This window comes from Protopterus annectens, chromosome 7.part0, assembly GCF_019279795.1.
Source record: "Protopterus annectens isolate FY-2018-M chromosome 7.part0, PAN1.0, whole genome shotgun sequence".
Classification (NCBI taxonomy): Eukaryota; Metazoa; Chordata; order Ceratodontiformes; family Protopteridae; genus Protopterus; species Protopterus annectens.
Window position 1 is genome coordinate 1727013153 of NC_056739.1, and position 144179 is coordinate 1727157331.

Here is a 144179-nt window from a genome sequence, read left to right on the forward strand (position 1 = left end):
TGGACTCGTGAAATTTAGAGATTGCCGCTAGTTGGACTTTAATAGTAGAGACAGAAGATCCTTGATTAAATAGGGATGTTAAAAATTTCAAAACCTCTGGGATAGGAGCAGTGATAGGGTCTAAGCCCTTGAGTTGAGCCCAGATAGCAAACCTCTTCCACTTACTGAGGTACAATTTGTTAGTGGTGGGTTTGTGGGCCGAAGATAAAATGTGAACAACTTCCGGTCTAATGTGTGACTTCTGACTAAAGTCGGAAGTGGAGGAGCCAAGCTGTCAACTTCAAAGATCGAAGGGACTGATGCTGTTGTCCCGACTGATGAATTAGCAGGTCCGAATTAGGTCTAAAGTCCACGGATCGTCCACGCATGTTTCTTCAGGTAAGGAAACCATACCTGACGAGGCCAGTATGGGGCAATCAGTATCATTCTGGACCCCAATTGAGAAGCTTTTGAATGACTTTGGAGAAGTGGAATCGGAGGAAAGGCATAAAGTAGCCCTGTTGGCCAAGGTTGTGCTAGAGCATCCATAGCTGGTACTCCCTGATGTGGAGTCAAGGAGAAGAACCTTTTGCACTTGGTGTTTAGCGGAGTTGCAAATAGGTCGCAGCACGGCGTCCCCCATCTCCTGAAAACCTGAGCTGCTACTGTTTCGTTTAGGGACCACTCGTGAGGAGAGAGAATTGTCCTGCTCAATTTGTCTGCCAATATATTTGATTTCCCCGGAATGTGGGTCGCTACCAAGAAGCGGTTGGTAGCTACAGCCCATTCCCACACCCTCATGGCCTCTCTGCAAAGGGGGTACGATCTGGTCCCTCCTTGTTTGTTCAGATACCAGACCACCGACATGTTGTCTGTGTGGATGGCGATGATGCCCTGAGGAAGAAACTTGTGTAAGGCCTGTAGGGATAGAAGTACAGCCCTCATCTCCAACACATTGATGTGGAGAAGAGCTTCGTCTGGAAGCCAGGAGCCCTGAACTAACCTGCCCAGACAATGCCCCCCCCACCCTATCTGGGAGGCATCTGTCGTCAGGGTAACCACTGGAGAGGGAATAACAAAGGGCTTCCTTGATTTAGATTGGATGTCTGAAGCCACCAGCGAAGGTCCCGTTTGCATGTTTCCGTAATCATGATGTGATGATTGAGGGAAGATCCTGAAAGGACCATTGAGTTGACAATAGCCACTGAAGAATCCTCATGTGCAATCTTGCCAGAGGAACTAAAAGAACCGTGGCAGACATTGAACCTAAAACTTGTAGAACCCTCCTGGCTGGGGCTTTGGATCTCGAGATCAGAGCTTGAACTTGGCCCTGTAAAGTTTGGATCCTTTCGGCAGGAAGAAAGACGCGCATCAATTTTGAGCCTATCTCTGCTCCTATGAACCTTATGCGCTGAGAGGGCAGCAAGACAGACTTTGACCAATTGAATGTAATCCCCAGGGTAGCACCCAGGGAGATGGTGGCTTTGAGGTTGTCCATTAGTAGATGCCTGGTGGTGGCAGTCAGGAGCCAGTCGTCCAGATAGGGAAACACTTGGAATCCAAGACTTCTCAGGTGAGCCGTCACTACTGCCAAACACTTGGTGAACACCCTGGGGGCTGTGGTGAGACCAAAGGGCAGAGCACAAAATTGGTAATGACTGACTCCCAGGCTGAAGCGCAGATACCTCCTGGACGCCTGATGTATCGGTATGTGATAATAGGCGTCCTTGAGGTCTATGGAGCACATCCAAACATCCTTCTCCAACAATGGGAGAATGGATTGTAACGTGACCATTCGAATTTGGATTTCGTGACGGATTGGTTCAGTCTGCTGAGATCCAATATTGGTCTCAGGTCCCCTGTCTTTTGGCACTAAAAGAACCTGGAGTAATTTCCTGATCCGATCTGGTCTGTGGGGACCGGTTGGATGACTCCTTTTTCTAGCAGCTTTAAAGCTTCTGCGGCTGCCATTTCCCTTTGACTGGGTGGTGGGTCCGGGATTTTTTTGGACGGTGGGGGTGAGTATGTGAATGGGATGGTGTAACCTCCGGCAATGATCCGAAGCACCCATCTGTCCTGAGTGATTGACTCCCAGGCTTTTAGGTGCTTGGCAAAACGACACCCGACTGGCTCCGGAGCAGCACAGCCGGGCAATCCCTCATGATGTGTGGGAGGCTGAAGAGCCACGAAAGGACTCGCGGTCTCCAGAATTGCGGGGCCCTCTGCCGCCTCTGGGACGGCGTCTCTGCCTCTGGAAGGGGAATCTTCCTGCTGTTGGGGGAAAAACTTACGAGATTTGCGGAACCACATCTTCCCCCCTCCTTTAGCCTTGGGGTAAGGCCGAAAGGGAGTGGAATAACGGGCACCTACGGCAGATAAAGTTTTTCCCTCTTGCTCACAGCGGGTAAGGGTGTCTTTAACCTTCGGTCCAAACAAAGAGGACCCATCAAAGGGAGCGTCGGCGAAGGAAGACTTGAAGGCCTCCGCAAACTGACACAAGCGGAGCCAGGCTTGTCTCCGTAGAGCCACGCCTGTGCCTGCCGCTCTACCCGCCCTTCGGCCGCATAGGAAATGAGCCTCATGGACGAGTTAGAAATTGACGTAAGGATAGCCAACTGAGAGCTAACCGACTGGGCTAGCTGCTCAGGTAGGTTACCCGAGAGGGAATCTGACAACTCCTTGACCAGATCCCTCTGAAGCCTGGTAAAATGTGCCAAATAATTCAGAGACCTTAAAGTAAAGGCCGCTGAAGTCAGGGTGCGCTTCCCGTACCTGTCCATGCTCCTAGACTCCTTATTAGGAGGATGGATGGACGTTGAAGCCTCTGCCACGTCCTGTTGTGTAGCAGATGCCACCACCATGGCATCTACAGCCACGCCTTTGGTGAGGAACTCCTTCTCGGGTGGGGCAGACAAAAATTTATTTGGATGAGAAGGGACTGGTTCCACGGTATCTGGATGTTCCCACGCCCTCCGACAAACTAAATCCAGAAGCTCGTCGAAGGGCGGAGACACCCAGGAGGCGGAGGGCTGAGCCCCAAAGGCCTTGAGGAGCACTGACTCATTAGCAGAGTGGGGTTTGGATATCCAGCCGCCTCGTTGTTTGAGGATCTCTAAGATGTCTGCAAATGAGACATCATCCGAGGACGACTTCGGGGACCCCTCTGCATCATCAAGATCAGTGTCCGATGTAATAGACTCGGGGGAGTCCACGTGCTTCCTCTTGCATGATCTCTTCCTTGGGGCTTCCTCCGAAGACAACTCCAAAGAACCCTCAGGAGGAGGGGAACCCCCAATGGGGGTAACCTCAGGCCCAGGGGCTCCGCTGCCTACGGACAGGGGAACTGCCAAAGACCCAGTCTCCACGCCCAGGGAAGGTGCCGGTAAAGCCGGAGAGATGGCCGAAGAAGACTTGGCCAAGGCACTCCTCATGGCTCTGAAAGCCGGACCCCCAGAATCCTGGGAGTGTCCGGTCCCCGGAGCCATGATAGCCGACGGAAGTCCCGCAGCCGAAGCACCGAGGGGGAGGCTTGGAACCGAAAGCATAGGTCCCGAAACATCACCCCCGGGTCCAGCCGAAGATGTCCGTGTACCAAACTCGGACCCGAAGGCCCGGGTTGGAGTAAGGGTCGGAGCCGACCCTAAGATCTCCACCGGCTCCAACAGCACCTGCTCCGACGGAGCCGAAGCAGTCGGAGGAGGAATGGCAATGGGGTGGGCCAGGGTTATCGGCTCCGAAGCCAACTGGGTCGGAACCGAAACAAATTTTTGGAAGACTGGGGACTGGAACAGTCTTTGGAGCACCCTGTCTATATCTGAATCTGACATCCTCGAAGACCGAGAGGAAACTGAACGGGTTCGAGACGGCCTCTCCAACGGCCCCAAAGGGCTAGGGGACCGGCTCCGAGGCGACTCGATGACTATCGGCGCCGAAGGAATACACACACTAGATTCCATCGGTGCCGAGGTGGACTTCGGCGCCGAGGAGGAAGTGTCTGAGCGGGCGACCCTTGTCGGCTCCGAGACCAGTGGAGCCGACGAAGGTGACTCCGCCTCGATGCCCCAGCCATCGGCTCCGAAGCCAGAGGAGTCGAGACTGGTGGCATCGAGGCAGACCGTTCCGTCCTCGGCTCCGAAGTCCTTGGAGCCGAAGGAGAGGCCTGCCTATGTCTTTTGGCGGTCGGATCCGACGGACTGGTCGGAACCGGCGCCTTTCTTTTTAGCCAGAGAAGGAGAGGATGCCAAGGCTTCTTCAAAAGAAGGTTTTATTAACCCCTTAAGAATCAGTTTATTTTTCCTCTCCTGGAGGACCCTTGAGGAAAAAGCGTGACATACGCTGCATGACTCCTGTAAGTGTTTTGCACCCAAACAATACACACAGAGCGGTGATCGTCTGTGATGGACATTTTGAAATTGCATTTGGTGCATTTTTGAAGCCGAAGGCCTAGGATTTTGAGACATTATGGCAAAACAATTTCAGTAATCTTTAACAGAAAAATACAAACTGACTTTCTGTTTGACACTACCTAATAATAGGTTACAGTTATCGCTTAAAAGCGTTGCAAAAAACAAGGGTACTTTGAAACCCTGTAAGGTTTTAGGAGGGTTGACTGACCGGGAAGGCCCTAAGATGAAGGAGGCCTACCAAACTCAACCCAATCACACAACAAGTCTTTAACAAACTCCAAACACACACAAAAGTGAAGAATAGCCGTTAAAACAGCTTTTTGTGACAAGACAGCAAAAAAACTGACAGAAAAAGTAAGTAAAAGCTACTACTCAGCTCAGCCAGCTCGAGACCACGTCTTCGCAGGTTAGCGGCAAACGAGATCTGGGGGACTGGTAGTGGTGCATCCTGGGATATAGTAAGCTCAGCCAATAAGAGACTTCGCTCTTTGGCATAAGCGTGCCGAGTCGGAGCCGAGGGATCGGCTCCGAACCCATCAGTCAGAATGTAGGCGAGATAGGATCACATAACATCATAGTGTTATTACATCATGCTAATGCTATAGAAAGCAAAGAAGAATGGAATGTCTTGTTCAGGCATTCCAAATGTTGCACCAGTCTTTGAAAATTCAGTTTATTAGTCTTAGAAAGAGTCTATTTGTGGGATGGAGTGATTGTGATTTATTTGTAGATAGAATCCGACATCACCTATTTCCCCAAGACTGAATGGTATTGTCAATATAAAATGCAGACTGAAAGCTTGGTGTGTGAAGTAAAGTTTTCTTTAATGTTCAACTTATCTTTAAATTATTGCTGTGCATTGACTGATCTGTTTTAAACACGATTGCTTCACATTTATTTGTAATGTATTAACAGAGCATGGTTAAAATCGGTGACACAGTCCTGCTGATGCATTAAAGTATGAAAGTGCTTATGAAATACCTCTTCATTTTGCTAGTTAGCCTGAACTTTATTTTATTGTGTATATAAGATGCATAAGCTATTATCATGTCCATTTTTCATTAAAAAATTAATTCAGAACATCTTTCATTTTAAAAAAAAAGCAATACCATTCCAAAAAATGTTTTGTAGGGGAGCAAGCCCATTGCACCACCCCCTACATGGGTGAAATGTACCTCCACCCCAGCAATGTAATATATTAGAACTCATAGCTCACACAACAGCAGGGAAAAGGATACACTTTCATTACCCCACTATCTACCAATCCAGCACTAATTCATTGGAAATCAGTATAAAAATATAATGATTCCAGCTTCAATGATTTCATGACTCAAAATTCTGATTATTCCTGTATACATATGCACACACACTTTATACATACATACATACACATATACACACACGTATACAAAACTGCAACCAGGTTACTTGATGCCATGTGCAGTTTCCCAAACTTGGGCATCCCTCAACTGAAAGTTAAAGAGTAAAAAAAAAGTTATATGCAGCTTGCTATTGTTAAATTTAAATTGCTACAAGCTCAATGCTTCAGCACTTCAGTTTTGGCTGGAAACGCAGCATCAGCATGCATAAAAGAATACCAGTACTGTACTTTTGCACCATTGGCACCTGTCAATCACCTTGCACCTGGCGCAGCCACCCCTTCATCCCTACCATAGTTACACCTTTATGCCCTTGCGCGTACACACACACACACACACACACACACACACACACACACACACACACACACACACACACACACACACACATTTGTGTATATGTGTGTGTGAGTGTGTGTGTGTGTGTGTGTGTATACACACACACACACACACACACACACACACACACACACACACACACACACACACACACACACACACACACACACACACATATATGTGTGTGTGTGCACGCACATGTGCAGAGGTGTAACTAGTTTATGTATATATGTTGTATATATAATATAGGGCTTGAGCTTTATGTAGTATGTTTTATTACTGCTGTAGTACAATACAGTACAGCTGCACACTCACTTTATTCCTCTTTTTGTGTAGCCTTTGCAGACAATGTCTTTCCTTATCAAGGTCAGCATCAAGCACTACCTGATTTTCATGTACCTTCCCATTCCAGCATAGTTTCTCGATGGGTAGGAGCTACTGCCATCTCAGGGAGAATCCTGGCAGAGCATGCCAGAAGTTGTTGTGCACATCTCATTCCTTGCAGCAATATCATTGAATTGACAATTCAGCGTGCAGGGCTGATGACAGTGATAATAAATGCCATAGTGTTGAATTTCCCATATCATGCAATCTCATCTCCACGGCGGATGTCTGTGTAACTACTGCAGTGAGAGCCCAATGAGTGTCATACATCATGGAAGACTTGTCACCTCTACTCCTCACCATCACACATACAGAAGAGCAGTGAAATATTGGTGACAAGTATATTGAAATGCAGTACATAACATTCAATGCAATATGTAACATCACAGATATTGTCATATAGTGCATTTACTATTATATGCTTGGCAAGGATGTATTTGTCATATTTTTTTCCTTTTTTCACTCTTGTCACTGTACCAGGTGAATGTGTGAGTTTAGTACACTATATTTGGTGTTCCTCCTATCCACACTTTTATACAGATGTAGATACTGCTTACTTTTTGATAGTACGACCTCTGTGTTATTGTCACAATTTGTATTGCAACTCTTATGCTGAATGTTACCATATTCTTGTAGGTTGTATTTAATGAATATTTGCAAATGTGTTTGAACAATACTATTGCTATCCCCCTCTTTCTTTTTCATACAGCTCTCACTCATATTCATTTGCAGCTGCCTCCACCCCCAGCCAAGTGAACAATTCCTGCAAGACCTGATGGAAAAGGGAATAAGAACTGAAAGAAAAGGGAATACTGCTGGGACTTTCACTCACTAAATTTGTCTTATGTAGGGCTACTCCCTTGAAACTAATTTCTGCTCCTTGTTTTTTAATGTTTTTACTTCTTTTTGTCTAATCAGTATATGTGCACACTCTCAAGGACCTTTCCCTCTTTCCCTCCCCTGCCATTACAACAAGCCGCCACTAGGTGGCAGAAGAACACCACTAAACAGCTTAACATCAGCCCTCTTAAACAGATCACTCCGTAAGCTGGACATATTTTATCTTCTCAAACATTTGATTTTACACTAGAGACACCCAAAACCCTGCTCAGCATTAAACCTCAACAATTAGTGAATAAATGGAGGAAGCACAGTAACAGGGCTCAATACATGTGAATAAAGCACAATGCTACTTACCTTCTACAGTCATATTCCTGATACTTTTTTTTTCGTCTTGCACTTGCTAGGTAGGGTTCTACCAGCTCCACTAGTCTACCCAACCCCCATTCCCATCCACCCCCACCTCATTTCCTTAATAACTAGCCATGCCACACCCATCCACATTCTCCACCAATCACATAAATAATTAGTACCATCCCCTTCCCTACCTCTGTTTTCATAGCACACACTCTATAAACAATACCTCCCCTCACACCAAAGTAGCTACAGTCCAACCTACCAATATACTATCAGAGCCCCTCCACATTACACAGGATTATCTCTATACACTCCTGCCACTTCTAACTAACAAAACATTTATTCCCAACTAATAACTCTAACCCTAGCACTCACGCTGCTCCAACAACATCACAATCCCCAACAAAAGTCACTCCAACTCAACCTTATCTCCAAAATTCACTACCTATCCCTTACTCATCTCACCTTCATTCTTTAACTATACCGCTATGACTTAGGCCCCTATAAACTCCTCTATTATCAAAGCAAATATAACTTATCTGTGCAATGTAACTTGTCAAAATACCCACAAACAATAATAAACATCTCCTCTCACTTGTTATGCAGTGGAGATATCAACCCCAACCCAGGTCTATTAACTAATCCAACTAACCTCCACAATCAGTCTAGCACCAACATTAGCCTACTCAAGAAAACACCTGGTATACTAATAATAAATCATAACATATGAAGCATGCTTAATAAAAGCACAGAGCTCCATGCATCTAAAGCATTATAATTACCTGACATCATCTTCCTTACTGAAACATGGCTTAAACCATATATTAAAACCAAAGAAATACTTCCCCCTTGGCTACAGCATACCAAGAAAAGACCGTACATCTAAAAGAGGAGGCAGAGTTGCACTCCTATATCAGAACAGCCTTAACAATTAACTATTTAGCATAGAAATCCCTGCATTTAATAATGCAAAGATCCTACTCGCCAAGATAAGACTAAGTACACAAAAACAGCTAAACATTTTAGGATCTTATATCCCTCCAGGAGATAAAATCAAAACCCTAGAATCTGTAATCCATTGGGCCTCTGAAACCCTTCTCCATAAAACAGTTATACTAGGTGACTTCAGTACTGACTGGACCACGCTTAACTCACCCCAACCCTCAACGCATATTAACCTTTATGGTTTCTCACAACTTATACAAACCCCTACTAGGATAGACAAAACTTCAAAAACAGAATCAGTTCTAGACTGGATATTCACCAGTCGCCCAACTACCACTCAAAACTTCGGAACACTACCTGACACTCTAAGTGACCACCTCCCTGCCTTTTGTATCAGAGACCAAATTAAACTCACTAAAACTAGCTCCCTTGAACACATAAGATACACTAAAACCTTCAGGGATGATGACCTTAATACAGCCCTTAACCACTCTAATTGGTCTCCCCTTTTAACACTTCCTTTAAACGAAGCAGTAGAATACTTTAACTCTGTCTTCTTAAGCATTCTCAATCAACTTGCCCTGCCAAGACAAATTCACACTAAAACCGTCTATGCCCGTGGCTTACAAAAAACACTAGACAACTTATGAGACAAAGGGACAAAGCAGGGGACATCTGGCGCAACATCAAAACTATTCCTAATAGGTAAACATTCTTAGAGCTGAGAAATATAGTAAAAAAACAAATTAGAGTCATTAAACATAAATGCTATAATGAAATTCAACCTAAGCACAATACTAACCCACAAAAGTTCTGGACCACTATAAACAATATTCTCCAACCAGGCAAATCACAGACTCCTCATCCAAATATAGATACCACCTCCGTAAAGACAGCTACACAAGTCAGTGAGTTCTTTACCAACTCGATACCAGAACTGACAACAGACCCACCCTCCCCAACCCCCACTATACTACATTACCCATCAAATAACCCAAACTCCTTCACCCTTCAATCAGTGCCAACTATTGCCATCTACAGACACCTAACCAAACTTAGGCCCGCCATCCTAGCCACAGATAAATTTCAAATAACTGCCAAAGCCATTTCCTACCCAATCTCAATAATCATTAACAGATCAGTCTCTGAAAAAAAAGATGCCACTTCTCTGCAAAATCTCCCACGTTATACCAATTCATAAAGGTGGCACTTCCATTGACTTAACTATTGCCCTATAGCTGTACTATTCCCACTGGCAAAAATACTTGAGAAATGTATCCACACCGAGGTCTTAACACATTTCCTCTTCAACAGCCTTCTTGCCGAAACTCAACACGGATTCCACCCCCAACCATAGTACTACCACTGCACTCATCCAATTGAGTAATCTAGTAAATACACAATGCAGTAATGGCCAACTAGTTTCTGCAGTATTTCTTGACCTATCAAAAGCATTTGATAAAGTCTCCCATACAAAACTGCTAACAGCACTCTCTGAATTAAAACACACTACCCCCACACTATTATGGTTTGAAGACTACCTCTCCCAGTGCCAACAAGCTGTTCAGTGGAAGGAGTCCCTTTCCCCACATTTTCCTGTTTGAGTACCCCTACTTTTCACTATATTCACAAATAACCTTCACAAAGCCACCCCTTTAGCAAACCTTTGTCAATATGCTGACAACTCCACCTTAATCTGTTCTACCGCCACCCTCCAGCAACTACAAATCAAGACCCACGAGGCCTTTACAGCAATTGAAAGCTGTCTATCACAGTGCCAGTTAATACTAAATCATAAAAAGACCCAACTTATACTCTTGCATCCTTCCAAAGCTATGTTAGCAGTTCTTCCCTTCACTGTATTTACATCAGATAGTACCACAAGCTCCCCTGTCACACAAACCACATTACTAGGAGTCATCACTGACCACAGTATGGAACCTGATAAACACATAGCTCAAACGATAAGCAAAGTCCACAAAAACTAGGTACTCTTTACAGAAGCAAAGACGTCCTAAGTAATAAAAGTAGACTCATCCTAGCTCATACCCATCTTCTCTCAACTCTACTATATGCCTCCCGAGTCCTAGTTAATCTAAACAAAGCAGATTTAAACAAACTAACTGCATGCTACAACACAATAGCAACATTTGCCACAAACTCCTCCTATCAGACTCATCACTGTCAAGCCCTTAAACAACTCTCCTGGCTGGAACTCCCAAATACCTTAGCCGTTAACCAACTTATTCTAGCTCACCAAATACTGTACCAACCCAACAAAACTCCTTCCTTACAAGACCTGATGTCCCTCTACTCCAATAACAGAGACTAAGATCCACTAACAAGGCTCTAATTGCAGTCTCCAAATGCCACTACAGCTTCTGGTGACTCCCTTTATTCTAGTAACATTGCCAAGACTTGGAACTCTCTACCACTTGAAATCAGGGTTCAAACTAACAAAACCACTTTGAACAAACAGCTCAGTTCCCACCTAAATAACTCTCCTGGATATGCAACTGCCTAGCACCTGGCTGACGTATTCTAATGCCTTTTACCTTATCCATTATCTACCGTCTTCATTAAAACTCCTGGAGATTAACTATATATAACCTCACTTTAGATAGCTCCTTGTAACTGCCTACTCCCCTCTGTCCTCCCACCTCTCCTAAATGTACTATTTCTCCCCTAGATTCAGTAGAAGAACTTTCCCTCATTATGTTACTGATCTTTATATGAACATGTTTATACCTCCTCACTGACTAGAAGTTTAGTATTGTTTTCTTTTTTTCCCTTCACTACAATTTTGATATTTACCTCTACTAAACTATGTCTATACAATTGTTATATTTTTTTGCTTTTATCATATTTTTATGACCTAGTTTATTTTCTAATTGTATGTCTAAACCACTAAGCTTATGTAAACATCTTATGTATTATATCTTGCCATATGCTCTGGTGCTTTTCTCCCCAGGCCTCTCTGAAAATGGACAGCTATGTCTATTTGGATCTTCCCAGTAAACAAATGCAAAATAAATAACATAAAATAAAATTATAATATATCCTACTGTTCGGATATGGCACTAACTCAATGAATTGCATACTATGTAGCTGTACTGCTGTTACCTTTTAAGACAGACTATCATATCAATATGTCCTACATCTGTTATACTATGTGAAAAGGGTGCTGCACATCTTCATTTGTTTGTGTTCTTATTTCTGTTATTTGTTGTTTGCCTCACTACTTGTGGGAGGGAGCATGGGATCTTTTCAAGAAATGCATCATCTTGGTCCATAATAAACCTGAAAATTGCCCTGCACTCTCCAACTTAGTGCAACTAAATACCAACCCCGGGACCCTTAGATCATCTGATAAACTTATACTCAAGGTAACAAAGTCTCATAATTACTTTGGTAACTCTCTCTTCTCCTTCAAAGTAGCCAAACAGTGGAACCTATTACTCCAGAATATCTTACAAAAACACAGATCGTCATAGCTTCAAACAGCTCCTAAAGGAATACCTTACTCAACAATGGCTATGCTCCTGTAATACTCCTGACTTGTTTCTCATGCCTTCGATCAAATTTTTTCTATTCTGCTATCTTCTTGTCTTAGTTCTACCAAATGAAAATACCACAATGGTTTTTAGTTATATATCTAATGAGTTTCATATTACTGTCTGTAGTAAGGCTTAAGAAATGTAATCTTTTCTGTTTTACGTTCCTCTTTTTGAAAATTGTGATTGTTGGCAACTGTCAAACGTTTTGTATATTGTTTGTAAATCTTTTAAAAAATTTTGTAAACTTTTTGTACTTTTGTTATGGAGCTTATCAACCTGGGTCTGCACTGAAAATGGGCTACTTGCCCAGCCAGACTCTATCCGGTTAACAAATGTAAAATAAAATAAAATAAATAAATAATATCACTGCAATAATAACAAGGTCCATTGTCTATGCATGATGGAAATGTCTGAGGAGGTCCCTACTATACAGCTTTGTCTTTCTATTTCAGTCTATCAGTGCCTGTGTTGTTGTGTTGCTTGCAAGTGGAGTATACCATATGTGAGATGTTTGTCACTGCCCCATAGCTGTGTGAATGAGGAGTTAGTATATTAATATAAGGAGGTATGGGGTGCTCTCTACATCATGAATATGTAGGGGCTTACTCACCTTCAAAAAACACTTTTTTGCAATCTTGTATTTTTATATTTTTGTTCATGTGTTTTTCAGTGTTTATTGTTATGATGTTCCTTATTAGTGGATTTCATCATTTGTGAGACTATGGGTTTGATTCCTGTGTTTTTGTTTGTTTTGCCAAAAAGAGACACACGTGAACACTATAAACACAAGATCCAGTGCAGTCACCATGAGAGGTATGTACATTGATTGCTATTCACTTGCATTTCTGCTTTCACTGTAAAAACTACAGCCAAATTCTGAGCTAGGCTTCTCAGATTGTTCATGACAGCTGTGTACAATGCCATGTTGGCCACACCAGGATAGCTGTTCTGCTATAGTTCATTATATGTAGTATATGCCATGTGCTTTAAGATTTTAGGATGGTTTTGTAGGTTTTCAGTTGTGTACAACAGAAATGTAGTAATTTTGGTTACATTACAATGGCTGTATTTGAACCTCCAGAGATCCAGCTGCTGTCAGCAAGTGAGAGCTCTTTTGTTGTGTTCACGGCCATGCCTGCTAGTAGTACACATATCACACTGATTACATCATATCTGTATAACACTGGCTAAAACTGTATTTGTTCCATTACTAGCTTAACCATTGTTTCACAGACAGCTTATCTCAACCCGCAAGAGGATTATGAAGACTCTTAAACAGCTAATCATTCATTCTGTATAGCACAATGAAGGAAAGCACCCTATAGCCCATGACAACCATGTACAGAACAGTAGAATAATATGCTGTATGTGTGTTCAGCTCAACTAAAGACTGAAGGGAATGCCATTGACTGCATAAATCTGACTTTAACTGTTTGCTCTGTGTCATGATGAATGTGTGGAGGTCAGGCACACAGCATACTATACCCTATCCCCAAGTAGGTATAGTTTCAGAACAAACAGTTATGGAAGAACTTTCAGGAGGCCCCATTGTCTGTTGTTTACTAGTGTCTGTACTAATACTCATATCTCACCCATGTTTACAAATCACTGTATCCCTTATGAACATCCCCTGACTTCTATAGTAGACTAGTACCATTGGTAGGATGGTGCCCCAAACTGACGGTGATTGTTTTACTTTTTCTGCCTATTAATTGTCCTTTGGAAAATAGTGGGAAAAGCTAATAATGACATCAGCATGCATAGACACTCTTGTACATGCAGCATATGCCAATTCTTTGCATCCTGTGACATGCTGTGGCCCTGCTAGTTATCATCCTGTCCAACACAAGTGGGCAGTAAAGCAGCAGCACTAGCCAGTTCACATCCCCCTCCTGAGGTATTTCAGATGGCCTCCATTCACTCAAGCCTATTACACCTGCCAAAAGCTTTCCAATACACAGGATGCTAGATGAACCCAGGTAATTGGTGTCATGGATGGAAGCCTAGTTTCTGCTGGCTGGCATAGTTATTTGAGACTTGGTACTATGAAGACAACCTTTTTATATCTTAATAAAAACCCAGATAAGCCATTGTGTGACTAGGGATGAGCAGTTGTCACTTCAATGTGTTTCTTTGTGTGCCCTATAGAAACAGATATACTTATATGCAATGTAGAATAGCATGTTGATGTGTATTCCCAATAATTACTTGGCCTTCTGTAATATTAAATTCCTGCCTTATGGTTGTATTTTTTTCTAAAAAAAAAAAGTGTATTTGCAATGATGTCAACATTATTATAATACAGATTTACAAACCAAAGTATCCCACATATTTATAAACAACCACAGAAACATGTAGGAGAAAAACGTTTTTGCAACAGGATTTGAAAAATGAAGAAGCTGAATAAAATGATACGGCATCTTGCATAATCTGTTCTTAGGTATTTCAAATACCAGTAAAAGCCAGAACAGAAGGAATAATTCTTTGGTGTAAGTGTATTACACATGGACAGAGACAAACACGTATACACATAAACAGATACAGATATACACACATGCACAAACAGATATACATGCACATACATACAGAAACACAGAGAATTACATGTTCGTGTGCAAGCACGGGTCTACTTCTTTTGACCTAACTTTCATTTCACTGGCACTCATTTGCCTGACCCCATTTGACTGAAATTTAATTTGCCTGACACTTCATTTAACTGACAAGTATTATTAGCAAGAAAATGGAATATGCCCCCTTCCCCACTGTAGTGCGACCCTGGAGTTAGAATATATAGTTAGGGGGGGTGTGTGGGGGGTGAAGCCCCCCACTTCATTTCATATGATATTGTTAACTTTTGATGTAATATTGCTTAGTAAAAGAAAAGTAAGTGTGGGGCTTTGCCCCCCCCCCCAACTATATATTCTAACTCCAGGGTCGCACTACAGTGGGGAAGGGGGCATATTCCATTTTCTTGCTAATAATACTTGTCAGTGAAATTAAGTGTCAGGGAAATGAAGTGTCAGGCAAATGAAATTTCAGTCATTTGGTCTCAGTGAAATGGGTGTCAGTCAAATGGGAGTTAGGTCAAAAGAAGTAGACCCGCAAGCACACACACACACACACACACACACACACACACACACACACACACACACACACACACACATTCTCTCTCTCTCTCTCTACATAAATAATAAAGGCGGCAGTGTTTAAACATAATGAAAATCTGTCAGTATATTTCTTCTAACTAGAATAGAAAGTATATTAAAATAGAAAAATGATGCTCAGTGTGACAAAATACAGTATCAGCAGCACTTCTGTTTATAGCAGAATGTTTTTGCATTTTCTACTTCATCGGATTTTGATCTGATGAAGTGTAAAGTGAGAAAGCTGATCAGGAAGTGTCTGCCACAAATATTTTATATTTTTATCACTTCTTTGTTATGAATCACATTTTTTTTTCATTGCTATTGCAAGTTTAAGTTTGTAGCATTCTTATCTTTTGTGCTTTGCTAAGGGGTTGTTTTATCACAGCATATATAAACTTTTGTGCTGTGCTTTCATTCTGAAAGTTAATCTTCTTGAGTTTTATTTACATATTAAAAAAGTTCTGTGTGCCACTTTTATTAACTTAAAAATATGATTGTGTAGCTAAATGTTGCTATTTAAATATTGTAGCTTATTAGCTAAACTTTTAACAGCATTTCAAATGTAACATTAGGCAAACACAGAAAGCAGCAAGAGAAATGTAGACTGAGTAGTTCTAGAAGTGATTTTTTAATACTTGTTAAAGTAGATTCATTTATCAGCAGCCATGTTTCCACTTCAATTGCAGTGTCAAGATGTCATCAGAACCTGTCAAGGCAGACATTGTATGCATAACCCTACTTAATGAAAAGTGTTTGAGTCATGCCTCTCATGTTCTTAGCATAAGAAATCCTGACCAAGCCTAAAATAATGGGGGAACAAAATCCCAAAAATAGGGAGAAATTTAAAAAAAATTGGTCTTTTAAACTGAAAGTTGCTAGAATAACAGGAATTGTGCTAGCATGCATTTTCTGTAGCATATAAAGTCTGAAACTCAAATGTATGTCATTATTTAGTGACTTCAGTCTTTAGTGATTTACCAGAAAACCACAAGTTTTGTGAGAAAAAGGGCAAAAATATGAGGCAAAAATCTGGGAATTCCACAAAAATCTGGACAGTTGAAAGGTATGGTTTGAGTTCATGAAGACTGAAACAATGGACACAGACTATGTTTTTTTACTGGTAGTGTGTTGTTAGCAAATAATGGTCTAACAAGAACCATGAACATTAACAACAATCATAAATTTACATAGGTATTAGGAGACAAAACTCCCAGGCTACAAGGACAAGGTTCCTGATTTTCAAAAGGAAAATGCAAACAGTTAAAATCCTGACAAAAACATTTTTAATGCCCATGTATTATCAAGTAGCAAGCATTTTGAGTGTTAAACGTCTATACATTGTATTATAAATGATTACAAAAGATCATACTGTAATAAATGAGGAAATGCTACAATTTGCTGTTGGGGCACATGCTGATTGGTCAACACTGTGAAATGCAAAAATATCATAGATGGAAATGAGAAGTGCAGTTAATGGAAAAGCCCCTGTTATTCTGGCTGTTTTGCTGAATATGATTTATGACATATATTGGGCTTCTCAACACTCTTGAATTGTATGAATAGGGCACTGGAAATTCCTGTAATTCTGCACTGGATAAAGAGGGTTCAGAAATGTAATGTAAAGATAAAAATATGGGAGGGGGAAGCATTCTTTTCAACTGTCCAGAATTTTCTAGAATGTCCAGAATATTGCCTCTTATTTTTGATCTGTTCCTCATAAAATGTGGGGTTTTCTAGCAAATCATTAAGTGCTGAATTCACTAATGACAGACAGTTGGGTTTCAGATGTGCCATCAGTCAGTGCAGGCTGTGTACAAGGACCCAGTGACACAAGTATGAATAGTGTTTGGACTCACAGAGGGGTTCCCAGTGAGAATAGAGATGCATCAAGATTCACCTCTGATCCCATTGTTGTTCATATTGGTGATGGACTACATTAGCAAACAGGTTGGAGGAGACAGATCAACAAAGTTACTGTATTCAGAGGATGTGGCATTATAGTCAGACTCTGAACAAAAACTTCAACAAAGGATAGTGGAATTTAATGCAAAACTGAATGCACATGGGATTAAACTGAGAACAGATAAGACAGACATAATGGCCACAAATGGGAGAAATCAGCAGAAGGTGAGAAATGAGTTAAAAGGAAAATAGTGGAACATGTTAACAGCTTCAAGTACCTCGGAGGGATGGTTGAGAAGAAGAGAAGTCTGAATGAGGAGGTCAAAGCTAGAATCAGATGGGCTGCAGCCCACTGGCACAGAGCGTCAGAGCTAGTGTATGAAAGAAGAATACCCAAAAAGCTGAAAAGTAAGGTGTACAAAAGAGCAATTCAACCAGTTATACTGTAGGGTACAGAAACCTGGACAGTGAAGGCAGAGCAGCTGAGAAAACCAGAGGTGATGGGAGGGAATGCCTGAGACAAGTGGTAGAATGCACACTATGAGACAGATGAAGAAATGTGTTCATCAGAGCAGAAGCCAAAGTAGCTCCAATTGCAGAGAAGGTCAAAGGGAAGAGATTACTGTGGTCTAGGCACATGAGGGTAACTATCTAGTGAATAAGATTTGGGACAGACAAGAAAAAGGCAAGAGGAAATGAGGGCATGCAGCAAAGAGATAGTTTATATGAGAGAAGACATCTGGCAATCAGAAGAAGGTAGGAGAGTGGTAATGAATCGAGAGATATGGCGACAGCTGATGCAACACATCAACCTTGTGCAGAAATGGGAAAAAAGGGGGGTGATGATGATAATGATGATGGTGATTTGGGTTTCAGACTTCATACCCCTCAGAAAATGCATGCTAATGTAAAACCTGGTTTATTTATCCAGAGGAACATTTGTGGCATAGCTACAAGATCCCAAATTGAGAATACCACAGAAATGACTAATTACTACACAGTTAAATCCACTCATTGAGGGTGTGAGAAGCAGACTAGGGGTGTATCTAATGCCTAACTTTGACACTGTTAATGAGGGTTTGAGGAGCCATATCTGATTACACTTCCATTTATCCAGGTTACACTTAGAGGTTCAGGTAGGTAATTTGGTTTACATCAAGAAAAATCTGTTCCATAAAACAGAAATTCTTTGTGAGCGATATGTACCTCACCGACAGTTTAAATTTATATTTTAATGGACATTTAGATCTCTTGATTGGGTGTTTAGGGTGTTATTGTTTTTTTTTTTTGTTTGTTTGTTTTGATATGTAGGAGATCTGAAGGCTAGACAGAGGTCCCCTCTTAAGATTCTGTAGAAAAAATAAATGAGAGAGAGAGTGCTTTGAGGCAGTCAGCATAGCTCAGGGAAGACTTGCCTTTGATTGTCTTGGTCAGGAAACACTGTGGTCATTTAAGATGAGTCATGTCATATTCTTAGACAACTACATATCAAAAGGGGCCTGATGAGAGGACGGGAGTAGAGAGAGATGATAACTTCCTTGGATATCGAAGATATACCTCTGGCAGTCATTCTGGCTAAATGAAAGGATTTCAGCATGATCTTGGATACATAGCAATCAAAGGATAGTTCATTTTTGGTATATTTTTATCAACCAGAGGAAAAGTTATGGATAGCAATTAATAAAGAGTGGAATGACTCTATCTGGGAGGGGGAAAAGGCAAGAGTAAAATAGGATAACCTGATCCTTCTAATAGAACAATGTGGTTTTGGATTATCTGATCTGAAGGGATATTTCAGAGCTAAATAGTTAAGGCTTGTATAGATAGCACAAGCAGAAAGCTATAATTCAAAGTGGAAAGAGATGATGATGAAATGGGGGGAGCTCAAAAAATAGACTGTGGTTTTGGAGGCAGATCCTTTAGGAGAATAACAATAACTATACAGACTATTATATTCATAAAGTAGCAGAAAGTATTCTAAGAACTAAGCTAACACGGGAATGGAGAAAGGAAATTCAGTTCACAGGGATAACTGCAATCAAAGGTACAGACAATAGGCAAGAGGGGTCTAGAATTCACTGGAGAAAACTAGCAAAGGCACCAAGGTATTGGGAGCAAATAATTAGAGAGGAAAGGTAACAGAATAGGAAGAGGCCAAGAATTCATCTGTACTGCAGGCTAGAGATTGCTTTCCCTATCAAGGATTGATATCAGAGTATAGGCAAAGAGAAAGGAATAAGGGGATTCTAAGTGAAAGACCAGCACTGGTAGACGTTTTAGCAGATTCTAGAACAGAAGCTGCTGATAAAAAGGGATAATTATTAGGGCATATAAAATATTGTATGACAACTATAGCATTCAGAGGGCGTTAGAAAGGATTGGGAAGAGAGATTGGATAAACAATTCACAAAGAAACAATGGGAGGATATAGGTATGGCTCCCAAATATGCAACAAAGTCTAGAAACTTTAGGATCTTTGTTTGGAAGTATTTACATAGTTTTTTATACCCAAAGCAGACTCAAAAAAATTCCTCGGGTAGATTGCAAATGTTGGAGATGTGATGGGGAAGAAAGAGTTAACTGGGAACATATTTTTGGGAGTATAAGTTGGCAGACTTTAAAAATTCCATGTAGACTACTCTGTCAGAAATACTGGGTAAGCAAATTACTGTAACTAAGGAAATTATTTTTTGAGCTTTGATACAGAATTGGAATTTCCTAGACATAGTAAAGCCTTGCTAAGTTTTATTCTGGTGGCTGCCGAAAAAAAACTACTAGAAAATGGAAATCAAAGTCTAAACCAGCCATAGTAGAAGAAGTGAATATAGTAACTGAGATAAAACAACTAGAAACGGGATCTTTAGAAAAGTGTTAGAGCAGATTGCATAGAAAAATGGGAATTGTGGGAAAAATACATGCTGAAAAATGTTTTGGGGGAGGAATGAGGTTTATGAGAAGGCAAAAATTGAATGAGCTATGCAATGTTTCACTGACAATGACTATAGAGAAAATTATATGTGATGTATAATGTTTGCAACTGAAAAATTGTCAATGTGGTTTTCTTTCATTTATATAGATGTATGATTTCTTGTGTCATAAGTGATACTTCAATAAAGATGTTTCTTGTTTAAAAAAAGATTTAATTTTCAGTGCAAGTGCCCACATCCCTATGGACTGAGTCAACTTTAAAAAAGAGGTGTCAGTACTGTGGTATGTGAATGACTGCCCATGTTTGCCAAAGGACACAGTGTTTTAGTTTAAGGTCATGGTCCAGTCATGATTTGTTGGTGTGTTAGGTCCTCCTGTTGAATTTGGAAGTCAGATGAGGAGCTTTATGACTGCTTTGAGTTTGCAGTCATCTGCAAATTTGGTCAGCTGCAGGCCCTTGGTGTCAGCCTTGACATCACAGAAATTAATATGAAAGAGATGCAATCCTAGGACTGTCCCTTTGGGACACCAGTGGTAACTACTCTTTTGATGAGAGTCAGTCTCCAAAACTAATAGATTGGGTTCTGTTGGTAAGACAGTTTGCTATCCAGTGGGTCACAAAGGGGGTTATATTTAGTTTGATTAGACTACTGATAGTGCCAGAATGTGAAATGGTATCAAAGACCTTTTTCAGCTCCAGGTAGGTAGTGTAAACTCGTCTATCTGCAATGAATGCATCAGTGATCTATTCTAAAAAGTCCATTGGGTTCAGGACACAATATTTGCCTTTAACAAACCTGGGCTAGGTACAGGGCTTGTAGAGTTTAAAGGGAATGGATTGGCAGCAGATGAACTGATAAGACATTTAAATGAGACTACCGAATTTTTAAAGTTTACTAGTTCCTTTAAGGAAGATTGTATATCCTATTTGGATATCTTACTAATGAAAGACAATATAAAAGGGGCTTTTTTAGCAAGAATCTTCCAAAAGAAAACCTCCTCAAATTCGATGTTGCAGTTTACTACCTCCCACCCCCTTCACCAAAAGAAATCAGTGGTGAAGGGGCAGTTGGTGCATGCAGCTAGGACGGTTATGGAAGAAGCTGACTTCTTAGAGGAATGTATGACTCTGAAACAAATGTTCTTAAGTAGGCGCTATCCTGAATATTTAATTGTGGAGCTCACTTTGGAAGTACAACAGAAGAGAACTGGGGGGGTGTACAAACCTATTTTACATTTGGCCAATAGTGAAGGGGTTTTACATGAAACTGGCTATAATGAAACCGGTTATAATGAAACCTCTTTAATTAATGTTGGAAATGGGAAACCAACCCAGGTGGTGAATTATGTCTCTAGTTTCATAACCCACTTTAGTGTAGATGCTCACAGTATAAGGAACATTTTGGTTAAAAAGTCGAGGGTGTTTTCACTTGATGAAGAAATGATGGTTTAAATAGGTGAAAAACCATTTGTAATTTTTAAACGTGGTAGTCACTGGTGGAACTGCCTAGACAAATAATTGTATGAATGCCAGGCATGTTTAAATGTGGTGCTTGCAGCCTTTGCAGGTACATGGCATCAGGATGTATTTTTACAATCCGAGATAAAACATATAGAATAAATGGGAGGTATAACTGTAATTCGAAATCTGTGATCTGTATTGCCCAATGCCAGTTGTGCCCAGCATACTATATTGGTAAGACCAATAGAAAACGTAAGGAAAGTGCTTATGAGCACATATATAGTATAAGCAAGGGCAAGAATGAGAATGCCTTGGCAAGGCATTGTAGTAGTCACCTGGGCCATGCCTTTACTTTTAGAGTGATGGACCAAGTAAAACATAATATAAGAGGTGGCCCCTTCCCCTTAATTTTAGAAAGGCAAGAAGTGCTATGGCAGTTACGCCTGGACTCTAGTAGAAAGCCAGTCTTAAATTAAGTGATTTCTATCACCTGTATTTTAAAACTGAGAAGTCTCACTAGATGAATTTGATGTGGCAATATTTTAACTATTTAATAATTACTTTTGTGTATATATATTTTAGGAACAGTATCAACACATTTATGTATTTAAAATATGAAAAGTAGTACTATGAAGTGACTTTTAATAAACATGGTAGTTTAAATGGGAGCATATTTTAGTGAATGCTAATGTACATGTTTAAAATAGGGTTAAGTACTAGTAATGAATGCTAATTGCTTAACAAGTTTTAAATGATGTGTTTTACTTGATTGGGTGGATGACTGAATGGAGGGAAAAGTTTTTGTATTTAAACTTGGTGTCTGTGTACTGTTTTTGTCTGAAGAAGTCTGATGATCTGACCAGACGAAAAGTGCTGCATATTTATTGTTTTAAGTACATTAAATTCTGTTGTGGATTTTGAACCTCTTGGCAACCTTTTTTTGTTCGTAGTTTAAGTGGTTTGTTTACTCCTTTTATGTACAAGACATTAGACAACAAATTCCATAAGCTGCTGCTCCAATGAACATCACATTGAAAAACTGTATGATACATGTCTGCAAAGGTTGCCCCCTTATGCCATACAGGTGACACATCCCTCCAATCCAATACTGTTGTAAGGATTCTAAGTCAAAGTCAAAGTAAAAGGAAACTTTATTGTCGATCAGACAATAGAAAGAAGTGCAAGCTGAATGAAATTACGTGGCTTTGGTCAACTGTGCAAGACATAACAATGAACACGTAGTTTGAATGACAGTAAGACTAATGTACATACAGTAATAATTAAAATATTAACAACACAATAAATTACCACAATTGGACAGGAAGACATTAGACAGTATTATACTAGTAGGTATTGCAAGACTATGGCTTCACATTGTGATTGCTTAGAATATTGTCCTTCATCAGTTATAGTATGATATATTCTGATGTTCATATTTCACATGTATAGAGTGCTGACTCACTCCTGACTATTGCAAATTCAGGAAGTAATAGCATAAGAAATCATTCTAACTGTACCAGTTATTGAAGCAATTTTCCAGAGTGATTACTATAGCTGATATTTCATAGCAAGTGGCATATTGATCTAATTATTCTTCTTCATGCATGGCATTCAAGTTCAGCAGCCTTATGGATGGAGGGAAGAAACTCCTTTTCAGAATAAATGTTTTGCAGTGTAAGCTGCAATACCACCTGCCCGAGGAAAGGTGGAAGTACATGCCATGGGCAGGGTGAGTGGGATCGTTGGTTATCTTCCTAGCCCTTCCCACACACCGAATCTTGTGCAGATCATCCATGGATGGGAGCAAGGAACCAATAACTTTTTCCGCCGTCCTCACTACCCTCAGGGGATCCTTGCAGTCAGATGCTTTGCAGTTACCATACCAAACTATGATGTTATTTGAGAGGATGCTCTTGATGGTCCCCCTGTAGAAGGCTTTGAGGATGGATTGAGACAAGTTTTCCTTCCTCAGTTTCTGTAGGAAGTGCAGGCGTTGTTGTGCCTTTTTCACTGTGTAGCTAATATGAGTCAACCAGGATAGGTTTTCTGAGATGTGCACCCCCAGAAATCTGGTGTTTTTGACTCTTTCCATTGCCACACTCTTAATTTCCAGTGGGTGATGTATCTCCTGAGTCCTCCTGAAGTCCACTTTTAATTCTTTGGTCTTACTTACATTTAAGGCCAGGTTGTTGCTGTTGCACCAGCCTATCAGATGCTCCACTTCATCCCTGCAGGGTGTTCCCTTACCATTTCTGACAAGACCTACAACAGTAGCATCATCAGCAAACTTGATGATTTTGTTGGATTCATGTTTGGCCATGCAGTCATGTGTCAACAAGGTGAACAACAGAGGACTCAGGACACAGCCCTGAGGGACACCCATTCTCAGTGTAATACTGATTGAACTGTTATTTCCCACACATGCTTTTTGGGGTCTGTTGATGAGAAAGTCCAGTATCCAGTTACATGGGGGGGGGGGGTGTTGATGCCCAGCTGGATCAGCTTTGATATCAGATTCTGGGAATGACAGTGGGATGGAATTAAAATCGATGAACAGCATTCTGACATAGCAATTTTTGTTCTCTAGATGTGCCAAGGATACATAAAGTGCTACAGCTATTGCATCAGCAGCGGTGAGATCTATAAGCAAACTGTAATGTATCCAGTGTTGCAGCTAGGCTTGAAGAGATATGGTTCTTGATGAACTCCTCAAAACACTTCATTACTGTTGATGTAAGAACAACTGGCTGATAATCATTTAGGCTTCTTGGTTGGGATTTTCTGAGTAAGTGGAATGATTGTTGAATTTGTGAAGCAACTGGGTATAATGGCTAGTTCAGGGATGTGTTAAATATATATGTTAGTACAGTGGACAGTTGGGTAGCACAGTCTGTTAGAACCCTTTCCATAATATTATCAGGACCATCTGCTTTTCTTGGGTTTACTCGCCTCAGGGTCTTCAGAACATCAGATGTTCTCAGACATAGCACCTCATCACCCAGTTCGACAGGGAGCTTATTTGGTGCAGTGTTGTTGTCCATATCAAATCTGCTGAAGTAGGTGTTTAGCTTGTTCAGAAATTCTGTGCTGTAATCACATGGGGAGGATGTTGGCCTATAGTCGGTTATGGCTTGAATGCCTTGGCAGAGACATCTGGAGTCCCTTTGCTCAGAGAAGTGTCCCTGAATTTAATGCCTGAAGGTCCTCTTAGCCTCCTTTATACCTCTAGTTAGATACTTAGATTTGCTCTGGCCACTCTTAGGGCTTCATTATCCTTTGATTTAAATGCAGCATTTTGTGCTTTTAGGAGTTCATATACTTCACCAGATAGCCAGAGTTTCTGATTAGTGAGCATTTTGATACATTTGATGACTGTTACGTCATCAACACATTTTAAAGTATAGGCCATTACAGATTCTGTATACTCCTCCATGTCAATATGGCGTTTTTTTACAGCTGCATCTCTAAACACTGACCAGTTCATATATTCAAAGCAGTCATGCAGTGGCAAGACTGCTCCCTCAGGACATATCCTTACTTGTTTGGTTGTAGGTTCGCCTCTTTTCAGCAGTGGTGTGCATTCAGGAAGCAGCATGATGGCCAGATGGTCTGCGTTGTCCAGATGTGGATAAGGTACTGCTTTGTAGGCCAGTTTTACATTTGTGTCCACCTTATCCAGAGTGTTCACCCCAACAAGTTCGCATGTTGATGGTAATGGGGTAATATGGATTTCAAGTCAGCTTGATTGAAATCACCTGCAATTATATGGGCAAACTCAGGGTTTTTATTCTGGAGGTCATTCATTGACAGATACAGAATGTTCAATTCCATTTTGGTATTAGCACTAGGGGGTGTAAACAGCGGTTATGTTCACTCCATTGAATTCTCTAGGCAAGTAGAAGGGTCTGCATTTTAATGATATGAACTCGATGTTCTCTGAGCAGTGATTATTTCACAGTCTGTACACCAGTTGCTGTTGATATACGTGCAAACTTGCCCTCCACGAGATTTGCCACACAGAGATTGATTTCTGGGTGCATGAAATAATAACATCCCCTCTACATATATTGTACTATAATTTATAGTGGATTTCAGCCAAGTTTCAGTGAACACAAGTAAACAACTATTTCTCATCTTAGATTAGATAATTCCTTCTTTAGAGCTTCTCTTTCTTGATCTTTCACATTTTTTCCTTTTAATATGCTTCTCATATCTGACTGTCAACTGGTTAGACAGGTTTGACAGGTTTCCACAGTCTGCAGTTTTTACCATGCTCCAGTAAGATTCAAAGCTACAGGAGTTCCTGTAGTGTGCTTGAGTTTACAGGCCTTGCTGCTAGCAGTTCATCAAACATGCAGCACAGCAAGATATGAGATCGGATTTTCAGAAGATTCTCAGCATTGTTATTAATCATGCCTTCATTTCTTGTCCTTAAATCAATTTTTTTTCTGTTGTTTCTGATGAAAAACAAGACAAATAGTGCAATTTTCTGTAAGGATCCAAAAGGAGCTGTTGCCACACAGGGCACCGCCATTTTTTTAATCTATTAATCAAATCTTCTTTGAATCTAGGCATTGTTGCTGATAATTCCTTATCATTTGATCATCATGTCGCCACAGTAGTTCTGAAATCCTTCTGTCTGGCACATCAGATTTCCAAAGGCATCTCTACTAGATCCAAAGAAGTCATAATTTTACTTTACTCATATCTCATCAGACCCATTATTGAATATAATAGTACTGTTTGACTATAACCACTCCAGTCCTCTCCTCCAACTCCCCCCCCCCCTCCCACAAACTAGGCTTCACTCCACAGACCATGATTTCTCAGTCCTTGGTCTCAAACTATTGGAATCTATACCTTCTTTTCTTAAAGTTCATCCCTCATCCCATTTTCTGATCAGAAATAAAAACACATTTCAAGACTCTAGGAAAATGTAACTGTTGCCTCTCTGGTCACGTAACTCTGCCTCTTCATTCTCTTCTTCCTTCTACTTATCTTCGTCTGACTCTATTTTTGATTATGATTCCTTTAGCATGCCAACTCTGAGTTCCACTCTGTATGTAATGCACGTATATATTGTGTTTTTTAGTCATTCAGTTTATAATGTCATTTATCTATTGCTTTTATACCCTTAATCCAGCTATGACATTCACTTTGCAAATAATATATGTATATATGTCATTTTGTCATTCACTGTGTCTATAATGTCATCTATCTATTGTGTTTACTCTAGGCTGGACTGAAATAAGTCCAGTGAGATCAGTGTTCTGTCCTGGTTAACAAATAAAATGCATTTTATCATATATTTGTCTGAACATATTATACAACTTGACAGACCTTAGAGATCCATAGCTAAAAAGATCAGTGGCCTGAAACTTTGTTATCAGGACAGACTAGCAGCAATCTATCTGTACTCAGTCTCTTATAGACTGCTCTGGAGAGATCTGTGCCTACCCTTTCAAATAATGAAAAATCCAGCCTTCTTTGACTTTCTATACCTTCGCAGAACAAAGGAACTAAGTTATCATCAGCAGATAAATAAGGTATGTTGATGTGATAAATTCATATCCCAAAGTATCCCTCACCTCTGGAACAAACTTCCATTACATGTCAAGCAAAGTAGCACCCTTACTACCTTCAATGTAAACCTGGATAATTAGATAGGCAGCCAAATTCACCCCTTGGTCTGTTTTTTTTGTCCTCCTTGAGGCTGAAGGGAACTACTGAATTTTTCTATATTTTTTTTTTTGTTTTGCTTGTAATGGTCTACAAACTAATTGCTTAGTATTTACCAATGGATTTATATATGGATATATATATATATATATATATATATATATATATATATATATATATATATATATATATATATATATATATATATATATGCATGCACTGACACACAGACTCACACATTTATATATGAATTTATAATACTTTTTTGACTTGCAATTTACTTGACAAGAGTATTGCATGTTTGTGCTTGAGTGATTGAGTGGATGTTTACATGTCTACATATTATGTCGAAAAGAGGAAGTATGCTTGCAGAAGGTAAGTGTACTAGCATTTGATTTAGTGACGGAAGTCAGTGTGTGCTCAAGTTACGGTTAGAGTAAAGGTTAAGGTAAGTGGCAGCTTGCGTGATGTATGTGTTTGGAATGTGAATGTTTGTGTAAGTGTTACTAGTTAATGTTAGCGGAAGGGTTAGGTAAGGGAATAGATCTAGTATAGTGCATGTGTATTTGCTTGTGGTGTGTGTCCAAGACTGTCTTGTAAAGTGGTAGCGTGTTGGAAATTATTTTTGTGAGATAAGGTGTTGGGTTAGGGTTAGCATGCATTAGGGTAAACATTTGAAACATTGGGACATGCTATAGAGAGTCCTGTAATGCTAAGACTGAAAGGCATTGCATATAGTAAGCCAGATATGACCATTTCTTAGAATATTCCCTTTTCTCCAAGGTATGATAATCTTAGAGTTGGTCTATGTAAGTTTGGGGGGGTGCTGAAGGCTTGCCTCCTGCATAAGGGTGCAGGGGAACCTGCCTCCCCTGCAAAAAAAGTTTTTAGAAGAAGAGCGATGATCAATATTCACTCTTGTCCTGCATTGTCGATCCTTTTTTTCTGTTTGGCAGAACTCAGCATTTCAAGTGCCAGCATTTCAACAGGAAGCCATGTATTTAGCACGACCTTACTAATGCATGCTAAACCTTACCCTGCCTGCTCCTAACCCCAATCTGACACCTGACCTTACAAAAACACTTTCTGTTACACAACCACTATTCAGACAAATTTGGGCTGAATACAGTGATAAGGTTCTGAATTTAGCAGTTGGAGAAGTATTTTTTTGTGTGTTTGATGTATTTGAATTTCAGTATTACAATTTGGAAGTGTGTGTGTGTGTGTGTGTGTGTGTGTGTGTGTGTGTGTGTGTGTGTGTGTGTGTGTGTGTGTGTGTGTGTGTGTGTGTGTGTGTGCGCACATGCGTGTGTGTTACTGTGAAAGCATAAACACTAAACATTGCCACAAAATAGATTAAATAGATTAACCACATAAATAAAAACTCATCACAAATATACTATGTACAAGGCATTATACAGCAAATTCCATAAGCTGCTCCTCCAATGACCATCACATTGAAAAACAGTATGATACATGTCTGCAAAGGTTGCCCCCTACATCCATAACAAATATAAGCATAATTTCAAGATGTCACTGCATGGGCAATCAGGCCTGCTTCAGAAGACCGAAATACCAGATCAACTTTTAAAATCCCAAGCCAAGAAAGTCGACAACCACAGAAAACCTACATCTCGGAACACTTAATTCCAAATCCAGGTAAGGAACCACTTGGCCACCATGTTGAACTTTGCCCCTTACCCCCACAGTAGTGCGACCTAGGAGTTGGTATATTTACATTGGTGGGTTTAATTTGTTTCAGGTTTAATTTTTTTTTTTTTTTTTTTTTTGTGGCCAAGTGGTTACTTTCCTGGAGTTGGAAATCAGTGTTCTGGGACATCAGTTTTATGTGGTTGCTGGCTTTCTTGTCTTGGTATTTTAAAAGCTGGCCTTCTGGTCTTTCTGCCTTCTGAAGTAGACCCATGTTAAACATATATTTTTTATTTAACGTCGCTGATTGTACCACTTCTATGTTTTGTGCATATTTTACACTGTGGCTTTTTGTGAAGGTGGACAGTAGCAGAAATTTATTTATTTATTTATTTTATTTTACATTTGTTGACCGAGAATGTCTGACTGAGCCGAGGCCCTTTTTCAGCAGAGGCCCGGGGAGAAAAGCTCCAGTACATACAAGTATAACATGAAGTACTTTAGTATAGATTTTATATAAGTTAAATCCTATACAGATAACAATTGGTTGTACATATATTAGTTAAGCAGAAAGGAATATAAAGTACAAAAATCAGGTGTTTTTTTTTTTTTAATCAAATCGGACCAGTAGTTATGTGAGTATTACAGAGAGAGTTACATAGATTGAGGAAAAGTTGAGAATGGAAAGTTTTCAAGGAGGGTTTGAGCAGTGGCAGATCCATTTCTTATTGAAATATTCTTTTAGTGTTAGTTTAAACTGTTTGGGATGTACCTGTGTTTGAATCTCGAGGGGAAGTTTGTTCCATTCAATAGAGGGGCGGTAGCTATATACATTTTGTCCTGCTTTAGATTTGGGTTTGTAAATTTTTAGAAGGTCTTGGGAAGAGCTATGGAGGTTTCTTGTAGGAGCATAGTGGGAGATGATAGAGTGTAAGGCTGGACAGAAAGATGGCTGATATAGGATTGAGTGTATGGTTTGGAGCTGAGAGAGAAGGAGGAGTTGGGGCAGTTTGAGCCAGTTTAGGTATCTTAGAGAAAGACAGTGGTGAGATCTGTAGGGTTGTTGGGTTGCAAATCTAGCTACTTTGTGATATGTAGTTTGAAGTCTAGCAATGAGAGAGGAGTTGAGGTTAGTAAGAATTTGAGAGCAATATGTTAAGCAGGAAAGAAGATAGGCATGAGTGAGGGCTATTCTGGCTTCCTGAGTAAGAAATTTGTAATGTCTATATAGTAGACCAAGCTTAAGGTGGGTTTTCCTGATACTATTATTTATGTGGAGATCAAATTTTAGTTGGTCATCGATTGTAATACCAAGGAGTTTTGAGCTTGATTCGGCTACAGTTGGTGTCTTATTGAGTGACTGGATAGCGAAGGAGGTCTTGATGTGGTTAGCTGTTTTAGGGAGGAAGAGTAGGAGGTTTTTTTTTAGGGTTTAGGATGAGTTGCTTGTTGGAGAGCCATGTTTCTACAGAGTTAAAGGATGACTGGGTAGCTGTTAAGAGTTGTGAGTGAGAGTTAGTTATAGTTATAACTAAAGAGTCATCAGCATATTGTTAACATTTATGCCCAGGAGTGGGACAGCTAGGCTTTCTTTGTTTAATCTGTGCATAATGGTGTAGCCTAATATACTTTTCAATTTTTTTCTGAACCTCTACCAGAAACATTATGGAATAAGAAGGCCAGGGAATGTCTACAGTGGTTTTAGTAATAGCTGCATAATAGCTCTGTATATACCTGTCCAAGAGATCTGATTGGCTGGGTCTACTTCAGAAGAGCAAAATACCAGAAGGATGACTTTTGAAATCCCAAGATGAGAAAGCCAACAACCATATAAAATTGATGTCCCGGAACACCTACTTCCAATTCCAGGTAAGTAACCACTTGGCCAAAAAAAGCAAAATTAAACCCACCAATGAGAGGGGCTTCACCCCCCCATACCCCCCTAACTAACTATATCAATTCTGAGGTCACACTATGGTGGGGGTAAGGGGCAAAGTTCAACATGGTAGCCAAGTGGTTACTTACCTGGTGTTGGAATTCAGTGTCCTGGGATGTCAGTTTTCTGTGGTTGTCAGTTTTCTCATCTTAGGATTTTAAAAGCTGGCCTTCTGGTATTTCAGTCTTCCAAAGTAGACCCGTTTAACACCTGCAACAGAGAACTGCATGTCCAACTTTAATGCCAGCATCATGTTTGCATTTCACATGGGGAATTGGGCTATTAACAAGAAATAACAAATACCACTACACTTTCACACACCCAGATACCCACAAAAAAAAAATCATTAATGTCTGACAGTGTAAACAGCAATGAAATGCCATACTGAAAGTACTTCAATGAATGTAAGAAAGCCACATGACTATTATATACTCATACAACAGCGCTAGCTACTGAACCACTATGTTACCCACTCCTGCACTATTACCACACATCCAGAATCATACCATGGAAAGTATGTGTCACACTTTGATGTTAGGGAAGTCTTACAATTCATGTATGTCATGTCAATCATCTTGACAGCCAGTAGCAGACAGACTTTGTGCCAGCTCACTGTAGGCCTACACTACTCCACATGCAAATTTTGTGTTGTTAATTTACACATTTCATGTGTCCTGGCTCTGGTATGCAATACTTGGCAGCACATAACTCTGAGGTAATGAGATGTATATCTCACTGTGTGCAATATGCACACATACCATTGTGAATAGAGCTAATTACCAGAATTTGCATAAGCACAAAAACATAATCATTTGACTGAGGCAATAATATAATGTACGTGGAAAGGAACTTATACAAAACATGTCATGTTCAATATGCATTGCAAAGATGTCTATATTTGGGGTGTTTTCTGGGGGGGATGTTATCACAGAAAGATATAATCTGTAACCACAGTGCAGTGTACAAGAAATAACTGTCCTGCATAGTAAACTGCAGTGTCCAGTGCTACACTGCACACGTGAAGTAGGAAGCAATAGCCACATATGTATGGGAAATAAATATCAATGGAACTTTATGTAATGTACTAATTTGACAATTGTTGTATCATGACCATTTGACAATGTGCCATATGTTGAACTACAAAAGGACATCTGCTGACCTAGACAGCTTTGCGGGAAACCACATGCACACATATATATTATCATCTACCTGTAAGTCAGAAGGAGTACAACATGCTTTGCCAACACACAACAAGACAGTAAAGGTACCACTGCACGCAATGCAGTTAGATACAGGAAGTATACTGGGCCATGCAATAACGATCAACATCTGAGAATCATATGAAAAACATCTGTACTGATATAGACATGATGCTAGCCATACTTAGACTTGTGTGTCTGAAGAATGTGCTGACGTGAATAAGCACTGTATTTACAGTTCTGGAGTGCATGTACATTCCCAACCACAATATATCCATAGGTTCATATTTCATAGTTATATACTAGGCTAACAACCACCAGGGTCTTTATAAACCTAGCTATGCAATCCAACCCAATTGTGTCCCTATGTATCATGGGCATTTATTAGGAGGGAGTACGTTAGGAAGTTTGTAGAAGTTATGTGTATGTGGGAGGGGTATGTTACTTTGGGCATTACAGCCTGCCTCTGGCTATCAGAGACATGGGGGCCAGACCCAGGGTGAATTTCTAATTTCCCATCCATTGGTCAAGGTTAAGGTTAAAAAGATTAAGGATGGACTCTGCTTCACATGGAAAGGGAGCCTGTTCCAGAGCTTGGGAATCGTCTGAGACACGTATCTCTCCCACCAAAATGTCTTATATATGTCACAAGCAACATTTAAATCCTTGGATCTAGTGGTTCTGATGCTGTTTGTTTTATGGATGTGCAAAAGGTCTTTCAAAACTCGATACAAGGATCCCTTATATGCCAGGCATAGATCATCTCTCAGAAACCTGTAAGAGATGGAGTATAGAGATAGGACTTTAAGGTGATCTGTATAGGATAAAGTGTTTATACCCTGAATTCTCCAGGTAAGGAACCATTGTGGGCATTCCAACTACTGCATATGTTTGACCAGGTATATGCCAATGGAGACATCATACTCAAGGATGGGTCTGATAAGGGCCGAATAAAGTGGTATTATGAGCTCCATGGACGTGGATGCCATGCCCTTATTTATAAGTTGAGCAGCATACAATCTGGCATTATTCCTCAATAATGATATAACACATGCATTAAAATATGTATCTGTCATCATGTATTACAAGTACAACAGAAAAAGACAAGTAACAATTAACAGCAGTAGTCTGTGCATTGGCACATTTATATATGGGAATCATCCTCCCAAGATAGTCCAACAATGTAAGATTAAGTTTTCAGGCCAGTTACACAGTACACAAAGGTAGCATCATTGATTTAAATGACTATAATGTAACATGTGCCTAGTGAAGGATTTCTGCACAATAGCAAGAATTCAAATTACTAAGGCCATTTTGCAAGGTTCAGACAGTTGTGCATCCCTATGTACTATTCAAGGAGTACTTAAAAGGTGGCCATGTAGTACATGTGAGGCAAAATAAAAAGTAGCATTGTAAGCCTTCAAAATCTCATTTATCAGCCCAGACTGGCAGCCCTCTCTTTGTGCTCAGTTTTATAGACTCCTCCAAGGAGGTCTGTGTCTAGCCTTCTGAACCACGAAAGGTCCACATCTCTTTCACCTCCTGTTCCCCCACAGAACATATGAGACTTCAAATACTTGGTTAAAAGAATTAAACCTTTATTTATAGATAACTAAGACACATTGGCATGATAGAGTTATATTTCAGCATATCCCTCCCTTCTAGAACAAACTTCCACAACACAGACAAAGCAGTACCCTTACTATCTTCAAGGTAAATCTAGATACAGAGATATAGCTGTCTCAATCAGCAAAAAAAAAAAAAAAAAAACAGTTCACTGTAATAGCCCACCAGCCACATTGTAGCCATTGGATTATTACATTTATATCCACATGCACTCCAGCTAGCTTTTCCATTGAAGAGCAAAAAATAAATAAATTAATTAATTAAAAAAAAGCACTTCCCTGTATTAACCTGATTACTACAGAATGATGCATAACTGATCACACCCTCCCAACACTTTGCACCTGGCACAATTGTCCTAGCTGCACGTCTGCCTGGGTGATTGGATAGGAAGCCTTAAATTCTTCCCTGGTTTGTCTTGTCTTGCCCTTCTTGAGGTTGGAGAGGAACATTTGAATAGGGTTTTTTGACTAAGCAAAATACTTGAAAAACACAAGTTACAGAATGTCTACACCTTGTTTGCAGCTTGAATGGAATATCCAGTGCATACTATGTGTTCTAGAAAAGTTCCACAGATGAGATAGATTTGCTATAACATCTAGAACATGGTGTCATGTGCAACAACATGGCCATCAGTAAAGAAGCCATGACAAAACAGCCCCAGTGATGCTGTACTCAATATAACAGCACACCAGGCTTTTGTAAGACCATGACTGCATAGCCATGTGTGAGAGAAAGAAAAGCACTGGGGCCCTATGAATTCTCCTGGTTGCGATGGTCTGGCATTAATTGCATTTGCCATCCTAATTTTTTAAATTGTTATACTTTATTCTAATCTCTTGTCACTTCAGTTACAAAAGCAGAATCCTTTTTTACTTCTGTCCTGAAAATAATCGGCAAGGGTAATATCCAGATTAATTCAATATCCAGAAAAAGAAGTGAATTCCGCTAAAGAATGCTCAGCAGAACAAAAAACAATGTAAATATTGGAAGAGTGTTGCACCACAGGTATTAGTATTTCATCTGAGTATTCAAAACTTGCTAAACAACCAAAATGGTGAAAAGACAGCTTCAAAACAACAGCTTCAATAACAGGCTTTCACCATGTTGAATCCACAATATATGAAATATAGAGCTTGCTGTTGTAAAAGTCAAGTGGCATTGTAATTCCACAGCTTTAAAACATGTGGATGTCATAAAAACAGAAAAAAACGAACATAAAAGTGAAGAACCCTTCTGATGTAAACAATGGACAAGCACTTTCCGCTTTTTCAATCTAACTTGATTGGTTAACATTCATCATTCACTGAGGTTGTTTCATTGGATGATATCAACTTTTAAACACTGAACTCAGCTTACCTACTTGGATCTGAAGAAGGCTTGAAAAAGCTGAAAGTGCTTGTCCATTGTTTACATCAGAAGGGTTCTTCACTTTTATGTTCGTTTTTTCTGTTTTTATGACATCCACATGTTTTAAAGCTGTGGAATTACAACGCCACTTGACTTTTACCACAGCAAAGCTCTATATTTCATATATTGTGTATTCAACATGGTAAAAGCCTGTTATTGAAGCTGTTGTTTTGAAGCTGTCTTTTCGCCATTTTGGTTGTTTAGCAAGTTTTGAATACTCAGATGAAATACTAATACCTGTGGTGCAACGCTCTTCTAATATTTACATTACGATGAATTTAATATGAGAGCTTTCGAACACAATAAATATGTGAACTTCTTTGGACAAACACTAAAATACAAACCAAGTTTAAATAGGCCTCCAATCATGACATCATCACTCCAACTACCATATTTAAAGGCACAAATCTTCCCTAAAAAATCTAATAAAATACAAATACATTTCAAAAACAAATCATGTAAAATTAATAACATATAAAATTCTAAAATTGGGTTATATGTGTATTTATAACCAAAATATTAATGTCTTTCCAAGGACTTAATTTTAAGTAAACATTTTAAAGAACTTAACTCGTTCAAGCCAGGATACATATAGGCATTAGTTAGCACTTGCCACCACATCTCCCTTATTTCCAAACTAAGTGACCAAGGTCCACCCCTAGGGCTCTCCTTAACATGCTCAATGATGGAGAACAGAAAAAAATTATCACTATTCTCAATTATATGTCTGGATAAGGCATTAGTGGGGTTACCTTTGAGGATACTATACTGTTGCTCATAAAGTCTTTGTTTTAAATGTCTTTCAGGTTTACCTATATAAAACTGGGGACAAAGTTGACATTTAGCGAGATATACTACATCAGAACTGTCACAATTAAACTTACCATTAATAGTAAAAGTGTGATTCCCCACTGTAAATTTATTTGACACCTTTATGTGATTACAATAGTTACACCTATGGCACTTGAACATCCCGCCATTTCTATAGGTGACAAACGTCTTTCTCTTTACCACAACATTGAAACTGAAACCATGCTTAAAAACCACTTTCTGGATTTCAGGGATCCTTTTTCTCAAATGGGTATCATCAATAAGGACCACCCATTTTTTTATTAAGAATATCCTTCAATAGTTTAGCATCCAAAGAAAAGGGCGTAATAAAAATCAATGAAAACTGGGATCCATTGGTCCCATTCAAAGGATCATTTTGTGGGTAATGCTCACACTTCTCCCCAGATTCTATTGACCCTAGGTTGTTACATATGGGTTTAAACCACCCTGAGTTCCGCTTGGTACTCACTTCACAAATCAATTGCTCTGTAAGGGAAGATGGATACCCACAAGCCAGGAACATTCTTTTAAGATTTCACATTCATGCAAAAAATAACTATTAAGGGAACTCATACCTCACAAGTTGTCCTTTGACAGCAGATCTTTTTTGATAGTAAGAGTGGGAGCTATTAAAATGCAAGAAGCAATTTGAATAAGTTGGCTTCCGATATATTTTAGCTGTATAACAGCTATTAATTCTATCTTTGGTTAACAGCACATCAAGGAAAGGTATAATGTCAGTACTGAACTCGAAGGTAAAGTCCAGAAATGTAGTTAAACCAGATAGAAACTGAACAAATTTAACAGTATTGTTCCTATCACACTTAAAGATGACAAAAATGTCATCCAAATAACTGGTGTACCCAAAGACATATTCCTGAAACATATCATAACAAAACAATATTCCATTTTCCAAATGTGCCATATCACAATTCGTAAAGCTTCCACCACATGGGGAGCCCATAGCTATTCCTGACTTTTGAAGATAAATATCACCACCAAATAAAATATAATTATTGGGCAAAACAATATCCAGTAAGTATTCAATTAAGTCATTCTCATCACCCTGTGCTCCTATCTTATGTAAAAAATTACGAGTCCAGGAGACCCCCAAAGTTTGGGGGATGATGGTGTACAAATCACGTACATCTATGGTAAGAAAATTATAATCACTGTTAAACCCTAACCTGTTAAGCGACTCAAGAAAATTCCAAGATTCACGACATATTTGGGGCTGCCCTATTAAATACTTTTTCAATTTCATATCAACTAATTTGGCACAACTATAGATAATGCTGTTTCTGCCATCGACAATGGGCCAAAAAGGAACATTTTTAAAATCTTTATAAAGCTTGGGGAGCCCAAAAATAACTGGTGTTACAGGGGATGGAATAGTAAGATAATTAAAGGTATCTAAATCAACCATATTGTCTATAAATAAATCATTCAACAAACTTCTAATGTGCCGATAGGCACCATGCAATTGATTAACTGATGCTTTCTCATAAGTATCAGTACATAACACACTTGAAATTCTTTCATTCTAATCATCTTCACTCATGAGTACTAGCCTGCCCCTTTTATTTGGCTTAAGCACTCTCACCTTCTGAGTTTTTAACAATTTTAGAGCATCCATTTGAACTTCACTAATACTGAGTTCAAATTTGTGTTTCTGTTTAAAATAACATTCACTCAAGTTCCTAAAGTCCAACTCATAATTTTTCAAAAACAGTCAATGTATTGTGCAACAGTGGATTAAATAAACTAGGCACACAGTTTAGGTTGAGCTTTCATACAAAGAGTTTTAAATCCCGTAAAATTTCTGCTAAATTCATGTGCCTTGATGGCACAAAGGATAAACCCCTAGATAGATTCTCAATTAGTTTGTTGGAAACATTAAAATCGGTAAAGTTATAAACTTTAAAGTCACCTGTATTATTAATAAAAATCCGATGATAAAAATCTTCAGTTAACTCGTTGGAAACAGTTACTGCCCCAACCACGGTCATCTACATCACTTGTTGGTCTTCTTCGGATGCCAGTAGTTGGAATTACCTGAATTGTTCCCATCCCTGCCATTTCAAAAATCCTGCACATTATGGCTGTTGTTGTTGACCCCTTGTTGGTTCCTAATATGCTGACTGTGTCTTGGTGAAATGGCAGGGCCGATGTCAGATTGTTCTAAACCATTGGAAACATCCACTGAGCTAGCAGACACAGGTGGTTCAAACCTCCGCCCATCTCTGTTGTTAAACAAACTGGATTCAAGAGAGGATTGATTGACAGCATTAGGAACAATGGGAGGAGGAGGATAAGCTGTACCATCATTGTAATCCCTTTGGATTTTATATGTTATTAATTTTACATAGTTTGTTTTGAAATGTATTTGTATCTTATTAGATGTTTTTAGGGAAGGTCTGTGTCTTTAAATATGGTAGTTGGAGTGATGATGTCATGCTTGGAGGCCTATTTAAACTTGGTTTCTATTTTAGTGTTTGTCTGAAGAAGTTCACATATTTATTGTGTTCGAAAGTGATCATACTAAATTCATCTGGATATTACCCTTGCAGATTATTTTCTGTTTTTATTTTGATTGTGAATTCCTTTGAGTTTGGTGGTTTGTGTTAATAATGGCAAGTGGGTTTGGTTCAGATTCGTAATTGTTGTTTTCCCAAGAAAGACCTAATTTATCTTCTGATGGTGAAACTAATGTCATTGGGAGCTTAACATTTCTAATCCAAAATTTGACATCGCGTGTGGACGAGTTGGCCATGAGGATTAATAATTTGGCTTCCTCTGCACCAAATATGATGAGTTCCACTGGAAGAGGTAGTTCAGCTTTGGATGCAGGTGTTAATGTGGCTCTATCCAATGTATCTTCTGGACCCCTTAACCTGACCAGTAGTATTGATCTTTCAAATGGCTTGTCTTTACATAATAGTAACTCACATGCCATTGTTGATGGAAATCAGTTACAACAAGGGTTCCTAAATGTCACCTTAACTTCCCTGTCTGACTGTTTTAACAAGTCTATTCATTTGTCGTATAGTTCAGCAGTGTCAAATGGTGTTAACCCTATGTATTATCAGGTATTAGGTTGCAGTATTATTGAAAACCTGAAGAAATTTGACTCCAAACTGTTTAAATTTAAAAAGTTACAGTTGGAGATTGTGTATCTACAGGAATGTATCTCCAGGCACTACATACCGAAGGGTTTACGGCAATGGCGCTTTCCCTCTGACATTATTTGTAACTCATAGTTCCATAAAGACTTGTTGGAACTTTTTGACAATCAGGGCTGTGAGTTTTTAACACTTTTGGTCCATCATTACAATTTGCAATCTGACTGTCTTAAAAACGAACTCATAGATTTGGAGAAAACCATCAAAGATAATGTAGACTTCCTGAGGTATAAATATGAGTTCATCCAGATTTTTAACAGCATTGAGCAGTCTTTGGTCAAATTAAAGGATGCAAAAAATAAAAAACTAGAAAAGGACCAAAGGGATTACAATAATGGTACAGCTTATCCTCCTCTGCCCATTGTTCCTAATGCTATCAATCAACCCCCTCTTGAATCCAATTCGTTTAACAACAGAGATGGGTGGAGGTTTGAACAACCTGTGTCTGCCGGCTCAGTGGATGTTTCCAATGGTTCCGACAAATTTGACATTGGCCTTGCCATTTCCCCAAGATGCAGTCAGTGTATTAGGAAGCAACACGGGGTCAACAACCACAGCCGTAAAGTGCAGGATTTTTGAAATGGCAGGGATGGGAACAATTCAGTGTCGAGAAGCAGCAGTTCCTATTATCGGTGTTCAAAGAAGAACAACAAGTGACAGAGATGACCATGGTTGGGGCAGTAACTGCTTCCAATGAGTTAACTGAAGAGTTTTATCCTCGGATTTTCATTAATAATACAGGTGACTTTAAAGTTTATAACTTTACTGATTTTAATGTTTTACATGAACTAATTGAGATTCTATCTAGGGGTTTATCCTTTGTGCCATCAAGGCACATGAATTTAGCAGAAACTTTACTGGATGTAAAACATTTTGTACGAAAGCTCAACCTAAACTGTGTGTTGGGGAATAATTCTAGTCTTAACACGGAATGTCATGTGTCTAGTTTATTTAATCCACCTTTGCACAATACATTGATTGTTTTTGAAAAATTATGTGAGTTGGACTTTAGGAACTTGAGTGAACATTATTTTAATCAGAAACAGAAATATGAACTCGGTATTACTGATGTTCAAATGGATACTCTAAAATTGTTAAAAACTCAGAAGGTGAGAGTGCTTAAGCCAAATAAAGGGGGCAGGCTAGTACTCATGAGTGAAGATGATTACAATGAAAGAATTTCAAGTGTGTATACTTATGAGAAAGCATCAGTTAATCAATTGCATGGCAGCTATCAGCACATTAGAAGTTTGTTGAATGATTTATTTATAGATAATATGGTTGATTTAAATACCTTTAATTATCTTACTATTCCATCTCCTGTGACACCGGTTAATTTTGGGCACTCCAAGATTCATAAAGATTTAAAAAATCCTTCTTTTCTGCCCATTGTTGATGGCAGAAACAGCATTACCTATGGTTGTGCCAAATTAGTTGATATGAAATTGAAAATGTATTTAATAGGGCAGCCCCAAATATGTCATGACTCTTGAAATTTTCTTGAGTCACTTAACAGGCTAGTGTTTAACGGTGATTATAATTTTCTTACCATAGATGTACGTGATTTGTACACTGTCATCCGCCCAAGCTTTGGGTATCTCCTGGACTCGTAATTTTTTACATAAGACAGGAGCACCAGGTGATGAGATTGACTTAATTGAATACTTACTGGATATTGTTTTGTCCAATAATTATATTTATTTGATGGCGATATTTATCTTCTAAAGTCAGGAATAGCTATGGGCTCCCCATGTGGTGGAAGCTTTGCGAATTGTGTTATGGCACATTGGGAAAACAAAATATTATTTTGTCATGATATGTTTAAAGAATATGTCTTTTGGTACGTCCATTATTTGGATGACATTTTGTCATCTTTAAGGATGATAGGAACAACGCTGTTTAATTTGTTCGGTTTCTATCTGGTTTAACTACATTTCTGGAGTTTACCTTTGAGATCAATACTGACATTATACCTTTCCTTGATGTGCTGTTAACCAACGATAGAATTAATAGCTGTTATACAGCTAAAATATATGGGAATCCTACATATTCAAATAGTTTTTTGCATTTTAATAGCTCCCAACTTTACTATCAAAAAAGATCTGTTGTCAAAGAACAACTTGTGAGGGCGACCAGTATAATTTCCCTTCAGAATGATTTTTTGAATGAATGTGAAATCCTTAAAAGAATGTTCCTGGCTCGTGAGTATCCATCTTTCCTTATAAAGCAATTGATTTGTGAAGTGAGTACCAAGCAGAACTCAGAGTGGTTTAAACCCATTCTTAACACCTAGGGTCAATTAAATCAGGGGAGAAATGTGAGCAGGACCAACAAAATGATCCTTTGAATGAGACCAATGGATCCCAGTTTTCATTGATTTTTATTACCCCCTTTTCTTTGGATGCTAAACTATTGAGGGATATTCTGAATAAAAATTGGGCGGTCCTTACTGATGATCTCCATTTGAGAAAAAGGATCCCTGAAGTCCCCAAAGTGATTTTTAAGCATGGTTTCAATCTCAAGAACTTGAGAGAGAGAAAGACGTTTGTTACCTGTAGAAATGGTGGGATGTTCAAGTTCAGTAGATGTCACTATTGTAAACACATAAAGGTGTCAAATAAGTTTACAGTGGGGAATCACACTTTTACTATTAATGGTAAGTTTAATTGTGACAGTTCTGGTGTAGTATATCTCACTAAATGTCAACTTTGTCCCCAGTTTTACATAGGTAAAACTAAAAGACATTTAAAACAAAGAATTTATGAGCACCAGTATAGTATCCTCAAAGGTAACCCCACTAATGCCTTAGCCAAATATATAATTGAAAATAGTGATCATTTTTTCTGCTGTCCGTCAACAAGCAGGTTAAGGAGAGCCCTAGGGGTGGACCTTGGTCACTTAGTTTGAAAATAAGAGAGTTGTGGTGGCAAGTGCTAACTAATGCCGATATGTATCCTGGCTTAAACAATCTAAGTTCTTTAAAATGTTTACATAAACTTAAGTTCTTGGAAAGATGTTAATAGTTTGGTTATAATTACACATATAAAACACTTTTCGAATTTTATATGTTATTAATTTTACATGATTTGTTTTTGAAATATATTTGTATCTTATTAGATTTTTTAGGGAAGGTTTGTGTCTTTAAATATGGTAGTTGGAGTGATGATGTCATGAGTGGAGGCCTATTTAAACTTGGTTTGTATTTTAGTGTTTGAAGAAGTTCACCTATTTATTGTGTTCAAAACCGCTCATATTAAATTAATCTGGATATTACCCTTGCCGATTATTTTTTTGTTTTTATTTTGTTTGTGAATTCCCTTAAGTTTGGTACTTCTGTCCTGAAATGGTGTTTGTATAAACAGGGCTTTGTTGGTGTTTTTCAATTTAATACCGTATATATGCTCATAGATGTACTGTGACAAACCCCCCTTAAAACCTCATGCCCTATCAAGGTGGTCAAGGTTAGGAAATAGATCTTCATCTATACATTTGTAATATTTGCAAAAAATAGAGGCATAAGTACCCCAAGGTGTCTTTATTTCTTCACTTACTAACACATAACTTTCAATTCTAGTATACTTCCTTTTAGATTAGTTGACCTTTTATTAACACATTCTAGACATATACCAAGTATGTCTTTCAGCTCCTGGTTAGCTTTCAGTTTCTCCTAGTTGTCTCTGACTATTCCTTTAATTTTTCCGATAGCCACACTAAATAGTATTGCCACAGCATGAGTGTATTCTCTAAACAAAGTGTATTCTATGACTTCTGGTAGGTACAAGATCCTCGCCGAACAAAGGTTCATAACCTATGTGTTTATATTCACCCACATCTCTGGCTATCATTTTCACTTGAGCTCCCTGTAGTATAGTTATCAACAAACATCTGGACTAATTTCAATGACTCATTCAGAAAATATCATCTTTGTATTCAAGCACAACCTGGAGCCTAATAAACTGTCCATTGAAAATCTACTTTTTATGTAATTCGGATGGCGGCTGTTTGACAATAAATAACAGTTAAAGTATAGGTTTGTAGAAGTGCTAAAACAATCATTTATTTCATCTAATGTAATAACAACTTACAAACAAGCCACATTTGCATCAGCAGCATTTGTCAGGCCTTGACTATTACAAAGAGCTTTACATTGGAACTGACTTTCTTTTCGGTGACATTGCTGGCATTAGTTGCAGGTTTTTGCAAAGATTGCAATTTACTCAAAGGTTTGGACTTTGACATCCATTCCTTTAAAAGCATTACATTACCTCAGGACTTGACTGAAGAGACATTTGTGACCAGTCAATGTATTTAGTGTTCTCGTCTTGTCTTGCTATAACTTTCAAAATTATTCCAAATCCAAAAAAAGTGAGAGGTGTAGAGGTGTAGCATTAGTTCGAAGAGACATTAGGTCCCTTTATTTGCAAATGTAGTTCTGTTGAACTGAGAAAGAGCTTTTCTGTGTAAGACTAAGTGGCTTTTACAAGTGGTACTATAAATATGCTGTAGTTGTTGAAATACATTGTTGTAACCATTATTTTTATGACAGATATCTGAAGTGTACTCTGTTTGCATATGGATTATAACTGCTAGGTGGGTGTGGTGGGCTGACCTGTCTTTGGTGACTGTAACTTATTCTTGTATCATCTGTTCATTCTAAATGGTCTTCTGTCTGGATTTACAATACTAGAGTACATTGGTAGGAAGTAGGCTAGAATACTTTACTGTATATGCTGTGTGTTTGTATGAAACAGATTTGAAATATGCTACTGTGAGCCATTACTTTCTTATCACATTCAGATGTCTGAAGTGTACTTAACAAAATTATAATAACTGCCAGGTGGGATTAGTGAGGCCATTTGTGGAAAAATGTCATTTTTCCTGTGTTCATATATTCATTTTAAACAGTCATTAATATGGATTTGCATGGCTACCATGACTTGTGTGAATTCATTTAGAATAATTTAGTATGGCTACTGTGTATTTGTGTGAAATTTGAAATACATTATACTGGTCATTATAATTATTATTATTATTATTATTATTATTATTATGTTATTACAATTGCACATATGAGGTGCACACAGTCAATAATGTGGCTACAATTGATAGGCAAATGGGCTGTATGTGGATGAAAATGACTGACCTTACTGTTATGATTAAGCTAAATAGTCAGATTAACTTTGTGGGATTATTTTGCATTTGTATAGAAAATTTTAGAATACTTGTCACAATCAGACATGTGAGGTGTACACAGTCAAAGTGGTCATAATTTGAGTACAGATATTGATGACTTATAATGACAACAATTTGAGTGGTCTTTTATGGTTGAAATGTTCCAAAATATTATTATTGGTTAATATGTTTTTTTTTTTATTTTTTGATGGAAAAATGTTCAAAAGTGCAAACCTAAAAGACACTCAAATAAATGTTGTTATATTTAACAACAAAATTATTTATTAAACAGTAAATATTATTTAAAACAATTTTGTAGATTAGAATACATTTGTAACTATCAGAAAGGTAAATCCAAAAGTATACATGTGTTTATTCATGGTCCTAAAAAAAGTGAAGGGTGGCCCATGATCTGAATACTGCCCAGGCTCAAGGTATACTGGAGTTGAGAAATAAACTTACATATAATTTTGCATTTATAATGAAGTTAAAATCTTCTACATTGTATATTTAAGCTTGTATAGTGTATGCATTCCCATAAATGTTGTTTAATATTTTACTTTTTACACTATTACCTCTTGGCTATATTATTATCTCTTGAACTGTATTTTATACATGCAGTTTCTTTTTAAATGTCTTAAAGGCAGTCCTGCTTTTTTTCTTGTTTTTTGTATCCCTAAGTGCATTTCCTGCTTGTTAATGTCTTTGTGTTTGTGGGCCAGGTCATGGCTGAAAAGAATCTCTGTGCCAGTTTACTTACCCAGTTAACAAGGTTTAAATAGATAAATAAATAAATATGTTACAGCTGTCAGCCTTTTTTTAATTTGTTAACAAAATAAGCTGAATAGGCACACATACTTCATATTAGTAGTGGAGAGAATGCACTAAGCTTAGAGTCATGCAACAGATAAATAAAGACTGATGGAATCAAGCACATCTCCGCAAAATAAAACTCATTAGCATTTCTTAGCCATAAATGCCCATGCCAACCCGTCAGATAAAGTCTTCCAGTCCTCACTGTTGCTTTTTATTATTTTATTTTTATTTAATATATATGAAATATTATTATATATTTTTATATAAAATATTATTATATAAAAAATAATATTTTTATATAATAAAAAATAAATAAAAAATCACTTTGATATGAATCAGAGTCCATACCAGAAAATAACGCATTTTATTACAAAATACAGCAAAGACTATAATGCATTTTATTACAAATTACAGCAGTCAAGGTTGTATGTTTCTGGTATTGCAGTCATTGCTTTCAGTCCTCAGGAAGTGTTGCTGGCAGTTTGGAACAAAGGCTGGGATAAAGATCACAACATGCCACATCCAGTCCTCAGCAGTACAATCTCAGTGCTTTTCTCACAAGAGATAATTAGGTATTTACTTGTATACACGTCAAAACATACCACAAAGTGTTTTCTCCACTTTATTCCCAGAATGGGTGCTAGAACACAGAGAGAGAATAAATGGGTGTTGTTAAATACATTGGTGTTTATAATGCCTACATTGGTACTTGTGGGATTCAGCCCACTTGGATTGATCCATGACTGTGCCGACATGACTGTGCCGACTGTTTAGGATTTGAATGTTGACTAGCAGCAATGACTATGTGCTGAGAGTCACAACAACATTTGATCTTTTATGGTGTTTTTGGGAAAATAATATTAACACCAACCCTTCGCAGGTAGCATGGAGCAAAGAAAGTACAGCACTTGCTTCCATTTGGGTAGGAGCTGATATTAGCCTTCAGTCATGGACAGACTAGATGACTATGGAATTCTGATCACTACTGTAGATAAAAACAGAAATGCACAACCAACACTGACAGGTCAAGTATGTCTGAGTGGAGCTACTAACTGAAATCAATAGTGATGATTTATTCTATCAGGGCATCAATCACACTCATATAGGGCCAGAGTTGTGATCAGCAGCACAGCAGGATGGGGACAGAGTCTGAGGTAACTGCATCATGTATGCAGTGCAAGCTGTCAAGAGATTCTGTGCAGTGTCAGACTGGTGGGATCATCGTCTGATGAAGAAATGCTGATGATTTCATGAGATACCTATCTTTTCCATTATCTGCAAAGCCATTTGAACACAATGGATCATTCTGCAGTGCCTTACCTCCCCTTCATACAGACAGTTATGTGGCCTGCCATTTGTGCAGTGTTCTTTTAGATCTTCATAGAGTGGTGTCTTTGGATTGGGATACAGTACAACATTCAATACTATAGTCTTTGTTTAAGAGAATTATTCCAGCCGTATAGCAATCATGAAACAAAGACACTAACTGTAGTAACAAATCTGAAGTGACGCTATAAAAAACTGTTTTGTTTCTGATTGCACATACTACAACAGTGGAAGGAAGAAATTATAAGACTGAAAGTGGCACTACACTAATGACTGCTTATGGGAATGAGTTAGTATGGAAGGGTGAATAAATACAATACTGGCATGTAAATGATACCAAAAGATAGCTCATAGTCTTTAAAAAACAAAAGCACAAGCAATGAAGTATGTAGCTTGCTCAGCAACACTTTCACATACCGTTACTTGGTGGAAAATATTTAAATGCAGTGGTTTGCATGTTATCGTAATACTAATTTCAAGGTAGAACCTTGACATTAACACAGTATTCTCTTCTCCTGACTTTAAACAACCTTGAAATTAGAATACCTAGACTAAAGTACGGGGAACATACCTTTAAGCTGTCCAAATTTGTGCAGAATGTCCAGATTTTTGCCTCATACTTTGTCCTACTCCTCCTAAAATTTTTGTTTCCCCAACAAGTTATTTGCATATCATTGAGGAATGAGTCAGAAAATAATGACAGGCATTTGAGTTTTATACTTCATACCCTTCAGAAAATTTATGCTAATGCAAAACCTATCATTGTATCAAGTTTAAGAGCAATATTTAAAAATTTTCCCTATTTTTGGTTCTTTGTCTTTGTCTCCCTATTAGTTATGGCTTTGTGCAGAGTTCTCGCTGTAAGAGTTTGAGAGGTACAGTGGGGAAAGCTGGGTGGGAGGGGGGAGCTTGCACACCTACAAAAATACTTGTATTTTGTTAACATCAGTATGTGTGTAATCTTGGTTTTGCTTCCACTTTGTTGTCCAGAACAATGTTTTTGCACTTTTTGTCTTAACCTGAATTTCAAAAATACCAAACAAAATCAGGTAATGAGTTATACACATATTGAGTTGTAGTAAAATGACCCTTTATTGGTAATACTGTCATTTATTGATTGATTGTTGGATTGATTGATTTGTATTTTGGTTACTGGGTGGTCCAGATTGATTAAGCTCATTTTCAGTGGAGACCAAGGCAGAAAAGCTGAAACAAATGAAATTCTATAACATGCAATCCAAATTAACAATAAAAAAAAATAAAAAATGAAACAAAAAAATCATTAAAAAAGGAAAAACAAAGCAGAATTAATCATGTACAACAGGAAGGGATGCAATAAATGCTAACTTTGTATTTACAAAAGAAGTAACAAATAAAAATACAATATCACTGTAATACAATAGGACAGCAAAGTGAATCATACTATTGTATTCCACTTATGTCCATGGTGAATAGCTGTGATGACACAAACTGTTTAGGACCAGGTTAACCATGATATAATGAGATGTAATGGTACTTTGCACATAATCGTAGCCTGAAACACAGACAAAAGAGTTATACATAAGTCCAGTGTAGGACTGCTTTGTTTTGAGGTTGGGTGGAAGTAGGCAACATGTCAGATGAAGTGAAATCATGAAGAAAATACATAAATCCAACAGAAAATATCTAACCATAGAAAAAAAAATCAAATAAGATTACTAAAGAACTGAAAATGAAATAAAATAAAATCTGAGAAAATAAGTATTGAAAATAAATTAGCAAAAGACAGCACTATTAAGAAAAATTGTACAGGTACATTTTATTAATTAATTAATTAGCTAATTAATTACTTTATTTATTTATCCTTTGTTGGCTGAGTCAGTCCCACTAGGCTTGTAGCTTCTTTTCAGGGGAGACCAAAGTTATTATTTATTCTATCAAGTCATTTATTCTCATATTAATATATATATATATATATATATATATATATATATATATATATATATATATATATATATATATATATATATACACACACACACACACACACACACATATATATATATATATATATATTTATATATGTACATACATATATATATATATATATATATATATATATATATATATATACACATACATATATATATATATATATATATATATATATATATATATATATATATGGTTCCCCTGCACAAGATCGAATTACTGAAAGCTCGAAACCCATAAGATCAAGTTCAAAATCTTGAGTTTCAGTTACTCGAAATTGTGAACTGGAAGTGTAAAAAATTAGATTAAGGGTTTTACTTACCTTTTTGTAGGGGGCTGGGTCCCCCTGTACTGTTCCTTCCTTAATGTGCAAGTTTTATGACGACACTTCAGCAGAGGAATGGAAAGTGTCCTGTTGTGCGCTTATGCATATAGCGCGTAATGGTAAATTTCCATCTCCTTTGCTGTAGTGCGATCTCGGAGTTGGTATATTTAAGTAGGGGGGTGTGGGGGGGCAAAAAAAAATGTTTTTTTCTTTCTTTTTTTGCCCCTTCACAATTTTGTGTATATGAATACTCGAGAATTTGGGCTCAGGCTTATGCATTTCGAGTATTCATGTATTCAATCTTGTGAAGGGGAACCATATAAATACATATATATACATATATATATATATATATATATATATATATATATATATATATATATATATATATATAAAAATATATATGCACATGATTTACATTTAAATTGCTGAGGGAAGTTGCAACTAACACGGGTTGTCGAATGACATTTGGCGGACCCATGTTGCTGATCTTTCCCTTGTGCGAGTTCCATTTTAGTGAATGCTCAGTGCATTTGCAAATATGAGGCCAGTCATTAAACTAGAGATCGCGGTACAGTGAGGATCGGGAAATGTACCCTTTTCCGACCTGCATTGTGATCTTGGAGTTGGAATATATATTTTGCAGGGTGTGTGGATGGCAAGCCCCTCTGCAAAATCCTCACGTTACATCTGGTGCAGTGTAGGACTGCATTCTACTAATGTTGAGTAAGGTCGAATTCACATATTAATATGCGGATTTGACATTTTACACATCGGTATACTCCAGTTTTGGTTTTCCAAGTCAATATTAACACATTTCAGCCAACTGCATTTCATACTTATGATAGTAAACCATATATATATATATATATATATATATATATATATATATATGTGTGTGTGTGTGTGTGTGTGTGTGTGTGTGTGTGTGTGTGTGTGTGTGTGTGTGTGCATATAGAGTGTGTGAGAGAGAGAGAGAAACAGAGAGCTGCAGGCTTTTATTTTCATTATCATTACCTTTCTCATTCTGTAGTTACAGTATACCTCTCAACTGTGACACATTACAAACACTCACACACACATATATATATGGGTGCACTAAAAATTTACTGAAACATCAAAAGACTGACAACACACAAAACACCGAAAATAAAAAGACTGGCACTCGAAATACTGACAAAAGTGAAGTTATACTAGGGGGGCTTTATGCTCTTTTCTCAATGCTGTGTGACCTCAGAGTTGGTATATATAATATGCAGGAAGTGGTTAAAAGGTACAATCCCTCCCCATATGGGAGGTGAAGGGGTTCTTTGCCCCCTGAAAAAACATTGAAAGTAAGGAAAGAGCGTAACTTCGCAGTACAAATTCACATTTTGTTGATATTTTAAGTGTCAGTCTTACTGTGTTTCAGTCTTTTCTTGTTCAGTCATTTTTTAGTACACCTTTTGTATACTGTATATATATGTAGTGTGTGTGTGTGTGTGTGTGTGTGTGTGTGTGTGTGTGTGTGTGTGTGTGTGTGTGTATATATATATATATATATATATATATATATATACATATTTTTTTTATATATATATATATATATATATATATATATATATATATATATATATATATACACACACACACACACACACACACACATATATATATATATATATCCTACACACACACACACACACACACACACATATATATATATATATATATACACATATACACAAGCATACATACATCAATCCATCCACAACTCTTTTTCCCATTTTCGCACATGGGGATGGGGGTGACAATCATCTTGAGTCAAGATTAATACCACTGGATGGCTAGCCCTGAGATGTGTATATATATATATATATATATATATATATATATATATATATATATATATATATATATATACTGGCTGTATTAGTAAGGCTTGATTTGTTTTGTGAGTTGCCAAATATATATAAAAAGAGGGCTGAGAAAAGCCCAGTCAGACACCATTTGAGCTTTGTGGAATGGAACTAGATGACTGGAGCTGTGGCTCTGGAAGCAGTGAAAGGAGACATTCAAGACACATCTGGAAACTGTTCCTGCTAAAGAAATCCAGAAAGAAAGATATACTATTATAGACTGTTTCTCAGCAATATGAAATACTGAATACTGACTACATAGTTAATTAATATTATTGCATTATTTTTACAAAGACTGGTTGTCTCAGCTGCTTTAGTCTTTCATATCTATTGTATATAAATATATGTATATATATATATATATATATATATATATATACATACATATATTTATATACTATATATATATATATATATATATATATATATATATATATATATATATAAAGACTTAGGCCAGTGTGGGACAGTAAAAAAAATAGTGTCCTTATAAAGGTTGTGAATACTCCATATAAAATAACACTAAAATCAATACTTAAAATTAGGATAGTGAAAAAATAAAATAAAATTAGTCCTGTAAACAATGTGGTAATTTTCTAAGTTCCACTAATTTGACGTACTTTTTCTGGTTTAACTCACTCATTACATGTATTCTTGTTTTAATTTTGGTTTACTGTTTTAATATGCATATTGGTTAGTTTATTAAGATTTTTGTAGATATATATTTTAGGGTTCTTTACACAGACCTGAAGAAGTCTAGAAGGATGAAAGCAATCTATGTTAACAATAATTTATAGAAATAGACTATGTTTTGGACAATGTATTTTTTCTGGATGCCAAAATATATATATTTTTACAAAATCTAGAAGATTTAGGATTTTTTCTTGAAAATGTTTACACAGATATTTTATGCCTGAAGTAGACTCCAGAGAATTTTTCCTCAGGTAGACAAATGTTGAAGGTGTGATGGAAGAAAGAGGTACTTGGGAACAAATTTTCTGGGAGTGCTGTGGGTTGGTGGACTTCATGCTGGGTGGGTGGATTGTTATGGAGAGGAAGATGATTTTTCTGAGCTATGATACAGAATCGGAATTGCCTAGACATGGTAAAGCCTTGCTGTGTCAAATTATGGTGGCTGCCAAAAAAGCAGTTACTATACTCCTCCCACTCCACTATCCCATACTCCTCTCTACTCTTAGTCTCCTCCTATCCTCCTTGTAAATTAATATAACCCCATCTACTTCCATACCACTACTCCTCAATAAGTCAGTTCACTTCCACTATAATACTCCCTTCAATACCCCGCATTCTAAACATGCCGTTCCCAATCCTCTATACTGTCTGGGTCCCTTGCTCCCTTCTTGTACTACTAATTCCTCTTTATTATGCTACTTCTTACTCTTCCAGTGCACCCCCATGCCTACCTTCTACTCAAACTATCCCTTACACTCACCTGCAACCACTTTTATGCACTCACTTCCACTCTATATCCTCTTCTCTTATTCCACCTAACCTACTGTACCCATTCTATCCTAAACACTTCTCCACCACAACAAAAACATTTACTCATAAACTACTGCTAGCCCCAAAACAGCTTCCTATTATACAAACCCAAAAGGCTAAAAGTTATTTCCTGTAATGTCCTAGCCTTATCTGGAGATATCCATCCCAACCCCGGCCCTTGTCTCATTACAAACAACTCCTTCCCCCCACCCCCTACTTCTCCCACCACATATAACCCTTTCCCCTTCCCTTTTTCCCATGCCTTCTCTCACAACACTCTTATGTTCTTCACTATTAATGCCCAGAGCCTTAATAACAAAGTACACCAAGTACAAGCTTGGATTAACCAGAACCAACCTGGCATCTTAGCCATCTCCGAAGCCTGGCTAAAACCCCATATTGCGGACTCTGAAATCTTACCTCATGATTTCCATATCCACAGAAATGACCGATTAAATAAAAAAGGTGGCAGCTCTGCTCTAATCTACTCTAACCTTCTTTCCTTAATCCCTCTTCAAATCTCAACTCCACAATTCAAAAATTCTGAACTAACAGCAAGTCTCCTACAATTTTAATAAACATAAGAATATCTGCATTATTTCCCTATATATCTCCCCAGGTGACAACATCTCTACCCTTGAAAATATTCTTCAATGGGCCTCAACTGAAATCAAGTATGAAACTTACATACTAGATGACGTTAATATCAATTGGAATAAAATCAACACTCCCTCTCCCTCCCTATCCATTAACCTCTGCAACTTCACCCAGGTAATCCACTCAATCACCCGTCCTAACAAAATTCACCCCCCAGGATCCATCATAGACTGCATCCTAGTCACCTATCCAAACAAAATAAATCACTCTGGCACTATCCCAGACACCATCTCCCTGCTTTCATTCATCGCTCAGCTAACTCCACCCAATATCATCACCATTACATTCCAACTCATGATCTTAGCAACTTCAACCCCACAACTTTCTTGAACATTTTTAGACAAATTAATTGGCACATCCTAAATACTCTTCCCCTTGACAAAACTTTAGAACATTTCAACTCTGTCTTCCTAAACACTCTTTACTCCCTAGCCCCTCTAAGAAACAAACGAGTCAAAGCTAATTCTGCTCCTTGGCTGTCCAAAGAAGCAAAACAAATCATGCACCACAGGGACAAATCCTGGAAGCTTTACCAGAAAAATAAAATGCCTATTACCTTGCTCCAATACACCCAACTCCACAACCGTGTAAAAAAACTAATCACCTTGGACAAAAAAAAAAAACTACTACAATAAGCTCAGTCCAACAATAATAAAAACCCTAAACAGTTCCGGAAATCAGTTAATTCCCTTCTCCATCCAGGCTCCAGGAATAATCCTTGCCCTGACCCAAGTATAACTGATATTGAACTAAGCTCACATTTCAACTCATTCTTTACAGAAACCATAGCTAACCTAACCAAAACTTTCCCAAACAACAATCCACATAACTATCATTCTTCAACACCCAACAACCCTAATAACTGTCCCCTTAATTTCCAGCTCAAATCAGTTTCAACCATTATTATAAAAAGGCTCATATCCAAACTAAAGCCATGCTCCAATGCTCCTGACAACATACCCTCCTCCTTCCTCAAATGTGCTGCTGATGGTATTGCTCTCCCAATCAGTATCCTAATAAACAGATTCTTAAAAGAGTCATATGTACCAAAACTCTGGCGCTCAGCCTACATTCTTCCTCTTCACAAAGGAGGCAAAAACACCAATATTTCCAATTTCCCCCCATTGCCCTACTGTCTCCAATATCCAAAATTCTAGAAAAATGTGTCCACCACCAACTTATGCCTTTCTTAACCCAGAATCAACTCCTAACACCCACCCAACATGGCTTCCACCCTGGCCAAAGCACCATAACTACCCTAGTATCCTTCCTAGAAACAGTCAATCGAGCCTGAGATTCTGGACTACTAGTATCCACAGTACTCCTAGATCTCTCTAAAGCAGTTGACATCATTCCCACAAACACCTTCTCTTTCATCTCGCCAACCTTAATCTTTCCCCTAATACTCTATCCTGGTTCTCCAGTTACCTATCAGACAGATCTCAGATGAAAGAATTCTACCTCCTCCTTCTTACCAACACCCACTGGCATTCCCCAGGGGTCCATCCTCGGATCCATGCTTTTCAACATCTTCATTAATAACCTTCACACTGTCATCCCTGACACAACAGTTATCCAATACGCTGATGATTCAACTTTAGTCTGTGCCACCTCTAACCTTCCTATACTACTGACTAAAACCCAAATAGCATTTCCTACCATTGAGAACTGGATGCACCAAAACCATCTCTCTCTCAACTCAAATAAATCTAAAATACTACTTTTCCCTCCCTCCAGGGCTTTCTCTTATGACAAAAATGCTTTCAAAGTCCTAAGCCAAACCAACACTGCTATAGAAGTGGTCCCTTTTGCAAAACTTCTTGGCATTACCATAGATGAACACCTTAAATTTGATATCCACATACAACAAAACATAAAGAAAACCCACCAAAAGTTAGGTAGGCTCTATAGGAATAACCTCTTTCTCTCTATCTCCTCTAGGCATACCTTGGCAAATACCGACCTTCTACCTTCTTTACTATATGGAGCCCCTCTTCTAACTAATCTGTCTTCTTCCAACACCTCAAAACTTGAAATTTGCTATAATAAGACCTCTAAATTTGCAACTAAATCCAAAACCTCTACTCACCACTGCCTTACCCTACAATCACTGAACTGTCTAGAACTCTCTAACCACCTAGACTATCTTCAACTAACCACCGCTCACAAATTAATATTCTACCCAGATAAATGCCCAGCCTTAACCAGCATCCTTCCCCCATACATCCCAAACAGATCTCTGAGATCTGAACACCAACATTTTATTTCTATCCACAAACCCAAATGTCCTGCTGGCCAGCTTCTACTCTCTTTCTCTCTAGGCAAGAAATGGAACTCCCTCCCTCCTTCACTTAGGACAATACCAAACTCAGAAACCTTCAAGTCCCAACTTTTCTCATACCTGTCATCCAAACGGAAATGTTCCTGCTTACATCCTACCTAAATTTAAGGGAATTCCCCAATGAGCTCTTCATACTCCTTGCTCCACTCTTCCCTCAAACTATTATTTATATTCTCCTAAGATAGACTTAATCTGACAGTCACTGATTAAGCAATTCTCTCACCTGACTCCAAGTATGTAAATATTGTAAATATCACAGTATTTCTATTGTCTGCACAGCAAGTTTTTACCTTACTTAATTAAAACATCTGCATGCAAACTGCCCCCCTTCTAATGTAAAAACACAAGAAACCTCAGATCTTTATTTTACAGACAGTTGATCATGCAGCGCTGAATGGAAATACCTGTAAACTGTGTTCTCTATTATCTGTTAACTATGTTTTACGATGTACATTTTATGCATTTGCATTTCCTTACTGTATGAATTTTATACATGTATTTTACCTTTAACATTATGTAACCATTATTATGGTATTATTATTATTATATTGCTTATGGAGCTTTTCTCCCCAGGCCTCCACTGAAAATGGGCACATTCTGGCCCAGTGGACTTCCCCGGTAATCAAACTGAAAATAAAATAAATAAATAAATAAATAAATAATAAACCATCTATACTAGAAGTAGTGATTATAGTAACAGTGATAAAACAACTGGAACTGAGATATTTAGAAAAGGGTAGGAGCAAACTACATAGGAAAAATAGGAATTGTGGGAATAATGCATACAAGGGAAGAATGAGGTTTAAAAGAAGGCAGAATTTAAATGAACTATATAATGTTTGACTAAAAATGCCTGGGTGGATTATAAGTGATGTATAATGTTTGCAACTGTTAGTGTGTCAGTATGTTTTGTGATGTAAAATGTTTGTAACTAGAACTGTGCTGATGTGGTTCATCTTCATTTATATAAATGTATGATTGCTTATGTCGTAAATTATGGTTTAATAAAGCTGTTTCTTGTTTAAAAAATGGTCAGGAAATTGGAATTGAATAATTTATGTAATGTTGCTTAGGTTTTATGATATATAGCAATATATGTGAATTATGTTTGTTAATGTTAATTTAATACAGTTTGATTACTTTTATATAAATGTAAATTTGCCTATGTCACAAGTGATAATTCAGTAAAGGTGTTTAAAAAATATATATTTTTTGATTGCCAAATGTTCTAATGTTTAAATATTTCCAACCATGTATTATAATGTCTTTGATAAATTTACAGACTTTGTTTAATAATAATCTGTTTAATAAGAAGTACCACATCATTATTAACTTTATTACTTTTATTTGAAGTGCATAAGGTTTAAATTATTAATGCATTTAGTAAGTAGGGCAGTACCAGCTCAAATATCACACTGATAAGGATGAGGAAAGGGAACTGAATTTGTTAACATGTATACCATTACACTTTATTTTGGGGATGAAACCATCATTCTGTTAATTTTTTGTTTTGTTTGGATTGCTTGTCTGTGTGCTTAATAAAGGATTTTTGACTGAAAACAGACCATCTTCCCTGTTTGGATAAAGTCTTAATACCTAATAGAGTAAATCATTTTGTATGATATTAATAATATTTCAAAATACAATTTTATTTTTCGATTTAGAATGTTTTTAAGTTTGCTACTTCTACTACCCTTTTCTGATTTTTCCTGTTTTTTAGTATATATTGAGATGATTTAATTTTAATTATATGAGATATCTGTTAGAGGCTTGGATCTTTCCATTTTAATAAGGATGGGTGAGAAGAAAGGGCTGAAGGATGAGTTGGCTGTTTTGTAGGCACATGTAATGAAAAGATGGTGAGATGAATTTGGAAAAGTGAATTGTGTCTGATGAAGAAGAGAAGGTTATCATAGCTGTCATAGTATCCAAAAAGTCCAATGTCATAACATCAGTGTTCTACAATGAACAGAAGGTAATTTCTGTGCTAGGAAGAAGCAGTGAGGGAAACATAGCATGCAGCAGCAGCCAGAGAGAAAGAATCCAGAGAGAATGCAGACAGAAAAGTGAACAGATGTGGCAGTGACTGTATCTCAAACTGACAGCAGTATGGCATTAACATGAATCAGAATGAGACCTGAAGTGCGCATGACAACTAAAACTGATGGAAGTGTAAACATATATGAGAAATGGGGTAATGTGATTCTGATGTTAGTTTTAATGTATAGCAAGAACTGTGATCACATTTGAGATGACAGCAATTCTGTGAAGTAACATTTGTGACCTTTGGTTTATTAAATAATCTTTTGGCTTATATGAAGAGAAGAAAGAAAGAATGCACTGATCTAAACATGCATTTGTGAATTTTAACTTGAACGTTAGAAGAAGATCACTGATACAGAAGAATGAGAGAATGTATTGATAAAAGCTTGAAACATTTGAGTTACAATAAAGAAATAATGAACAATTAGTTAATTCTTAGCTTAAGTATTGTTAATATTAAATAAATGAGGGAGTACAGTGTATCATTGCAGCCAAATTAAAATGTCATTTTTATTTGTTTATTTATTTCTTGATGGGATAAGCACCTTGTAAATGAATATATGATAAATAAAGGTAGTGTCACTGTGGGAGAAAGGGTTTTCAGAAAAATGTCTGTTGAAATGTAGGAAGTGTTTGACAGCAGGACATTTGTGGTTCCAGTTGTAAGAATAACATTACAGAAAATACTTATAAGAAGGAAATGGCAGAAATGTTCATGTTGTACAAACTATGTTATTATTTATTATTTCACATTTGTTAACCAGGATTAGTCCAACTGAGTTTGCAAACAAACCCATTTTCAGTGGAGACCCGAGGGGAAAAGCCCCAGCAAACATAAGTAAAAAATAAAGTGACAATATACAAATATTAAATAATAATCACAATACAAAATAATTTAAAAAAAGAAGAGGTTATTAACTATTTGCATTGCATTGATAGTAAGTTTTGGAATGTGTTCAACAATATACTAAGGTTGAAAGTAACTTTGCTATAAATATGCAACCTAAATAAGAAATAAGATAAAGCTTGCTTAAATGTAGAAATAGAGTTTAGCAATATGTGATTAGCATCCATACTAAATGATTGTGGCTTAAAATAAGGAACTTGCTTATGAGTGTATTACACACACATCAAGAAAGCTGACTTCTTACAGACTTGGCAAGAATGTAAAAAAAAACAGGATATATCAGACAAAACCTAATCTGCTTTCTTTAACAGAACGTGTGTTTATCCACAAGGCGTTTTCTTGAAAAATATGTTTTTCTAAGAAAGTTTAAAAATATGCTTTTCTAAGAAAGTTTATCCACAAGGCATTTCCTTAAAAATATGCTTTTCTCCACTTATCAGCATTTGCACAAGAACAGATGTGTCAGCATTTGCATCATCAAGTCAGTATCTTCCCAAAACCAAGAGAGTGTGTGTTTAACTAAAAAATATATATATAAATTCTGTATTAAATCCAGTTATGTCAGGTGTATAGTAGGGACACATTTGTCCTGAGGTAGATGTTATATCTCTCACATCATCTGTACTATATGAGAAGTAAAGTAGAGCATTTTCTGAAGCTGTAACAGAAGTATGTGTGGTTTATTATAAAAGTTATTGGTTACTGCTCTTAAAGGCAGGTGCTGCAAAGTATATTCTCTCATCAGTGTATATTCTGCAAGTTTCTGTATGCAACAGACTGTGAATGCAACTATAACCGGACTTTGATTACAGCAGAATCCAGCCAGCAAGACTGCGTGTCTTAAGAATACTAAGCCCTGCAGAGGGTTATTTCAGTCAAATTGCAGTAACTAACATTTACACATATGTCTGACTCTTAAACAGAAATACTCCAATTTATGCAGCTTGCAGCAGTACAGTTTTTTTCAGACATCTGATTGAGCCTAAAGTCCGGGACAGTTGCAGTGTCATAAATTCTCCAAGAAAAGGTGGACATCTACTTACACAGCAGTCCGCTGCCTGCTGTGCTTCTCCAGCTTCTTGAGTGACTTTGAAAATTTTCCAGCCATTTGCAATAACGGTCTGATCACCTGTTTTCTTGCTCACTGGTAAGACTTTTTTTTTACTTCACATTTTTTAGTATAGATGCTATAAGACAGAATTCCAGCAAATGTAAGTCAAGTTTTACACTTAATGTCACAGAACAACCAGATAAAATATGGAGTAAATTGCAATGTTGGTATTCACAACACATTAGTAAGTGTAAAACCTTCTAAGGGCAGGTTGACATACAGGCATTATGTAAGTGGATTGTAACATTTGATTGGTATTTGCAACAAAAAAATGAAGTATATCATAGTAAATATTTATTGTGTGATTCAAGAGAAACTGCATTTTGTGTGTTATGCCATAAGAAAGTATTGCATGATATTGCTAAAAAATTAGACTGTGAAGACAGATCTGTTCCTGATATAGAATTCACTAAGGCTAAAGAGTTTTCATTATATCCAGATGTTAAGCAGTTATGTCCTGTCAGTACATTAATCTATGAATTACAACAGCAGTCATATCTGTTATTGACAGAGTCCCCTGTAGATCTTGTAACTCCCTTTAAAAATTATGTACAAGCATGGAATGATGCCACGGCTATACATACAGATTAGGAGAGAAACAAAGCTTATGATACATTAACAGAAGAATTTAATAAATTTAAAAAAAAAAATAAAGTGAGTTTAAAAAGTTCAGAAATGACATCCAAGATCTCTGTCAAAAGTGCATAGGAGCCCTGCAGTCAACAGAGTAATCTAATAACAGGTATCATACCTCCCTTAAACAATTACAGGTAAAAATGATAGACCTTAAACATTATCTGAAAGAAAAGGAAGAAGAATTAGATGAATTAACAGAGAATAACCTCCAAAATACTATTTTGATATCCCACCTTAAAGAAGAGTTAAAAAACACAAAACCAGTCCAAATTATAGAACAAGGACAGGGAACCACTACAGATTTATATACACAGTCTAGGTTATTACAGAGTTTACCACAGTGGAATGATAAAAAAGGAATATTTTATAACATGCTTACATTTGAAGAATGGGTGGCATATGCAGCAGGATCTGATATTTGGACAGATGCATTACTTAGATGTTTCTGGATTTTCATTTCCAAATGGTTTAAAACTTTCATTCAATTAAAACAAGATGATTATCAGTTAAACCCTAAAGTAGGACGTATGACAGCCACTTTAATAGCATTTACACAAGGGCAGCCTCTCACAACCAAATTATTAGATAATTTTAAAATTACTATCACAGATAAATGAATGGAACAAAGTGAACATTTTAGACTTGCCTTTCAAATCATATATCAAAAAACAGACAGAGATATGGGAAAAAGAGAAATACAAAAACAGCTAATACATTGTTTCTTAGAACAAGTCAAAGAGGTTCCAGGGGATATTAAATGTATCTATGAAGACAATTCTGATACCCTCACTGATTTGGTACAAAAACTAATGAGGGGACGGACTATGGCCGATGATGGGGCATTATACTCACACCATATCTTCGCATTTAAAGATAATAGTGAGCCATTTGAAATAATTGGTGAGGTAAAAAATAGGGGAAGGCAAAGGTGGTATGACCAACCACCAGCAGAAAGAGCTGTGGCAGCACCACCAGCTCCTGCCTCTATGTCTGTAGTACCAGGATCAAGCACAGGTAATGAGCAAAAGACACCAACATGCTTCTTTTGTAAAAAAAATAGGACATGTTAAGCACAATTGTGATTATTACAAAACCTGGCATAAAAAAAGGAAGAACAGGGGGTGTTTCCAAGAAGAGAGCAAAAAAATTTACAAGAAAAGTCAGAAAAGCAAGATTATGTACAAAAACCTTACAATATTGGTAAAGACAGTTATAAGAGCCAACAATAGACAGAAAAAGGGGAAGTATGCCCTGTAGATTTTCAAACAGTTTCACCTGTAAATCCAAAACATTTGATAGAACAAGCAGAAGGAATAGCTAGGCAACAGTTAAAAAAAGAGATTGAAAAACCTAAATACGTAGATCATTCAGACACAGAGGAAGATGACAAACATGAGGTGTGTCATATTGCATTTGATAATAAAGGAGATGATGAGTGGATTTCCTTACAATAGGGATGTGCTCCCCTGCTCTGGTATCTTTCCTGACTACCTTTAAAAAGGGTCGAGATGGGCAAACACTGATTGATATTTGGGTAGAGGGGTCATTGTGGAAAAATGTCTTAATAGACACAGGAGCAGCAGTATCTGTCACAAACAGATAGTTACCAGCAAATCCTATAAAAAAGTTTGCATTTCAGCATTTAATGGCACAAGATGCTATGTAGTGAGTAGCCAAAATGTGGACATAAAGTTTAGTCAAGAGGGACAAACATGGAAGGGTGCATTTTTAATGCATCCGTCTTACAGAAATGCCATTATTGGTATGAACATTCTAGGGCCTTTGGGCATAGTAATTGATTTACCTAATGACATTCTATGGATGGGAGACAAACAACACAGAGAGGAAGAGCAAAGTACAGGTTGCTATGCAATATCTCTACCTGACAAACCTGAAAAACCTATAGGCTATGTAAATACAGATAGTGAGGATGTCTGGAAGCATCTACAACAGCAATTCCCAAATCTGTGGTCCAAGGGTCCCAGTGATAGTGGGAAACTAGAAAGCCCAGTAGGGGTAGGAAGTGATCAGGACTATATACCTCCTTTTCAAAAACAATATCTTATTCCTAGGGAAGTAGAAGAACATATGGAAAAATGTATTGCAGAATGGGAAAAAGAAGGGATTATACATAAAGGCAACAGTCCTACAATTTCACCAATCTGGCCAGTTAAGAAAAAAAGATGGTAGTTATCGTCTTGTTATTGATTTACGGAAGGTTAATCAATATACTACTCCTAGAGGACATTTGATTCCAGGAGTCCCAGAGTTGGCTGCACATATTAAGCCACAAAGTAAGTGGTTTACAGTAATAGATTTAGCAAATGTTTGTTTTTCAGTACCACTCAGGAAAAAAGATTGGCCAAGATTTGCCTTTACATTTAAAAAACAGCAATATGTCATGACAGGGTTACCACAAGGGTTTCAAAATAGTCCAGTTATTTTTCATCAGACAGTAGGATCCATTCTACAACATTTGGAAAAGGATGATTCAGTAATACATTACATTGATGATATTTTAATTCAGTCAGAAACAGTAGAGGAGCATGTACGGCTTCTTAAGAGAGTTTTCATACTCTACAGCAAGCAGGGTTTAAGGTTAAAAGTGAAAAAATTCAGTTTATGTCACAAGAAGTCAAGTTTCTAGGTACTATCATAAAATCTACAGGAAGGTCTCCTTGCCCTATACGTGTATAAGGCATTTTACAAATGGAAAAGCCACTGACTATAGCAGATTTACATAAATTCATGGGAATCATGAATTACAATAGGGAATTTATAGAAGATTATGCAGCCGTGGCTGCTCCCCTATACAAAATGTTACAAGAACAAAAGAACTCCACCTTTTTAGAGTGGGGATCTCATAATGAGGAGGCATTTTCACAAATAAAAATAAAACTAGCACAAGCTACAGAATTAATAGCACCTACACCAAGGCTACCATTTGCGCTACAAGCAGCAGCAGGAAAAAAAAAACACTGTCTGTGGTACTACTACAAGAATGGCCACATGGTAGCGACAACAGAATGGAAAAAACATTATGCCCAGTCACTTTCTTTAGCAATAAGATGACTCCAGTGGAACTGGGCTACCATCCATGTATACAGCAATTATTAGCCATTTACTGGGGTATTAAACAAACTGAATATTTGACCATATTTTTCCAGCATTATAGTACAAACACCACATCAAGCAGTAAAAGCTCTGATAAACAATCTTGAAATGAATAAAATAACAGATGGTATTAGGCAGTCTCTGCAAAATGGATGGCATTTTTTGGAATGAAAACTATTACTATACAGACAGGGGACAAATACTATTTGTCAAACCACATGGAATATAAAGGAAAACAGCATAACTGTTTAGAAAAAATAATGTCACCTGATATGCAATTTTTAGTATCTGATTTTGATCACTTTAAGCCATCCATCTTTGTGGATGGAGCACGATATTGGGACCAAGGCAGATACTGGACAGGATTTGCCATAGTTCCAGAGAATCCACAACTGGGTTCTCCTGAACTAATCAAGTTACCAGGGCATATGTCAGCTCAAAGAGCTGAACTGGAGGCAGTTTTGTATGTGCTAAAGTATTACAATCCTGTTAACATTTTTTCAGATAGTGCTTACATAGTAAATTATTTAAGACTGCATATGGAAACCTGGGTAAGGCGAAGATTTGTGGATAGTGTAGGTAAACCATTACAGCATGCTGAAGTATTAAAAGATATATATAAAGTTATAACAATGTCAAAACAACAAGGACAGTATAGCATTTTAAAAGTAAAAGCACATCAAAAGCCAACCAGTGAAACTTGCAAGTTAAATCTGTTAGCTGGTACTTTAGTGAAACAAGCAGCACAAAATGGAAAAGAACTTCCAGAATATGAGTATGCCAGTGTATAAGTTAGTGTTTTAAAAAAGCTAGATGAAGAGTCAATAGAAAAAGACCTTGTAAATATACAAAAACAACAGGGCTTAAAAGAAGAAACTGATCAATGCAAATTAGCAGATATACCACCAAAGGAGTACTATGCATACACCACTTCCAAAGGGTTACAGTTGCCATATGTACCATTTCAGTTGGCACACCAGTTGGTCAAGTTTAATCACCAAATATTGGGCCATATAGGAACTGATAAGTTATGGGCAGTTGTAAAAGAAAAGTATTGGAACCCAAATTTAAAAAAAGATCTGCAAGCTGATTGTAGAAGAATGTTTAATCTGTCTGCAGGTAAATGCTAAAAGAAAAAGGCCTCAGTTACATCGAATACAGCCAGCGGATGGGCCATGGTATGCAGTTCAAATAGATTATGCAGGTCCATTACCAACAACAAAGGGAGGTTACAGGTATCTACTAGTAGTAGTGGACGTCTTTTCAAAATGGGTAGAAGCAATTCCTACCAAAACCATGACAGCAAAGGCAACAGCAGAAGCCTTATGGAAAAATATTTTCTGTCATTGGGAATGGCCACGGGTCATAGAGTCAGACAATGGCCCACAGTTTGTTAGTGATCTCATTAAACAAATGTGTAATTTTTTAGGCATACAGAAAAGGTTTCATGTACCATACCATCCACAATCTAATGGCATTGTAGAATGTATGAATTGGACGTTAAAAGAACGTCTAAAAAAGGCATGCTTGGAAAAGGGCAATACATGGGTACATCATCTGCCTGGTATTTTAATGGGTATTCGAGCAACACCAAACAGCAAAATGGGTATTTCCCCATATGAAATAATGACAGGCCGTAAAATGCCTACACAATTACCATTTGACCCAGATTTACCTAATGGTAGGCCCATGCTAGAAATCAGCAATCATCAGGAATGGCTAAAACAACTTACTAGTATATGTGACTATAATGCAAGGGAGCAAGCGTTCCATCTAAGGAAAAAGGTGCCAATATTTCCAGCTGAAGAAAACCTTCCCTGTGGAACCAAAGCATTGGTAAAAACATTCCAAATGGAAGGACCATGGGCTGGCAATTGGCAAGGCCCTTTGAAGTAGTGGAACAAATTGGACCATTAGTGTACAAAATCAAAGGAAAAAAGAAAAACAGAACATTGTTGGTACATAAAGATCAACTAAGAATGATCAAAAATAGTGAGCAATGTAAATCTGATTAAATGTATTCTCTTGTAGGTTTCCAACAGAGAAAATCATAATGAAATTGACATGGTTTAAAGTGCATCCTTTTGGAAATCCAGTTTCGGATGACCAAAGGCAAAATGATTCAGCAATGGAATTTCTATTTAAAGGTTTTTTTTTAATTGATAATAGCTATTATACTATTATTGTATTCCTTAATATTAAATTATACTTACAACCTGTAAATCAAACTGTAAAGATACATAAGAGAGAGAGAAAGTAAAGAAATGTGGATAAATGAACAAGACTGGTCACCATCTTTTAACACTTTTTTAGCAAGACAATGTTGATATGCAAAAAGTATGAATGTTTCTAATTGTTGGGTATGTAGTTTAATACCAAAAATAACGAGTAATGCCTCTAATACCTATACCACTAAATTCTCTTAGTAGTTGTAGAGTATTATTAAATAATACAGGAGATAAAATCATAAATGTACAAGTACGTAAAGCAAGAGTACAGTTATCTGCTATAGTGTAGGGAATCACATGTTTTCAACAAAATGGAACTGTTCCAGTGGGTAATAGCAATTGTATTCAAACAATTGAAATGATAAATTTTCACAACCACATAGCAGTACATGAAGTATTTTCTCATGGTTTTCCTATTTTAATACCAATTACTGGTCAGTTAATATTAAGTGACACAGCAGTTTTTCATTTTTCACAAAATGATAAAAATGAGTGTGAAACCAATATTACATGTTGGCGAAGTAAAACAGATAAAAACTTTACAGTTGTACATGATAAAACTCCTACTATGGGGCAAGTAAATGGCAGTCTGGTGAATAGCAGTGTTGCTCTATCAGATGAGTTATATTATATCTGTGGTAAATATGCTTATAAATGGTTACCAAAGGGATGGGATGGCACCTGTTTTATAAAATTAGTGGTACCAGCAATGCATCATGTAAAAAAGTTACCAAAAGGAAGCATTAGAAATGCAAAAAAAAAAAGGGATATATTACCTGTGATTGAAAGTCCAGAAAATGCAGTAGACACCTTAGATACATTGCATATATATCATCAAAATCTTGATTATATTAAATTAAAAGATATGGATTTAGGAGATGATGTAATCTCTGGAGCAGGTATCTTCCTTTGGTACAGGGCTGCAAAAGCCATCTGGGATCTGAGAAAACTATCTAAACTAGTTGAGGTATTGGCAAATGCCACTTTGAATGCAGTCCTTGACATTACTGTCGAAATTACAGCAATACGAACTATGGTTTTGCAAAATCAAATGGCATTAGATTACATATTAGCATCCCAAGGGGGTACATGTGCTTTAATATGAGAACAATGTTGGACATTTATTCCAGATAAAACAGAATCTGTAAAAGCACATTTAGAAGTGATTGCACAAGTGTCTCAACATACTAGAAAAAATTTGAATGATGATTGGAGTGAATGGTTTAGTACTCTATTTACAGGATGGACTGGAAAAATCACTGTATTTTTAATTTCTTTTATTGTTATTGTAATGCTTGGTTGCATATTATTTACATGTATTAAAATCTGCTTAGCAAAAGCTAGTCAAGTTACTGTTGTTAATTGTCATAATGAAAAGGTATTTTCAAATAATGATGAATTTATTTCCCTGGTTTAAAATAAGAAAGAAGGAATTGTTAGAATGTGTTCAACAATATACTAAGGTTGAAAGTAACTTTGCTATAAATATGCAACCTAAATAAGGAATAAGATAAAGCTTGCTTAAATGTAGAAATAGAGTTTAGCAATATGTGATTAGCATCTATACTAAATGATTGTGGCTTAAAAATAAGGAACTTGCTTATGAGTGTATTACACACACATCAAGAAAGCTGACTTCTTACAGACTTGGCAAGAATGTAAAAAAAACAGGATATATCAGAAAAAAACTAATCTGCTTTCTTTAATAGAACATGTGTTTATCCACAAGGCGTTTTCTTGAAAAATATGTTTTTCTAAGAAAGTTTAAAAATATGCTTTTCTAGGAAAGTTTATCCACAAGGCATTTCCTTAAAAATATGCTTTTCTCCACTTATCAGCATTTGCACAAGAACAGATGTGTCAGCATTTGCATCATCAAGGCAGTATCTTCCCAAAACCAAGAGAGTGTGTGTTTAACTAAAAAAAATATATAAATTCTGTATTAAATCCAGTTATGTTAGGTGTATAGTAGGGACACATTTTTCCTGAGGTAAATGTTGTATCTCTCACATCATCTGTACTATATGAGAAGTAAAGTAGAGCATTTTCTGAAGCTGTAACAGAAGTATGTGTGGTTTATTATAAAAGTTATTGGTTACTGTTCTTAAAGACAGGTGCTGCAAAGTATATTCTCTCATCAGTGTATATTCTGCAAGTTTCTGTATGCAACAGACTGTAAATGCAACTATAACCGGACTTTGATTTCAGCAGAATCCAGCCAGCAAGACTGAGTGTCTTAAGAATACTTCAAATCCATCACAGTAAGCATCAGAGTAACAGCACAGTGCTTTAACACCTTAAAATTAAATTTTCAATGGTGCGCTAGCCTGCATTCGAACATAGAGGGAATGGTAAGCCCTGCAGAGGGTTATTTCAGTCAAATTGCAGTAACTAACATTTACACATATGTCTGACTCTTAAACAGAAATACTCCAATTTATGCAGCTTGCAGCAGTACAGTTTTTTTCAGACATCTGATTGAGCCTAAAGTCCGGGACAGTTGCAGTGTCATAAATTCTCCAAGAAAAGGTGGACATCTACTTACACAGCAGTCCGCTGCCTGCTGTGCTTCTCCAGCTTCTTGAGTGACTTTGAAAATTTTCCAGCCATTTGCAATAACGGTCTGATCACCTGTTTTCTTGCTCACTGGTAAGACTTTTTTTTTACTTCACATTTTTTAGTATAGATGCTATAAGACAGAATTCCAGCAAATGTAAGTCAAGTTTTACACTTAATGTCACAGAACAACCAGATAAAATATGGAGTAAATTGCAATGTTGGTATTCACAACACATTAGTAAGTGTAAAACCTTCTAAGGGCAGGTTGACATACAGGCATTATGTAAGTGGATTGTAACATTTGATTGGTATTTGCAACAAAAATGAAGTATATCATAGTAAATATTTATTGTGTGATTCAAGAGAAACTGCATTTTGTGTGTTATGCCATAAGAAAGTATTGCATGATATTGCTAAAAAATTAGACTGTGAAGACAGATCTGTTCCTGATATAGAATTCACTAAGGCTAAAGAGTTTTCATTATATCCAGATGTTAAGCAGTTATGTCCTGTCAGTACATTAATCTATGAATTACAACAGCAGTCATATCTGTTATTGACAGAGTCCCCTGTAGATCTTGTAACTCCCTTTAAAAATTATGTACAAGCATGGAATGATGCCACGGCTATACATACAGATTAGGAGAGAAACAAAGCTTATGATACATTAACAGAAGAATTTAATAAATTTAAAAAAAAAAATAAAGTGAGTTTAAAAAGTTCAGAAATGACATCCAAGATCTCTGTCAAAAGTGCATAGGAGCCCTGCAGTCAACAGAGTAATCTAATAACAGGTATCATACCTCCCTTAAACAATTACAGGTAAAAATGATAGACCTTAAACATTATCTGAAAGAAAAGGAAGAAGAATTAGATGAATTAACAGAGAATTACCTCCAAAATACTATTTTGATATCCCACCTTAAGGAAGAGTTAAAAAACACAAAACCAGTCCAAATTATAGAACAAGGACAGGGAACCACTACAGATTTATATACACAGTCTAGGTTATTACAGAGTTTACCACAGTGGAATGATAAAAAAGGAATATTTTATAACATGCTTACATTTGAAGAATGGGTGGCATATGCAGCAGGATCTGATATTTGGACAGATGCATTACTTAGATGTTTCTGGATTTTCATTTCCAAATGGTTTAAAACTTTCATTCAATTAAAACAAGATGATTATCAGTTAAACCCTAAAGTAGGATGTATGACAGCCACTTTAATAGCATTTACACAAGGGCAGCCTCTCACAGCCAAATTATTAGATCATTTTAAAATTACTATCACAGATAAATGAATGGAACAAAGTGAACATTTTAGACTTGCCTTTCAAATCATATATCAAAAAACAGACAGAGATATGGGAAAAAGAGAAATACAAAAACAGCTAATACATTGTTTCTTAGAACAAGTCAAAGAGGTTCCAGGGGATATTAAATGTATCTATGAAGACAATTCTGATACCCTCACTGATTTGGTACAAAAACTAATGAGGGGACGGACTATGGCCGATGATGGGGCATTATACTCACACCATATCTTCGCATTTAAAGATAATAGTGAGCCATTTGAAATAATTGGTGAGGTAAAAAATAGGGGAAGGCAAAGGTGGTATGACCAACCACCAGCAGAAAGAGCTGTGGCAGCACCACCAGCTCCTGCCTCTATGTCTGTAGTACCAGGATCAAGCACAGGTAATGAGCAAAAGACACCAACATGCTTCTTTTGTAAAAAAAATAGGACATGTTAAGCACAATTGTGATTATTACAAAACCTGGCATAAAAAATGGAAGAACAGGGGGTGTTTCCAAGAAGAGAGCAAAAAAATTTACAAGAAAAGTCAGAAAAGCAAGATTATGTACAAAAACCTTACAATATTGGTAAAGACAGTTATAAGAGCTAACAATAGACAGAAAAAGGGGAAGTATGCCCTGTAGATTTTCAAACAGTTTCACCTGTAAATCCAAAAAATTTGATAGAACAAGCAGAAGGAATAGCTAGGCAACAGTTAAAAAAAGAGATTGAAAAACCTAAATACGTAGATCATTCAGACACAGAGGAAGATGACAAACATGAGGTGTGTTATATTGCATTTGATAATAAAGGAGATGATGAGTGGATTTCCTTACAATAGGGATGTGCTCCCCTGCTCTGGTATCTTTCCTGACTACCTTTAAAAAGGGTTGAGATGGGCAACCACTGATTGATATTTGGGTAGAGGGGACATTGTGGAAAAATGTCTTAATAGACACAGGAGCAGCAGTATCTGTCACAAACAGATAGTTACCAGCAAATCCTATAAAAAAGTTTGCATTTCAGCATTTAATGGCACAAGATGCTATGTAGTGAGTAGCCAAAATGTGGACATAAAGTTTAGTCAAGAGGGACAAACATGGAAGGGTGCATTTTTAATGCATCCATCTTACACAAATGCCATTATTGGTATGGACATTCTAGGGCCTTTGGGCATAGTAATTGATTTACCTAATGACATTCTATGGATGGGAGACAAAAAACACAGAGAGGAAGAGCAAAGTACAGGTTGCTATGCAATATCTCTACCTGACAAACCTGAAAAACCTATAGGCTATGTAAATACAGATAGTGAGGATGTCTGGAAGCATCTACAACAGCAATTCCCAAATCTGTGGTCCAAGGGTCCCAGTGATAGTGGGAAACTAGAAAGCCCAGTAGGGGTAGGAAGTGATCAGGACTATATACCTCCTTTTCAAAAACAATATCCTATTCCTAGGGAAGTAGAAGAACATATGGAAAAATGTATTGCAGAATGGGAAAAAGAAGGGATTATACATAAAGGCAACAGTCCTACAATTTCACCAATCTGGCCAGTTAAGAAAAAAAGATGGTAGTTATCGTCTTGTTATTCATTTACAGAAGGTTAATCAATATACTACTCCTAGAGGACATTTGATTCCAGGAGTCCCAGAGTTGGCTGCACATATTAAGCCACAAAGTAAGTGGTTTACAGTAATAGATTTAGCAAATGTTTATTTTTCAGTACCACTCAGGAAAAAAGATTGGCCAAGATTTGCCTTTACATTTAAAAACCAGCAATATGTCATGACAGGGTTACCACAAGGGTTTCAAAATAGTCCAGTTATTTTTCATCAGACAGTTGGATCCATTCTACAACATTTGGAAAAGGATGATTCAGTAATACATTACATTGATGATATTTTAATTCAGTCAGAAACAGTAGAGGAGCATGTACGGCTTCTTAAGAGAGTTTTTCATACTCTACAGCAAGCAGGGTTTAAGGTTAAAAGTGAAAAAATTCAGTTTATGTCACAAGAAGTCAAGTTTCTAGGTACTATCATAAAATCTACAGGAAGGTCTCCTTGCCCTATACGTGTATAAGGCATTTTACAAATGGAAAAGCCACTGACTATAGCAGATTTACATAAATTCATGGGAATCATGAATTACAATAGGGAATTTATAGAAGATTATGCAGCCGTGGCTGCTCCCCTATACAAAATGTTACAAGAACAAAAGAACTCCACCTTTTTAGAGTGGGGATCTCATAATGAGGAGGCATTTTCACAAATAAAAATAAAACTAGCACAAGCTACAGAATTAATAGCACCTACACCAAGGCTACCGTTTGTGCTACAAGCAGCAGCAGGAAAAAAAAAACACTGTCTGTGGTACTACTACAAGAATGGCCACATGGTAGCGACAACAGAATGGAAAAAACATTATGCCCAGTCACTTTCTTTAGCAGGAAGATGACTCCAGTGGAACTGGGCTACCATCCATGTATACAACAATTATTAGCCATTTACTGGGGTATTAAACAAACTGAATATTTGACCATATTTTCCAGCATTATAGTACAAACACCACATCAAGTAGTAAAAGCTCTGATAAACAGTCTTGAAACGAATAAAATAACAGATGGTATTAGGCAGTCTCTGCAAAATGGATGGCATTTTTTGGAATGAAAACTATTACTATACAGACACGGGACAAATACTATTTGTCAAACCACATGGAATATAAAGGAAAACAGCATAACTGTTTAGAAAAAATAATGTCACCTAATATGCAATTTTTAGTATCTGATTTTGATCACTTTAAGCCATCCATCTTTGTGGATGGAGCACGATATTGGGACCAAGGCTGATACTGGACAGGATTTGCCATAGTTCCAGAGAATCCACAACTGGGTTCTCCTGAACTAATCAAGTTACCAGGGCATATGTCAGCTCAAAGAGCTGAACTGGAGGCAGTTTTGTATGTGCTAAAGTATTACAATCCTGTTAACATTTTTTCAGATAGTGCTTACATAGTAAATTATTTAAGACTGCATATGGAAACCTGTGTAAGGCGAATATTTGTGGATAGTGTAGGTAAACCATTACAGCATGCTGAAGTATTAAAAGATATATATAAAGTTATAACAATGTCAAAACAACAAGGACAGTATAGCATTTTAAAAGTAAAAGCACATCAAAAGCCAACCAGTGAAACTTGCAAGTTAAATCTGATACTTTAGTGAAACAAGCAGCACAAAATGGAAAAGAACTTCCAGAATATGAGTATGCCAGTGTATAAGTTAGTGTTTTAAAAAAGCTAGATGAAGAGTCAATAGAAAAAGACCTTGTAAATATACAAAAACAACAGTGCTTAAAAGAAGAAACTGATCAATGCAAATTAGCAGATATACCACCAAAGGAGTACTATGCATACACCACTTCCAAAGGGTTACAGTTGCCATATGTACCATTTCAGTTGGCACACCAGTTGGTCCAGTTAAATCACCAAATATTGGGCCATATAGGAACTGATAAGTTATGGGCAGTTGTAAAAGAAAAGTATTGGAACCCAAATTTAAAAAAGATCTGCAAGCTGATTGTAGAAGAATGTTTAATCTGTCTGCAGGTAAATGCTAAAAGACAAAGGCCTCAGTTACATCGAATACAGCTAGCGGATGGGCCATGGTATGCAGTTCAAATAGATTATGCAGGTCCATTACCAACAACAAAGGGAGGTTACAGGTATCTACTAGTAGTAGTGGACGTCTTTTCAAAATGGGTAGAAGCAATTCCTACCAAAACCATGACAGAAAAGGCAACAGCAGAAGCCTTATGGAAAAATATTTTCTGTCATTGGGAATGGCCACGGGTCATAGAGTCAGACAATGGCCCACAGTTTGTAGGTGATCTCATTAAACAAATGTGTAATTTTTTAGGCATACAGAAAAGGTTTCATGTACCATACCATCCACAATCTAATGGCATTGTAGAATGTATGAATTGGACGATAAAAGAACGTCTAAAAAAGGCATGCTTGGAAAAGGGCAATACATGGGTACATCATCTGCCTGGTATTTTAATGGGTATTCGAGCAACACTAAACAGCAAAATGGGTATTTCCCAATATGAAATAATGACAGGCCATAAAATGCCTACACAATTACCATTTGACCCAGATTTACCTAATGGTAGGCCCATGCTAGAAATCAGCAATCATCAGGAATGACTAAAACAACTTACTAGTATATGTGACTATAATGCAAGGGAGCAAGCGTTCCATCTACGGAAAAAGGTGCCAATATTACCAGCTGAAGAAAATCTTCCCTGTGGAACCAAAGCATTGGTAAAAACATTCCAAATGGAAGGACCATGGGCTAGCAATTGGCAAGGCCCTTTGAAGTAGTGGAACAAATTGGACCATTAGTGTACAAAATCAAAGGAAAAAAGAAAAACAGAACATTGTTGGTACATAAAGATCAACTAAGAATGATCAAAAATAGTGAGCAATGTAAATCTGATTAAATGTATTCTCTTGTAGGTTTCCAACAGAGAAAATCATAATGAAATTGACATGGTTTAAAGTGCATCCTTTTGGAAATCCAGTTTCGGATGACCAAAGGCAAAATGATTCAGCAATGGAATTTCTATTTAAAGGTTTTTTTTGAATTGATAATAGCTATTATACTATTATTGTATTGCTTAATATTAAATTATACTTACAACCTGTAAATCAAACTGTAAAGATACATAAGAGAGAGAGAAAGTAAAGAAATGTGGATAAATGAACAAGACTGGTCACCATCTTTTAACACTTTTTTAGCAAGACAATATTGATATGCAAAAAGTATGAATGTTTCTAATTGTTGGGTATGTAGTTTAATACCAAAAATAACGAGTAATGCCTCTAATACCTATACCACTAAATTCTCTTAGTAGTTGTAGAGTATTATTAAATAAAACAGGAGATAAATTCATAAATGTACAATTACGTAAAGCAAGAGTACAGTTATCTGCTATAGTGTAGGGAATCACATGTTTTCAACAAAATGGAACTGTTCCAGTGGGTAATAGCAATTGTATTCAAACAATTGAAATGATAAATTTTCACAACCACATAGCAGTACATGAAGTATTTTCTCATGGTTTTCCTATTTTAATACCAATTACTGGTCAGTTAATATTAAGTGACACAGCAGTATTTCATTTTTCACAAAATGATAAAAATGAGTGTGAAACCAATATTACATGTTGGCGAAGTAAAACAGATAAAAACTTTACAGTTGTACATGATAAAACTCCTACTATGGGGCAAGTAAATGGCAGTCTGGTGAATAGCAGTGTTGCTCTATCAGATGAGTTATATTATATCTGTGGTAAATATGCTTATAAATGGTTACCAAAGGGATGGGATGGCACCTGTTTTATAGAATTAGTGGTACCAGCAATGCATCATGTAAAAAAGTTACCAAAAGGAAGCATTAGAAATGCAAAACAGAAAAGGGATATATTACCTGTGATTGAAAGTCCAGAAAATGCAGTAGACACCTTAGATACATTGCATATATATCATCAAAATCTTGATTATATTAAATTAAAAGATATGGATTTAGGAGATGATGTAATCTCTGGAGCAGGTATCTTCCTTTGGTACAGGGCTGCAAAAGCCATCTGGGATCTGAGAAAACTATCTAAACTAGTTGAGGTATTGGCAAATGCCACTTTGAATGCAGTCCTTGACATTACTGTCAAAATTACAGCAATACGAACTATGGTTTTGCAAAATCAAATGGCATTAGATTACATATTAGCATCCCAAGGGGGTACATGTGCTTTAATATGAGAACAACGTTGTACATTTATTCCAGATAAAACAGAATCTGTAAAAGCACATTTAGAAGTGATTGCACAAGTGTCTCAACATACTAGAAAAAATTTGAATGATGATTGGAGTGAATGGTTTAGTAATCTATGTACAGGATGGACTGGAAAAATCACTGTATTTTTAATTTCTTTTATTGTTATTGTAATGCTTGGTTGCATATTATTTACATGTATTATCTGAATTTGAATGATGATTAGAGTGAATGGTTTAGTAATCTATTTACAGGATGGACTGGAAAAATCACTGTATTTTTAATTTCTTTTGTTATTGTAATGCTTGGTTGCATATTATTTACATGTAAAATCTGCTTAGCAAAAGCTAGTCAAGTTACTGTTGTTAATTGTCATAATGAAAAGGTATTTTCAAATAATGATGAATTTATTTCCCTGGTTTAAAATAAAAAAGAAGGAATTGTTAGAATGTGTTCAACAATATACTAAGGTTGAAAGTAACTTTACTATAAATATGCAACCTAAATAAGGAATAAGATAAAGCTTGCTTAAATGTAGAAATAGAGTTTAGCAATATGTGATTAGCATCTATACTAAATGATTGTGGCTTAAAAATAAGGATCTTGCTTATGAGTGTATTACACACACATCAAGAAAGCTGACTTCTTACAGACTTGGCAAGAATGTAAAAAAAACAGAATATATCAGAAAAAACCTAATCTGCTTTCTTTAGCAGAACATGTGTTTATCCACAAGGCGTTTTCTTGAAAAATATGTTTTTCTAAGAAAGTTTAAAAATATGCTTTTCTAAGAAAGTTTATCCACAAGGCATTTCCTTAAAAATATGCTTTTCTCCACTTATCAGCATTTGCACAAGAACAGATGTGTCAGCATTTGCATTATCAAGGCAGTATCTTCCCAAAACCAAGACAGTGTGTGTTTAACTAAAAATAATATATAAATTCTGTATTAAATCCAGTTATGTTAGGTGTATTGTAGGGACACATTTATCCTGAGGTAAATGTTATATCTCTCACATCATCTGTACTATATGAGAAGTAAAGTAGAGCATTTTCTGAAGCTGTAACAGAAGTATGTGTGGTTTATTATAAAAGTTATTGGTTACTGTTCTTAAAGACAGGTGCTGCAAAGTATATTCTCTCATCAGTGTATATTCTGCAAGTTTCTGTATGCAACAGACTGTGAATGCAACTATAACCGGACTTTGATTTCAGCAGAATCCAGCCAGCAAGACTGAGTGTCTTAAGAATACTTCAAATCCATCACAGTAAGCATCAGAGTAACAGCACAGTGCTTTAGCACCTTAAAATTAAATTTTCAATGGTGCGCTAGCCTGCATTCGAACATAGAGGGAATGGTAAGCCCTGCAGAGGGTTATTTCAGTCAAATTGCAGTAACTAACATTTGCACATATGTCTGACTCTTAAACAGAAATACTCCAGTTTATGCAGCTTGCAGCAGTACAGTTTTTTTCAGACATCTGATTGAGCCTGAAGTCCGGGACAGTTGCAGTGTCATAAATTCTCCAAGAAAAGGTGGACATCTACTTACACAGCAGTCCACTGCCTGCTGTGCTTTACCAGCTTCGCGAGTGACTTTGAAAATTTTCCAGCCATTTGCAATAACGGTCTGATCACCTGTTTTCTTGCTCACTGGTAAGACTTTTTTTTTTACTTCACATTTTTAGTATAGATGCTATAAGACAGAATTCCAGCAAATGTAAGTCAAGTTTTACTCTTAATGTCACAGAATAACCAGATAAAATATGGAGTAAATTGCAATGTTGGTATTCACAACACATTAGTAAGTGTAAAACCTTCTTAGGGCAGGTTGACATACAGGCATTATGTAAGTGGATTGTAACATTTGATTGGTATTTGCAACAAAAAAATGAAGTATATCATAGTAAATATTTATTGTGTGATTCAAGAGAAGCTGCATTTTGTGTGTTATGCCATAAGAAAGTATTTCATGATATTGCTAAAAAATTAGACTGTGAAGACAGATCTGCTCCTGATATAGAATTCACTAAGGCTAAAGAGTTTTCATTATATCCAGATGTTAAGCAGTTATATATAAATATATAAATATATTAGTGTCGGTATTTATTATATTTGTTGGCTTGTTTTAATGTCATGCTATATAATATAATATAATATTTTAATATTTTAATATTTTAAAATCATATTTTTTTATATATAATATTATTGATAAGGCTTTTAATATTCATTATTGAGTATCAACTAACCTAAATCAACAGACCATGCATTAGTGATGAGTTGAGAGATAGTGATACTTTAACCATTACCTTCACGACGACTATTATTATTATTATTATATATTATACATATGTATGTATATATTATATATACATACACGTATATATTTTTTCCTATATATTTTTTCTCCATTTTATTTATTTACTTATTTACACATTAGCTATAAAATTGAGTGTATATATATATATATATATATATATATATATATATATATATATATATATATATATATATATTGACTCATTCTTTGAAACCGATGACGGATTTCAGTAAGACAATTGAATACACATATTCAAATGGAAGGATTGTTTCCGTCGTCTGATACCATAAGCACCTAAACGCAAGTGATCCAGACACTAGTATTGTATATACTAGGCATCTTAGTACGACTGGCTATTGAAACAAGTGACGATAACAACTGTGCCAGTTCTACTTGTGTGTTCAAAATGTAAATAAGGGAATAATGTGTTTTTTCTTGTTTTTTCTTGCTTTTTCTCTTTTTAATGTGTATTTAGTAAATACGATCAGTTTCCCCTGTCCGTTTGCCGTAAAAGACAGAGGACAATGTGTACTATTGTTTTTTGATGTCCTCTTTGAATGTATGTTTTAAACTATTTTAATTATGTTAGATTTATTGTGTATCACACAATCCTGGTTTTGTTTTTGTTTTTATCAAGGACTGGTCTGCACTTTTATTTTAACTTGATTAGCAGTGACGAGAATTGGTTTATTAAGCTTGTCATTAATTAACCAAATTAAGGAGTTAATTGGTTTATTATGGTTCATATCTACTATTTAAACACACTGTGGATTATAGGTCTTTGTCTTCTGAGGAAGTTTGCTGCAATCTTAGCGACAAAAAGTGTATGCGTATTTTCCACACTTCAGGACTATTGTTAATAAAGTGGTTTGTGCATCGGAGCACATCTCTCTCGTTTGGCTCATTTTTCGCTGGTTTGTATCTTGGTTTTTACTAACATCTGCACATATGTCTGACTCTTAAACAGAAATACTCCAGTTTATGCAGCTTGCAGCAGTACAGTTTTTTTCAGACATCTGATTGAGCCTGAAGTCCGGGACAGTTGCAGTGTCATAAATTCTCCAAGAAAAGGTGGATATCTACTTACACAGTAGTCCACTGCCTGCTGTGCTTCACCAGATTCTCGAGTGACTTTGAAAATTTTCAAGCCATTTGCAATAACGGTCTGATCACCTGTTTTCTTGCTCACTGGTAAGACTTTTTTTTTTACTTCACATTTTTTAGTATAGATGCTATAAGACAGAATTCCAGCAAATGTAAGTCAAGTTTTACTCTTAATGTCACAGAACAACCAGATAAAATATGGAGTAAATTGCAATGTTGGTATTCACAACACATTAGTAAGTGTAAAACCTTCTTAGGGCAGGTTGACATACAGGCATTATGTAAGTGGATTGTAACATTTGATTGGTATTTGCAACAAAAAAATGAAGTATATCATAGTAAATATTTATTGTGTGATTCAAGAGAAGCTGCATTTTGTGTGTTATGCCATAAGAAAGTATTGCATGATATTGCTAAAAATTTAGACTGTGAAGACAGATCTGTTCCTGATATAGAATTCACTAAGGCTAAAGAGTTTTCATTATATCCAGATGTTAAGCAGTTATGTCCTGTCAGTACATTAATCTATGAATTACAACAGCAGTCATATCTGTTATTGACAGAGTCCCATGTAGATCTTGTAACTCCCTTTAAAAATTATGTACAAGCATGGAATGATGCCACGGCTACACATACAGATTAGGACAGAAACAAAGCTTATGATACATTAACAGAAGAATTTAATAAATTTAAAAAAAAAAAAAGTGAGTTTAAAAAGTTCAGAAATGACATCCAAGATCTCTGTCAAAAGTGCATAGGAGCCCTGCAGTCAACAGAGTAATCTAATAACAGGTATCATACCTCCCTTAAACAATTACAGGTAGAAATGATAGACCTTAAACAGCATCTGAAAGAAAAGGAAGAAGAATTAGATGAATTAACAGAGAATAACCTCCAAAATACTATTTTGATATCCCACCTTAAGGAAGAGTTAAAAAACACAAAACCAGTCCAAATTATAGAACAAGGACAGGGAACCACTACAGATTTATATACACAGTCTAGGTTATTACAGAGTTTACCACAGTGGAATGATAAAAAGGGAATATTTTATAACATGCTTACATTTGAAGAATGGGTGGCATATGCAGCAGGATCTGATATTTGGACAGATGCATGTTTCTGGATTTTCATTCCCAAATGTTTTAAAACTTTCATTCAATTAAAACAAGATGATTATCAGTTAAACCCTAAAGTAGGATGTATGACAGCCACTTTAATAGCATTTACACAAGGGCAGCCTCTCACAGCCAAATTATTAGATAATTTTAAAATTACTATCACAGATAAATGAATGGAACAAAGTGAACATTTTAGACTTGCCTTTCAAATCATATATCAAAAAACAGACAGAGATATGGGAAAAAGAGAAATACAAAAACAGCTAATACATTGTTTCTTAGAACAAGTCAAAGGGGTTCCAGGGGATATTAAATGTAGCTATGAAGACAATTCTGATACCCTCACTGATTTGGTACAAAAACTAATGAGGGGACAGACTATGGCCGATGACGGGGCATTATACTCACACCATATCTTCGCATTTAAAGATAATAGTGAGCCATTTGAAATAATTGGTGAGGTAAAAAATAGGGGAAGGCAAAGGTGGTATGACCAACCACCAGCAGAAAGAGCTGTGGCAGCACCACCAGCTCCTGCCTCTATGTCTGTAGTACCAGGATCAAGCACAGGTAATGAGCAAAAGACACCAACATGCTTCTTTTGTAAAAAAAAATAGGACATGTTAAGCACAATTGTGATTATTACAAAACCTGGCATAAAAAAAGGAAGAACAGGGGGGGTTTCCAAAAAGGGAGCAAAAAAATTTACAAGAAAAGTCAGAAAAGCAAGATTATGTACAAAAACCTTACAATATTGGTAAAGACAGTTATAAGAGCTAACAATAGACAGAAAAAGGGGAAGTATGCCCTGTAGATTTTCAAACAGTTTCACCTGTAAATCCAAAACATTTGATAGAACAAGCAGAAGGAATAGCTAGGCAACAGTTAAAAAAAGAGATTGAAAAACCTAAATACGTAGATCATTCAGACACAGAGGAAGATGACAAACATGAGGTGTGTCATACTGCATTTGATAATAAAGGAGATGATGAGTGGATTTCCTTACAATAGGGATGTGCTCCCCTGCTCTGGTATCTTTCCTGACTACCTTTAAAAAGGGTTGAGATGGGCAACCACTGATTGATATTTGGGTAGAGGGGACATTGTGGAAAAATGTCTTAATAGACACAGGAGCAGCAGTATCTGTCACAAACAGATAGTTACCAGCAAATCCTATAAAAAAGTTTGCATTTCAGCATTTAATGGCACAAGATGCTATGTAGTGAGTAGCCAAAATGTGGACATAAAGTTTAGTCAAGAGGGACAAACATGGAAGGGTGCATTTTTAATGCATCCAACTTACACAAATGCCATTATTGGTATGGACATTCTAGGGCCTTTGGGCATAGTAATTGATTTACCTAATGACATTCTATGGATGGGAGACAAAAAACACAGAGAGGAAGAGCAAAGTACAGGTTGCTATGCAATATCTCTACCTGACAAACCTGAAAAACCTATAGGCTATGTAAATACAGATAGTGAGGATGTCTGGAAGCATCTACAACAGCAATTCCCAAATCTGTGGTCCAAGGGTCCCAGTGATAGTGGGAAACTAGAAAGCCCAGTAGGGGTAGGAAGTGATCAGGACTATATACCTCCTTTTCAAAAACAATATCCTATTCCTAGGGAAGTAGAAGAAGATATGGAAAAATGTATTGCAGAATTGGAAAAAGAAGGGATTATACATAAAGGCAACAGTCCTACAATTTCACCAATCTGGCCAGTTAAGAAAAAAAGATGGTAGTTATCGTCTTGTTATTGATTTACGGAAGGTTAATCAATATACTACTCCTAGAGGACATTTGATTCCAGGAGTCCCAGAGTTGGCTGCACATATTAAGCCACAAAGTAAGTGGTTTACAGTAATAGATTTAGCAAATGTTTGTTTTTCAGTACCACTCAGGAAAAAAGATTGGCCAAGATTTGCCTTTACATTTAAAAAACAGCAATATGTCATGACAGGGTTACCACAAGGGTTTCAAAATAGTCCAGTTATTTTTCATCAGACAGTAGGATCCATTCTACAACATTTGGAAAAGGATGATTCAGTAATACATTACATTGATGATATTTTAATTCAGTCAGAAACAGTAGAGGAGCATGTACGGCTTCTTAAGAGAGTTTTTCATACTCTACAGCAAGCAGGGTTTAAGGTTAAAAGTGAAAAAATTCAGTTTATGTCACAAGAAGTCAAGTTTCTAGGTACTATCATAAAATCTACAGGAAGGTCTCCTTGCCCTATACGTGTATAAGGCATTTTACAAATGGAAAAGCCACTGACTATAGCAGATTTACATAAATTCATGGGAATCATGAATTACAATAGGGAATTTATAGAAGATTATGCAGCCGTGGCTGCTCCCCTATACAAAATGTTACAAGAACAAAAGAACTCCACCTTTTTAGAGTGGGGATCTCATAATGAGGAGGCATTTTCACAAATAAAAATAAAACTAGCACAAGCTACAGAATTAATAGCACCTACACCAAGGCTACCGTTTGTGCTACAAGCAGCAGCAGGAAAAAAAAACACTGTCTGTGGTACTACTACAGGAATGGCCACATGGTAGAGACAACAGAATGGAAAAAAACATTATGCCCAGTCACTTTCTTTAGCAGGAAGATGACTCCAGTGGAACTGGGCTACCATCCATGTATACAGCAATTATTAGCCATTTACTGGGGTATTAAACAAACTGAATATTTGACCATATTTTCCAGCATTATAGTACAAACACCACATCAAGCAGTAAAAGCTCTGATAAACAGTCTTGAAATGAATAAAATAACAGATGGTATTAGGCAGTCTTTGCAAAATGGATGGCATTTTTTGGAATGAAAACTATTACTATACAAACAGGGGACAAATACTATTTGTCAAACCACATGGAATATAAAGGAAAACAGCATAGCTGTTTAGAAAAAATAATGTCACCTGATATGCAATTTTTAGTATCTGATTTTGATCACTTTAAGCCATCCATCTTTGTGGATGGAGCACGATATTGGGACCAAGGCAGATACTGGACAGGATTTGCCATAGTTCCAGAGAATCCACAACTGGGTTCTCCTGAACTAATCAAGTTACCAGGGCATATGTCAGCTCAAAGAGCTGAACTGGAGGTAGTTTTGTATGTGCTAAAGTATTACAATCCTGTTAACATTTTTTCAGATAGTGCTTACATAGTAAATTATTTAAGACTGCATATGGAAACCTGGGTAAGGCGAAGATTTGTGGATAGTGTAGGTAAACCATTACAGCATGCTGAAGTATTAAAAGATATATATAAAGTTATAACAATGTCAAAACAACAAGGACAGTATAGCATTTTAAAAGTAAAAGCACATCAAAAGCCAACCAGTGAAACTTGCAAGTTAAATCTGTTAGCTGATACTTTAGTGAAACAAGCAGCACAAAATGGAAAAGAACTTCCAGAATATGAGTATGCCAGTGTATAAGTTAGTGTTTTAAAAAAGCTAGATGAAGAGTCAATAGAAAAAGACCTTGTAAATATACAAAAACAACAGGGCTTAAAAGAAGAAACTGATCAATGCAAATTAGCAGATATACCACCAAAGGAGTACTATGCATACACCACTTCCAAAGGGTTACAGTTGCCATATGTACCATTTCAGTTGGCACACCAGTTGGTCAAGTTAAATCACCAAATATTGGGCCATATAGGAACTGATAAGTTATGGGCAGTTGTAAAAGAAAAGTATTGGAACCCAAATTTAAAAAAGATCTGCAAGCTGATTGTAGAAGAATGTTTAATCTGTCTGCAGGTAAATGCTAAAAGAAAAAGGCCTCAGTTACATCGAATACAGCCAGCGGATGGGCCATGGTATGCAGTTCAAATAGATTATGCAGGTCCATTACCAACAACAAAGGGAGGTTACAGGTATCTACTAGTAGTAGTGGACGTTTTTTCAAAATGGGTAGAAGCAATTCCTACCAAAACCATGACAGCAAAGGCAACAGCAGAAGTCTTATGGAAAAATATTTTCTGTCATTGGGAATGGCCACGGGTCATAGAGTCAGACAATGGCCCACAGTTTGTTAGTGATCTCATTAAACAAATGTGTAATTTTTTAGGCATACAGAAAAGGTTTCATGTACCATACCATCCACAATCTAATGGCATTGTAGAATGTATGAATTGGACGTTAAAAGAATGTCTAAAAAAGGCATGCTTGGAAAAGGGCAATACATGGGTACATCATCTGCTTGATATTTTAATGGGTATTCGAGCAACACCAAACAGCAAAATGGGTATTTCCCCATATGAAATAATGACAGGCCGTAAAATGCCTACACAATTACCATTTGACCCAGATTTACCTAATGGTAGGCCCATGCTAGAAATCAGCAATCATCAGGAATGGCTAAAACAACTTACTAGTATATGTGACTATAATGCAAGGGATCAAGCGTTCCATCTACGGAAAAAGGTGCCAATATTACCAGCTGAAGAAAACCTTCCCTGTGGAACCAAAGCATTGGTAAAAACATTCCAAATGGAAGGACCATGGGCTAGCAATTGGCAAGGCCCTTTGAAGTAGTGGAACAAATTGGACCATTAGTGTACAAAATCAAAGGAAAAAAGAAAAACAGAACATTGTTGGTACATAAAGATCAACTAAGAATGATCAAAAATAGTGAGCAATGTAAATCTGATTAAATGTATTCTCTTGTAGATTTCCAACAGAGAAAATCATAATGAAATTGACATGGTTTAAAGTGCATCCTTTTGGAAATCCAGTTTCGGATGACCAAAGGCAAAATGATTCAGCAATGGAATTTCTATTTAAAGGTTTTTTTAATTGATAATAGCTATTATACTATTATTATATTGCTTAATATTAAATTATACTTACAACCTGTAAATCAAACTGTAAAGATACATAAGAGAGAGAGAAAGTAAAGACATGTGGATAAATGAACAAGATGGGTCACCATCTTTTAACACTTTTTTAGCAAGACAATGTTGATATGCAAAAAGCATGAATGTTTCTAATTGTTGGGTATGTAGTTTAATACCAAAAATAACGAGTAATGCCTCTAATACCTATACCACTAAATTCTCTTAGTAGTTGGAGAGTATTAATAAATAAAACAGGAGATAAAATCATAAATGTACAATTACATAAAGCAAGAGTACAGTTATCTGCTATAGTGTAGGGAATCACATGTTTTCAACAAATTGGAACTGTTTCAGTGGGTAATAGCAATTGTATTCAAACAACTGAAATGATAAATTTTCACAACCACATAGCAGTACATGAAGTATTTTCTCATGGTTTTCCTATTTTAATACCAATTACGGGTCAGTTAATATTAAGTGACACAGCAGTATTTCATTTTTCACAAAATGATAAAAATGAGTGTGAAACCAATATTACATGTTGGCGAAGTAAAACAGATAAAAACTTTACAGTTGTACATGATAAAACTCCAACTATGGGGCAAGTAAATGGCAGTCTGGTGATTAGCAGTGTTGCTCTATCAGATGGGTTATATTATATCTGTGGTAAATATGCTTATAAATGGTTACCAAAGGGATGGGATGGCACCTGTTTTATAGGATTAGTGGTACCAGCAATGCATCATGTAAAAAAGTTACCAAAAGGAAGCATTAGAAATGCAAAAAAGAAAAGGGATATATTACCTGTGATTGAAAGTCCAGAAAATCCAGTAGACACCTTAGATACACTGCATATATGTCATCAAAATCTTGATTATATTAAATTAAAAGATATGGATTTAGGAGATGATGTAATCTCTGGAGCAGGTATCTTCCTTTGGTACAGGGCTGCAAAAGCCATCTGGGATCTGAGAAAACTATCTAAACTAGTTGAGGTATTGGCAAATGCCACTTTCAATGCAGTCCTTGACATTACTGTCGAAATTATAGCAATACGAACTATGGTTTTGCAAAATCAAATGGCATTAGATTACATATTAGCATCCCAAGGGGGTACATGTGCTTTAATAGGAGAACAATGTTGTACATTTATTCCAGATAAAACAGAATCTGTAAAAGCACATTTAGAAGTGATTGCACAAGTGTCTCAACATACTAGAAAAAATTTGAATGATGATTGGAGTGAATGGTTTAGTAATCTATTTACAGGATGGACTGGAAAAATCACTGTATTTTTAATTTCTTTTATTGTTATTGTAATGCTTGGTTGCATATTATTTACATGTATTAAAATCTGCTTAGCAAAAGCTAGTCAAGTTACTGTTGTTAATTGTCACAATGAAAAGGTATTTTCAAATAATGATGAATTTATTTCCCTGGTTTAAAATAAAAAAGAAGGAATTGTTAGAATGTGTTCAACAATATACTAAGGTTGAAAGTAACTTTGCTATAAATATGCAACCTAAATAAGGAATAAGATAAAGCTTGCTTAAATGTAGAAATAGAGTTTAGCAATATGTGATTAGCATCTATACTAAATGATTGTGGCTTAAAAATAAGGAACTTGCTTATGAGTGTATTACACACACATCAAGAAAGCTGACTTCTTACAGACTTGGCAAGAATGTAAAAAAAACAGGATATATCAGAAAAAACCTAATCAGCTTTCTTTAACAGAACATGTGTTTATCCACAAGGCGTTTTCTTGAAAAATATGTTTTTCTAAGAAAGTTTAAAAATATGCTTTTCTAAGAAAGTTTATCCACAAGGCATTTCCTTTAAAATATGCTTTTCTCCACTTATCAGCATTTGCACAAGAACAGATGTGTCAGCATTTGCATCATCAAGGCAGTATCTTCCCAAAACCAAGAGAGTGTGTGTTTAACTAAAAAAAATATATAAATTCTGTATTAAATCCAGTTATGTTAGGTGTATAGTAGGGACACATTTGTCCTGAGGTAAATGTTATATCTCTCACATCATCTGTACTATATGAGAAGTAAAGTAGAGCATTTTTCTCAAGCTGTAACAGAAGTATGTGTGGTTTATTATAAAAGTTATTGGTTACTGCTCTTAAAGACAGGTGTTGCAAAGTATATTCTCACATTAGTGTATATTCTGCAAGTTTCTGTATGCAACAGACTGTGAATGCAACTATAACCAGACTTTGATTTCAGCAGAATCTAGCCAGCAAGACTGAGCGTCTTACGAAGACTTTAAATCCATCACAGTAAGCATCAGAGTAACAGCACAGTGCTTTAGCACTTTAAAATTAATTTTTCAGTAAGCAACCCATTTTCAGTGGAGACCCAAGGGAAAAGAGCCCCAGCAAACATAAGCAAAAATAAAAAGGACAAAAACTATTAAAAACAACACTGCAAATATGAAATGAATTATAAAGAGAAAAACAAAAGAAAAAAATTATGAACATTAAGGGTTGCACTGATAGTAGTGGACTAAAATTTACTACATATGAAAGTAAAAGCAAAAAGATAATTGCTGTTCAAAAGAAAGGACAATGTATAGACAGTGATAGGAAGTGGGGGGAGATAGTGTTTATTATTGTTATTAAATTATTATATTATTATTATTATTATTATTGTTAATAATAATATTATATTATTATTAGTGTTATATAGTGTAATTATTATTATTACTGTTTATTAGTGATTATCAGAATTTGAACAAAGTGATTCAGAGTAAGAAATGAGTACACAAAATGGGCATGAAAATATGAGTGTAAAAGTGAATGCTGTTGTGATATCTGGAACTGAAATGTTGGATGAGTATAACGGTAATAATTTTAATGTGTTATATCAAGAGAAGGAAGATGAGTATATGTTGAGAATATAGATTAGGAAGATGATGGACAATCTATTGCATGGGGGGTAATAAGGAGAAAGTCAAAGGGCACTGATGAAACAGGCCAAAAGAAATATGAAGGATAATGTGGCATTACTATTTGTTAATGTAGATAGCACTATGAATGATACCAGTAGATTAATAGTGCTAGATTACCATAAGGAATTTTTGCTTTTATTCCATACTTAGGGGATGTCAGATTCTGGACAGAAACTCAAATAAAACATTTGAACTGCTATAAAGTTGTAAAATAAAATAGAATATAGGAATGGAAAAATGTTCAGAGACTGGCATATTATTAGTTTGTTTTTTTTGTTTATATTTTTCTCTCCTCTATTCACCAACCATCAAGCCTTCCCAATGGTATATGGGCCCGATCATTCTCTGATGTTAAGGATCTTCTTCAGATCTGCTAGAGTGGGACTCTATATGGTGGTGAGATCATCTGTGCAGGCACTGGGAAAGTTTTTACTCTTGAAGGAATTCTGGCAGTGACAGCATTTTGTAATTTGGGGTAGATAAGATTAGATTATATAACAAGCAGGGAGGGCTGTATATTGATTTTGGAATTAAGGTTATATAAGAATCCTCCAAGATTCACTGTATTGTATGCTCAGACAAATATAAAATAACTGAATTATTTATAGAAATTAAAAATTGTGTATTGATTAATATGGACACTGTAGTAATGGGGGTATTAACTACAATATTATAAAACAATCTGAAAAAATTGCACAAGGTATAAAAATAAGTAGAGAGATGATAACATATGCGGCACTTATGTATAGGTAAAAACAGGGATTATATATATTAGATAGGATAGTTGAAGACCGAAATAGATTATTATTTGTATTCTAAGACTTTGAAACCATGAGAAGGATAGATGGGGAAGAAAAATAACTAGATTTTCAGATCATTTTGCAGTTTGAGAAATTCTTGAGGAGAATAATGAAGTTATAAAAGAGGGTAAATGAGTGAAAGGATTAATGAGAGAATGGGTAAAAGTTAAAGAGATTAATACAGAAAGAACAAAGCTGTGAAAAGACCATCAAGGGATGTGTCCCTTTTATAAAAAAAGTGGACTGCATTTGAACAGAAATATAAAAAAATATATATGGAAGTAGGGCGGGACTGGTATAAAGAAAAAAGTATATTATAAGGTGCTGGTAGAGGAATGTGTTGAAAGAAAATAACATAGAGGTGACAAAAATAGAAAGGATGATAATATAAACATAACATAAACAAGACAGAACTAGTATTGCATATGCAGAGATATATGCTAAAAGGAAAATAAGTAAATCCATTTTAATGAAAATTGCAAAACAGAAGGATAGCATGTTAAAAGCTTTAATAAATAATGAAGGGAAAGTCATATAAAAGCAGCATTGAGTAATGGAGGATGAAGTAGGATAGGTGAACATACTTGTATAAGAAAAATCAGTATGAAGCAAGTAATAATTAAGTTGGATAACGAAACAGAAGATAATGAAAGACCTGATTAAAGTACAATAGTCGGAGCAGATTCTGAGATAAAAAAATGAAAATATGATTCCAGTATTGGATGGAATTTATATTTATTAATAAAGAGATAGCAGAAGAAGAGATTATATTTCTTGTGAAACTTATGAATAAATGGTTTCAAAGGGCAAATACAGGAATAACAGATCTGTGAGGGAGGTAGTAAATGTGTACGGAAAACAGATGAGCATTATTAAAAAGCTGAAGGCCAATTACTTTAGATAATGTGGATTATCAATTGATCATAAAATACTGCAAAGAATTTTAGAAAAAGTATTAAATAAAATTGTAGGTGAGTGAGTTTATGGTATAAAAGGAAATGGATAGTAATCATAAGAGGTAGTAGGTAGTACTAATATAGATAAGATATAAGGTAGATAAGTGGTGTGCAGTGTGGTGAAGGCATGTTCTGCTTTAAGGCATGGACAAATCTGGATTATTATTAAGGAATATGGAATAAGTTAAAATGTGAATATGTTTTTCAGTACAATATATGAAAATATATGTAAGAATTTTGATAAATTGTTGACTGTGTGTACAGATATGTCTTAAAAATGGAGTGAAGCAGGATTACCCAATGAGTATGGTTTTTTCAATCATAATGAATGCAATATTATTTAATATGATTAATATGCTACCAATAATGATGTCATATGCTAATGACCTATAGTTTTAGCTAAGGATAAAAAGTAGATGGCAGATACAATTGAAGACTTGGAAAGTTTACCTTATATAGGTTTATAGGCAAAGAAAAATAAAAGGTTTGATAAAAAGGTATTAGTGGGAAGTATATATGTTTTAGTATCTGAAACAGACAATATAGGTGCTGGATTTGGAAATGAGAAGATGATCAACCAACATTGATGTGAATTTTTAGAAGAAATGTAGAAAACTGGTTGTGAAAGACATATAGAAGGTCATTTAAGAAGAAAATGTTTTAATAAATTTATTTTTGGGGGAAAACACAGCATATCTTAAGGGCATTTATATGTTCCTAGTAGAGAAATAAAAAGGATTGTGCAAGCTGAGCTTAAATTCCGTGAAAGGGTGAGACATTTAAAAAAGGAAAAAAAGGGTATGGCTAGGGTTGGTAAATTTCATTCTATGTTTTGCTTCCTATCAATTTAATTGGGTTCCAAAGGTTATAAAGTATCAGGAAATACTCTGTTAGGACAGTTATTATTGCTAAAATATAAAAATTGTGGGAAAAATGCAAAAAGCAGAAAATATTTCTTAAATTAGAAGAGTAAAAAAAGAAGATTAAGTTATTGAAACTAAATATGGAAATATTTCAAGCAAGAGAAAAGTGTGGCATGATCCGACAATGAAATTATATTTCATTATCAGTCCATGGAAAGAACTGCAAGTAGAAAAGAAGGTGGAAATAAACAAAGGTAGCATCAGTTTAAAGATTAATTTTCTGTGGAGATTAATGTTAAATAAATTAAGGGATCTGTGCTGATTAAATTAAGGATGAAAGGTTGTGTATTGACTGTAATGTTGGAGAAACAATAGAACAGCATGTAAGAGGGTTAAAATTTTGGGCAACTACAAATCAAAGGTTCACAGATGTATATTAAAGTGATTTTGATATGGCTATAGTTTATGAGAAACATGGAATTATGAATGAAAAACAAAGAAAATAAGATTGATAGGAGAGATTTTTCCAGCATTTGTTTTTTTCATTTTTTTTTTTTTTTTTTGGAAAGGAATTGCTGACTTGGTGAAAACTTAAAAATGTGGTTGCAACAGAAAGAGTAGAGATTATTATGGGTGATTCAACAAGAGGTTCCCTGGTTTGATGTGTGGCTGGGGTGTCTTCTGTGCAGAATATATATGTCTTGCCTGTGTTCACGTGAGTTTCCTATGGGTGCTATGATTTCCTCCTACATCCAAAGACACACTAAATTGGCCACAGGTATGAGTGTGCATGTAAATGTGTGATGTGGAAGAACTGCCATGGCAGGGCTAGCCACCCAGTGGTGTAGACCTTGGTTCTAGACAATTGTCATTGTTGAAGTGACACCCCAACCCATGTGCAAAATCTGAGAAAAGGAGCTGTGGATGGATGGACTATTGCATAAAATATGTAAATATATAAATGTGTGTGTTTAAATAAGTAAATTACTACTACTCTTTTTAATAGATGCTGTGGAATTTTTTACATCCATCTGAGCTATCACTAACTCAGACAGATAGGACATCAGACTTCTAATCTTCCAGCATCAAAGGAACCACTGATATTATACATTTAAAGTATTAGTATATACATAATCATGTCTGACAGAGACAAAAATATAAACCCATGAGCTATGCTTAGCAGTAATTTTTAGAAAGGCATGATAACAGAAATATATCTCTTTTTCCCTCTCTCTCTCTCCCTGTGTGTGTGTGTGTGTGTGTGTGTGTGTGTGTGTGTGTGTGTGTGTGTGTGTGTGTGTGCGTGTGTGTGTGTGTGTATATATATATATATATATATATATATATATATATATATATATATATATTAATAATGTATACGTGTATACTGCATCTGAACTAATAACTGATAAGGAGTTATCACAAAAATGTAGAGTAACAAGGGAAAGGAAGGGGACAAGTAGAAAGCCAGAGTGGAAGTATCAAATAGAGTAAACTATAAAGCAATGAAGACAAGAAGTATCACTGCTAGAAGAATATAGAAAATGGAGCAGGTCACCATATGTTTAGAAAGATAGACATGGTAAAAGCAATGCACAGTATCAAAATGGCACAAGGATTTATCATATACTATTTGCAATAATAAACTAATAATAAACTAAATACATAAGCACAAGGACAAAAACTTTGAAAATTTGCATATAAGTATAAGGGAAACATACAAATTCAGAAGTTCATTAATGAATGCAAAAGGTTTTGTAGAGAACTGGGGAAAAAAACAAAAGGAAGAGCACAACAAAAAGGAAATAGGTATCTTTTGGAGAAGTACTTATGAAGACCCTGCTGAACATAACAAAAATGCTGAATGAACAGAAGAATTAAGAGCTCTAATGTAGAGAAATGTAGGTAAATGATCCAAGCGGTTATATCGATGATGAACATTTGTACAAAACTTGAACTGAAGTGACAACTATTGTTCAATACTACATGTCCCCCTCAGTTAAATGATGCATGTTCCATCACTGCAGTTTTGAAGTTAAAGCAAAAGGAAGTTTGATTTTTTTTTTTACACTGCCTGTTCCTTTACTGTCTTGGTATTTTAGTTTTATGGCCTTTTACTGACTTGAGTTTTCATTGGTTGGCTGTTTAATTGTCAGGTGTTTTTTCACAAATTTATATGATGTGTGAAATTGTGTTTGATTATTTGTTCTGATGAAATTCCTATAGTCGGGAATGAAAGTGCTCAACTTTTTTCTTTAATAAATAGTTTTTATATTTACCTGGTGCCGTTGTCCTTTTGGCTGTTGTCACATGGAATTGTATGAATTAGGAGTCTAATGTAGGGGATTTGAAATGTAATGAAGTAACAGCTAGAGATGCTAATGTCGTACCTGATTTGTGGATACAGGTATTAACATCTTTACACAAAGATTTAACCCTGAGTAAGAATTACTTATATGCACATCCCTAACAGACACCAGCTTGGTTAACAATGAAAATGGTACTCCTTAAGATCAAATCTGTAAGACATCCGAAGAACTATAGACCGATAACTTACCTTCCAAAATTATCTAAATGAAATACTGAAATTGATGCAGATATAGTTATAGCCCCCAGATGGCTTAATGGTTAAGGTCTTCGCCTCCCATGCACAAGGTACAAGGTTCGATCCTGACCTCCGACCAATGCCTGTGTGGAGTTTGCATGTTCTGCCTGTGTCTCTGTGGGGTTTCCTCCCATGCCCGAAAAACATGCTGAGTGTTTCCATCTCAAACTCACCAATGAATGGAGCTATGGGCAGCAGCACAGACTCTACATGGTGCCCTATAAGGGAAGAGTTTTGCAGACCAACCACTTTCAGCATCTACTGTGGTGCGCAGTATCCCCAAGATAGGAGAACACAGATCACAGACTGCATGCAGTGGCAGGGCTAGCCACCCAGCGTAAAATATGGTGCTAGGTGATTCGGTCATGTTGACTAATGTTGCCAAAAATGGGCATGGGTAGTTACCGGTGATAAGTGGGTTGAGGACCAGGCCTACTCTGACCCATGCCAGGGACCCTTGTTAATGGTAGGAGGGGTATTTGTGCCCCTATTGGCCAGTGTGCCCATCATAAATCCCAGCATCCCTGGGTCAATAAGCTACTGGCTGGACAATGTCTAGTTGTCCAGCCTGGGTTACCTGGGATAGCTCTGTTGAGCGAAAGCTGGACGTAAAACCAACCAACCTGCCAAACATGAACTGAGAATTGCTACGCTTAATGTAGGTTCACTGACAGGATGCAGCTTGGAAGTGGATGGCATGATGATACGGAGGAGGCTGGACATCCTATGTATCCAAAAGATGAGATGGAAGGGCAGTGCAGCAAAGCCACTTGGTTTGGGATCAAGCCTCTTCTACTCAGGTGGGGGACAGGCTAGAAATGGTGTAGGAACTGTGATGAGAGAGAGGCTTCAGAAGGCAGTGAGAGATATCATCAGAATTAATGACAGACTCATGGCAATCAGACTCAAGTGTAATGATAGGGCAGTATTCAAAATCTCAGTCTATGCCCCACAGCAGGGTTGTGATAGTAAAGAAAAGAGTGCATTCAGACAGCAGTTGCAGGACTTAGTAGATAAAACATGATGGCATGAATTGGTATTGAAAATGGGTGACTTTAACGAACATATTGGGACAGACAGAACAGGATATGAAGACTGCCTTGGTCCACATGGGTGAGGCAACATGAATAAAGAAGGAGAAGCCATTCTAGACTTCTGTCTGGCAAATGGCTTGATAGTAGCCAACACATGGTTCAAAAAGAGAAACAGTCACAAGATCTCATACAAGAGTAGCCAACATGCAACTCAGGTAGACTTCCTCCTAGTAAGGAAAAGGCACTGGGGTAGAATCCATGATTGCAAAGTCATCCCCAGTAAAACAGTCAGCCCACAGCATAAACCACTAGTTGCCACAATCAGCTGCAAGCAGTGATCAGAGAATGCTCTAATGTCAATAGAGACCAGGCTGAAGACCTGGAAGTTGACTGGAGAGAAGGTGCAGCAGTTCAAGGTACTACTCAGGGCTGTAGCACCCCAGAAAGAGGAGGAAATAGGTGGAGTTAAAGAAGAGTAGCAGCACCTAAAAACAGCATGTGTTAGGACTACAGAAAAGATATGTGGCTGAGCCAGGTGTGGAAATATGGTACATAAGGAAAGCTGGTGGTGGACTGTAGAAGTCCAGGAAGTCATCAAAAGAAAGAAGGAGTGCAGGAAGAAGTGGGAGATAGAAAAGACTGACCAGACTAGGAAGGACTATTGGCTGGCTAACAAAGAAGCTAAGAAAGAAGTTGCAATAGTAAAAAATAGGGCATTGGAGGGACTCTTCCAACTTCTGGAAAGTGACTCAGTAAGGGGCACAAAGAAACTATATCAGGTTGCAAGACAAAGACATAAAGATAAAGAAGATAGTTAGACACCCTTCATAAGGGATGCAAGCAACAACCTGCTCACCAGTCCACAGGCCATAAAAGGCAGATGGAAGGAGTATTTCCAGCAGCTTCTGAATGAAGAAAACCTCACAGAAGCTGTACTGCCCCAGAAACAGCCTATGATGAGAGAAGAAGAGGAGCTCACCCTAGAAGAAGTAAGAAAATCACTAAGGAAGACGAAGTCAGGGAAAGCAGCAGGCTCAGATGAGGTCACAGCAGATATGATAAAAATGTATTTATTATCATTTTATTATATTACATTTGTTAACCGGGGGTGTCTGACTGAGCCGAAAAGGCCCTTTTTCAGCAGAGGCCCGGGGAGAAAAGCTCCACAAAGAAAAATTACAGACACATTTAGTTATTTAGACATGATCAGTATACACACAAATTACAGGAGACATGTTTTTACAGTGGTATGCGGCACATAAACAGTTACAGTGGAGAGAACAAACAAAAAAATATTAATTTTAAAAATAAAGGTAATTAATAGATTTCTGGTATACAGCTGAAATTTGGAACATAGGTAGAATACATACATAGTACACAGGTACAGTACATACATTGTAGATTAGCCAGTGTTTGTGAGTAAGATTGAAAACTATTATCAAGTGCTCTAGATTTTGTATGTATGTGTTATCCGCTTTCACTAGCCTGGGGAGCAATCATGGCACTGCCAACTTTTCTTGAGATGTTGCCTGATGAGGTCTTTAAAGGAGGCTTTGGATGATGTGTTTTGAATGCTTGTAGGGACAGAGTTCCATTTTTTAGCCACTGAACTACTATATAGTGCATCTCCAAAGCTATTGTAGCTGTTGGTGATTTCTAGTAGTAGTTTGCTTGATGATCTAAGAGGCATTTTGGCTGAGTGATGTTGTACTATGTTTTTGAGGGCAGGACACTTATTGGGGAGGTAATAGATAGAATGACAGAGGCAGAGCTGATTGTAGGTTAGGAGGTTGGGCAGTTCAAGCCAGTGGAGCTGTCTCAAAGCAGTACAGTGATGAGTTCTATATTAGCAATTTGCAGCAAAGCGGGCAATTCTGTTATAGCAGGCTTCCATTTTGCTTAGTTCAGTTTTGCTGAGATTAGTCAGAATGGGAGATGCATAGAGTAGGGTGGATAGAAGTTGGGAGTGAGCAATGGCTGATCTGGTGTTGTTGGTAAGAAATGGTTTGATATGGTACCCCAGTTTGGCATGTACTTTTTTAATAGTTAATGAGATGACTATCAAATTTTAGGTGGGAGTCTATGGTTATTCCCAATAGCTTAGCCTGTGCCACTGGAGCAATTGGAGTAGCATTAGTGAAGTAGATAGTGAATTGACTGTTAGTGTTTTTGTTAGAACTGGTTATAATCATAAGCTGAGTTTTCTTTGGATTGAGGATAAGTTGGGCTTTGGTAAGGTAGTTTTCAACGTCAGAGAATGCTAGTTGAGTTGTTTGCAGGAGGGTGGGAATGTTCTGTGCAGCACAGATTAAGGTAGTGTCATCTGCATACTGAATTATAGATGCATGCTGTGTGGAGGTATGGAGGTCATTTGTGAAGACTGTGAATAGTAGTGGTCCTAAGATAGAACCCTGTGGGACTCCTATAGTTATGGGCAGCTGAGGAGAGAGAGAATTTTCCCATTTCACAGCTTGGTACCTGTCAGTTAAGTAGCTTTGGAACCAGGTAAGAGTGGAATTTGATAGATGATATTGGTTTAGTTTGTTTAGCAGGATTTGGTGTGAGACTGTGTCAAATGCTTTGGACATATCCAAAAAAGAGTTGACACTTGTAGGCCTTCATTTTTGAGACAGTTTACTGTGTCTGTGAAGCAGAGGAGGGCTGTAGTGGTACTATGGGCAGATCTGAAACCATGCTGAGTAGGTGACAGGATGTTGCTGTCTAGGAGATAGTTTAGCATCTGGGTATGGATGCATTTTTCTAGGATTTTGGCCAGGGGGGAGAGTAAAGCAATGGGTCTGTAGTTATTAAGTTCAGTGGAGGTCCCGCCTTTATGTATGGGTGTAACATAGGATATTTTCCAGAGTTTGGGCACATAGTTCTCAACAATTGATCTGTTTATGAGAGTGGAGACTGGGATAGCAATAGCATCTGCTGTGTGTTTCAAGAAATAGCTGGGGAGTAGGTCAGCTACTGTTGATGAGGTTTTTAGTTTGGAGAGCATGCTTTTGATTGAAGCGGTGGAAACTGTTCTGAGGGTAAAGCTTGTATTAGTGTTATTTGTGTTGGGGGAGATAGTGAGGAAGGAACTGTCCTGTGATACTAAGGATAGAACTGAGTTCACAAAGTGGGAGTTGAATTGTGTTTCGATGGGAACTTTAGTGTCAGGGGTGGTTGGTTTGGGGGTAGCCTTTTGGGTGGATTTTAGTAGCTGGTTTACATTTTTCCAAAGTTTTTGCGGGTTGTGTTGGTATTTAGTTTGTAATGTTGTGTAGCAGGATTTTTTGTCCAGCCTAATGCATTTTTTTGCACGGTTGCGCAGTTCTTAGTACTTAGCTAGGCTTTGTGTTTCTTTGTTTTTTTTTATAGTAAAACCAGGCAGTGTCTCTGGACTTGAGGATTTGTTTGGTTTCTTTACTGAGCCAGGGGTTTGTAGAGGTTCTAACCTTGATTTTGCGCAATGGAGCGACAGTGTCTTTTGTTGAAATATGCTACAGCCTGGTCAAGTGGGAGGGTTTTTAGGGGGGGTCCAGTCACAGTTACAGAGTAAAGTGCTGAGGACCTCAGAATAGATTTTTTTTGTGTTTCTAGTGAATATATAGTTAGTGGTTTTGCATATACTTGTTCTACTACGTATAAAGTATATTATGTTGTGGTCACTTAAGGTGTCTGGGAGACTGCCTGTGTGAGGGTACAATGTGGTATAAGATGCAGGGTGAGATAGGGGAGAAATGGCTCCTGAGGGTACTAATAGCAGTGTGGAGAGAAAGGCGTATCCCAGATGACTGGAGAATAAGCATATGAATGCCAGTGTACAAGAATGTCGGGGACATCCACAACTGTGGGCAGTAGAGAGACATCAAACTCCTACCACATAGCATGAAAGTTCTGGAGAGGGTGATTGATAAAATGATATGCAGAGTAGTAGAATGTAAGATGGGAGAGGAGCAGTATGGATTCAGATCAGGATGCAGCACAATTGACTCGATGTCTGCAGTGAGACAGATACTTTAGAAGAAGCTAGAGATGAGGAGAGGGTCCAACAGGACATTCAAAGACTTGGAGAAAGCATATGACAAGGTCCCAAGAAAGCTGATCTGGGCAGTACTGAGGTGGCCTGAAGTCCCAGAAACATTGGTAGAATTATGGCAGGCTATATACAAGGACCCAGTGACTCAAGTACAAACAGTGTTTGGCCTCATAGAGGGGTACTAGTGGGAGTGAGTGTACACCAGGGTTCACCTCTGAGCCCAACGCTGTTCATACTGGTGATGGACTACATTAGCAAACAGGTTGGAGGGGACAGGTCAGCAGTTCAAAAAACAGATGGAATAAAAATCGATTATAGTACTCCATGAAAAAAAGACAAAAATATCATTGATCATTGAAATTGCTAAACCCAGTGATTACAGTCTCTTACACACAGAGAGGCACAAAGTCATAAAACATGAAGATTTGTAAGCAGAAATGTGAGCAACATGGAAGAAAGACAGACACCCTGCTAGTTCTATTAGTAGTAGGAGCAACAGGTCTAATATAATAATAATAATAATAATAACAATAATAATAATAATAATAATAATAATTTCCTTAAACCCCAAAATAGAAACTTTTCTTAACTCAATTACTGCCCCCTCTCTTAATCTTGATCAGTCGTCCCTGCTATCTGCCCCATTTAATATTCAAGAGATTCAAAACATTATTAACAATCTCAAATTAGGCAAATCTCCTGGCCCAGATGGTTTTACTGCCAACTTTTTTAAAACATTTAGTTTAAAAATTGCCCCATTCTTCTTAAGGTTTTTAACTTTATTATAAAAAATGGAATTACTGACTTGCACTGGAATATTTCAAAAACGATTCTAATCTTAAAAAATAATCAAGACAAAATGGATCCTCACAGTTACAGACCCATCTCGCTTATTAACGTAGATATTAAAATATTTGCTGCCATTTTGGCCAACAGACTCAAACAGATAATGCCTCACTTAATATCTCACGATCAAGCTGGCTTCATGAGCAACAGACATACTTGGGACAATACTTTAACTTTGGATTCTCTAATACACTTTACTAAAAGAGATAAAAATCCGATATATGCCTTGACTCTAGATGCTTCAAAAGCATTCGACAGAGTAAATTGGAACTTTCTTTTCTCCACCATGTCCCATTTCAATATTCCTAAAACTTTTTCAGATATGATCAGAATTCTTTATACAAATTCTTACACCTCCTTATATATAAATAAAAAAACATCTGATAAGATTCTGATTACTAACGGAACAAGACAAGGTTGTCTGCTATCTCCTTTCCTTTTTAATATATTTATTGAACCTTTTTTTCTATACATTGTTCAGAACACGCACCACACGATTCCCAGAATATTGAATACACAAGTTGCATTATCGGCTTTTGCTGATGATTTGAATCTATACTTTCAATATCCCAACTCTGGCTTACCCAAAATTATAAATGCAATTAATAAATTTTCCTGCGTTTCTAGCCTCCAAATTAATAAGAAAAAATCACATATCTTCCCAATTAATCCTGACTCTCATAAATCCTTTTTTTTCCCTGAATCTTCCTTCCATATTTCATATAGTATCAAATATCTCGGCATTAATTTTGATCACAACCAAGCCTCTACCCTCCAAAACAATTTATTAAAATCATGGGCTATTATATGTCAAGACTTACAAAGATGGAAACTCCTGAAATTAGCTTTTCTTTCTAAAGTAGCCATTGTGAAAATGAATATTTTACCGAGACTCCTCTATCAATTTAATGCTACGAATATAATAATATCAAATAACCTTTTCTCCAAATTCAACAAAAACATAGCAAAATTTCTTTGGTTTCCCAAGAGAGTCAGGATATCTTACTCTAAACTCACTTTCCCTAAAGAGAAAGGAGGGGTAAGCCTTCCAAACTTTCATCTGTACTATTCGATTATTTGCTCAAACAGACTATGATCCATTTCAAACATGAATACTAATTCACACAATCATGTTCCTGCCTGGTTGAAGATATGGCACCGTCATGTTACCTCCAATAAAATCAACCCAAAAGCTATCCCATTTCTCTCCAATATTTCTCTATACAACTCCAAATTACTCCCCTTACTGAAGCATAAAATTAGACTATTCCAAAAATTGATTAAGGACATTAACCTTGAAAATACTCTTCCCCTTTTACAACCACTGCATCTTAATCCAAATCTTAAAATCAATAACAATCTGATTGATCTCTCTAAATTCCCCCTCATCACAGACTTTACAGTTTGGGACCTCCTCAAACATAATTCCCTCTCGATTGCAGAATTACGTATAATTTTCAAGACCAATAATAAATACACAGTCATTCTCCGTCAATTACGAGAAATCATATCCTCACAAATTGTCTGCACTCCATCTGATTCACGGGAAATTAATAAACTATCTGAAATTATTTCTACACTTTCTAACCCCCAAAAAAACATTTCCTCCTCTTACAAATTACTAAAACCATTACTATACAATAATAATTGCCTTTTCTCCACTTTTTGGGACAATTTAGGTTCTTCTATCACGGAGGATCAAAAGCTTCTAGCCATAAAAACCACTTTAGAACTCGCCCCCTTCAAAAAACTATTATATACCCAACTGATGTTGAATAACAACTCATACTATACACCTGTAATACTCAATAAATTTAATCCTAATAATTCCTCTGCTTGCACATGCTGCCCTTGCTTGAGCGCAGATCTTCTTCATATTATGTGGCACTGCAACCATTCTTATAAATTATGGTGTTCTCTCAAAGTGTGACTAAAAAAATGTGTTACTACAATTCCACACTCTCTTGGCAAACAGCCATATTAAATATTCCCCTTTTTAAGATGCCTAAATTGCACCTACACATTCTAATTACTCTCTGTTCTCTAATGAAACTTTACATCACTAATAATTGGATAGATCGCACAAAGATGGGTTGGCAGGGTTTCAAAGAGATGGCAATCAAACATATATCAGCACAAAAACTCATTATTAGTTGTCCTGGGAAGAAAGCCTATTTCACTAAACTTTGGAAATGCCTATTAGATGTAATATTATGTGACTAATGTCTTATGTCCACACTCTATTTGACATTCCCTTCTGAATTCGTTATTTATCTATCTACTTACTTATCTACTTATGTATTCTCCTTCTCTCTCTTTCTCTCCCTCTTTTTAGATATTGCCTTCCCCCTCAAATTATACCCACTGGGGAGTTGTTATTTTACATTTACAGTTTTCATTTTAGTACTGTTTGTATGCACTCAAGGTAGCATGGTGTTTTTTTTTTATTCCTTTTTTTTTTTGTAAATAGTCTTTATTTGGATTTTTTTGTTTTTAGTTAGGTCACAATGCCTCCTACAGCTTTACATTCCTCTTATTTCCTTTGTACTCTGCAATTGTATTTTTTACATTTACATTTACATGTTTCTAATGGAGGTATGTTCTGTATTTCTATTATGTATGCATTGTTTTTATTTGTAAAATAATAAAAAAATTATTTGAAAAAATAATAATAATAATAATATAATTAAAATAAATAATTAATAATATAATAATAAAACACATTTACAATTCTGGGCACATTGCAGGTGCTGAAAAAAATATTCAGCTAACATCAAAGACTGAAATAATACTATTTTTATGAAGTCTAATTATACCCTTACTTAGGAATGGGGTTCACTTCCAACACTGTATTAGAAACCCAAAATATTTTGTAATATTAAACACTGGCCAAGATATATATATATATATATATATATATATATATATATATATATATATATATATATACATAGGGAAACCTAGTTGTACAAGAACAGTTCATTGCATTTGATATCGGCATATGAATTATTTAAATAGACCATTGTCAAAACTTCTTATGTAAGATCCATGGTGAAGTTTACATTGCATTCTTATTAAAAATAGGAAAACAGGATTCAAGCTGGTATTGCTAGGTTAAACCATGGCTTATTAAGTTAAAACAAGATGAGTGCTTTTGCCTTGTAATAGCTTCTTCAGATCTTAGCCATGTATAGCAGTAACAATTAATATATACTTAAATACTTTCCATGTAAAAAATGTAAATTGCAACAAAGGCTTTAATCCAAGGGCATTTAAAAACGGATCCCATTCAATGACAGTGCTTGGAAGAGTGCTACATAGTTTGCATCTGTATTGTGATTGGTGCTTTTTACTCCTTATCCAAGTAAGTACAAAGTCCTTGTATAGCAGGCTCTTAACCAGTGTGCTAGGTATAATGTCAAAAAACAATGTAAGCATTTAGCCCTGCATTTTTGCTAAATGTATATAGTATATAATAAAACAGAATCTTCTGTGAAAAAATATTACTCTCCATGGTGAACTATTATGGGTAACCTTGGTGTGCCCAGATTAAATTATTGTGCACAAGAAACCTAATTCTAGCAGAGCTTGTCATAATAATGACAGCAATAGTGCATGTAGATCAACAGAAAAAAAAGTTGTACAGGTGCATCTTAATGGAATGCAATATGCTTTCGGTGTCATAGTACAGCAACTGCCACTGTATTCCTAAAAGTTAGCCATCCGGTTAGTAAGTATTGCTACAGTATATGAAATCTAATTCATGAGCAAAACATATATGTATGTACACACATACACACACACACACACACACACACACACACACACACACACACACACACACACGCACAAACGCACACACGCACACACTCACAGACACACACACGCACACACTCACAGACACACACACGCGCACACACACACACACACACACACACACACACACACACACACACACACACACACACATTTTTGGATTAGATGCTCGTTATCATGAAGAGAGTTGGGAGGAGTTTGTAAGTAGAGTCAAGTGCATTTCAAGCTTTAACTCTGTGTGAAATGCTGTGATGGGAGACAGGAGGTGAATGGTTGTTTTCAGAACTTAAAAAAGAAGTCTGTTACTGGGGCAGAGGTGTAAATAGGATATAAGAATTGTGTGTCAATCTAGAAGGTCTTTGAGAAAAGAGTCAGGAGAGCAAAATGCCCTCAGGGCTAGTAGTAAGACATGCTAAAAGAAAGAAAGAAAAAAAAAACAAGCATGGAGATGTGTGCGTACAAAAAAATCCCCAGGCTAAGAAAACATAGGGAAGAGTCAGATTTGGGCCAGACATAAGGACAGAGTCATGCCAAACCAGAAAATAATATGTATACACACACATATATACACACTTACATATATCTACATACTAAACAAGAAAAAAAAAAATTAATTACCAAGTAATACTTATATGTAGTTGCGCTAAGTAAATTCTTGTGTCTCAACTTGTTCTCATCACAAAATTATTACTTTAAAGCTTTTCCAGCAATTTCTATTAATAAAGTGAATGGTTTCTTCAGATCTCACTATGCTAACATGCAACACATCATAATATGAAGAATTTGACTTGACATTAAATTTATCCTAAACTGCCAAATATAAGTAAAAGAGTTGCAATGTAAGTAAAAATAATAAAGTAAAGTAAAAATCAAAAATCTAACTTAAAATTTCATATAAATAATAAAATATGCAAATAAACATTTAGTCTGTGTAAATAAAGCATTCTATACTAAAAAATATTGTAAAATAACGGGAGAGTATCCATTAGTATAGTCTGGCTAAGCCTTTCAGAAGATAAAGCTCAGGCTTGTTTGGGCTGAATGATAATTGCATGTAATTTACAGCTTTGAATGGAAACATTAGGCAAGTGTAAACATTTTGAAGTTAAACAATATTTCTGATATATTATGGAAGATAAGGTGCTAACCAGCCTAGAAGTGCTTTCCTGAGCTGAGATAGAATATTTCTCATCTCCAAGCAGATTTGGCCAGGGTTTTGCATTATACATTTCTCACCCAGAGAATAGATCCCTGTAGACTGCCGTAAATACTGTATGTTGCAGTCTTTTCAGGGTAATGCTTCTCTCAAATTTTCCACCATTGGGTTAATGGAAACCAGCTAGCAGTTCCAGAACTCATTTCTCCTGTTGTTATTAATGTAAAAGTATAGCATCTATTCTTTCCAGGACCAAAATTTTGCATTCCATTTTAATTTATTTTTAACTTTTTTATGAGTCTCTAGATGCACATTCTTATACATCAAACATGATTTGGGTGTTGTAGAAGCTTTTTTGGAGTGTTAGCTGATTATCATAGATTGACAGAATGAAGCCCATGTCTGAAGGACTAGGAAGTAATTCTATTTTTTTTTTCACATTTTTATTCTCTATTTTTTAGTTTTGCAAGCTATCCGTCAATTTTTTATATTGCTTTCCTTCATGTTTTTCTTTTCCTTATTTGCCATGGCCAGTAATGCACTTATCTTTAATTTGCTAAGTGGACTTCTCTTTACTGACCCCTTTCAGCCATGGTATTGTTCACAAGAGCATGGGCAAAGGAGAGGGGTATATGTATGTATGTCTCTTCTTTACATTTTTTTTCTAATTTCCATATATTCTTTAGTTTTTAAAGATAAATCAATAATTTCCCCTGCTGTCTTTGTATTTCCTTTTTTATCTTCCATCTATGTTATGCAAGAATTGGTGTGACTTTTCGTTCCTTTCTGCATAGCTTATCTGATTAAAAAATGGTTTGTGGTTTTTGTTAATATATGATTTAAGTTCTATGCAGTTTATTCTACATCCTCTTTTCTCTAGTAGACTTCTGCCTTTTCAGATATTGTCCTTTCGAACTCAAGAAGTCTTGTCAAATTTTGCTTGACTCCCAAAGTGGGCTTCTTGTCACCATTTCTTTGTTTCAAGTTATTCATTCTGAATGTTCTATGTTTTATTTGAAGATAGCTTTTCCATTATCCTGCATGCAATGTAAACTGTAACGTTCTCTTGCAAAGAAAACTTGAACTCGCCTTAATTATATAATAAAGTAAAAAAAATAAATCAGCCATAAAACTATAAAACTATTTTTCACTTTCACTGTCATAAACTACACATATGTTACACTGGCATTTTATACTACAGTATAGCCAGAGACAGCAATGAATGGACTACCAGTGAGAAAAGTTATAGAGTTCAAGTGAAGCCCAGAAAAAATTTAAGTAAACCTATTGTGTGAAGTACATTGAGAACATGTATTCTTACATCTATTTCTAGACATATCTATTAATCTTTTTATCCTAAATATCCTAAACAATGGTAATTAATATTTTCAGTTTGCTTAATCAACCTATGTTCAGTTATTTTAACAGATGTCTCAAATAGCCATCAAATACCCTTTTAGCATGGTCAGTATGTCCATATGCAAGTCTAGAAGCAGAGGAAACATAATATCCATATAAAAAAAATGAAGGAAAAAAATAATATATAAAGCACATAAAATGACTTGTATATAGATTATCAACCCTCAGAAGTCAGCTGTTCCAATCCCATGGTAACTGGCTGAGTCTCAAGTAATAGTGGAGGCTTTCAAAGGATTCATCAACCTCTGTTAGAGATGATCTAGTGTGAGGGTGTCTGCTTCTGCTGGAGGACAGAATTGCATGATTTCCTTGTACCTTGAGAGGAAGCTGGATTAGCATGGTCTTAAAAAAGTATGTCTTGTAAACTTAGTAGGGGACAGACAATCTAAGTACATCTTCATTAAAATGAAAAAAGTAGAAATGGCTCCTTTTCAGTAAAAAAATATTTCCCAAGCATAGACTACTGGAAGAATTCTACTGAAAGAAATAACAGGTTTTTCACATAATTTATCACATCAAGAAAAGGTGTGGTAGATTATTGCTGGACATTTGCAGCAACTTGTAGGTGTTGAAAAATCCTCATTTCAACCTAAAAGGATTAAGTAGTACCTTCAGTCATTTGAATGGGGGATCTAGACATGCAGTAAGCAGAATGTCGAATGAAAAATGTCAGTGCTGCTTTATGTAAGTGGATGACCAGAATTAAAAAAAATAAATAAATAAAAAGATTAAAGTAAACAGGTTACCCATAAAAATCAGATTTCTATTGCATTGTTAAAGGATGAAATGGATAGGTCACTTAGCCTTTGTGAAACTCTTTGAAGGAGCCTGGGAACTGAAACCAAAAAGTTGTTCCCTATTTGGGTTCAGGCACCCAGAAAGCAAGACATTTTCCTGATGTCCATTTGGTTGGAGACACATGGCTGAGGTGACATTCAGTTTCAGAGAAATATGGTTGTTGCAAATTCCCTGTTGACAAAGAGAAGGACATACTGTCATGCCCACAGTTTTAATGACCAAGTGTATGGGGGCATAAGAAATAATGGGTAAAGTACTCAGTGTGCATTACATGCATATGTAACTACAACATGTGGAAGTGTGCTACAGCATGGAGGAAATCCTGCATGCTACTGTTGTCACATTTGTGCTTCTAGATGCAGTTTAGGTAATGTTCCCTAGACACTGTGAAGGAAGTAATGGTCCACGCACACCAATTATAACAGCAATGCCCATTGTGCACTGCATTTTTACTACCACTGGCATGCCCATTGGACAGCCTGCTGCTGATGCCTGCCATACTGCCTGCTATCTCATGTTGTCTTGGGGGCCATGGACATTATATTCCCCTGTGCATTTGGTTATTAAAGCTGTGGGCATTGCACTGCATGTGCGCACACACACACACACACACACACACACACACACACACACACACACACACACACACACACACACACACACACACACACACACACATGCACACACACACACACACACACACACACCTGGGAAAGGCTGGCACCGGTTTGCTAGCTTATGCCCCCTACTGCCATATAGTTATGACTGCCACCATACCCTCCTGCTAGCTACCTTAGAGCTCTTCTAAGGGTACCCAATATACTGAGTGAAATTAATACTAATACAAATGGTAGTTTGACCAAGAGCAAGGCTATTAGGAATGGCCCACAGAGTGTCACCAAATAAATATGCAAGTACTGTCAGAACTTAAATATCTCTGCAAAGATCAGCCAGAATGAAAGGTGTAAATATATTTAATAATAAATAATAAAAGAACAAGAAATACTAAGCATATATTCACAGTAACATTAGAGTTCAAACCTCAGGAAATATTTAAAATAACATTGCAGGACAGGCTCACACAAATAAAGAAAAACAATATCTAAACTAAGCTTCACTATATTCCTGACTGTATCTAAGAGAATTATACTATTCCCTCATGAATTGCATAATAGAGCAAGGCAGAAGATGTGGTGAATGGTTCTCCTTGTTATCAGGTCCAAGTCTATGTTACGCAAGAATTGGTGTGACTTTTTGTTCCTTTCCAAGACAAAATACAGAATGCTCTCCCACTCTAAGGGACTTCTCAAAATAAAATCTACAATATTACTTCTAGGATAGCTTGCAGAATGACATCATTTCTGGTCATCTGACTTCTAGTTCCTATGTAAAATTTCCATTGCTGGAAGTTGGCAGGACTTAGCACCTACCTGTAAAAATACACACAGAAGGGCTTTTGCTAAGATCTTTGGCAGGTGCTGGAAGTCATAAAACAATTGCATACCTTCACACTTTCAGAGCAGCAATTAGTTCACCCCAAAGACAATAAAGAAAGCTTCCTAGTACATACTTTGTTTCTCTGGCTGCATTGAAACCTGTGAGATAGCATCTTTATAGCCTAGCCTATGAAGTGATTTAATTTCAGATATTTTTCTAAAGTTTTCTGGAATGAGGATAACCCTTCAGTTTCCTCTGTTAAGGCATATACATTCAGTTACAATAGTGCATGTACATTTCTCTTGTCTCTAGTAAGGCTCACTATACATACATTTCAAGCACAAGCACTTTACAAATACCTTTTCACCACAAACGTCTGTACAAATCAGTTTGATATACACATGACATAAAGTTCTAATACATTTGTAACACCAGCATCTTGTATGATATATAGTTCTAATACATTTCTAACACAAGCATCTTGTATAAATCAGTTTTATAGTCACAAATGACATATGATTATATACAAAATTCCAGCTAGCTGTGCTGGAAGTACCTCCTTTCATCACCCCCCCCCCCCCGCTTCGAAGACTGAAGCTAGTTTTTCAAGTGGCCCTTGAGAAACTTTGCTTGATAGGGATGAGCCTATCTGGGAATACATTACCCAATACCTTGTCTTGAGATCTCATCTGCCTTGGTATTGCTGACCCCAGTACAGTGCTGCAATGTCATATCATATGCCTGCAACCCTAGTCTCCACCATAGTAACTTGATATTTTGCTGACTGGCTTTTTGTAGACATAGAATCCTCCTGCATTCCACTGCAAAAGGGCCTATCTATCATGGCAAGGTTTCATCATGTTCACATAGTACAGTTCATGCCCCTGCCTTCTGTCTAGCAGTTCTACCATGTAGTTAACATCACTGACCTTTCATACCACTTTGAAGGGTCCCTCCCAAGCTACCTGCAGCTTATTGTGTCTGACAGGAATGATAACCATAATCTGCTGCCCCACAACATACTCTCTGTCTTGAACATTCCTGTCATACCAGACCTTTTTCCTCCTTTTGGGCTTTTGTCAGGTTCTCCTGGGCCAAGACCATGAGTTCCCTGAGCCTTATCCTGAGGTTTAGGACATATGCCACAACAGACTCCATGTGGGAATCACACTAACCCTCCCACTCATTGCAAATCAAAGCTAGAGGTTCTCTTACCCTATTTCCATACAGCAACTCAAAATGTGAGAAGCCTGTGGATTTCTGGGGCACCTCTCTTTAAGCAAACAACAGATGGGACAACTATTTGTCCCACTCCCTCTTAAACTGGTTTTCAAATGCCTGTAGAATGGTGTTTAGTGTATAGTTTAACCTCTCCACCAGACATTTAGTCTGAGGGTGATAGGGGGTGGTCTTTAGATGCTTCACCCTACAGTGCTTCCACAGACAAGCCAGCAGGCCTGACATAAAATTGGCACCTGTTTCAGTCAGTATTTCCTTTGGGAAACTTACCATGCTGAAAATCTCTAACAAAGCACTGACCACCTTTTCTGCCTCAGTGGAGGGCGGGGCCTCTGCTTTAGGGTATTTGGTAGCATAATCTACTACCACTAAGACATACTTTTTCCCTGTGGAACTTGGAGTACCCAGAGGCCCCACAATATCCATAGCTACCCTCTGAAATGGCTCCTCAGTCACAGGCAAAGGCATCAAAGGGGTTTTGACCTTGACTCTTGTCTTGCCTACTTTTTGGCACTCCTCACAGGTCTTGCAGAACCCTGTTACATCCCTTGCTATCCCAGGTCAATAGAAGTTCTGCATAATATGAGTCTTGGTATGCTTTATGCCCATATGACACTGGGGCATACTGATGTCCCACTCACTAGGTTGAATAAGGAGAAAGTAACAGTCAGCTGCCTGTCAGGTGGCAGGATCTGCCACATAATGCACGGACTCAGGTCCCTCAACAACAGGTACAAATATGACTCTGTCATTGCACATGTGGGTGTGAATGACCTAAGATGTACCTCCCTGGACTACATGAAAAGAGACACGGAGGAGCTCTCGAATTATGTAGCTCAAGCGGGTATGACCCTAGCCCTGAACAGCATCCTACCATCACCCAGAATGATACCACAATGCAAGCAGAAAATGATTGACTTCAACAATTGGCTAAGTTTCTGGTGTCATTCTAAGGGGATCCAGTATCTGTCTGCCTGGTATATGACATGATTAACAGACCTCGATGCTTTGCCAGAGATGGCCTGCATCTGTCACCCATGGGCTTCCGGATACTGGCCAAGGCTCTTGCCACCCCTATAGTGTCATTTTTAGGCAGTGTTCCAAAGACCAAATTACCACCATAACAGCTACAAAGAAATGCAAACTGATAGTCATGCTGCTCAGTGCTAGAAGACTAAATCTCAAACTGCACTCGTTCGAAGCAATCCTTAAAATGGAGAACACCGACATGTGTGCTTTAAAAGAGACCTGGTTCAAGGCAGCAGAAAGCACCCCTCCTCTACTAGGCTAAAACTCATTCCACACCTTTTAGCTCCAGAACTGGGACTGAAGCTCCAAAGGCGGTGGTGTTTCCATATACATAAAGGATGCACATACCTCCAGACTGGTAGCCCAACATAACACATCTGAGATACTTCAGGTGCAGCTAACATTGGGTAAGACAGAGATTCAGGTCGTAGCCTGCTATAGGTCCCCAACCATGTCCCAAGACTCACACTCCACGTTCCTAAGTACCCTGGCGAATATTAGGGTCCAGCCTAACACTCCTATACTGGGTGACTTCAACTACCCCTCCATTAACTGAGAAAACTACTCATGTACCAATACACTTGCCCAACGCTTTCTGGAATTCATTACGTCCAATGCCCTGGACCAGCTCGTTCTTACCCCCACTAGAGGTAGCAACATACTTGACCTGGTCATTACTAACATGGGAGACTGTTGCTCTACATCAATAGTCAACTCCTCCCTGGTTAGAGCTGACCACAAATTAATCACTTTGAAAATCAACATCCCTCTCACCCACCCCCCCACCCCCCCCCACCCCCACAAAGGTAACCACCATGAAAAACTTCTCCAAAGCTAACTTTGGGCTCCTAAAAGCAGAGGTGGCTAACTTCACGGCACCCATGCAAATGGAGAATAGTTGCATGACCGCCAAATCATACACCACTGCACTGTATGAACATGTACACAAATGCATGGATCTCACCAAACCCAATAGAACCAAGACGCTCTCCTCAAAAAAAAGGAAGCCAATCTTTTGGTCCCCTGCCATAAACAAACTCTACAACAGAAGGAGGAATCTGATGCGGAATAAGGTGAAGTCCCAAGACTGGAAAAACTCCTTTATCAGCCTCAACAAAAGTTTGAGATCCCTCATCAAATCCTCTAAAGCTAGCTATGAAAACAGAATTGCAGCAGATAGTATAGACAACCACAAGGCCTTCTATAGTTATATAAAGAATATCCACGACAATACCCAGATTTGCTCTGAGCTACTGCACTATGGTACCTCCTATACCGAGCCAACAGATATTGCCAATATACTGGCTGACAGATTCAATGCCAACTTTATCCCTCCCCCCAAAGGACCAGTCACAATACCAGTAGATCACCATGCACCCAGTATTACTGCTGAACAGGTTAAAACAGCACTGTCCTAGGCCAAGAAAACAGTTTCTATGGGACCTGCAAATATCCCTGGCTGTGTTCTACATGAACTACAGAGAGAACTGACACTTCACCTGTGTGTCCTGTTCAGTCACAGCCTAACCTCAGGCTTTGTCCCTACAGAATGGCACACTGCTACATTCATCCCTCTCCACAAGGGAGGAGCGACTACAGACCCCGGGAACTATTGCCTGATGAGTCTGATATGCAAAGTTATGGAACATATCATCATGGACCTAATAAACAAGGATATAGGGAATCTCCCAACTCTGGATCCTACAAAATTTGGTTTTGTGAAGTGTAGATCATGCCTGCTCAATTTGGTTGACTTCTTTGAGTCAGTCACCAGAGCTGTGGATAAAGGCAAGGTTGTTCATACAGCCTACCTTGATCTGGCCAAGGCCTTTGATACCATTCCCCACTCAGGAATCATAGAAAAACTCACTAAGCTAGGCATCAACCCCTATATCACTAGTTGAGTTGCAAACTGGCTCACAGATAGAACCCACAGTGTGAAAGTAGCTGACTCCAAGTCAGACTGTCGACCAGTCATGAGTGGAATCACACACGGTTCGGTCCTGGTCCTCTCCTCTTTGGTAACTACTTCTCTGAAGTCCAGGCCAACACAAAGGGACTCTGGATGACAAATTTTGCAGACGATTGCAAGTTGGGAGCTATTATTAACTTCCCAATTTATGCTGAAACTCTACAGAAAGGCCTCAATGAGACCAATGACTGGTGTCAGGAGCATGGCCTTAAGCTCAATGCCAAAAAATGTGTTGTCATCCCCCTTGGGAAAAGCCCGGTTCACTTGAATTACCACATTGATGGTAGTCCACTGAACACAGAAGGCGTTATAAGAGATCTAGGAACACAGGTTGACAGCAAACTCTCTTTTGACCACCACATTGCCACTGTGGTCAGAAAGTCCTTCTATGTGGCACATCTCATTACTAAGGGTTTTGCATCCAGGAAGAAAGAGGTCATTGTCTCCCTCTACTCTTCCCTCATTAGGCCAATCATTGAGTACAATGCCCCATTTGGTATGTACCTCACTAGACACCTGCAACAACTGGAGAGGCCGCAAGACTACCTCACAAAGAGGATCCTAGGCCTTAAACACTTGTCCTATATGGACAGACTCAAAAAACTCCAACTATTCTCTGTCTCATATCGCCTACTTAGAGGTAATCTCTGCTTGACTTACAAAGCCATGTCTGACCCAGCTCTGTTAGAAATGCTACATCTGAAGAAATCCCAATCTGTTCACACTACATGCTCCAGAGACCTCAACCTCATTACCACAATCAACAGAACATGCTGGAGGGACAGGTTCATAACCCAGAGACTGCCCATTCTATGGAATAGACTTCCCATACATGTCAAGCAGAGTACCTCACTGGCCTCTTCAAGAGAAATTGTGATTGGTGGATGGGAAATAGAAAATTCACCCTGGGGATCACTCCAATGGCTGTACTTGCCAGAGGCACTAGGAACTAAGGTTGGGTGGTACAATGCCAGGGTAATCCTATGGGCTAGGCTTGTAAAGGCTCCAGGACTATTAGCCTAGTACATGCCTATGAATTTATGAACCTATGACCTGCAAAGGGAATGTCATCAGCTATGGCTAGAAGTTCCAGATGGTAGGACATTACCAACTGCTGTATTCTCTCACCCTCTAGCCCTTCCTCAGGGTCCATTCTCTATACAGTAACCCTTTGTTCCAGTATATGGACTCCCCTTTTCCTTGAGAATCTGGCGCCTCCCTAGCTAACTTCCTCAAGTCTTCTAATGTAGGGTCTGAGAGCTGAGCCATCTCAACTCTCTCTTTGTAACCCTTCCCAGCTCCCCCTCCACAGGAAGTCTGGTATCCACTGACAGCAGTGCATCACTGTCAGCCTGGGTACTACTACTTGCCTCTATCCTTGCAGTCCCTCTGTCCTAGGGAACATCAATACCCACAAGCAGCTGTGGCTCACCTTCAGTCTCACTGCTACAGGGTAGCTCCCTCCCTACAGTAGCCACCTTACCAGTTCTGGCTGCAAGTGTGTGGTTTGTCTGGGTTTCCCCAGGATACCAGACCCACATGCATGTCTTCAAGCCTGACTGCATGTAACTGCATGCACAATAGGTACTGCATTGTCAGAATCATTCCTTATCAGGACATCTGCAGGGACATCCTCAAACACACTTACTTGCTTGTTTCCTTTTCCATCCTCCCAGTCAAGAGGGTGGTGAAAGCCAATACATTCCGGCTCTGCTGGACAGAGGCACAGGGAACTGATCTAAGGGGGTGGTGAAAGCCAATACATTCTGTCTAGGCTTATAAATGCCTTCGGGGAGATAGCCTAGTACCTACCTATGAACCTATGAACCTATGAAGGTGAACCCTAGCCAAAGGTATTTGAAATGGGGTCCCTCCTAAAGCTCTGACTGGAGTAGACTGCCCAAGTAAGTAGTGCTCCTCTTTAAACATTGCAGGCTTCACAACAGTTAGGTCAGCCTCTGCGTCTCTCTTAGCAGTGGCCTGTTTCCCATCCACTAAGATAGGATATAACCTCTTGTGGTAGTTCGTAACCTTGTTCTCTCCAGACAACTTACTGCTGACATTCTGTTATTCCCACTTGCTGGCTCCCCTACCTTTTGTTCTCTACCTTACCTCTGTGGACATCTATATGCACTATTGTCCCACTCATTACATTTAAAACATTTAACCCTTGATCCTGGCCATGTACCTGAACTAGTGGCTACCCTGTTACTGACAGACTCTGGGCAGTTTAGGGTGCCCACCATGGGTTCCCTTATACCCATGTGCAGCCATGGGTATCTCTTTCCTGTGCAGTGATGTTCTGCTTGCTAGGCACAGGTCTTTTTTCCCCAACTCATCTATGGTATTTCATTCCCTATTCCAACCAAATTCTCATGTCCTCAGGCACAGTGCTAAGGGCTTGTTCCCTCACCAAAACATCTGTCAGCTTTTCAAAAGTGGTGGCCCGACTCCCTCTCACCCACTTATGAAAATAAGTGCTTAATTCATCAATATAATCACACACACTTTCATGTGCCTTGTGTCTATGCTCATGAAACTTTTTTCTATAAGCTTCAGGTGTTAACTTAAAACACTCTAATAAACATGTCTCTACTTGGTTATAGTCTAGACAATAAATATCAGACAATTTAGAAACAGCAGTTACACCTTTAACATGGAGTAAGGGGGTCAGGAACCATACCCAGAGCCTTTGGTCAACATTATACTGTTTTCTTACCCTTTGAAACATATGAATAAATCTATAAAAATTATCACCTTCTGTAAATTGTGTAAGAAATTTACTGACCTTTATTGCTTCTGGGGTTCAGTTATTCCCTTCCCCATTACCTCCATGACCCTGGTGAAGAGTAAGCATTTCTTTTTTAAGTTGCTCTGCCTCTCATTTTCTTCAGCTTCTAGATATCTCAGTCTCTCTGCTGATTCTAATTCCATCTGTTTCTCCTTTTCTTCAGACTCCAATTGCCACAGTCTCTGCTGATTCTAATTCCAAACATTTAGCCTCCAGTTCAAGTCTCTTTAACTCCAGATGAATTTTTAAGCCCTCTGAGGAAAAGGTGAGCTGTCCATTTTCTGAGATTTGTACATCCCCAAGGCCAGTCTGGTTGTCTTCCTCATTGCTGATCTGTGATGCAGCTGTGACTATGGCTACAATCATTTCACCTTTAGTCAGGTTGGCATGCACCAGTCTTTGGCTTGGCATATCTCAGCCAACTGGCTCCTTGTCAGCTTGCCATAGTCCTCTGCTAAAATCCTTGCCTGCTCTCCCTGACAAATTAAGCTAACAAAAAATAAATAAAACTCTGAATGTCTATTGTGTGGCTGCCTAAGAGTACAAACACCTTCTTTAGTGACCACTGTTTACAGGCTACAGGAGTTCCACATCCAGACCACTCAATCCCAATATGTGATGTGTTGATCTCACCACTGCCATCCAATAAAAGTGTGATGACCCACCACTGGACTAGTAATCAAGGAGCCTCAACCCTCACCATTGTCACCTGTGGGGGAGGTTCACTGCGAGGATAACAGGTATGCGCACAGTATTTCCAGATGCAGCTCTCTGCATCAAGTGCAAATTCCCTTAAGAGCAAACAGATACCACAGTCAGTCCAGGGCTGGTTTCTCCATCTTTCTCCAAATTCCCAATAAGACTCCCCACTGGCACAGCTACATTGTTGATATCTCAGCTGAGTGTCCAAGCCAAAGCATCCATCACCCTCTCTGACCAACCAGTGGTCTGTGTCCCTGCTGAAGTATCTGACACACACACATTCTTTGAGGTTTGATTTTCACACACACACACACACACACACACACACACACACACACACACACACACACACACACCTGGCTAAGACTGGCACAGATTTACTAACTATGCCCCATTCTGCCCAGACTATAAGGTATATATGACTGCAACCAGACACTCCTGCCAGCTACCTTAAGGCTCTTTCAAGGGTACTCAACATACTGAGTGAAATTAATATTAATATAAATGGTAGTTTGACCAAGAGGAAGACTATTATGAGTGTCCCACACAGTGCCACAAAATAAATATGCAGGTACTCTCAGAACTTAAATATCTCTACAAAGATCAGCCACAATGAAAGGTTTAAATATATTTAATAATAAATAATAAAAGAACAATATAATAATAAGTATATATTCACAGAAATATCAGAGTTCAAAACCACAGGAAATATTTGCAGGACAGGCTCACACAAATAAAGAAAAACAACATCTAAACTAAGCTTCGCTATATTCCTGACTGTATCTAAGAGAATTATACTATTCCCTAATAATGTATCTACTACAGCAAGGCAGATGATGTGGTGAATGGTTCCTCTTGTTGTCAGGTCCAAGACAAAATACAGAATGCTCTGTCTCTCTAAGAGACTTCTCAAAATAATATCTGAAATATTACTGCTGGGATAGCTTGCAGAATGACATCATTAGTGGTTATCTGACATCTAGTTCCCAAGCAAAACCCCCATTGCTGGAATCTGACAGGACTTAGCACCTACCTGTAAAAATAGATACAAGGGCTTTTGCTGAGATCTTTGGCAGGTGCTGGAAGTCATAAATCAATTGCATACATTCACACTTCCAGAACAGCAATTAGTTCACCCCAAAGACAGTACAGAAAGCTTCCTAGTACAGACTTTGTGTCTCTGGCTGCATTGATACCTGTGAGATAGTATCTTTATGGCCTAGCCTATAAAGTGATTTAAGTTCAGATGTTGTTCTAAAGTCTGCTGGCCTGAGGTTAACCCTCCAGTTTCCTCTGTTAAAACATATACATTCAAACAGTTACATTAGTCCATGTACATTTCTGTTCTCTCCAGTAAGGCACACTGTGCATACATTTCAAACACAAGCACTTTACAAATACCTTTTCAACACAATCATCTGTTCAAATCAGTTTGATATACACATTACATGCAGTTCTAATACATTTGTAATACCAGCATCTTGTATGACATACAGTTCTAATACATTTGGAACATAAGCATCTTTATAAATCAGTTTGATATTCACAAATGACATGTAATTATTTACAAAATTCCAGCTAGCTGTTTTGGCAGTATCTCCTTTCATCACAATAGGTATTACCTCTAAAAGACCGAACCTAACCCTATTGTAAAAAAATGGTACAGCAAAGGAAGAAACCCATTCTTTTGGGAACAGCTGAGACAGGGAGAAACAGTAATGGATTGGTACAGGCAGTATTTCAGTTTTTTGGAAAATGAGTAATTAATATTTGAAACAATGTCACCATCTTTAATAGAGAGGAAAAGGGAATTACACCCAAGCCAAGCAGTAATATATAAAAAGAAAACTAACAACTGAAGCCAAATCTATAACAGCAAGTACAAAAGCTATGGTTAATAGGTTGTGTAAGGGTCTGATACATGATAATAGGAGCTGATTAAAGTGGAAACAGTACTGGGAAAAATCACCTGCAGGTTCAATTCTTCCCAGAGGAGTTGGATAATGTTTGCATGTTATTACAGAAAATCTCAGCATGTTGAAAGTTCTGCACATTTGGATGGACATGATTATATAAATATTTTTTCACTCCACAAAGACTGTTCAAAATGTTTTCAGTGTGTGGTAGCTGTATCTGACAGGTAATGGAGGCTGTGAGGGAACTGGAATCGTGTTTTTGGTCCTGTCAGAGGTTAGATTATTGGAAGGCCAAACTCCAGTGTATTATAGGGAATACAGTAAGAAGAGACTGGCACATTAGGAAAGAAAACTTATTGGTGGGATGGTTTCAAGAAAAGGGTGTTCCATGTTATGCAAAAGATTGAATAAGCTTAGTTTTTCCAGTAAACAAATATGTGATCACTAGGGAATGGAGAAAGAACATTTGCCCTCAGTTTAAGGAAAGTATGGAGATCATTAATTACGATAAACTGCAAGATGTACAGACAAGGGTGTAGAAATTAAGGCATATATGCAAAAAGAAGTAGGTGATATGGGATGACATTGGGAATAAATTGGAGACTATTTTTAATTAAAATACAAGTAATTAACTTGGGCACTAGGCTGGGCAGTTAGTCTAACTTATAAGTTACAATGGTTCTTCAGGCATCTTTTTGTTCTATTAATGCAGGTGCAGTATGAAACTTTAATGGGAACAAAAGAGAAATATGTATAGTTTGGATTGTTTGAATTCATAATTATTTATGCAAAGGTAACTGAGTGTTGTATTATGGATCAATAAAAAAGCTCCCTTGTTGCAAAAATATAGCCGAGATTGGAGGGTACTCAGATTAGGTTCAAGAAGTAAAATCCCTTATTGCTTGTAAACAATGTTCTCCCTTTGTCTCAGTGGATAGTGACCTCTAATACACTGCCAACACCATTTAGCAATTCACTGGTGAGTGTGAAGCAAATCAAAACAAAACTGGGACCATCAAATTGGAGATGATGTTACTGTCATGGAAAAGCAAGGATTGATTTCCTCAGGTAAGAAAGGAACATCTATCATTAAATGCAGGGTTTAAATATTGTTTGGCCTTACCCAAGATAGATCAACATATCCACAGCCACTCAGTGTTAACTTATATGTCCACTCACCACTTAGATCTGTCATACCTAAAGGAGTGGCTTGACCTACTTGGACTATGTGCTTAGCTTCCCAAAGACTGTTGGGGGGTTCAGTGAGTCTAGCTTGACACATCTGGTACTTATCATTTGCCCTTCAAGCCCACCCCTGTGTAACTTATTACCTAGGTGTTTTCAAGAATGTTCTTTGTTGGCCATCTTCTGCAAGTCACTTAAAACGTTTTCATTTGGAATAGTCTTATGATGGTAAGAGATGATGTACTATTATTTTACTTTTTTACTTTATGTGCACCTGTTAATTTATTTTAATGTATTTGCTATTTGGTGTGTTTTATTCACTTTATGTGATATGTATTGTGCTTATTTTATTTATTTGTTTTATTTAATTAGTACTATTTATCAACAGTGTTTTGTGATAAACCACCTTAATAAAGTTGAAGGTGAAGTTTACTAGTATTCTTTTTTAGTGACCACCCGTCTGGAATCAGAAAAATTCAAAAAAATCTATAGTTTTTATGATGCAGACAAACTACCACCCAGGATCATAAATATACTTATTTATTCCTAAGTTGTTCCTTTGACAATCCTTTTAAACAGAAGCATTTTAGAAGTGGTAGGATCCAAACTGTGGAATGAGGTGCATGCTGCTCCATTGCACAAAGGAAGTACCCCTTGTGAGGCATCTAACCTTAGGCTCATTTTAATATTAATGACCCCAGTCCAACAAAGATCCTTGAAATGATAATTCATACCATCTCATGAACTTTACTTAAGAATATTATCTTCCTAGCTCAACTTGAATTCCAGAAGGGCTTTGGAGATGGTAGTGCCTTACCTTCAACAATCTTATTCATATTAGCTTAAATACAGGCCAAGATGGAGCAGGCATCTTCCTCATCTTGTCAAAAGCCCTTGACACTATCCACTGTATATAACTCCTCAGAAGACTTTGTGACTTAGGTATGAATAGTTTTACATTAAACTGTTTTAGGGGTTACTTATCTGGAAAACATACCACACTTTGCTTTTGTCCAGGAAGATCAGAAGGCTGTGTGTTCTATTCATTCTCCAGGTAATTGGATTGATTTTACATTACTAACACAGCAGTGTAACATTAGGGGGTGCTGCACTCCAGAGCATTCTGCCCTTCAGTTGAGACATCAAACCAAGATACCATCTGCCTGGGTTGGTGGTAACTCAGGAAGATGTAACAAATCCCATGACACATATCAAAATGACTAGAGGAATTTCCCAGGTGCTCTGGCCAAATTGTTCCTAGTCAAAATGAATGACACCATGAGTCTCCTCTGAAAAAGAGTCCACAGGCCTAGTGGGACTAACCTGGTCACCAAAGTGTAAATAAATAAACACTGTCTTCACACTGTGATGATCTGTACCTTCACAAATAAGTAGATGATTCCTTTGTTGTGTGCCTAAAGGGCACATCATCCAGTGTAAAACAAAACCTTTGGATAGGCTTTACCAAACTAGACCCACTTATCATGGGTCTCAGCATTAGTTCTAAATGTAGCCAAGAAAAAAAAAACATTAACTTTCTGCAGTCATCATTGTAAAATATCAGTTATCTTCTTCTCCTTTTGGCTTTTCCCATTAGGGGTCACCACAGTGGAACGACAGTCCACAGAATAATTGGCAGTGGAGTTTTATAGTGTCAAGTTACCAGCCCGGCACCCAACCTTCCACAAAAGGTATGCACATGCACACCTAGGGCCAATTTAGAGCGTCCAATCGATGTAGAGCTTATCTTTAGGTTGTGAGAGGAAACTGGAGCACCCAGAGGAAACCCACACGACCACAGGCAGGACATGCAGACTCCACACAGAAACCACCCCAGTGAAGATTTGAACCAGAGAACCTCTTGCTGTGAAGTGACAGTGCTAACCGCTGCACTACCATGGCCACCACTGTAAAATATTAGTTATCAGAACTGTAAATTGCCTGTGTTAACAGCTCTCCTTGTGAGCAGATTAAGTTTGTCAAATATTTACCACACCTGGGTGAGTCAGATTTGGCTGAAGTCACACTGGGTTTTGATTAGAAGCTCTGCTTGGGCCTGCAGTGAGCACAGATAACCACAACAGGGGCAAGCTGAGATTTGCTATGCCTCAGGCTGATTTTCTGACATGGCAGCTCAGGGGGGATGTCATTTGACTTTGCTCTTCAGAACACTGTTCTAAAAGGAAATGCAGTTGCTTAATAACTATTTAATGTCCAGAATGCACATTTTTATCATTTTTACTCACTAACACGTATACAACTGTTTTTTTTATTTTTTTTTATGCTGTACAAACAGTATAGCCTGAACAAAATGGCTACTTCTTATAGTTTTAAACTTTATATTTGTCAGATTTATGGTAATTCTGTGAAAAGAAACACTAATAGTTGCTCTCACATACACCATTTTGACAGTGGAGTAAGTGAGGTATGATTCCTGTGGTTATGTGGTATCTCTTATGTAAATGAAAGTTATTACTCACACTCCTGACATATTTACTGCACAACTGTGTTATATTAACAACTAAGCAACAAGCAATGTTTAATGTAATAGTTAACAAATACCTTAGACTCAAATGCATAGAACTATCTCAACAGCAGAAGTAACAAGAACGTTAATATTAGTTTCATATATGTTTTGCAGGTCTCTGTACTTGAGAAAATATTTTAGTTAAATATGAGAAATGACCACTATTGATGGTGAAAAGACTGGCAGGTAGCTTACTACAGCTGAATTAACTAAACATTTGAAAACATTTCAAAGAATGCATGTGGACCATTTTTCCCTGGGCCTCCGCTGAAAATTGGCTTCATTCTAAGTTGGACCTTCCCGGTAAATAAATGTTAAATAAATAAATATGAATTTAGGAAAATACTCTTCTGAAAAGTATGTCCTTCAGTGTTCTATCTCCCTGATATAATTTTATAGGGATATAAGCTACACTTTATTGGAAAAAGAACATGATTTATGATCACTCTGTCCAATTAAATAAGATTACTTCAGTTTCCTACTGTTTTTATTGTTCAGGCAAGACAGACAGCATATCTTTTTTAAGGACATCTTTTTGATTTTTGTTTTTTTTTGTTTTTTTTTGTGTCTGTTTCATAATGCTGCCTTACATTTGACTGTAGTAATATTTTTCCCAAACATCTTTATTACATTTTCACATATGACAAAGGCAATCTTACATTTATATAAATGAACAGCATACAAAATGATGCCACTTTAGTTGCAATTGGGAAAGCTTTAGAAAAGAGGCATTGTTAGTAAATAATATAGGCTGTGGAAGGAAGCTTATAGATCATTATGTGTACTACTATGTTGTGCATATTGAGAAATCACTTTAGTACTTATCACTTAGGAACAGGGCAGTGTTTAAGAGTTTTTGTTGGCATTCAGTGTCAAAAATGTTTGCAGAAGAATGCACTGTAGTCTCTTTCCTGCAGTAGAATTTTATAAGCATCAGAAAGGGCCTCCTTCAGTTTCATCAACAGGAAATGTAACAGATATGCTAAATTCAGACACAGTGAGCAATAACCTTGCAGAACATTTACCATGGATGCAAACAGTTTCTCCTTCTTAATCTAAGCCCATACCACCTTTGTAATGACTGGGGGAAAGCTTTCATGTGGATTTACAGTGTACTACATTTTGTAAGGGTCTCCTGAACTTCCCTCTGGCAGATTAGGGTTATGTGCTGGTCACCTTTACATCTGAGCTGACTTTGGCCTTTTTTCCACCTCCCCTGCCACATACGATTGTAGAGGTGTCAGTCCCCCTTAACTTTGTTTTTTAAAACAAGAAACATCTTTATTAAATTATTGTGTATGACATAGGCCATGTTACATTTATATAAATGACAATAAACCATGGTGACACAATCTCAGTTGCAAACATTATTCATTCCTAACCATTCCAACACAACTGTAGCTGCAAACATTGCACGTCACTTTTAACATATCCAGTCATTGTTAGGCAACCATTACATAGCTCATTCAAAATTCTGCCTTCTTTTAAACCTTGTTCCTCCTTTGCATGTATTGATCCCACAGTTCCCATTTTTCCTATGTAATTTGCTCCTACCCTTTTCTAAAAATCCAAGCTCTAGTTGTTTTAACTCAGTTACTATCTTCACTACTTCTAGTAAAGTTGGATTATCCTTTGATTTCCATTTTCTAGTAATTGCTTTTTTGATAGCCATCATAATTAGGCTCAGCAAGGCCTTACTATGTCTAGGCAATGCCGAGTTTGTATCATAGCTCAACAAAAAAATCATTTGCATAGTCACTCCAACTTGCTCACTCAGCATCTCCAATAGAGCAGTCTGCAGGGAAGTGTACCAACTCATTACACTTCCAGAAAATATGTTCTCAGTTACCTCTTTCTGCCCCATCACACCTCCAACATTTGCTGTCTACCTGAAGAAAAATTCTATGAAGTCTGCTTGGGGTATAAAAGTATTTATGTAAGCACTTTCAGGCAAAGATCCAAAATCTTCTAGATTTCGTTGCATATTTGAGAGACACACACACATAGATATATATATATATATATATATATATATATATATATATATATATATATCCCATTGTTTCTTTTGAATTGCTTATCTAATCTCTCTTTCCAGTCCTTCCTAAACTCCTCTGATTGATTCTTATAGTTCTCATGCAATATTTTACATGACTCTTCCTTAATTATTTTAACAGTTGTTGTATAAACAGTCACAACACTCAAACAAAACACAGCCCATAGTGATTCTCTGTAGAACCTATCCTAGAATGATAGAAACATGTTTACACTATAATTGTAACAAGTGCCATAATATCTGCTGTGTCAGTGGTAGTGATCCATTTATTCAGAACAAAGATGTCATGAAAACAAACAGCTGAGCCTGATAAAATAAAGGGGATCTTTTATTTGGTTAGACTATTACAGTTACTGAAATAAGTTCTGCATGTACTCCATGGGTATCAAGTTGGTTCCTCCATGCTTATATGGTGCACAGTAAGGAGAGATGGGAAAATTCCAAGGATAGGGTTTAAACTGGTAGTATAGAGAATTATAAGGGTATTTCCTTTAAATCAGAGACAAAACATAGAGATGTCTCTTTGGGCAGTGAAAATATCCACGGAAAATACTTTATGAGTATAGTGGAACCTCAAAATATTCTAAAAATCAAGTGGGCACATGCACATTGAATGGAAGCCTCCCCTAATCAGTATTTGTTAAACAGTTCTTTATATGAAATGTGGGATACTATTATTAAGTGAATGCGTTGCTTACATAGTGATAGCAGTTAACTTTGTAAGACATGGGGAAGCATCTGTTCTTGGTGAAGTCATGAAGAGCAATTTTGAGCATGTGGTAAAGTGTCAGCTTGGTCATAGCAATGAAAATAAAATGATAAAAAATATTTTCCTTGAGGGATGTTAGTATAGCTATTGAAGGAATAATGCATGACACGTCTTAACAGGTTAGTTACGTAAGCAATTGGTTATGCTCAGTAGCTGCAAGCATGTGAATTGGATGTTGGTGTGATGGTTAAATAGCAATGTGAAGCTTTGCCGATATTGAAGCAGTCTGCTAGTAAGATTTATGGTCGTGTGGCTTACATCTCAGTCATCCTGCTCGACTATGGCTTACGCTCGGCAACAACTTAAATATTTGGAATAGAAATTGAGAGGAAAACCTCTTGTCTATGTGGTGTTTTACAATGACTATTTGCAATTTGTTAAAGCCAAAATGACTGTAGACTGGCTTTCAAAAAACAGACCTTGGGAACTGAGAAAGCTTATATATTAACATCAAGTTTGGCTGAGAGAAAATATGGAAATAAAGTAAACCAAAGATTATTCTAGTTCAGTTTGTTTCCTGGTATAAAACACAACTGACATTGTGGTAACCGTGTCACCTAGATAAGTCATGTATAGCAGAGGGTTGCCATGTTTTCATTGATAATTTCTTGGCAGCTCCGCTGCAGCAGAGGCAACAATTATTAAATGCAGTAAAGGAATGTAAGAGGCAAAATTATGGAAGTTAACTTTTCTGTGCCAAAGATTTTTATTCCTTGTGGTACACAGGTATTCTTAAATCTTAAGTCTGCATTAGTAAGTATTACAAGAAGCACCTCAGTTACCAGATGATGAGACTGAGCAGGCTTCACCTGTGGAGGTGAGTGAATCCCCATTTGACATACTACTAGAAGAAAAGTATGAACACCAGGTTGGGACTCAATGGTTATGCATTCATCAGCTAGCTTCCATTGGCCATAGGCAATGTCTGTGTTTTCAGGGCTACATGTTTCAAGTGCTTCAAATTGTATGGATAATAGAAGTCACTTTGGGACAACTTAAATCATAGGTAATGACAAGTCTTTGAATTTTACATTCAAGAATGTTTAATCTAAATGTTGATCTTTTAATGCTACCCGGGTTGCTGAGTTTAAGATTGCAAGGATTTATCCTGTTTACTTATGATGGTTTTTCAATGACTATTGATTTATATTATATACTTAATCCAAACTAATTGCATATTTAAACACTTTTTACTCAGAATGTGCAACCAGTGATTATCATATCTAAATTATGACAATTTTAATTTGCAGGTAATGACAAGTCTCTGAATTTCCATTGCTTGAACATTAAATATAAACATTACTCCTTTAATGGTGGTGACATTGCTAAGTTCAAGTATAAAAGTATTTGTGCTCTCTTCTTTTGGTGTATTTTCAGTAACTGTTGATGCGTAGGGTGTGACAGTTTTGAACTACATATAATCTGAATACTGTCCTGTTCAGACAAGTATTCAGGAATTTATGCTGCCCTTTTATGATATTTTTTCAGCAATGGCTGAGTTATATCATGCAGTTGTTTTGAGCTATTTGTGATCTGATCACTTACACATTTCTGATCTGGCTGTATATGTTTGCATATTTGTAAGTTCAATGTAGTATCTAACATACTTGAATGTTGTTGTTGTTGTGTCTTTCGGCTTTTCCCGGTTAGGGGTCACCTCAGTGGAACTCCGGTCTGCTAATGATTGGTAGTTGATTTTTACATGCCGAGTTACCAGCCCTGATGCACAACCTTCAACAAAGGTACGCTCATTCACGCATGTCTCCATGCAGAAGACACTCTAGCTGAGAATCGAACCGGACAGCGTCTTACTGTGAGGCGACAATGCTACCGCAGCACCACCACCGCAGTATCTAACATACTTGAATGTTATATCTAAATTAAATCAGTGGGCAATGAGAAGTCCTTAAGTTTGTTTTATGTTTAATGCATGCACTGGTCATTCAGTGATGTTTCTTTTTAATGAGTTTAAGCATTTATGTTAGCCAGATTTGACATTTATTCAATAATTACTCATTTGTATTGTGTACCCTTTGTATACTATTAGTAAACTTAGAGAATTTTAATAATTTGAAAATGTAAATATTTTTGAACTTTTAAGTGTGTGACTTTTGCGAGTTATTGTACAAATGTGCTATGCATAATACTATTTGCTTATCTCCTGAGTAACTGGAAATTATATCAAACCATAAATATCCCTGCCAGTTTGAATTACTTGAATGTCATACTTAAGTGGTGACGATTTAAATCTGTTTTTTGGCGAGTTTGTTAACTATACGAAAGAAATGCAAATATGCACGGGCTAACTTATACTAGGTTGTTTGGCAGTGATATTTTTAGTCCATTACAGTCATATGGTGACATGAATGTTTGTTTTCCAGGGTGCCACTCCAGGGGCTTTTGAATGAGCTGGCTTACATGGTTATATTGAATGAACTGTTTGTTAGGGAATTGGACTTACACTATAGATAATGTTGTTTCTGACTGGAATGACGTAGCTTATCATTTACTGTTTATTTTTACAGAAGGGAGCAAGGTAGGAGTTTTCATCATGAGCTTGTCTAATGCAAACAGACCAGACAGTTGCTCGTACACTAACCAAGGGATTTAATATGCAGATGAGAAGCACCTGTAAACAGATGGAGTTACAAAGAGTTTACTGTATTATTCCACAGGTAAATAAGAAAAGATAAGGGTTGTTCAATCTTATGGGTGATTATGTTGAAAAAAATAGGAATTTACAGGTGATTCTGTTATCAAGGGAGGATAAACAGGTGTCCTTTATTTTAAACAATAAACATCTTTATTAAATTGTCACTAATGATATAGACAATCATTCATTTATATAAATGAAAACAAACCACACTGACATATTTTCAGTTGCAAACATTATACATCACATATAATCTTCTATATAGAACATTACATAGCTCAATCATTTCCTATCTTCCCTTAAACCTCGTTCCTCCTCCAAAACATTATTGTGTATCTATAGTGCCACAATTCCAATTGTTTCTATGTAATTTGCTCCAGTGTGCTTTGAGTTAACACTAAGTTTATTTAAAAGAATTAAATTTTGATGGAAAGTGAATGGCTTGAAGTATGACTAAGATGAATATTAATACTGGGACCTAGATGGGAAATATAACAAAAGAGGATAGATTTTTGAAGAAATTTATGAAAGTATTTGGTATGGAAGATCTGAATTCAGTAGTAGGAACTCAAACAGAATTTACATGTTATTCCCCAAGGTGTAATAACTGGATTAGACTGGAGAGAAATTATATTTCACAAGAACATGCACATTCATTAAAAAACAAGATAAAAATGCAGGGTACTGAAGTTAAAAATGAGATGCTGGCACTTTCCCACCTACCTGTTAAAAGGAGAGGAATTTAAGGAATGGGTACTGGAACTTATCTGAGAGTAATTAGTGAATATCTTCAAAAGTTATGGCCAGTGAGTGGGATAAAATGAAAATGAAGTTTAAAAATAAAGTAGAAATAAAAGAGAAAGAGATATGGTTAAGAAGTAATATAAATTACTGAGACTAGATGATAAAAATTAAATTATTTCAGAATAATGAGAATCTCACAGAACAAGAAGAGGTGCAAATGCAAAGTGCTAAAGAAAAAAAAGGGAGTATCTGGGTAATATGCACGTGTTTGGAAAGATTGCTGTTAAGCAACTATTTTTGATAACAACCTCAGAGCACAAAAACTTTTAACACCGTGACGTAGGCAACAGAATGTAGAAAGGGTTGTCATCAAACTTAGGGAGCCTATGACAAGTAAAATAATCAGAGATCCTATTGACATATTATAGATATTTCTGAAATTTTATGAACATTTGTATAAAGCAGAGGGCTGTGGAAACAAAGAAAGAGCACATATGGAAATATTTGTTGGAGACTTAATTGTGCCAAGATTAGAGAAATATGAGGCTCAACAATTAACAGTTACGGTAGGAGGAGATGAGATAAAAATAGTGATATAAAATCAATCTTCTGAGAAGTCTCCAAGAACATGTGGTATTCCTGTAGAAGTCTGGAAGTTAGAAGGAAAGAAACTTATAAACATCTGGAAGATTTTTTCACCCTATTTTAAAAGACAGGGGAGCACTGGGATTTTGGAAGAAAGCTGTGGCAGTTGTATTCCCCATAGGGGGTAAGGATCCATTAGACCCAGCCTCATATAGACTCATCTCAATTTTAAACCATGATTATAAAGCGTTCATTTCTATACCAACTAAATGAATAGTAAGGGCGTGCCCAAAACTGATTAATATGGATCAATGTGGTTTTGTGCAGGGGAGGCAAACATTTGGAAACATTAACAGAACAATGATAATCCAGAGGAAAGCAGAATATAAGAAAATACCACATTGTTGGTGTGTCTTGATGCAGAGAAACCATTTGACAGAGTAAGCTGGAATTGTATGAGTAGGAGAACGGAAGAATTTACACTTCCCGATACAATAATAAAGTCAATTAGGAGGACATATGAAGGATCAGAGGCAATAATTAAAATGGGGGATGGGTGGGGATTTCTCTCAGATAAGTTGTGTTTGAACAGGGGAACCAGGCAGGGGCCATACCTCTCAACTGTCGAGATTTTTGCAGAATTTCCAAAGTTTTGCCTCATATTTTTGGTCTGTTTCTCATAAAATTGTATTTTTTCTGGCAAATCACTGGCAAATTATTGATGACTAAGGTCAGAAAATAATGGCACATATTTGAGTTTCAGACTTCATATCCTTCAGAAAATTCATGCTAATGCAAAACCTGTTATTCTATCAACTTCCTAAGTTTCGTAGAAAACACAAGTATGAGGACCACCACGATTATGCAGCAAAAAGTTCTCCTTTATTGAGTACAAAAACAAGAAAGATGAGCGCTTTCACGTACAAACTGTACGCTTCTTCAGATCTATTTAATTGTAGCTAAACCAGTTCTTTATATAGTACATTTAATTGATAAATTACATTAATTAATCAATTAATGTGATAATTACATAACTAAAAACACAAAGAGCTGTTACTTCAAATAAAGTTTCCATGCAGTTTCTGAAGAGAGAAAAAAAGGAAAAGAGAGAGAAAACATGAAAGCTCACTCTATATATTAAAACAAAATTAAGACATAGGAACATATATAAAGAGTATATATATATATAAAGAATATATAGAAGCATATAAAACTTATGAATAGTATATATCCTCTTAATGATGTCATTAATAAGGACCTCAATCCTTAAATAAATAAATTATGAAGAAATGGCACTTTATGGCTAAAAGGTATGTAGCCATAGTGTATACAGCATATTTAATTAAAATTTCACTTCATACATAAATATTTAAAAATATCAGCTTGTGCAAATATTCTAAGTACCTCTTTCGTAAAGTTAGACTGTGATCCAAGAATGTGTCCTATGTTTAAGAATTACAATAAAATAAAACTGTAGAAAAATACGTATATCTAATAGAAAAATCAGAGAGACTGTAAGTATAAGACTACGCAGTCAGGTCTGCACCTCCTTTCATTTTTGGGGGCGAATCAAAATTATTGATGACTAAGGTCAGAAAATAATGGCACATATTTGAGTTTCAGACTTCATATCCTTCAGAAAATTCATGCTAATGCAAAACCTGTTATTCTATCAACTTCCTAAGTTTGTAAGAACAATATTTAAAAAGCATCCCTATTTTAGGGCCTTTGTCCCCCATTATTGGTACCTTTGTCCAGACTTCTTGCTCTAAGAGGTTGAGTGGTATGGCAGGGGTGTCCTATTTCCCCTTTATTTGCTTTATATTTAGAGCCATTGGCAAATGAAATAAAGAACTCAGAAATTCAAGGATAATTAGCACAGTTATCAAGAAAAGTTGGTTTTATTTGCAGATGATATTATTTTACTCTTGATAAATACAGAAATGGACATATCGATATTTTGGAACATTTTATGATAGTTTCATGTCTTTTCAGGATATAAAATTAATAAAGATAAAGCAAAGGCTATAGCCAAAAATTATATATCCAATCGTGACCTGGTTCAGCAATACCCACATTCATGGGGACATGATAAAATGGAGTATTTAGGAGGATAAATTAAAAAGCCTTCTGTTATGGCAGCTAAGGATATATGGGAAGGCACTAAACAAAGATAATTCAAAAACTAAGAAACTGGAAGCTCTTGTTTATAGATATAGATAAAAAGATATAAGCAGTGGTAATGTTTCAAGTCCATTTAGTTATTTATCAATCAGAGGAAAGCTGTGGAAAATAAATAACAAGAGTTGAGGGAGTTTATCTGGGAGGGAAAGAGGGTAAGGGTTATGTGGAAGAAGATGATCCTCCCAATAAAACAAAGTGGTTTAGGATTACCTGATTTGAATGGATATTTTAGAGCTACATAGTTAGTGCTCATAAACATATCATAAGCAACAGATTATATATAATCCAAAGTGGAGAGGGGTGTTGATGAAGCAAGGGGAGTTCAAAAAATAAGAAGAGAGTGGGAGTTTGGATTCAGATCCTTAAGGAGAACAGCAACCACCATGCAGAATATTATATTCTTAAAGTTGTGGAAAGTATTCTAGAAACTAAGCCAACATATAAATGAAGAATTGAGGTTTTGCCAATAGAGATGACTGCATGTAGGGGTACTGAAAATAGGCAAGATGGGGCTGGAGTTAACTGTTGAAAACTGACAGAGGAACCAATGTATATGGAGCAAATAACTAGAGAGGAAAAGGTAATAAAGTAAGATAAGGCAAAGAAGAAGTTTGGACTAAAGGTTAGAGACTGCCTTCCCAGTCAGCAATTGATATTTGATTATAGGCAAAGAGAAAGGGAAGGGGGAGTCTTAACAGAAAGACCTGCTCTGGTAGAGTTTTTAGTCAAAGTTAAAACATAAGATAATGGTAAAAAAAGGATAATTAGTAGGACATATAAAATATTGCATGGCAACTGTAAGAAACTATAAGAAACAATCAAAGGAAGTTGGAAATAACTGGGAAGAGAGACTAAAAAAGCAATTTACAAGGGAACAATGGGAGGACATATGTATGGCTCCCAAATGTGCAATAAATTCAAGAAGGTTAAGGGTTTTTGCTTGGAATATTTTGCATAGGTATTTTTATATCCCATCCAAACTTCAAAGAATTTTTCCTCAGGGAGATAACAAATGTTGGCAGTGTGATGGAGAAGAAAGAGATAACTGATAACATATTTTTGGAGAATGTAATGAGTTGGCAGACTTAAAAAAAATCCATACAGAGTACTCTGTCAGAAGTATTGGATGAGCAAATGGTTGTAACTAAGGAAATGATACTTTTGAGGTAGGGCACATGATCTAAATTGCCTATATATAGTAAGGCCTTATCAAGTTTAATTCTGTTGGCTGCCAAAATGGTTCAGGCTCCTAGGCAGTGAGACATTTCTCTGTGGTACATTTGGATGGGGACATGTGACTGAAGTGACATTCAGCTGCTGACACATATGGCTGTTGCAAATTCTCTGTGGACAACGAAAAGCATGCGGTGCCATGTCCTCAGCTTCAATGAACAAGTGCATGTGGGCAGGGGAATTAATGTATGCGGTGCTTGATGCATAGTACATTCTTAAGTAAGTACAAACATTTAGAAGTGTGCTACAGCATGGAGGTAATCCTGCATACTATTAAACTCACACTTATGCACCAGTATATGTTTTAGGTAATGTTCCCTAGGGACTGTGAAGGGAGTAATGGTCCACACACACCAATAATAAAGGAACTGCCCATTCTGCACTGCATTTTTACTTCCACTGGCATGCACACTGGGCATCCTGATGCCGATGCTGGCCATACTCCCTGGTGTCTATTATTATTTGGGGGGCTATGGACATTATTTATTAGTTATTGCAGTTGTGGATGGGAAATAGGAAATGCACCCCAGGGATAACTTCTGTGGCTCTGCTAGACAGGGGCACAGGAAAATAATTTTCTTGGGTGGCGAAAGCCAGGGTACATTTTTGGCTAGGTTTATATGGGCCCTAGGGCCAATAGCCTAATACCTACCTGCCTATGGACAATGCATTGTGTGCTTCTCTTTGCACACAGGGAATCTGAAACAGCCATGTGTCTCTGCAACTGAATGTCACTTTAGCTATATATCCCCAACCAAATGTACCACAGGGAAATATCTTGCTGCCTAGGGGCCTGAATCCCTGTCCTTTTATGCCACAGGTAATGTTAAAAAAACACCCTGAAAAATAAACACAATTTAGTTTTAAGTAATCTCTGAATTCTCATATATGTCAGTCTAACAGAGATGAGATGGACAAACTGAGAAGCTTAAAGGACAACTCCATATAAAAAAATGGAAAAAAGTTTTTTTTCAATGTATCATTGTTTTCTATTCCATACTATTCCTTTTGTATCAGTATAAAAAGTCGCTTCATTTTGTACTTTGCTATACCCCAGTATGGGCTGACAGATACTACCGTTCTGACAATGGTATTTTGTTAGAGCCAACACACCCTTCCATGGCACACTCTCTCTCACTATATATAACACAGCAAGGGTAAATCTGAGTCTACTGTCATATGTACTTCCCCTTGATATAAAATGAAAGGACTCTGAATTATTACTTTCTTTGAATGCCTCTGGAGAGACCATAAGTGTATCTTTTTCAAATTACTCAGTTTGATTTTCTGTTAGTAAAAAAGTAACGTCTTTTGGCTTTTCTCGGTTAGGGTTTGCCACAGTGGAACTCCGGTCTGCTAATGACTGGCAGTGGATTTTTACAATGCTGAGTTGCTAGCCCGATGCCCAACCTTCAAAGAAGGCACACCCAGGCATGCTCGCACCTACCTGCATGTTTTTAACATCACTTGACTGCAAGGAGGACATGCAGACTCCACACAGAAGGTGCTCCAGCCGAGAATTGAACGGGAGAACCTCTTGCTGTGAGGAGACAACACTAACTGCTGTACCACCGGGGCCTAGTTTTTGTTAGTAACAAATCTCTAAATAAATATTTCCACAAATTTATTTTATTGTTATACCAGACAGAGTTGCTAAATAACTTGATTTATTTAAACCTCACTCTCTGGATGAAGTATTAGCAGGTCTGTCAATCAATGCTTCTATCCATCCTCTCAGTTGAACAAAACCAACTTAAAACTCATAGCTGCCTAATTTTAGAGAGGTTGCAAATTTTTATCTGTAACAAATCTTCCTCCTGCCCTACTCGTTAACTCATAAGGTTAATTTCTTTAAGTCATTTGGGTTTCTAATACTGTGATGGGAATTAATCCCATTCCTAAGTGAAAGTGTGATTACATTTCATGAAATTAGTATTGTTTCCATTTTTTACTCAACAGATTTTTATTTTTTTTTTATGTTTATGAGTAAATTGTGATACAGTCACTATTAATTACAGATCAAGTTAACAGAAGTAGTTAATAATCATAACAATATGTACAATATTTACAAATGGTCCAATGAAAGGAAACAGAGAGAAAAAAAAAAAAAAAAACACATATGACATTTATAATTATATATTCCTTTAAGTTCACATTATTCCATGTCCCCTTTAAATTCACGAAGAGAAAGTTGTGTCTTTTTGTAGTGTGTCTATGAGTATCAAGACTCTATTCCAAGGGTTGTTAATCCAATGTCTGGGAAAAATTCTTTCTTCTTTAACTTTTATTTCTTTTAGTGCAGAGTCCCTTAAAAGAGAAATGAAGTCTTCCTAACTTGGAGAGATTGTAGATTTCCATCTTCTTGTTATACATTTTCTGGCCACAGCCAGAATAGTCCATAAAAGAAGTTGATCTCTTTTATTAACAGTTATTAAGGCATCAACATTCAAAAAAATTAATGATTTTGTTAAAACAAATGTATCATTATAAATGGCTTGAAGAAATTTATTAATGTCATCCCAGAACTTTTTAATACAATCGTAAAATATATGTAACCAATCTGCTTCACAATTTAGAGTACATATCCAACAAGTAGCTTTCTGATTAGGATTAAATTTAGCAATTTTGTTTGGGGTATAAAAAGCTCTATGCAAAAATTTCCATGTGAAGATTTTCCATATCTGGAAGTTAGAGGTTAATTTAACTGATTGCAGAAGATCATTTTTACTTTCAGGAGATAGGTTCGTAGTCAGATCTTTTGTTATAGTATTCCATGTGTTTTGAGTTATTTTGGTTTTATACACTATTAATATTTTATATATTTTAGATATAGAAATTAACTTGTTATGCTTGTCATAAATTATTTCTTGTATATAATTTATGAGTTTTGGCTTAGAATTAAAACTTGAATTATTAATAACCTCCCACAAACTTTTTGTGTGATGCAATACTTTTTGGAGATCTTCTCTATCTTTATCAAGTATTTTAAATTTATCTATTACTTGTTGGATGTTTAATGTGCTGGAATTGTTTAAGCATTGGAACCAACAAATCAAATTATTAGTTTCCCATTTAATACATTTTTTCTTGAATTTTTTCTTTAAAATTCTTTGTTGTATTAAAAGGTATCAAAAGTTCAAACCATAGTTTTATATCAGAATTTGTTTTTAAGAAATTTCTAAATAGATTATATATGTTATTTAAGTATGATAAATTGGTAGGTTTTGTTGTATTGTTTTGTTGATTGCTACTTAATAAGTGCCAAAATATGTTGTTATGATTCTTCAAGTCTATATCTTTTAATGTTTTATTTTCATTTAAGAAAAAAGTTGTATGTAGAGTTTTCCACCTAGATGAGTAGTTTGGGTTTATCCATTGTAGTACAAGTTTAAAGATGGAAGCTTTAATGTATGTCTCTATATCTGGAAATTTAATTCCTCCCAAGTCTCAGGGTCTAATATGGTGTGTGAAAGCAATTCTATTTTTTTTTTTGGATACCATAGAAAGCCCATCAAGAGTTTCTGAATTTTTTTTATAATTTTTTTTGTTTGTTAAGATAGGAATTGCTAATGCTATATAGTTTATTTGGGGTAATAATATCATTTTTATTATCTGTAATCTATCTTCAAATTTTAACGTTAATTTATTCCAGGTATCAATTTGTTTTTGAATTAAGTTTTGAATTTTATTATAATTTAAAGTTATAGTAGTATTTATGTTGTCAGCTATAAGAATTCCTAGGTATTCGAGTGATGAAACTCTTTCTCCAATAATTTGATACTCACTCAGATGATAAACATCATCTCTGTTCAAGAGTATATGTTTTGATTTTGCTTTGTTGAAATAAAGACCTGAAGTGGAGGAAAACTCTTTTATTTTTTCCTCTAATGCTTGTATGGTCCCTTCTTTTGTTTTTAAAGTCAACAAGATGTCATCAGCAAATAATATGATTTTGGAATTATATTGATTATAGAAATTAATTCCTTCTATTTTTAGTTCACTTCGTATTGTAGAAGCAAATAGTTCTATCACTAAGGCAAATAGTATGGGAGACATAGGACAGCCTTGCTTAGAGCCTTTAGTTATTTTAAAAGCCTCTGAAGTAAATGGACCTAACTTTACATAAGCTAGATTATCTTTATATATGTTCTTTATTACATTTATAAAGTTTGATGGAAAATCAAAAAATACCAGAATTTTAAATAAGTAATCCCAATTTACCGAATCAAATGCTTTCTCTATATCAAGTGTAATTATAAGGGCTTCTAAGTTATCTCTATTCAAAGCTTCAATAATAGTTAATATTCTCTGAATGTTATCATACGTGTGTCTACCAAATATAAAGCCGGTTTGGTCTTCATTTATAATGTGAGTTAAGGATTTTTTTAATTCTATTCACTAAGATAGACATAAAATTTTATAATCATTGTTAAGCAGAAAGATTGGTCTATATGAGCTACACTGGGATAAATCTTTTTTATCTTTTTTTATAGGAGTAACTAGTGAGTATTTCCAGGATGGTGGGATTATATTTTGTGTTTGAATGCAAACTGGGCGCCATAGTGGAAAGTACATCGGACACAGATATCCTTCAGAGGGGTCTCACGGAAACTGATAACTGGTGCCAGAGCCATGGCCTGAAGTTAAATGCCAAAAAATGTATAGTCATACCCTTCAGGAAAAACAAGGTAACCCCAAGCTACCATATAGGTGGCAATCCATTAAGCACAGAAGAGGTTATCAGGGACCTGGGGACCCAGGTTGACAGTGGCCTTTCTTTTGACACTCACATTGCTAAAGTGGTTAGAAAGACCTTCTACATTGCCCACCTGATCATGAAGGGATTCACATCCAGATCAAGTGAGGTCATTGTTCCCCTGTACTCTTCACTTATCAGACCAATGATCGAGTACAATGCCCCATTCGGGATGTATCTCACCTAACACCTGCAGCAATTGGAGAGACCCCAAATGTTCCTCACCAAAAGGATAAAGGGACTCCAAAATCTGTCATATGCTGCCAGACTGAAGAAACTCCAGCTCTATTCAGTCACATACCGCCTGCTCAGAGGTGACCTGTGCCTGACATACAAGGCCATGTCCAACCCAGAATTAATGGACATGCTCCACCTCAAAAAATCCAAATCTACCAGATCCACTAGAGCAAGCAACTTAAACCTTAGCATGGATATAAATAGGACATGCTAGAGGGATAGATTTGTCACCCAGAGACTCCCTATGCTGTGGAATAGAATCCCAGTCCATGTGAGGCAGAGCACCTCGCTGGCTCTGTTCAAGAGAAATCTTGACCGGTGGATGGGAGATCGTAGGTTTACCCCGGGAATCATCTCTGTGTCACTGCTGGACAGAGGCACAACAAACTAATGGGCACAGTATTTTTTAACATAAGGGGTGACGTAAGCCACAAAACTTTGGGCTAGGCTTATAAATGCCTTAGGGCAGATAGCCTAGTATAAACCTATGAACTTATGAACCTATGAAACAAAGAAATTGCTGCATTTGGGAGAATTTTATATAATTCCATTATGATTCCATCCATTCCTGGTGATTTGTTATTCTTACTTACTTTGATTATATCTCTTATTTCCTTTATGGAGATATGTTTATCCAGGTCTATTTTTAGTTGTGCAGGTAATGTATTTAATAAAGGACAGTTAAATTCCAGCTCTAAAGAAGTAGTATTGCTAGCCTTATTTTCATAATGATGAGCATAATAGTACTTAAAGGCTTCAAGAACATCATTTACTTCAGATACCTTCTTTTTCCCTTTCACTTCGTGTATTATATTTATGATTTTTTTTTCAGAATTCTGCCTCTTAATTCTCATAGCTAAGTTATGGAGGTGTTTTGGGGATGTTGATATTGAGGCAAATTTTAGTTTTTCCAAAGCTAGATTTGTCTTATGGGTAAGAATTTCATTATATTTCTTGTTTAAATCTTTAGCTTCTTCTCCTTTTTTTTCTGATCTTCTGATACATCACAATAGCTTATATTTAATTATATTATTCGTTTTTGAATATTATGTAGTTCAGATTCCCATTCTTTTGTTTTATTTTTAAACCATGTAACAATTTTGCCATATAAAAAGACCTTTAATGTGTCCCATGTTATTGTATTGTTTGTATCTTTAATCAGGTTTGTTTCTAAAAAGCATTTAATTTCTGTATCTAGCCAAGGTTTAAATTCCTTTAATTTAAAAATGTAGGCTGGTATTCTTGTTACTAGATTTAATTTTTTAAAATCCATTTGTACTTTAATGATTAAGGCATTATGATCTGAAAGAGGACATGGAATAATAGAAAATTTTACTATTCTGTTGTTTAAGTCAGAAGATATAAGTATTTTATCTATTCTTGTTTGAGTATTAAAGCGATAATCACTGTGTGAATAGTTTAGTGAGTTAGGTTCTTTAAACTTAAATGCATCTATCAAATTTAAGTTTTCTATCCATCTCTTGAAATATTTACCTACGGGTGAAAGACGTAAATTTCTTTTATTAGTTGTTTCAGAGCTATCCAGAATACAATTAAAATCTCCCCCCAATATTATCATACCTTTATATACTTTGTTAATCAATTCTATGTGTTTTTTAACAGTAGATAGTCCAACTCCAGGAATCCAATAAATATTTATTAAAGTCCAAATTCTATTTTGATATTTTATTATTACAATTGATAATAACCCTTCTTTATCTTCATGTTTGTAAATGATCTGTGGAACAATGGTACTTCTTTTCCATAAGATTATAACTCCTCTTGTTTTTTTTTTATACTGGGAATGAGAGAGGATTAGATAGTCATTGGGTTTCCATATGAAATCTTCCTCTAATTTTAGATGGGATTCTTGTATAAATATAATTTGTACTTTTTGTAATTTCAGATATTTTAGAAAGTTTGACCTTTTTATAGGGTTATTTAAACCATTAATGTTTATAGATAACAAAGTTGTGTCAGTCATTTTTATAAATATTTATCATGTGCTTTCAGGTTGATTGTTTTATTAGATGTTTGCTGTGTCTTAGGGCCTATGGTATTTAGTATATTAGTTATATCCTCTTTTCTTTTAGAAGTTATTACAAAACAAGTATAACTATTTCTATATGTGTTTAAAAAAATCTTCCATTTGAACCACTGAGAAACAAAAAAAAATTGAAAACATTGTATTGACATATTTTAAACAAACAAATAGTGTTTCAACCACACCAAGTCTCAAACATGAAGTGTCTAACACCTCAAATCTGTTTGAACTTAAAAGTTCAAACAGATTTACCTTCAAGATAAACATTAGCATTAAAAAAGAAATATTACTCTAGCTTGAGCTCTTCAATAAGGAAAACAAAACTAAAATCAGAGAACATCAAATACTTTCATGCATGTAAATATTTAAATCTTGACTGTAAAATCTTGTTACTACATGAATGCATTCCATCAACATAGTATAAATTAATTAATAAATAGCTAGTCATTTTGTTATTATTTCATGTCTTGGTATAGGTAATATTGTACCCATAGAGTACAATGCTTCAATTAATTAGTCATTTATATAGTTATTTTCCATACATTGTAGTAATGGTGTTAATTTACAAACAACAATATTAAACTATCTATAAGGGATTATAACTGTGCTATTAGAAATAGAATTAATACTTGTGCTATGAATTTGCATTATTAGAATTGGTACATTGTTACTAAAACTCTTATGATTTCTTTCCAAAACTGTATGAGATATATCATATTATTTGATTATTATTACAATCTTCTAAAATAAATTACTATATTAATAATTAACAATAAGAATTATTACATATTAGATTACATCTACTTGAACAATATAACTTATCAAACCCGGTCAAGATGTCATGACTTTTATAATTCTGTTGTCTATATAATAAAGTAAAGAAAAATTATTAATTTGTGTGAAGAGTTAAACTCTTGCATTATTTATATGTGACCTTTTATAACTCTATGTCTAATTAGCTATTATTCAGAAGATTTTCTCTATTTAGTTCCAGGTAAAAGCCACACATAACAGAGTTAATCATCTGTAAACACAAATGTAGTGAGTATTTAATAACTGATAAAAGTCTCATATTTAAAGTAAGCTGTAAACAATAAACTAGCATTATGCCTATGAATGTAAGTTACAATGATAATGCTAAGAAGTCACAGTTGTATCATATACAACTATTTATAATGATTGTTTTTTTTTTCCTTTCTTTTTCTCCTTTTATGAAGCTTCTTTTTGTATGTTAACTTGTTTAATAGAACAGGTTATTAAATAAATAAGCATCTGAAATACCTTTTAAACTAGTAGTTGGAAGTTTCTTTCATGTCACTTTAAGTCAACAAATGAAACTAAACCATCTAACACATTAAGAATAACATGAGTTTGGAGAGCATGTACATCATATATATACAAGACATTAATCACCAGATCACAGCAGTATTTAAATGGTTCATTCTATCCCAGTCAGTTTATGTAACACCTTCTTCAAATGCAGGTATCACTATATTTGGATATATCACTGGTAAAATTTAACAGCAACTGACAACACTATTACTTTCTTTTTTCCTTACTCTCCTTCTTCTTCTTTTTTTTTTTATTATTTCCTTCTTTTTTTCTTTCCCCTTTTCCTCCCTTCTCTTTTTAAATGATAGAAAATAATGAAAGCACTTGGGAAATTAGAAATAATTTAAAAGTAAACATTTCACATTCAAAGTATTAAATAATAATGTGCAGAGAGAGAAAAAAAAACTTTACAATGTTGTGTTTGAGCACCATCTTCTGGGAAGTAGCTGTAATTACAGCTGTATGCATTTCAGCATTTCACTTGTTAAATGTGTAAAGACAAGCTACTTTCCTTAACAGAAAGCTAAAGAAATCTAAAACAGAAAGTTCATGACTGCTGCTCATACTTGAATAATTTATTAAAATGATGATAACATCCAATTTAATTTAAGAAATACTATCATTAGACTTTTCCAATTCTATTCTCCACTAGTAGCAATGATAATTTAATGTGTTTGTAAGCATATATATAGCGCTTTATTCAAAGTTATTTTAGCACTATTTTTAAGTATACTTTTATCTGAAGTTAGTAATAGGAAATAATGCTGTAGCAGGAGATAAAAGGAGAAAATATGATGTGTAAAATTAACTGAAAGCTAAACGCTTTCATTTCAAGCAAACAGAACAGCCGAGTTTAGAAAAGGGATATTGTGATAGTGTGTACTTGTTCGCCATCTTCTGGTCAGTAATTGTAACTACAAGTATGCATGCTTCAGTATATCTCGTGCTGTGAAAGAGATGGTGAACAACTTTCTGTGTAAAAATTTAAAAATAGCCAAGCAGTAGGTTCGTGAATGCTATTTACTTTTAAATGGTTTAATGATGTTCTAAGAACAACTGATGTATTTAGAAACATTTCTATTTTTAACATATTTATCTCTAAATTTTGGTTGATAAGTAGAAAATGTGCACTTTAATAACATAACATACTATTATAAAATATAAAGGAATTTATTCAGACAGTTGCTAGTAACTTATTTTAGCTATGAAATACTTATTTAGGAGAAATAGTCTAAAAGATAAACTATTATAAGGACTTCTAGAACAATGTTAATAAGCATCTAATAAACTGTCTTGATTTTATATTCCTGTGACAACCTAAAAAAAGCAATTATGCATTTCAGTTCCTTAGTGAATCAATTTTTAAGTACTAAATAAAATATTATTATAATAGGCTAAATAACTAATAAAGGGCAGAAAAACTGCTTTGAGTCATATATTAAGAGAATTAACTTTTAGATAATGTAGTCATACCTTAGCTGATACTTTGAGAGAGGTAGTATATTCCGAATTCTTCATGTCAGTCTTCTGCTTCTTTTTTTCCCTCACCTCCGACCAGATATTTTTTCCTGAAGCTCTTTTTAGGGAAGATGAATTTGCCCAGTCCATTTCATCGGGAAGTGGAATTATGTTGTTGTTTTTTATGAAGGTTGTGGCTTCCTCTATGTTATTAAAAGATCTCATGTCATTATTGTATTGAATTCTTATTTTGGCAGGATAAGAGAGCTGTGTCTTGATTTTATGCTGCTTTAGAAGTTTTACTAATGGCCATGCTTTCTTCCTTAAATCCAGAACTCTTGTGGAATAATCATTATCAAATCTTAATAATGACTGTTTATATATAACAGGATTTTTCCTCCATGCTGATCTCAATATTAGTTCTTTGTCCATAAAAGATAAGAATTTAATCACTATGGATCTTGGAGCAGACTTAGAAGAAATAGAAAGTGGCTTACCAATAGCTCTGTGTGCTCTTTCTATTCCATAAGATAATCCTTCTTTTAATCCTAGAACTTCAGGTAGCCAGGAGTTCAAAAATGAGATAATGTCATCTCCTTCAGTTTTCTCTGGAAGACCAAAAATCCTTATGTTTGTTCTTCTCTCTCTATTTTCAATATCATCCATTTTATTTATTAACCATGTATTTTGTTGTAACAAAAATTGGGTTTGTAGTTCTTCTTCTTTTAATCTCCCATCAAAATCACTTAAGGAAGTCTCAATGTAAGAAATTTTTGTTTGTTGCTGTTGTAATATTTCTTTAAAAATTTCAGTTTGTTTTTGGCAGTTATCTTTAAGACTTTCTAAGTTCTCAGAAAATCTTTCCATCTTTAACGACAAGTCCAGTAAAGTAGCAGATATCTGTTGCATCTCTTTTTTCAGTATAGAATCTGAGTGTGCGTTCTTTGAGTTACTCATTTTCAACAGCTTGTGGTGTCCTCTGAAGTATTTGACAGGAAAATTTCAGAATTTTTTCTTCAAAGTTGGTATTTTTATTGTATGTTACTTCTTCTTCAATAATTACCCAAAATTTTTTAAATATTTTTAGTTTTACCTGTATTTTCTAGTAAGAGTTTGAAGAGCTCAAATTTAAGCTGCTTTCAGTTAGCCATTAGGCTCCGCCCCCCATTGTTTCAATTTTTGATGTTAGCCAAAAATGCTCTTTGCAGCAAACGCAATGTGGCCAGAACTGACTCCTTCTGCAATTCATATGGAGTTGCATGTATTGGTAGCATATCTAAATACAACTGTGAATTCATTTTTATGAGACTCATTGCTCCTACTACTATTGGAACTGTCGGGGTAACTTTCTTCCACATTGCTCTCATTTCTACCTGGAAATCCTGGTATTTTATGACTTTGTGTCTCTCTGCACATAAGACACTGTAATCACTGTGTGTAACAATTTCAATGATCAATGCTTTGTTTGTCTTCTTTTCATGGACTACTATATCTGTTTTTCTCATATCTGTTTTTTTTTTAACTATTAGTAATGGGTGCTCCCATGTGATATAAACTTCATCATTCTCTATAATGCTTTGTGGCTCATGTTTCCAATTATTCTCAGCTACTTCAGTATTGTAATGTTTGTACAATCCCCAGTGCAACAGTCTCACCACATTATTATGCCTTTCAGTATACAGGCCCTCTGCCATTAGTGTAACAAGATATGCAGCTGTTTCCAGTTCTGTTTTACAAAACCTGCATTTGTCTGTTTGTCCAATATGTTCAATGGACTTTGTAAACTAATGTGTACATAGTCCACTATCATGGGCTGCCAATAATTAACCTTTCATCTTTTGGTTTAAACGCACCTCTCCCTAGCCATTCCTGCACCAGATCCTGATCGACATGAGATTGCTCCAGGAGTTTTCTGTACTTGTAACTATATTTATGCCTTTTCCACATTACTTGCTCTCTCATCTGATCCTTCTCCTCATTTATGTTTTTTTTGGAACATTCAGTTGCTGTCTGAGTTTTGTCTACTTCTGGTTCGATTCCCATTCCTACTTGACAACCGATATACTTCTGCTAAAGTAAGTTACATTTGACTTGTTCTCCTCATGTTTTAACATTTTCACTATGATTGGATCTTGTGAGGACAACAGATATATATGCAGTCCTATGATTGCAGATTATCATAATGAAATCAGTTTTGAGGAGGCCCATACCTACTTCAGAATGAGGAATATATAATCTTGGTATACACACTGATTTTAGCATGAATCATTTTTCTTGTTTTCCTGTCCAACTGACCCAATAACTTTGGGGCCAATCAATCACCCCAAAACTGTAAATTAGAGCTGAAAGAGCAACTTGGTTTATAGCTTGGACTTTGTCCTAGATGTCAGGGTGGTTTTCAGTATTAATTTTAGTATTAGTATTAATTTCTGAGTCTTTTCGCATTTGTTCTTGTTTTATTGTCTATCCTTCATCAGTTGCCAAATACTTATACACCCCCTCCTGCTCAAGTTCCATTATATCATATTCCTGTCCCAGATTGATATTAGATTGATATTTTGTGGTGCTGTAACTTTCCTGCTTTAAATGTTGCTTTTGCACATTTACCAAGACCAAATGATATTCTTATATCATCTGAGAAAGTTTTGACCACTTGCAGTTCTACTTTCAATTCCTCATGTGATGAAGTATACAGTTTTAAATCATCCCCAAAAAGAAGGCAAGTCTTTACAGAAGTCTTTACACTTTGTTGTTTTCTGGGAGTCAAGTCGTAACCATGACCTAATCTCTTACATAGACAGGTTAATGAGTTAAGGACAAGACAAAAGATCAGCAGTGACACGGAGTCACTCGGGAATATCCCCCTTTGAATTTTTATCCCTGGGATCATAATTTGTTCTTTATCATGTACTTTTATTATAAGGTCTGTATGAGGTAGCTGATACTGCAATAAATACCAAACAGATTAAAGAAATTGTTGAATCACATGCAGACAGAAGACAGTGGGAGTGATATTTATGTCTTATTTATATGTGGCACTTAGGTTAAATTAAATGCAATATAAGTACTTTATAATGAAAACAAATGATAAAATTTGGTTTGAGCTGTCCTTTGAAGAGAATTTTAACATTATTATTACCAGTACAGGCAAAGATGATGATACATTGATTGCTTATGGTTAAATATGTGTATGGTAGAGATGATGAGCGCTGACACAACTAATAAAAATATAAATATTACTAAATATATATATATATATATATATATATATATATATATATATATATATATATCATTCACAATATATTACAGCAAATTGTGTTTCATAGTATTATTCATAATATTATCTCTTAGAATATGTCCTTATGTCACCATTAAAATTTGTATTTGTTATGTTTATTCTGATAAGGATTTAATTAACCTTTTTTCCCAGAGGCATGTTGTACCAAAGAGCGGTTATCCTTATACACACACACCTCCCTAAGGAATACAGGGTGTGTGTGTAACATCCTATGCAGACTGCTTCAGGGCTCTATACCTGTATTCTGTCTCCTATAGGCTGTTGGGTGGAGATCATGCTGGGCATTGTCATACCCCATTCTGATGGGCCTCCTGCATATCCACAAAAGAAATAGCACCAGAATTCCCCATGCTAAACACTTAAACCTTGCCTATAATATAAATAGGACCTGCTGGAGAGACAGGAATGTATCCCAGAGACTACCTGATCTATGGAACAGGCTCCCCAT